The following is a 144,179-nucleotide window of genomic DNA, read 5'->3' as shown; positions in this document are numbered from 1 at the left end:
CCAAGAATTCATCTCTTTCGGTCTAAACATATGTGTGAAAGTTAGCCATTTCTGTTGGTACAATAGTAAGCTTAGGAAACTGGGTTTATGTTGAGGTCAATAATGGAATAATTATCATCACTTCACCATTAGAATTCTATGTGTCGCTTCTGTGTTTTTCCTATTTTCACTCGTTCTACAGTATAAAAATACGTAAAACATTCTGTACTTTTCAAAAAAAAAATCTTTTTGCATTTTTAAGCAAAATATTTTAGGTTTTTCCATTTACCGTATCAAGAACCCATATAAATACTGAGAATATATGAATATTAATCCAAGCTCCAAGGTTTCTTGCCAATATGGAGGCGATGTAAGAGAGTACACACCGAGAATAGTGGGAGAGAAAAAAAAACTCCTTAACAAACTCTACAACAACTCAATTCAATCTTTGAACTCTCGATCTCAAGTGTTATATGGGTTCTTGACCATATGGAGATTTTTACAATGTGAGCGTTGAAAAACATATTCAAATAATTCAGGGCAAACAAGTAGCTATATCACAGCAACACTATCCCATATGGACAAAATTGTATGAGCAACACCCACTTGGGGAATTTCTTATTGGTTTGGGTTATTTACCAATATTGATTTGTGGTATTAGGATTTCATTTTTAAACATTTGGAACATGCTGACTTTTCTAACAAATAAGTGGAAAATGATTCAGGAAAAATTGCTTTTGCAGTCGCTGAAAAAGCCAGGAAATTCCTATAAAATCCTATCTTTATAAACCTATCCTATATTATCCTATCATTTCATGAAAGGTCCTATAATATCCTATATTTTTTTGACTTAGTCAAAGTTTTCGTATAGTTTAGCATCAAATTTATCAAAATTTAGCTCTTTTATCGAGATCAGATCTGACTTATTTAAGTTCCTCTTTTCAAAATAAAATCCAAATTGTTCTTTTTGTATAGAGATTTTTCTGCATAGTTTAAGCCTTTTATAAAAGTCCTATACTTTCCAATAAAAAGACACTATTTTCCCCTATAAAATCCTTTAATTCCGGAAAATTTAACTCCTATTTTTCCGATAAGGAATTTAAATTTTAGGCTGGGAAATATTTCAGGAAAATTTGTTAAAATTGTGTGGCAACATCTATTTATAAACCTGTTTATCTCGAAACAATTCATCCTAATAATAATCTCCCCAGGTTTTAAGTATTTACCGGTGGAATTAAGCGTATATCTAGGCAGTTTAACTGAACTGCGGGCCTTATGTACAGTGCGATTGACGTGAAGTAAACAGTGGGAGTTAAGACTTTGGCATATAAGCGAGCATCGATCGACAGACCTTGGTTTCCACGGTGATATATACATAAAACGCCTCTCCATTTATTATAGACAGATTAAGAAACACTCCTCCCGAAAACTCCTCAAGTTTGTCTCAAAGTATGATTGACTTTGGTGGCCGGTTTTATGGGTACATTTTGCCAGGGAGGAGGAGTCGAAAAAAGGAGTAGTACGCGCTTATTTTAGTCTTAACTCCTACAACGTTAGAAAAGGAAAAGTTAGTTATAGTTTATCAAGTGGCAAGCGCCATTAGAGCAGGGAGAAATGAGGTAAGATGGAGTTGTAATGATGATGGGCGACCTGCGGCACTGAAACTCTTTCAGTGACCTTTCGCACGCCCATACACTTCGGTAGGCGATTGTTAAGTGCTGCCCCATAGCCCCTTCGTTTCTATTTTTAAGACACAGGGGCGTCCTTTACCATTCTGTACTGTACTGTACTGTACGACCCTACCTAATGGCTGAGGATGCTGGGAGGACTTTGGTTCCGTTACTTAGAATGGTTTACAGAGGCAACGTTATATGTATGGGGATTAGTACGACCCTACCTAACGGCTTAGGATTCTGGGAGGACTTCGGTGACGTTCCGTAGGTGGGGGTACAGACATGGGCAACATCATAGGTATGGGGATTACCACTCCAACCCTCTCTCCTTCATGCTTCAAGTAGAATACAAGTTCACTACCATAATACCGAGTCCTTCCTGCTTCTTAACCTTTCTATTACGAGTACTAGCCACTTTTCTACAGAAGGCTTAAGTAATATACACGTACATTTACCTTGGCTTTATTACATTATTATACGCGTATATGGATATATATCTTTTAACATAACAATAACGTTTCAGCCACTTCCTCAGTTCTCAGTTCCTCCCTCTCCCTCTCTCACTTGCGAATTCATTTCCATTTTCATCGTTAAGAAGCTAGATAAACTGAGTGAAGTTGTAAAGCACGACACCACTAGTCCTTAATTTAACAAACACAACAGATCGATCCTGGGAACCAACCGCGAGGAATAAACCGTTCAGCTGCGCAACAGAAACAAAAAATAACAAACCAAACCAAACCAAGGGAACCTGTAAAGTACTTTTCTTCTTACATTTATGTTCTTGTAGAGCTCTTCATATTCTCGTTGCTTTTGCTAGGCAGCTATATTGCGTTTTCCATCAGAAAGGCGCGTGCCAAAATGGCAAACTTTTCTCGCTTAGCAACCAACCGTATAGGGAATACCGACCGGGATACACGTTTCCCTCGATCCTTATGCAGAAACTACTTGTTGAGTTTTATTGTGGTCAAAGTCTCTTAAAGGGGATGGAATAGGACTTGGCTTAACGTAATCCTTTTTGGGGGGAAGGTTTACAGTTGTTAATTAATAAAATAAATTAGATTATTTGGTTGCAGGCTTCCTTAATTTCACTGTATGTAAAATAATATTTTTTCTAAAGTAATATTATTTATTTTATTTATTTATTTTTAAATGAACAATATTATTATTTTATTGCTATGATTTTGGTGGGATAGCCCATAATGGAGGGAGATTCTACGTATAACCGTTCAAACTTATAAATTTTCAATTCAAAGCAAGACAAATTAAATCCATCGAACATAATTAATAATACGAACAATTTCAAGACGTACGTTCATCCCTGATATTTTTTTTGTGCATTTTTTAGGCAATCGCCTTACCTGAAAATTAGGCTTGCTTAATCCTAGACTGAATGGTTTTGCAAGGGCCGATTGGCGCCTTTGAATCTGCTCCAATCGCATGCTAGGGATGTGTCGTCCCAAAACCAAGTTTCTCTTTTTTTTTTGTTTTGTGTTTTAAACCGTACTCATGAACCAAAAAAAAAATATTGAACAAAACTCAAGCAAAACTGCAAAACTTATATATAATATATATTCATAAGCAGCCAGTAACTATACAGCCTCTACAGGACTGCTATTTTACGCGGCCTAAAATGCTCTAAGTGAAAAAGCACTATGAAAAATTGTTATTTCTGGTTTTCACGCAGCAAACGTAACGTGTGTGTAGTGAGGATGTTTTTATAAAGCAAAAAGTGTAACACAAAAGTAGAAGATGCGATCTCTCTCTCTCTTTCTCTGGGTCAGAAATAATGCGGCAAAAGTATTTAAAATGATGGTTATGGTTTTTTGCCACGGTTGTTTAAAGATTTTCTATATTTAAAACTCGATGGTAAACGCGCGAAACTCACCTCTTTCGAAGTGGTAGAAGTTTTATGTTTACTTTCGGCTGTCATAGCTATTCGGTTTATTTTTTTAACGGAAATTTTGGCATCGCGACTCTCTCTCAAAAACTTGAAAAATTTTTCAACAAAAGTCCAGCAGTCTTCTTCAGTCTTTTATTTTACAATTTTGTTTTGCGAGCGTTCAAGTCATTGATTCTTTTTCGGTTTTCTTCATTTTTTCGACATTGGCTCTGTTCACGGATTACAACAACGGATGTTAACGAAAGATTATGATTTAGTTAGTCCCAGGAAGACTATTTAGGCTAGAGTTACGGTGAACACATTATTTTTACGAGTTAGAAAATGTTGAATAGGAGGATGGTAGTATTTATTGGTTTGGTTGGCGCGAAGTTTTAGTCGACTCGTAGCACGCGTCGCGTCTGTCTCGGTCTTGTTGTGGAGACGCGAATGGTTTTGGACTCAATAGATGGTTTTACCCCCTTTTTTATACGGGCTTCCTTCGGCTACTTGTAACCCAAAGGGGGCAAGGGTAGTTGAAGGAAGGTTACGTCCCTCTCTCTCTCTCTCTCGTGATGGTTTCGAATTATATATTGGATTTTGCGTTGCGCGCGCAATGTTTGCTTTCCAGCGGTACACGATGTAGTGTGTCGCGAATAGACTGACATCCAGCGACGGGTTTTAATTATAACTATTGATTGAATTTCAATTTCGTATTTTTCTATTTCGAAATCGTTCGGAAGCGGTCAGAATTGACAGAGTATTTTAGTCTAAAAATTGGGTTCAATAATCTATTTTCCCTTATTATTATTATCTCCTAATGGAAATTCATTTATTTATTAAAAATCAGAAGTGTAAGAATTTTAGATTGGTGTAGTTAGTTTGTTTCCTTTAGGATCAGGTGTTTTCGTCACTACTTTATAGGGCTATGTTTTATAAAATGAAAGGGGTGAAATTAACTTCAACTCGTCAATTTTACATCCAACGCCTACGAGATGTATATACACATCTCGTAGGCGTTGTTACAGCTTGGGTTTGATACGAGGAATTGTCAACATTTGGCTAGCTGATAGCTTGGGTTTGGTATGGGGAATTCTCAACGCTTGGCTAGCTGATAGCTATGCTACGGTAATAGCAAGGTATTTAACGTACCTACAAAATCTCGTACGCTAAAATGCCCTTGCAACTGTGCAGGCTAAGAGTGCGATTTGATAAACAATGTTAAAAATGTCTAAAGTGCTCTTGAAATTAAATATTTTTCGCACTTTTGTTGTCTACATTTAACCTCTGAGAAAATCAAAGTTACTGTGGTCTTTTTTGACATAGTTATGACATGCACGAGTGGACTGTCTGTCAAGTCAGTTTGCTTAATCGATGTACACACCGAACCGTTCGTTGACTGTACAGGCAATCTAAAATGATTACACGTTACCCCTTACTCAATGTACAGGGAATTCCAGAGCGATTATCGCCTGTACGTTTGACAAACTAGCTTAATTCGAGGTACATATACGAAAATATAAAACAGGGCAAATCGTAATTAATTTGTATTTTATAAAAGCATACAAAATTATTATTTTGTAAAATTGCTAAACATGAGACTCCTTCAATGTAAAATGATGCCTGATATTTCCAGATTAAAATCTGGAAATATCAGGCTCACTATTATGCAAACACCGAACTAATGAGGATACAGTTCTATAATTGAGAGAAAAATAGTTGCGTCATGTATATCAAATTCAGTTTGTTTCAGTAAATTATATTTAGATCTAGTTTAAAAAAAAAATTAAAATTTATTTTCGTAATCAATATAAGTCATAACTGGGACTCGTCTATTTTTAAAGCCCACCTTAATGAATAATATAATAGGTTCAGTTAAACTTTATAAATTATTCATTACTACACTTATACGCAATATATATATAGTAAAACGCAAATAAAATAAAATTTAAACCGTCCGTTCTTCTTTCTGGTACAGAGACTGACCCAATCAATTGATTAAATTAGCCCCCCGCAGACTCTTAACACTTACCTCATTTTCATCATTTCCCGCTGGGGACGTCGACTTCACCTTGTTATAGGGACTCTTTATACTCCTAACTTGCACGGTACCACCTGATTTTGGTGCAACTAATGTACTAAACATGATATAACCCTTGATTTAAATCCCAATCAGTATATGCACCATTTGTGGGAAAGAAGGTCCAGTGTCCGACTACAATTTGAAAATGTTTGACTGACTGACCAGCAACCAATGTACAACAATTTCCGAATTGCTTGGAGGTTATTTTTTCTTCTTTTATTTTTTACCTGGGACACTGGGACAGGTTAAACTACTTCTGTATATTAGAACCCCCGATTACAATATGGGGATCAACAAAAGCCACGGACACTTAACTTGGTCGCGAAGTGGGTTGCACCCTTTTTAATATAAAGTCAAGTGCTACGCTGTGCATTGATGAAAGAGGGGGTTGGGTGAAAAGGGGTTCCGGCGATTTACCACCAACGTGAACGGTGGTCAGTTATTGTAGGACTCAGGAAGTGACCCACCCAAAAATTTTCTACGACAAGCCGAAATTGCTCATGCAAGAAAATTTGGTTCCGTGCTTGGAAAGTCTAAATTGGTTGGGATATTGTATATAAATATATTTGGGATATGCCGTACAAGTTTTGTCCGAGAATTCATAAATGACCGGTGGCAGGAGTATCAAGAAAATTGAAATTGTATGGATTAATTACGAAATAAGGAAAATAAGGATGACAAAATCGGAAAAATTGGTTTAGAACAATAAAATGTTTTTACTTATACAGCGTGTGCCCAAGAAGTGATATCTAAATTACTAGGGAGAAGGTATAAGATGCCTAAGTATTCGCGCGCCATAGTCCCAGTCCCCCTTCCAAAATACAAGGGGGATGTAAAACTAGGCCGGGCTATTTCGCCTCTCCTCAGTCGGAAAATACGTAATTTTCGTCATTCGCGTCGCGCTGACGAGAGTTTTCAAGAACCAATGAGATGCTGGTTGTAATTTAGAGGCGGGGATTAACTCCGGACCTACGTTTGGACTGGAGATAAAGCTGGAAATGTAGAGTTATATTTTCGACTCAAAATTGCCCTTGAATTCATTGTGGAACACCACTGTATATCAAATAGATTAAATTAATGCCAAAAACCCATTTATATTAGTTAATTAAAAGTTACCCTTCATATCGTTTTCATTATAATCAGTGGTAGATGGAATTTGTTTCGCTATTATCGTTTGTTATCTATATTGGCAAAACACGTACATTCTGGGCTAGATTGCAACTGAACTTCATTTCCAAAGTTCGTGTTTACATTTTGGGAAATATGTCGAACTATCGCTTATCCTTTACACGTTCCGTATAACGCGAACAACAACTGCATTGCATTTTTGTTGTACTCGGCTCTAATATATAAGTTTGTAGTGTACGGAGTTATTTTTACACGAGGTACTTCTATACTTTCAATTAGGTAACATTTGTTATAATTAATTGGATCCATAAAACCCAGAGTTATTTCGATTCAAAGCGATTTGTCAGAAACATACGGAAAAAGATATCTGCGATTATAAAGGGTAGCTGTTTTTTTTCCCCTTTAGAGTATGAGTATAAACTACAGGTCGATTTAGCGTAGGTTTTCTGCACCTTTTAGCCAAGCAGAGTTAACGTCGACTGTATAACAGACGTGCCTTAATATGTCAGTTGTTTTCAATATTCGCTATATTTTCGCCTTAATTTGGCTTATTATTATAAATTGCCACGTTTCATTAACCGGTACTCGTGTAAAAACTCATAATGGTGAAATTGAAGGTTCCATTGTTAAATCACCGAATGGTAAATTGGCCAGAGAATTTTACGGTATTCCATTCGCTGAACCACCTTTAGGGGATTTGAGATTCAAGGCACCATTACCCGTCAAGAATTGGGACCACGTACTCGTTGCCAAGACCAAACCATATCCCTGCATCCAAGGAACTATTGGTAACGCTGAAAACTATCCAAAATTTTCTCAGATCTTTGTACCAGCGTCTCAACCCGTGTCTGAAGATTGCTTGTATTTAAATATTTGGACACCGCTCACCATTACGAAGAATGTCGCTGTTATGATTTACGTTTACGGTGGAGGTTTTAAAACCGGGTATTCAGGTTTGGATTTGTATAATGGAAGGGTACTTGCGACTGAAGAAGATGTCGTATATGTCACCTTCAACTACCGGTTGACTTTATTCGGATTTTTGTATTTGGGTGACGAAAATGTTCCTGGTAATATGGGCCTCATGGACCAAGCTTTGGCTTTTAAATGGGTTTACGACAATATCAAGTATTTCGGAGGCGACCCCAACCGTATTACCATATTCGGTCAAAGTTCAGGTGGTGCTAGTGTCAGTACGCATCTTATTTTACCATCGAGTCAAGGTCTATTCGCACGAGCCATCGTTGAAAGTGGTAGCGTATTTTCGAATAGATTTCACGACGAAATGACATCGTCTAAAACAAAATCCGAAAAATTGTTGAAGAACCTAGGATGCGTTGTTGAAAATTCGACTGAGGTAGCGGTTTGTCTACAGTCTAAATCTGTCGACGAACTATTAAAGGCTTCTTTTAAGAGTAAACTTTCATTCATTCCAACTGTCGATGGTGAATATTTTCCATATGAACCAACTGAATCGATTGAGAAAGGTTTGCTGAGGGAGTCGGTTAATATAGTAATTGGCCATACATCGGGGGATGGTGCCAAAACAGGCACCTTTGCTTCAGGAACTTTAAATGACACTCGGAATTTTTTCGTCTCTGATGAATACTTCACGAAATTCGTTCAAGAAACACTGGGTACCAATGACACGGACAAAGTCCAACGGGTTAAGGGTATTTACACCAAGAGTTTGGATGGCGAAAATTATCGAAGACCTTTAGTTGATTTGTTGACGGATACGCAGGTTCTTTGCGGCGTAAATACCTTAACCGATATGGCTGTTAAAAATGGGAACAACGTGTACAAGTACCTTTACAACCACGTGTCTTCGATCTCGCCTTTTTTCAATTGGGAGGAAGTTCCTCATACATCTGAATTGTACTTTATCTTTGGACAACCATTTCACCCCGAGTTCCAGTACAGTCATAGTGACGTCAGGTTTTCCAAGAAAATGATGAGAATTTGGACTAATTTTGCCAAATATGGGTAAGCGTCAAGTAGGCCTACTTATTGCAGTTTTGCAGAAAGTGTTCCTTCATATTATATTACGTCATTACAGAGTTCCAACAGACAATGTCGTTGATAAATTAGTAAATCTGGAATGGCCACTGTACAACACGCAAGAGAGAAAGATTTACAGATTGGACAGTCAAAGTGAAATTAAATCTGACCGAAAATCTTCGGAACATTGCGATTTCCTTATGAGCGTACCAACTTACGACGATACCGTAGGTTAAAGGTTATTCTTTGTATTTCAAATAAAGGAATTTGGAAACTAATGAATATTTTAACAAAAACTTCATTTATTATTATAAATTACTAATATTTACAACAGTGGGGGAATACATAAAATGCTGTTTTGTTTTGTTTTTATTTAAATGAATTTGACTCCTTCGCTACCATCCAAACTAATCAATTTAGCCTTTCCATTGTCTTCCAAAACCTTGATGGCTTTACGTAACATCTCTTCATCCAATCCGTGAAACTCTTCCTCAATTGTATCATCCCCGGAAGTCAATTCAAACAGAGTGCAGACAGTGTTAGTCATGCCATGATTTGAAGCCTACGAAACTCTCATTATTCATAACCCGCTAGCAAAATTGCAGTTTGCGCATGCGCGCATTTACCCAGTTGTATATTAGTTCCGCCCATTCGTCTGGTTTACGCCAAAAGACAAAACAACGTTGCTTTTGTTTGTCTATCCATTCTACATTTCCTGTTTTTATTAAACAGATACAAAGGCTTATAATCACCAAAAACTCTAAACCCAACCAAATTTACTGTGTTTTACAATCCTTACTGCCTCACTATTCAGCCATAAAAACATGCCTCCCCCACCCCTCAAACCCATGTCGCGGCTAATGCCTTTGATATGCCTCCCCCACCCCTCAAACCCATGTCGCGGCTAATACGTTTGATATAGTATAGTAGTACAAGGCGGTACCCCTTTGAAGAGTTGTAAAAGTGAAAATACTATAGATAAGAATGTTCCATTCCCATTCATGTAAAGTCCCTTCAAAGACTGCCGCTGGTATGAGGAAATGTCTGGTGGGGTTTTCCGTTTGCGAAATTGGTAACCCCCCTCCTCCTCCCCCCCCCCCCCCCCCCCGCAGGACGACCGTGGTCTACGCTCTCTGGGGATTACCCTACAATATGTAAGAGACCCGATTTTTTATGGTTGCCATTTTGGAGTAGATATAGACAGAGTATGGTAATAAATAACACTCTATTGGGAAAACCATTCCTATGGGAGGGGATAAACCTAAAACTTATCTATATAATCTAGCAGACAATGTTAAGCCTATTTTTGGTCTACTGGATATATTCTTTACAAAGAAAAAAAATTATACAAACCAGTTTGACTTAGATTGTCCAGTACAATGTAGATAGCTTCAAGTGGTAGCTTTCCTGTAATTTTATTAATTGCATCTTTAGAAACATTGATTGCACTCTTAAAAGGGTATCTTTCAATCAAGAAAGATTTGCATATTATTGTGGGGAAATGGGATTAATTTACATTGAACACCAAACTATTCAAAAAGGTACATATTTACAGTGTAAAAAAAGCATTTTTCTAAGACTGCAACAATATATAATTCCCCTACTATTAATTTCGCTGTTGTAAAATAATTGACTATTTTGAGCTTCAGTGATATCCAAACGGTATTGCTTTTGGAATTTGCAAAATCCTAAAATGACGTTTCTCCATCCTTCAAGTTGTTTTCCTCTTGTATCTAAATTTGGTTGAAGTCTAAAAGGAATATAATAGAGAAGAAAAAAAAATACGTTGCTATTTTTATAATAGAAAGCCTGCCTTATCTCAAAAAGGGCGGTAAGGTAAAGATACCAATCTGCAAAATTTGACAGTTCCCTGTACTTGCAAAAATTGATTAATTAAGGGAATCTACCGACATCGGAACTGTTTTGTAAGTTAGATTAGATGATTTTTGAAATAACTGTTAAAAAATTGCATTATTATAAAGTAAATAACATTTTAATTACGTGAAAAACGGTGGAAAGTTGTACTGCCACGGCCATTCGTACGCAGCCATTTTAAGCGAACCTAATAATTGAACGAGCAGACGATTTTTTTAGGATATCAAAAGTATACTAATCAAAAAGTTATCAATTGAACATACTTCGTGTCCGAAAATACGTCGTGACTTCCTGTGATGTAAAATAGTTTTCAAAATAGTATATTGTTAAGATCTTTTGTTTTCCGAATCTTGATCATCAGAGAGTATGAATAGCTTTGGGAAGTGATTCAATTTAAACTTAAAAGATCGTTTGCAAAGAGAACTTTGGGTTAGCTTACTTTTAACGTTAGCCTACTTCCTAAGTTCCTAGATGTCGCACACTGCTCGAAGAAGCTCGTCCTTGCTGGATCAATGCTAGTTTTCACGAACTACTTTTATTTCTACGAGGTTTAATGTTGTATATACATGCGCTTCGGTTTGCTTAGGTATGTAAACTACCGTGGAAAAAATACATAGGCTTTACAACAGAACGAGGGGTGAGTCATAGCCCACTCTATCTCGCGCTATAGAAGCCCGTTCAAAGAATTCTATTTACATGTTTAAGCACAACTTTTGAAGATTATTCAAAGGAACCCAAAATTAAGATTAAGTTCTATGGGAGGAGGTAGCTTTTTTGGCCAGATCCTTTGTCCTATTCATCCAAATGACCTGAAATTTTAACGAGACTTGTGTTTTGACGTGTTTTATTATACTAAATATTCAAGCTTCTAGAGTGGATAGGGTTTTTTTATAAAAATTATTTTCCAAAGTCAAAATGATGGCTTCAGTTCCTAGACTGAATATATCTTCGGATCTACCGGTCCAAATGTCCTGAAATTTTAATGAGAGGTGTGTTACAATCCATTCTATTATACTAAAAAGGATACAAGATTTTAGAATGAATAGTTTTTTGTTTTTTAATATAAATTAATTTCTAACGTCAAAATTGAAAATTCAGTATTCTATCCATAATATCTTTGTATCTAATGGTCCAAATGTAGTGAAACTATAATGAGAGGTGTGTTACAATCTATTATATCTAAAAATGATAAAAACTTTAAAATTAATTAGCTTTGTCAAAATGTTAAATTTATGACTTTCACCCCCTTTCCAAAATTAAACATATTCCTTACACTTGACACTAAAATTCCTCTAACTAAACCAAATTATATTCCCTGAAGCCTAAAACACGCCTATTTTGGGGAAGTTCTTAAGAACCCTTGTGTTTCTACCAAGTAAACTTTACCATGTAAACGCAATTTTAGTTCAAAAATGTATTTATTGAAAATATTACATCAGGGATAGATTTAATTTTCGAAGTAGGAATGGAGAACGGTTAGTATTTACTTCAGTCCGACTCATAGCCCAGTATATTGCCCCTCCCTCCAACACGTAACGAAAAGTTTAAATTATCTTATTGGCTCACTTAAACTACGTATTGATGACGTTGCTGACGGGGACGTCGAAAAATACGTTATTCCTTTTTACATCTGTCCCTATGACCCGCCTCTTCTTTCATACCCCCCCTGTCCCCGGGAAAGGGGTCCGGGACTTTGACACGCGCCCACATTACTCTGTTCTCCATTCCTACTTCTAAAATTAAATCTATCCTGATATTTTAAAAAACAAAAATAAGGAAAAAGTCTATTTTTGAGTTCAATTAATAACAAATTATTGTTCAGTTGTATTCCCGCCTAATCTAGAGCTAGGTCAATAGTGCATAGGCGTCAAGGGCCTATGCACTAATGAAAATTTTCATATATTACTAATTTCCATTGATGCTTTTAGAAGGGTTAGGGATTCATTGGTGATTTTCATTCATCCTTTTAAAGGGTTAGGGATTCATTGGTGATTTTCATTGATGCTTTAAAAGGAATAAGGATTCATTGGTTATTTAAAAGGAATATGGATTCATTGGTGATTTAAATTGGGTGAGGATTAGGGATTATATCTGGATTACGGTTAATCATCGAGGTGCTACTCACTTGAAACTTGTCGATTTTTAACGGAATTGGTATTAAGGTATACTTAGAGGTTACGGGTTCACTGTTTAAGAGGAGCTACTCACTAATTGTAATTTTCACTCATTGGGGAATTTTGTTAGTGATTTTAAAAGGTAATTTTTGTAAGGGTTACTTAGGATTTGTGCGTAATGATTTTAGAAACGTTGAATGTAGCGCATCGAGGGGCTTTCTCACTAAAAAACTCATTGCCGATTTTAAAAGGGATTGGGAATAAAGGTTATTTAGTGGTTCCCCGTAATTCTTTTAGCACTGTTAAAAGCAGCGCATCGAGGAGCTATTCACTAATGAAGATTTTCTTTCATTGGTGATTTTAAAAGTAAAAGGGATTCGTTGGGATGGGGCTCTAATCTGGCCGGGGCCATCTTGTTTAACTTTTATTTATTAGAAAATTTTGATTTGTTTGTTTAATCAAAACTTTCGTGTTCACGCATTATTAGTTGCCGATTCAAGCAACTAAATTATTTGAATATTTCTGCTTAGTTTTATCATGGACGAACCAATTTAATTATTTATTATAATTGCAGATGTTCGGTATTGTTTTAAACATACCTGGCAATTCCGGCGTTACTCCATTCCTTGCCGCCATATTGGTATTTCTTTCTTCTAAGCTATAAATGTTTATGTTTTGAGGCATACCAAGAAGGGGTTCGACATTTCCAAAAAAAGCGTACGGAATTTAGTGATTTCGCAAATATTTTGTGATTTCTTCATTGATTTCACCAAAGGTTTCTTGATTTCTTCTTTGATTTTGCGATTTCGCAAAAGATTTCGGGATTTCTTGATTTCGCTAAAGATTTCGGAATTTTTTGATTTCTTCAAAGATTTCGCGAGAAGCGTACTGGATTTCGTTTAAATGTCGGACCCTTCGACAATGTATAATTTAATAGTGAGATTGAAGTAGTTTATAGTGTCACCGAGGGGCTAAACACTCGCTCATTCTGGCCTCAGTGACTTTACGCACTTCCGATCTGGACGCTAAAGCATAACGCTACGTTTCGCCACCCAAATTATATACCCTGGTTTTCCATCCTAACAACCTCGTTTTCCACCGTAATGCTCAGTAGGATATTAGCGTGGAAAAACAGTGGAAATTCTAAGCCGATTAAAATTTGTTAATAATAGAAATTTTCTTTTATTTTCAGTACCTGGACTCAACACTCGGAAGTTTCACGTTTATAAAAATATTTTTATTATTTTCATTATTAATCTTTTTGATTTAGTCCCATTTCCCCCAAAATAGTTCTCCCAAACCCTACTTATCCCAATCCCAGTTTACCCAAAGTTATTTCTCCCAACGATTTTTAACCCAAATATTTATTAAAATAAGTATCGTATACATTTTACTATTTTAAATTAAAACCATATTTTATTGCCTCCAAAAACTCTTCGGGTGTTTTAGCGCCGGTGTCCAATTATTCTCTTAGAATATTCCGTTTGTTCTTAAGATCGCGGAACTTTTTTAGAGGTTGTCTAACAGGGTGAAGACGGCTCATGGAGTCTATTTCAATTTCTTGATGGACCTCTTCTCTTTTCATAAACTGTATGAGTTCATAGATGTTGGGATGAGGGACCTTCAACGCTTTGTTCCACTTGTTATGTGTGCCTTCACAATCATTGTTCGTTCTTGCATCCGCGTTGTCACCATGGCACCACATGAATTCTGCAGGGCTGAAAGATAAACCACGGATTGCGGCAATTGTTTGTATGGCGCGAAACATACGCTCATAAGTTTCGCGAGATTTATCTGGTAGCAATACAAATAGCTGAGGTAATATTTTTTTTAACGAGACAGTGCAATGTAAAGAGTTGATAAAATAGTGCTGGTGAAGCTTTGAATGTTCCATCCATGCATATGCGTTGAGCAGAACAGATTCTCCCAACCATCCGATCAGTTCCGAAAATGAATATCTTATCTTCGTCGCCTTCGTTGAATAACAGAAAATTATGCTCAGATATAGCCCTTGTCACTCGGAGAGGTAAAAAAGTAGGCTTAACTTGATTTTGAAATAAGCGCGTGACAGTAATCACGTGACGGTATACTAAAAGGTAACGCCAGGGCTGGATATAACCTTAAGCTCTTTTCAAAAGTAGATTATAGAGATCTAGTGAAGAATGTAGATTTTTCTTGTCCAATTTAACATAATTTTAATCTGATTTTTGGATTCAATTATTCTCTAATTTGCTCGTTTATTTTTTAATTTGTTTCCTTATTGTTCTATTTGTTAGTTAATTGTTTTATTGTGGTTTATGTTGTTCTATGCTGTTTTATTGTGTTTTATGCTGTTTTATTGTGTTTTTATGCTGTTTTATTGTGTTTTATGTTGTTTTACTGTGTTTTTATGCTGTTTTATGTGTGTTTATGCTGTTTTATTGTGTTTTATGCTGTTTTATTGTGTTTTATGCTGTTTTATTCTGTTTTTAGCGGTTTAATTTGTGTTTATGCTGTTTTATTGTGTTTTTATGCTGTTTTAAGCTGTTTTATTGTCTGTTTTCGCTGTTTTATTGTGTTTCTATGCTGTTTAAAGTGTGTTTATGCTGTTTAATGTGTGTATATGATGTTTTATTGTGTTTTATACTGTTAATTGTGTTTTTAGGCTGTTTTACTGTGGTTTATGTTGTTCTATGCTGTTTTATTGTGTTTTATGCTGTTTTATGGTGTTTTATTGTAGTTTCTGTGCGTTCTATTGTAGTTTTTGTATTTTATTGTAGTTTCTGTGCGTTCTATTGTAGTTTTTGTGTTTTATTGTAGTTTCTGTGCGTTCTATTGTAGTTTTTGTGTTTTATTGTAGTTTCTGTGCGTTCTATTGTAGTTTTTGTGTTTTATTGTAGTTTCTGTGCGTTCTATTGTAGTTTTTGTGTTTTATTGTAGTTTCTGTGCTAACTAAAACATTCCAAGTATTAATTCTAGCGTTTATGTCGATAATGAGTTAAAAATGAACTATTCTAATTTCAAAGAAAAATACAAGCATCTGCCGCATTATGAGCCTATTCACGTCTTCTTCCCAGTGCCAAGGAGAGGGGACGGGATCGACGCCATTCAGAGATAAAAGAGAGCTTCTCATAACACACGCCGCGAGCAAGTTTCAACGAAGTTTACTTTTTGTTTTTATATCTATATACTTTTGTTTATACTTCATAAATGTACTATAGAATAAATAAATTGTTCGTCGATTTAATGAATCTCATTTTTTATTCCTTTTCTGTCAATTTAGTTACAGCAGGCATATATAGGATTTTAAAATGCATCAATTAGATTAAAAAGGACTGGAGATATGGGTTAATTATAGGTTCCCGGTAATCACTTTAGCACTGTTAAAAGCAGCGCGTCGAGGGGCTATTCACTAATGAAAATTTTCTTTTATTGGTGATTTTTATTCACGCTTTTAAAAAGGATAGGGATACTTTGGTGATTTAAAACGGATGGGGATTAATGGTTGCGTCTGGATTACAAGTAATCATCGAGGGGCTACTCACTAAAAACTCGTTAGATATTTTAAACGGGATTGGGATTGTGGGTAACTTAGGGGCTACGGGTTGTTATTATTTTACTAGTTATGAACGGATTATAAAGCATTCACACATTTGCCGCTAGGGGCGCTGTGTACGTAGTTACGTATTTACTGACATCTAAAACATGATAAAATTCTGCCCCACATTCGTGAAAGCAATAGATAGTTCGTAAATTGCCGCTAGGGGCGCTGAGTACGTAGTTACGTATTTACTGACATCTAAAACATGATAAAATTCTGCTAGACATTCGTGTAAGCAATAGATAGTTCATAAATTGCCGCTAGGGGCGCTGTATACGTAGTTACGTATTTACTGACATCTAAAACATGATAAAATTCTGCTAGACATTCGTGTAAGCAATAGATAGTTCATAAATTGCCGCTAGGGGCGCTGTATACGTAGTTACGTATTTACTGACATCTATAACATGAAGAAATTTGCCGCTAGGGGCGCTGTCTATAATATTATATAGGCCTAATGGTGTGTTCTCTAATTTGAATTAGCGCCACGTCACACTTCGAAGCGCCCCCAACGACGGAATTTACTATAAAACTCGGACGCCACTTGTCCAGGTTTCTTTTCTCTCTGCGCCGGCGACCAGTCAACATCGTTCCTTGATCATCTCCTCGTAATCCTGACTTTCGAAGGCAGTATTGGATGGAAAGCCACGTTTTACGCCGATGGTGGGACGTGACTCTAAGCTCTCCGCCATTGAATGTCCATTAGAACGTTGAAATCAACGCGAAAGGTTAAGTCTAATACGGTATGTGTGAAAGTCTTTCAATAATCCAAAGCTATCCAGCTAGCGATTTATTATTTTATTTAATCCTAGAGTTTAAATTATTTAGGTAGAGTTAATTGTTAGTTAATTATGTTTATTTATTAAAAATTAAATACAATAAGAAGAAATTTCCAGACACGAGGTCAGTTAGTGAAGGCTTAATTTAGAACATCTTAAATCAAGTAATTGGGCTCATATTAGGGGAAATTAAATTCCTTATCTATTTTAAATAATAAACCTCGACTGTTTGCAAATTAGGTCTCATTTAACGGCGCGAAACTATATTACGTAAAATGAGTAAAATATTGTTGAACGGGGCCAGATTAGGTTGCACTAGGCTAGGCTAAACCTTTTATAAAAATTTATCCGGGCTTGGCACTAATCTCTAAGTTTTTACTTTATGCCATCGTTTTAATTTAAATTAACGAGGGTATTTTAGAATTATTACGCGTAAATTATAGATTTGAGATTCTAAAATTTCATTCGAGGCAGTATTTAATTTTTTTAGACAACTACGGTCTATTTAATAAATTAAATGGTTTAAATTAATTAGGGTTAACTGTTAATAAGTATTCACTAATTATGGAGATTAAGTCAATTTAATAATTTTAAAATGAGGCACGAACGCGAAGTTAAGGCTAGAGATTTTTAATTTATATTTACGTAGTTTTTTTCTTAAATTATTTTAATCTATGGTATTTCCGTGAGTTATTATTTTGTTGGGACCTTGAGTAGCCGTTTAATTCTGATATGGAAATTTCTTAATATTTAGTGCAATTCTTACATTATATTTATGGGAATATTTTACTTGGCTTTTTCCTTAAATTATTATTTTGCTAGGACCTTAATGTAGCCCTTGAATTCTGATTTGGCTTAATATTTAGTGTGATTTTTAAATTTTGATTTTGGGAATATTATTCGAAGTTTTTCTTCAATAATTTACGGAAACAAATCCATAGATTAAAATAATTTTTTTGTTAGGCCCCTCTAATTCTTATTAATATTTGTTATTGATATATATTCATTTTTAGACGCGATGACGTTCTTGGATATTCTGTTGCTGGTCATTCGGAGAAGTTTCCTAGCTGATGATTTCAACCTTTGTTAGAGACGCTCATTCCAGATGACATCTTCCTTGGATTTGCGATACAAGATGTTTTCAACCTGTGGTGGCCTTGCAATCATTCTCTACAAATATGCGATGAACATCACCGAATCTAGAAAATTCAAATTTTTATTAGAATTATATTGGCAACTACTTAATTTCTTTTTACACGTTAAACTTCAATTTACGGGACACTTTATATTATTTTTTGTTGAAAATTTTTGTAAACACCTCGTTTTTTTACTTTCTGTTCAATAAATTACGCCTTAAACCACTTTTTTTGTTTTCTTAAAAATTATTTGATTAAGAGGGAAGGTTTGAATTTTTTAGCTCTAAACAGATAGCCTATTTTTTGAGGACACTCTTTTAGGCATATTTTAGCTTATATATCAAAAAATAAAACTATCAAATTGTTTTGGAAAAAGTTAGCCTAAAACCAGCTTAAATTGTTTAAAAAAGTAAAAAAAAGCCTAAAAAAGGGTCCAAAAATACTACCCTTAAAAAGGGTCCAAAAATACTACCCTACCTAATTATTTTCTTGGATAAGCTGTTGCTGGTCATTCAGAGACGTTTTCAAGTAGACTTGGAAGTTCATCCGATGTTAAGGACCCTCAATCCAGATGAAATCTTTCTTGGATTTGCGAAACACGTCATCCGATGTTAAGGACCCTCAATCCAGATGAAATCTTTCTTGGATTTGCGAAACACGTCATCCGATGTTAAGGACCCTCAATCCAGATGACATCTTTCTTGGATTTGCGAAGCACGTCATCCGATGTTAAGGACCCTCAATCCAGATGACATCTTTCTTGGATTTGCGAAACACGAGGCCTTCAAACTGAGATTGGACTTGAAGTTTTTCCGCCAATTAACTCAATTTTATTCTTAAATTTAATCGGTAACTAGCCTACCCCATTTAATTTTTCGCGGTCAAATTTTAATTTATGGAACGCTTTAAATATTTTTTTGTAGAAAATTTTTGTAAACACCTGAATTGTTTTTTTCTCAATAAAAATTTTTTTCTTGCCTCACGTTCTTTGTTTTCTTAAAAAAGTTTCGATATGGGGGATGGCTTGAATTTTTTAGGGTCTGGACTTAGGGTAGTATTTTTGGACCCTTTTTTAGGCCTTATTTTTGGACCCTTATTTAGGCTTTTTTTACTTTATTAAACAATTTAAGCTGGTTTTAGGGTAATTTTTTCCAAAACAATTTGATAGTTTTATTTTTTTAAGCCTAAAAGAGGGTCCTCAAAAAATAGGCTATCTGTTTAGAGCTAAAAAATTCAAACCTTCCCTCTTAATCAAATAATTTTTAAGAAAACAAAAAAAGTGGTTTAAGGCGTAATTTATTGAACAGAAAGTAAAAAAACGAGGTGTTTACAAAAATTTTCAACAAAAAATAATATAAAGTGTCCCGTAAATTGAAGTTTAACGTGTAAAAAGAAATTAAGTAGTTGCCAATATAATTCTAATAAAAATTTGAATTTTCTAGATTCGGTGATGTTCATCGCATATTTGTAGAGAATGATTGCAAGGCCACCACAGGTTGAAAACATCTTGTATCGCAAATCCAAGGAAGATGTCATCTGGAATGAGCGTCTCTAACAAAGGTTGAAATCATCAGCTAGGAAACTTCTCCGAATGACCAGCAACAGAATATCCAAGAACGTCATCGCGTCTAAAAATGAATATATATCAATAACAAATATTAATAAGAATTAGAGGGGCCTAACAAAAAAAAATAATTTAATCTATGGATTTGTTTCCGTAAATTATTGAAGAAAAACTTCGAATAATATTCCCAAAATCAAAATTTAAAAATCACACTAAATATTAAGCCAAATCAGAATTCAAGGGCTACATTAAGGTCCTAGCAAAATAATAATTTAAGGAAAAAGCCAAGTAAAATATTCCCATAAATATAATGTAAGAATAGACCTTTTCGCAAATTTATGCGCGCATGCGCTTGTCGTGCGCCGTGGATAAAATAGCAGACGACGCCATCGGCCTACGGAGAAATAGCTGGGACTGTAGGTAACGGAGTGAATTTGAAGCTAAACTATGATAAACTCAAAATATTGGAACTTAAATAAGTTTGTAAAAATATGGGAATTATATTTAAATCCTACTGTAGAGAACACATGCACATTGAAGCTTAAAAAATTATAATATCGAAAATATTTCCCTTAATGACCAAGGCTTAGTGTCGGCTTCATAAATAATGTCGGTATCCAAGCAGGGCCGGGCAAAACCACGAGAGCGACCCCTCAAAAAAAGAGCGCTTTCCCCGCGAGGGCCGCCGATTCCCGACCGGGGTCCGATACCCACTAACGAAATGCATGTTATCTCCGTCTTTGGTGTTCCAACATTTTCGTTTTATAACTCGTTCTCCTTTTCACAACAATTCTGTGAAATTTAATTTCCACTGTTTTACCATCCCTCTTTACTTTATACGACTGATTCTTGCATCCCACCCACTACCACAACACAGCATCCAGGCATAGTGCAAAGGCTTAAGAATCATATGAAAAAAAAATAATTGAACAATGCTACAAAATTGAACTAAAAAACCACTGGCTTAAATGAATTTTATTCCACTTTTTCTCCAAATTTCTAAGAAAAAAAATCAAGAAAATGTGTCGAAAATGATCAGATTTAATGGCAAAGTTGATGCCTCTAAAATAATGAGGAAATACGCGGAGGCTAAGACCGTAGTCTGCTATTTTATCCACGTTGTTACTAACACGCATGCGCCTCGCATTTTCCCCCACTTTTACCCTCCGACATGCGAAAAGGGCTATTGCACTAAATATTAAGAAATTTCCATATCAGAATTAAACGGCTACTCAAGGTCCCAACAAAATAATAACTCACGGAAATACCATAGATTAAAATAATTTAAGAAAAAAACTACGTAAATATAAATTAAAAATCTCTAGCCTTAACTTCGCGTTCGTGCCTCATTTTAAAATTATTAAATTGACTTAATCTCCATAATTAGTGAATACTTATTAACAGTTAACCCTAATTAATTTAAACCATTTAATTTATTAAATAGACCGTAGTTATCTAAAAAAATTAAATACTGCCTCGAATGAAATTTTAGAATCTCAAATCTATAATTTACGCGTAATAATTCTAAATTGCCCTCGTTAATTTAAATTAAAACGACGGCATAAAGTAAAAGCTTAGAGATTAGGTCCGGAAAAATTTTTATAAAAGGTTTAGCCTAGCCTAGTGCAACCTAATCTGGCCCCGTTAAACCATACGTTACTCATTTCAGGTAATATAGTTTCGCGCTGTTAAATGAGACCTAATTTGCTAACAGTCGAGGTTTATTATTTAAAATAGATATGGAATTTAATTTCCCCTAATATGAGCTCAAGTACTTGATTTAAGATGTTCTAAATTAAGCCTTGTCTAACTGACCTCGTGTCTGGAATTTTCTTCATATTGTAGTTAATTTTCAATAAATAAACATAATTAACTAACAATTAATTCTACCTAAGTAATTTAAACTCTAGGATTAAATAAAATAATAAATTGCTAGCTGGATGGCTTTGAATTATTGAAAGACTTTCACACATACCGTACTAGGCTTAACCTTTCGCGTTGATTTCAACGTTCTAATGGACATTCAATGGCGGAGAGCTTAGAGTCACGTCCCACCATCGGCGTAAAACGTGGCTTTCCATCCAATACTGCCTTCGAAATTCAGTAATACGAGGAGCTGATCTAGGAACGATGTTGACTGGTCGCCGGCGCAGAGAGAAAAGAAACCTGGACAAGTGGCGTCCGAGTTTTATAGTAAATTCCGTCGTTGGGGGCGCTTCGAAGTGTGACGTGGCGCTAATTCAAATTAGAGAACACACCATTAGGCCTATATAATATTATAGACAGCGCCCCTAGCGGCAAATTTCTTCATGTATTAGATGTCAGTAAATACGTAACTACGTATACAGCGCCCCTAGCAGGAAATGTTTTCATGTTATAGATGTCAGTAAATACGTAACTACGTATACAGCGCCCCTAGCGGCAATTTATGAACTATCTATTGCTTACACGAATGTCTAGCAGAATTTTATCATGTTTTAGATGTCAGTAAATACGTAACTACGTATACAGCGCCCCTAGCGGCAATTTATGAACTATCTATTGCTTACACGAATGTCTAGCAGAATTTTATCATGTTTTAGATGTCAGTAAATACGTAACTACGTATACAGCGCCCCTAGCGGCAATTTATGAACTATCTATTGCTTACACGAATGTCTAGCAGAATTTTATCATGTTTTAGATGTCAGTAAATACGTAACTACGTATACAGCGCCCCTAGCGGCAATTTATGAACTATCTATTGCTTACACGAATGTCTAGCAGAATTTTATCATGTTTTAGATGTCAGTAAATACGTAACTACGTATACAGCGCCCCTAGCGGCAATTTATGAACTATCTATTGCTTACACGAATGTCTAGCAGAATTTTATCATGTTTTAGATGTCAGTAAATACGTAACTACGTATACAGCGCCCCTAGCGGCAATTTATGAACTATCTATTGCTTACACGAATGTCTAGCAGAATTTTATCATGTTTTAGATGTCAGTAAATACGTAACTACGTATACAGCGCCCCTAGCGGAAATTTATGAACTATATATTGCTTACACGAATGTCTAGCAGAATTTTATCATGTTTTAGATGTCAGTAAATACGTAACTACGTATACAGCGCCCCTAGCGGCAATTTATGAACTATCTATTGCTTACACGAATGTCTAGCAGAATTTTATCATGTTTTAGATGTCAGTAAATACGTAACTACGTATACAGCGGCCCTAGCGGAAATTTATGAACTATATATTGCTTACACGAATGTCTAGCAGAATTTTATCATGTTTTAGATGTCAGTAAATACGTAACTACGTACTCAGCGCCCCTAGCGGCAATTTACGAACTATCTATTGCTTTCACGAATGTGGGGCAGAATTTTATCATGTTTTAGATGTCAGTAAATACGTAACTACGTACACAGCGCCCCTAGCGGCAAATGTGTGAATGCTTAATAATCCGTTCATAACTAGTAAAATAATAACAACCCGTAGCCCCTAAGTTACCCACAATCCCAATCCCGTTTAAAATCGCTAACGAGTTTTTAGTGAGTAGCCCCTCGATGATTACTTGTAATCCAGACGCAACCATTAATCCCCATCCGTTTTAAATCACCAAAGTATCCCTATCCTTTTTAAAAGCGTGAATAAAAATCACCAATAAAAGAAAATTTTCATTAGTGAATAGCCCCTCGACGCGCTGCTTTTAACAGTGCTAAAGTGATTACCGGGAACCTATAATTAACCCATATCTCCAGTCCTTTTTAATCTAATTGATGCATTTTAAAATCCTATATATGCCTGCTGTAACTAAATTGACAGAAAAGGAATAAAAAATGAGATTCATTAAATCGACGAACAATTTATTTATTCTATAGTACATTTATGAAGTATAAACAAAAGTATATAGATATAAAAACAAAAAGTAAACTTCGTTGAAACTTGCTCGCGGCGTGTGTTATGAGAAGCTCTCTTTTATCTCTGAATGGCGTCGATCCCGTCCCCTCTCCTTGGCACTGGGAAGAAGACGTGAATAGGCTCATAATGCGGCAGATGCTTGTATTTTTCTTTGAAATTAGAATAGTTCATTTTTAACTCATTATCGACATAAACGCTAGAATTAATACTTGGAATGTTTTAGTTAGCACAGAAACTACAATAAAACACCATAAAACAGCATAGAACAGCATAAAACACAATAAAACAGCATAGAACAACATAAACCACAGTAAAACAGCATAGAACAACATAAACCACAGTAAAACAGCATAGAACAACATAAACCACAGTAAAACAGCATAAAAACACAATAAACAGTATAAAACACAATAAAACATCATAGACACACATTAAACAGCATAAACACACTTTAAACAGCATAGAAACACAATAAAACAGCGAAAACAGACAATAAAACAGCTTAAAACAGCATAAAAACACAATAAAACAGCATAAACACAAATTAAACCGCTTAAAACAGAATAAAACAGCATAAAACACAATAAAACAGCATAAAACACAATAAAACAGCATAGAACAACATAAACCACAGTAAAACAGCATAAAAACACAATAAACAGTATAAAACACAATAAAACATCATAGACACACATTAAACAGCATAAACACACTTTAAACAGCATAGAAACACAATAAAACAGCGAAAACAGACAATAAAACAGCTTAAAACAGCATAAAAACACAATAAAACAGCATAAACACAAATTAAACCGCTTAAAACAGAATAAAACAGCATAAAACACAATAAAACAGCATAAACACACATTAAACAGCATAAAACAGCATAAACCAAAATAAAACAATTAACAAACAAATAGAACAATAAGGTAACAAATTAAAAAATAAACGAGCAAATAAGAGAATAATTGAATCCAAAAATCAGATAGATAAAATTTAATTATGTTAAATTGGACAAGAAAAATCTACATTCTTCACTAGATCTCTATAATCTACTTTTGAGAAGAGCTTAAGGTTATATCCAGCCCTGGCGATACCTTTTAGTATACCGTCACGTGATTACTGTCACGCGCTTATTTCAAAATCAAGTTAAGCCTACTTTTTTACCTCTCCGAGTGACAAGGACTATATCTGAGCATAATTTTCTGTTATTCAACGAAGGCGACGAAGATAAGATACTCATTTTCGGAACTGATCGGATGGTTGGGAGAATCTGTTCTGCTCAACGCATATGCATGGATGGAACATTCAAAGCTTCACCAGCACTATTTTATCAACTCTTTACATTGCACTGTCTCGTTAAAAAAAATATTACCTCAGCTATTTGTATTGCTACCAGATAAATCTTGCGAAACTTATGAGCGTATGTTTCGCGCCATACAAACAATCGCCGCAATCCGTGGTCGATCCCGTCCCCTCTGCTTGGCACTGGGAAGAAGACGTGAATAGGCTCATAATGCGGCAGATGCTTGTATTTTTCTTTGTATTTTTAACTCATTATCGACATAAACACTAGTATTAACACTTCGAATGTTTTAGTTAGCACAGAAACTACAATAAAACACAAAAACTACAATAGAACGCACAGAAACTACAATAAAACACCATAAAACAGCATAGAACAGCATAAAACACAATAAAACAGCATAGAACAACATAAACCACAGTAAAACAGCATAGAACAACATAAACCACAGTAAAACAGCATAGAACAACATAAACCACAGTAAAACAGCATAAAAACACAATAAACAGTATAAAACACAATAAAACATCATAGACACACATTAAACAGCATAAACACACTTTAAACAGCATAGAAACACAATAAAACAGCGAAAACAGACAATAAAACAGCTTAAACCAGCATAAAAACACAATAAAACAGCATAAACACATATTAAACCGCTTAAAACAGAATAAAACAGCATAAAACACAATAAAACAGCATAAACACACATTAAACAGCATAAAACAGCATAAAAACACAATAAAACAGCATAGAACAACATAAACCAAAATAAAACAATTAACAAACAAATAGAACAATAAGGTAACAAATTAAAAAATAAACGAGCAAATAAGAGAATAATTGAATCCAAAAATCAGATAGATAAAATTTAATTATGTTAAATTGGACAAGAAAAATCTACATTCTTCACTAGATCTCTATAATCTACTTTTGAAAAGAGCTTAAGGTTATATCAGAAGGGGATAATAGAAGAAGGATGCCACTCTGTATCACCTTAATATATTAGTTATGTAACGTCATCCTTCCCAGGCTCACCCTTTTTGTTTGCTCTCCCGCTCATCAAACTACAGATGGGCATCGCACCGTAAGGTGAATTCTATAACTGTTTGGTACTAAATCATCAGCAATCAACTCCCTAACCTCGTCTTGGGGTGAGACAAAAATCCACAAGTGCGTCTTGCCAAATAATTTAACGCAAATAGACTAATGATGAGGGAACTATTTATCGCGTATGTGATTCGGTTTAGTAACCTTGCTCCAAATGGTCCGATGTTGGGAAGAATGACGTTACACTTACCACGCTTTGTGGTACACTTCTCTCGAAGAGAAGTATTATATACTTCTGGTTATATGCAGCCCTGGCGATACCTTTTAGTATACCGTCACGTGATTACTGTCACACGCTTATTTCAAAATCAAGTTAAGCCTACTTTTTTACCTCTCCGAGTGACAAGGGCTATATCTGAGCATAATTTTCTGTTATTCAACGAAGGCGACGAAGATAAGATACTCATTTTCGGAACTGATCGGATGGTTGGGAGAATCTGTTCTGCTCAACGCATATGCATGGATGGAACATTCAAAGCTTCACCAGCACTATTTTATCAACTCTTTACATTGCACTGTCTCGTTAAAAAAAATATTACCTCAGCTATTTGTATTGCTACCAGATAAATCTCGCGAAACTTATGATCGTATGTTTCGCGCCATACAAACAATCGCCGCAATCCGTGGTTTATCTTTCAGCCCTGCAGAATTCATGTGGTGCCATGGTGACAACGCGGATGCAAGAACGAACAATGATTGTGAAGGCACACATAACAAGTGGAACAAAGCGTTGTAGGTCCTTCTTCCCAACATCTATGAACTCATACAGTTTATGAAAAGAGAAGAGGTCCATCAAGAAATTGAAATAGACTCCATGAGCCGTCTTCACCCTGTTAGACAACCTCTAAAAAAGTTCCGCGATCTTGAGAACAAACGGAATATTCTAAGAGAACAATTGGACACCGGCGCTAAAACACCCCAAGTTTTTTTGGAGGCAATAAAATATGGTTTTAATTTAGAATAGTAAAATGTATACGATACTTATTTTAATAAATATTTGGGTTAAAAATCATTGGGAGAAATAACTTTGGGTAAACTGGGATTGGGATAAGTAGGGTTTGGGAGAACTATTTTGGGGGAAATGGGACTAAATCCTGAGATATCTTCCAGTTGTTACAGGCAATGGTTCAAAATAAAGTTTTATATATGTAAAAATGCGCCTAGAGTTCTTCCCTACATATAAGTATTTAATGTAGACCTAATGCAAAAGATGAAAAGGTGAATACAGGGTTCAAAACAACGAGAAGGAGCGAGAAGGAAACTTTCCTTAAAATTCCATCTCCTACAATAATGCTCCATACCTTCCATTGCCCTTTTCCATGGAGTAATTTTTATGGAGCGAAAATGAACATTTCCCTAAAATTTGATGTCTCTAGGGTTCGAAAATGACGGTAATTTTGGAAAATGGTAAATTACGCCGTAATTTACCATTTACCAAAAAAAATATTACCTCAGCTATTTGTATTGCTACCAGATAAATCTCGCGAAACTTATGATCGTATGTTTCGCGCCATACAAACAATCGCCGCAATCCGTGGTTTATCTTTCAGCCCTGCAGAATTCATGTGGTGCCATGGTGACAACGCGGATGCAAGAACGAACAATGATTGTGAAGGCACACATAACAAGTGGAACAAAGCGTTGTAGGTCCTTCTTCCCAACATCTATGAACTCATACAGTTTATGAAAAGAGAAGAGGTCCATCAAGAAATTGAAATAGACTCCATGAGCCGTCTTCACCCTGTTAGACAACCTCTAAAAAAGTTCCGCGATCTTGAGAACAAACGGAATATTCTAAGAGAACAATTGGACACCGGCGCTAAAACACCCCAAGTTTTTTTGGAGGCAATAAAATATGGTTTTAATTTAGAATAGTAAAATGTATACGATACTTATTTTAATAAATATTTGGGTTAAAAATCATTGGGAGAAATAACTTTGGGTAAACTGGGATTGGGATAAGTAGGGTTTGGGAGAACTATTTTGGGGGAAATGGGACTAAATCCTGAGATATCTTCCAGTTGTTACAGGCAATGGTTCAAAATAAAGTTTTATATATGTAAAAATGCGCCTAGAGTTCTTCCCTACATATAAGTATTTAATGTAGACCTAATGCAAAAGATGAAAAGGTGAATACAGGGTTCAAAACAACGAGAAGGAGCGAGAAGGAAACTTTCCTTAAAATTCCATCTCCTACAATAATGCTCCATACCTTCCATTGCCCTTTTCCATGGAGTAATTTTTATGGAGCGAAAATGAACATTTCCCTAAAATTTGATGTCTCTAGGGTTCGAAAATGACGGTAATTTTGGAAAATGGTAAATTACGCCGTAATTTACCGCGTAAATTACCGTTCATGGTAATTTACGAAAATTCAAAAATTAAATTATATTGATCGTTTTTAAGCTAAATAATGAAAATATCACTTGAACACAGCTATTCTTTCTATAGCATAGTGTCTTACATTATTTAAACATCGAGTTTTGATGTTTGCACTTTCTTCTTCTTACCAATTTTGCGAATTGTTGCTATTTCACGTTTTTAGAACAAAATTCTAGAGAAGGGCCGATACCAGTTTAAACAATTACCGATATATCGGTTTAGTCAAATTTCGGTGCCGATATTGGTATCGGTATGGGCCCATCTCTAGAAAATTCTAACAACTACAGCTTTCCAGCTGAAGCAAACGAACTCGACAACAAGAATAGACGAGAAAATCAAATTTCATTTCCTTAAACAAATTTTTCCCACGCTTGCCTTTCGACCTTTTATGACTTACTCATATCTCATGGGAAGAAATAAGTGTGCATGAACGGGTAGAGCAAAATATGGAGCTTTTAGACCATTTTCCAAGTGAAGGAAATTAAAATTCGGTGGTAAATTACCAGCGTAAATTACCACGGTAATTACCAGGGTAATTACCGTTTTCGTAATTTACCCGAGAAAATCGTAAATTACAGTTACCCTGGTAAATTACCGTGTAAATTACCACGGTAATTTACCGATTTAGAACCCTAGGTGTCTCCCACAATATTGCTCCATACCTTCCATTGTCCTTTTCCATGGAGTAATTACCTTGGAGCGAAAATTACTCCATGGAAAAGGACAATGGAAGGTATGGAGCAATATTGTGGGAGATCATTTGGATGAATAGGACAAAGGATCTGGCCAAAAAACCCAAGGTTCTTAAACTCGCATCCGCTTATATAGGTTGGCTTATAATGGGGGGTAATTTTTCGGAGTTTTGGAACGGATGGTGGGGGGGCAAGACACCTATGTTTTCCCTAGGAGAGACGTCACTGAATGTCTTAAAAAATAAAACAAGACGTAGCGATTTTGCCCTCGATTTTTTTCCATTCCCCTCTCCTCGCTTCTCCCATACCTCTACCCGAGAGTCTCGAGTAGAGTACCCGTCTGCAGGCTGGGAAATAAGGATATTTTTTAAACTAGTCCTTTGGACCAGTGACCCCCTAGTGTCTGAAATAATTTACTGGTCTCCGGACTGGTCCCAGCCTTTGCTCTCCAATAGATTTGCAATTAATAAACTGGTCCCGAGGACCAGTAACCCCCACTTCATGAATTAAAAAACTAGTCCAAGCAATTAATAAACTGGTTTTGGACCAGAGGAAGTGTGCTATTTCCCAGCCTGCCCGTCTGCTTCTTCAAAGCTCGGCCGCTGCTCGGGTTCATGTCCGTTGCATTTCAAATGTACTAAAATATGATTCACAGAGTTCAACCAAGGGCCATAAAGGCAAAATAATTATATTATTTAGTATTTAAATATTTAGTTTTCACATTGTCCATGTCACGTTAATTTTAGACTGACAACCAATGAAATCTAATTTCTAAAGTGTAGTTAACCTAGGCTTAATTTTTACAGGTTGATATTTTGTATTTGATTGGGAATTTCCTAAGGCAAATAATGCCGAGTTTAAACTGCGCTGTTTAGCAAACCTCAGTTGAAGCAAATACATTTTTAAAACATCCATGGTTGTGTTTTATTTAATATAGTAAGGTATCAATTCACTTTAAATTTCTCAGTTGAAGCAAACACCCGTTTAAGTCCTAAGTTCAATAGAGACAGACAAAGTCATACATACTATCATAAGTTTATAAGATATCTTATAAACTTATGATACTATGAGCCCGCCTTACAGGTTTTGGAGCTAATCCTAGACATTCAGCTACGTCACTCACCCCATGCAGGCTCGAGTGCGACGAATTTCGGAAGAAAGCCCAAAGTTTGAGAGAGATAGTCCCCCCTTGAAAAAACCTACCTCTTCCTATAGAACATACTGTTAATTTTGGGAGCCTTCGGACTTCCCGCCGATATTTCAAAAGTCGCACTTTTTGGCAGATTGAACGGGCTTCTATAGCGCTAGCAGCTTGTGTTGTCGAGTGCGTGATCGAGTGGGCTATGAGTGAGTCGATGCTGGACGTTAGAAATATTTATACATAAAAGCCAAGTTTTTGTACTAAATTATAAGCGAAATGCTCTCGTTTTTATGCTAAAATGGTGCTAGAAATCTTCTATTATAGTTTGAACGCGATAAAAACATTTAAAAAATTGGAAAGGTAACTTTTTCATCGAACTTTACGTAAGTAGTATTGTAAACTCTAAGCCTTGGTCATGAAAGTCTGATTTCAAAATCAGTGTTATCTTTTAAAAAGCATTGATTTTAAGCAAGGGAAAATCCTCCGTTTACACCCATTATCAAACCTATAAGAAGAACCCTAAATCAGCCCTTTAAATTACAGACATAATTACCAAAATGATAACTTTATCGAAGAAATTCAAAAAGGAGAGTGAGAAAACTAATAACAATGATTCAACCAAAGATGAAAATTTGGTGGCACATCGTAGAATTTCAATCAGGGATAAATTACTGGTGAAAGGTAATATAATTTGGGTGGTTTAATACGAGTATACATAGGCCTACATGTCGCGAATATTTTGAAATGCGCAGAAGTACAAGAAATGCAAATGCACATACCACCAACATGTTGCATAAATTTCGATAACCCTAATGAGTTGTGTAAAATTGACCTGATTGTGATACCAGATGAAGGGTATTGGCAAGGTGGTAAATTTAGATTCCACATTGATGTACCTGACGATTATAATATGGTGGTAAGCTTAATTTCTGCCATTGTTTCAAAGGCTTAAGTTGGTTTGCCTAATACATTGCTGACGTACATTTAAAGCCTCCTAAAGTCAAGTGTTTAACTCCATTGTGGCATCCAAATATAAGTGAAAATGGTGATATATGCCTGAGCCTTTTAAGGCAAAATTCCATTGATGGGCTTGGTTGGGCTCCTACTAGAACTCTAAAAGATGTTGTGTGGGGTTTAAATTCCTTGTTCACTGTAAGGGTTTTTGTACTTTTTTCGAATTGCTTTGTTTCTTGCATTTGGCACATTTGTTAAAACCGGGTTCAATTTTGTAGGATCTACTAAATTTTGATGATCCTCTGAATATAGATGCAGCTGAACACTACCAAAAAGATAGGGTAATAACTTTTCTTTAAAATTTTAACCTCCTCAATTAGTCCAGGTTAGCTGGCATACTCCTCTACTTCTATGCAATATGTCCAGGTCAGCTCTACTGTTTTAGTTACAAAATGGTCCAAGTCAAATACTCCTCTGTTATGTGGTATAGTGTTAGTTGGTATGGTGTCCTGGCCAGGGGCGTGCCAACATGAGCCAAAATTCTCTACTGGAGCGGGGGCAAAATGGCTGCCTAATGTTAAAGTCCCATAGAGTTGAAAATATAAGCGGGGGCCTTCGCCCCCGCTGCCCCCGTAGTTGGCACGCCCTTGGTCCTGGCAATTTGTCCAGGTCAGATATTCCTCTGTTAGTTGGTCATTTGTCCAGGTCAGATATTCCTCTGTTAGTTGGCCATTTGTCCAGGTCTGATATTCCTCTGGTTGTTGGCCATTTGTCCAGGTCAGATACTCCTCAGTTAGTTGGCCATTTGTCCAGGTCAGATACTCCTCTGTTAGTTTGCCATTTGTCCAGGTCAGATACTCCTCTGTTAGTTGGCACTTTGTCCAGATCAGATCGTCCTCTGTTAGTTGGCCATTTGTCCAGGTCAGATACTCCTCTGTTAGTTGGCACTTTGTCCAGATCAGATTTTCCTCTGTTAGTTGGCACCTTGTCCAGGTCAGATAGTCCTCTGTTAGTTGGCACTTTGTCCAGGTCAGATAGTCATCTGTTAGTTGGCACCTTTGTCCAGGTCAGATAGTCCTCTGTTAGTTGGCACTTTGTCCAGGTCAGATAGTCATCTGTTAGTTGGCACCTTTGTCCAGGTCAGATAGTCCTCTGTTAGTTGGCACTTTGTCCATGTCAGATATTCCTTTGTTAGTTGGCACTTTGTCCAGGTCAGATATTCCTCTGTTAGTTGGCCATCACTTTGTCCAGGTCAGATATTCCTCTGTTAGTTGGCACCTTGTCAAGGTCAGATCGTCCTCTGTTAGTTGGCCATTTGTCTAGGTCAGATATTCCACTATTAGTTGGCACATTGTCCAGGTCAGATATTCCTCTGTTAGTTGGCAAAGTTAACATTCCTGTTATCAGTTATCAAAGTGTCGATGTCAAATATGCCTATATCAGTTATAAAATTCTTCAGATCAAACAAACAATGCTATATTAGTTACCGAAACAAATTTCCGTGTATATTTTTGAACTGTGTTTGACTCCCAGTTCAAAATAAATTTTAAATTTCACATTCCTACTTTACTTTTCAGGAAGGATTTAAGGTTAAAGTTAGGGAATATTTGCAAAGACACGCGAAAAGATAGTTTTTGTCGTAAACATTCATCACTTAAGGTTAAACTGGAAGCTAAAAAACCAAAAAAAAAAAAGAAGAATTAATTCAATACCAGTAACGCCTTTTAAAATGAAAAAACAAAAATGCAGTCAAAGTTCTTTATAACACGTAACACGTTACACCACCATCCTTACTGGACTTGGTATGTACCATTATACCGTATATTGCGCCTGCATACTTTGCTGCTTAAGTGATTTAGAAACACACAATGACTCGCGAGAAAATATAAAAACAATCCTCCTTAGACTTAACTCCATTCGTTTCATGAAAATATTACTTTTATTTAAGAAAAGAAAAAATCTTACAATGTTGGGTTTTTATGTTGTAAGAAGAATTGTAAATTTATTGTAAATGTGTATAAAAAAAAATATTAAAACCATTTTGTCTTACATGTAACTATTGATTAGGTTTCTTTGCCTCTTCATTAGTGATGTGTGAGAAACACCTTTTTTTTAATATGGTATTGTATAATTTGGGAAAAAGGTTGTAAGTATGACATCGAGTTACAACCAGTTCTAATTTGGGAAAAGGCTGTGACGTATGACATCGAGTTACAACCAGTTCTAATTTGGGAAAAGGCTGTGACGTATTACATTCAGTTCTAATTTGGGAAAAGGCTGTGACGTATGACATCGAGTTACAACCAGTTTTAATTTGGGAAAAGGCTGTGACGTATTACATTCAGTTCTAATTTGGGAAAAGGCTGTGAAGTATTACATTTAGTTCTAATTTGGGAAAAGGCTGTGATGTATTACATTTAGTTCTAATTTGGGAAAAGGCTGTGAAGTATTACATTTAGTTCTAATTTGGGAAAAGGCTGTGAAGTATTACATTTTGTTTTAATTTGGGAAAAGGCTGTGAAGTATGAAATTTTGTTCTAATTTGGGAAAAGGGTTGTGAAGTATTACATTTAGTTCTTATTTTGGGAAAAGGGTTGTGAAGTATTACATTTAGTTCTAATTTGGGAAAAGGATGTGAAGTATTACATTTAGTTCTAATTTGGGAAAAGGCTGTGAAGTATTACATTTAGTTCCAATTTGGGAAAATGCAATGCAATGTAAATATTGGGAAAGGTCTTGCAAACCGTAATTTCTGGGAAACACATGCTTTCCAGGACTGCGAATTCACATTTAAATAACTGAACGCAAGACTTCAATGTTTAATACTTTATTATTACCTTGTATATATTTGTACATATGAAAAAACGTAATTGTTTCTTCTTAATTATCACTTATTTCCTTCGAACAGTGTAAAGGATTAGGGTATACACTTTTCTTTGTATATTAAGAAACAAAAGAACCTTTCCTACATCTAAATTACCATTCAAAATGACATCACCACTTTCAATTAACCCAAAAATAACCAAACCACAAAACGAAACTGCAGGCAGAACCTTTCTTATTTACTGATATAACATGAATACCTTAAATTATATTATTACCTTGAGGGGGATTACATACATGATTTCAATCAACACTTGACTCGCTTCAAATGGTATATACCTTTCTAAATCATTATATATTGTGTATAATATAGGCTAAAGATTCAAAAAGTCCTGATTGGTTGGACACTATAGGAAAATTCTTCGTATGGTATAGAGTAATCTACAAAAACTGTTTGTTGATATTGATAGTGGGTTAATTATGTTTAGACTGATTATGTATGGCTGAAATATCTTAAAAGTTTAAACTGCCTTTAAAGTTAAATGTGCATTATCTTGTCATAAGTAACTTAATTATGTCTCTTCACATTAGAATATATTTGTTCTAATATTAAACTAAACTAAATCAAACGTAGTTACCACCCAAAGTGGGCAGGCAACTTCATCACTGATCGCTAACTAACACAATTCGTTACTTACTACCAAATATGGTTACTTTAAACTAACCTTTTTTTAATCCAACTCAAACATCTTTCCTGTCATATCAATGGTATTCAAATTATTATCATCTTCTTCTGACAATGATTTGGAATATTGTTGTGCGTCATCAAAATGGTCACCGATAACTTTATTATCATTTTTGTTAGCGTTGTTGTTGGAATTTTTCGATTTGTTCCTTTGTTTTCTGGCGTTATTACTACCACGTTTGGAGTTATTATTTCGGTTAGTCCTAAAATCTGGATTATTATCCAAAGCGAAAACCCGATTTGTATTACTAGTCCGAAAATCGAGATTTTCAAATTTGGGTTTTGCATCCGTTTTGACGAAGTTTTCTTCCGAATTTTTACAGTTGGCATTCAATGTTGTCTTGTCCATGGTTGTTTTGGATGTATTTGCATTATCCAACGAAGTGTTGTTTGTTTTAGTGTCTTCTTCTTCAGTTGGAGCCTTTTTGTCAGTTTCCTCCATGACGTTATTTTCATTATCATTGACTTCGACGTCGCTTGTACCACTCATCCCTTCACTTTCTGAACCAGAAGTACCGCTGTACTTCCCCTTTTTGGCGGCCGATTTCTTCTTATTCAAATTGCGTTTTTGGTTTTTCTTTTTTTGTCCAAGGATACTGGCATTGGCCCTGTAAAGATGATTGATGAATGTGTTTGGGTTATTTATTTTGTTGAACTGTTTTTATTAACGAGATGTCTTTATATACTTACTTGAAAATGGTGCGCGAGATATTTTCACTGAATCTAACGGATTTTTTCGGTCTGTCTGATGAATCGCCGCAGTCAGATTCGGGTGAAACCAAATCGTGTGAACTCCAACCAAAATCGTCACTTGATTCCGAAATGCTTCTCCAATTGCCAGAGTTTTTAAGAATTCCTCTGTATCTTCTCATGGGGCTCTGTGACACAAGACAATTCACGAAGTTCAACATAAACGATTCACGAAGTTCAACATGAACAATTCACGAAGTTCAACCTAAACTGATAGGTTTAAATGTAATATTTTCTTACCAAATCTTCACTCATTTCACTTGATTCTGAAGACGTTCTTTGTTTCAACTTTGCAGCGAAGTAGTTGTCAATCCCTTCCAGTTTAGATGGTCTCTCAGCTTTGACTTTATGATCTGTTGGCATCTGGAAAGCGACTGTGACAGAATCCTCTGTGATATCTTTCACTGTAACATGTTGGTTGTCCAATAGAGTACTTTTGCTATCGATGTTATCATTCTGCTCCTGAAACAAACAAGTAAAGAGTTAATATATATATATACTTAACAACTCCTTCTGGAATAATGAACGTACTTTATAGTTTAAGTGTCTGTTAATCAAATATTCTTCATTCGGAAAATTATATTTGCACCATGAGCCATTTGAATCCCAGAAATCTGTCAATCCAGAGTAACACGTGTGTTCGTTCTTCATAATTTTCAAGGCAATGTTTTTCTCGTTGGTATCCACGTTATGTTCCATTATCTTGAAATCTCGCAATTTCATTGCCATGTAGTGATTACCATCTTGATTCGAAGCCGTCATGACCATCGCGGTGTTGGAGTTAACCAATTCAACTTTCACCGAATTTTCCACGTTTTCCAAGTAAACAACAATAACAACAGCCTCCTTCGTCTGATTACAAACAAAATCCCGAATGATAGTGAAGCCCTTCGATTGATATATGTTTATCACTTCGTGGACGTCATCGTGTTTTATCACTTCCTCTTCATTTTGGTTATTATCAGTGATTTCTTTGTTTGTAAAATTTCCATTCTTAGTTTCGTCAGTTGCATTAGAATCATCCGATTTCATTGAGGTCTTATCGCTGCAAAGACTTATGATTTGGTTATCATCCGATATCTTCGCGTCAACTTCCGCGACGAAAGGTACGACGGGAACAGTGACGTCGAGCACTTTCTTGCTGGGGTCGAATTTAGCCTTTCCTTGTTGCTTATAAATTGGGTATGGCAAATCGATTTTCAAGTTGTACGAAAGATCGTCATTGGAAATCAATCGAAGCCATTTGTCTTGCAGATCAAGTTCTATATTATTGGTTGAAGTCACGTGTGGCAGGTCGATGCTAATAACCAATTCTTTCGGGCGAGTGTTAGGCGATGTTGATGCCAGTATAGAGCAGTCTTCTAAATTCATCGTGGATCTGTGTTTGATGATGTATTTAGGTTGCGCCACTACTTTCTCTTCAGTTACATTGGTGGAGTTACCAGGTGTTTCAACACGTACTTCTTGTCGATTTTCTTTTTGTAACTCGTCCAAAATTTCTTCTTCGGTATCCTCAATTTTCTTACGGTTTTTCTCTTTATTCGCGGCTTCTTCAATTTTCTTTCTGACAACACTCGGAATTGGCTTTCCTTTGTACTTCATCTTTGGATATTGAATGCAATCCCTTTTAATCTTAACTCCGAATTTTTCTTCGACACCATCAAGAGCTGTTTGTTCGACCATTTTTCGGAATCGCGAATTTTTCTGGGACATGTACAAAGTATCTCCGTGAAAAACCGCGTCATATACGGTGCATGGTTTGCCAGCTTTATCCAAATCTTCTTGCGGTTTGGATAAAAAATAGGGTATATTCCAATTTAATCCACCCGGCGTATCGGGACCCGATTCTACCCTGGAGCAACTTGGCTTCTCGACTAGTTTATTCGAGCAAACGTTTACGAAAATTTTTCTTTGTGTCGGACCCTCTGTTACCGTTTTTACCACGTAATTTCCTTCGGGGTAAATAAAAGAAACATCCATACCTCGTTCCCGTTCAAATATCTTCAATTCTTCTTCGTATTTCTTACGGTTTTCTTGGTCGTTCATTTCTTCGGCGTACTCCATAAACAATTTACGGAAATTATCATCTTTAAACGCCTCACCCAATTTTCTTATCTCATCTGGCGTGATTGGGTCATCAACTCCTTCCTTACGATTGGCAGTTGCCATAATTAACTTCTTAACCCTTATTTACTAATTATTTGTCCTTTATTCAACTCTGCACCGATTAACAGCTTAATTATTTCACCGGTTTTTAGCTAGCGCGGGTATGTGATGCGGTGGTACTGGTATCCATTTGTTGTTTGTATCAATGATCCAACAGCTGAGTTGGTATCGTTGTTGCTGAGACCCTGAGGGGTGATTTTATTCTAGAATAATCCAGTCGCTACTTAAAAGTAGCGCGACAACATTGTGTAATTTCGAATTTAATCGCCTGTTTATAGCGTCACTCGAATTAAGGTTGATACGAGATGTTATTGAAGCAATAATCCTTTATCTTCCTTGAAGAATAAGGTTAGATCAAACCGTACACACCTCTATAATGGACTATTCCGTATATAATCTAAATATAAAAGGCTGGCCTCGCTACACCACGATGGTATAAGAAATAAGTATAGATATGTTGGGGTAACTTTCTTGTTAAGACGAGTTGGCGCCGGTGTAGGCCAACGTTCAATCAATTATTCCTGGGACTCTAGTCACTCTACCAGTTTCCCTTGCAGTTTTCCACTCAGATTTACCAGCAGGGGGAAATCGTTCTCAACTTTCAGTATAGAGTGAGCAGTAAAGTCTTGCTATGATCAGTAGTCCTTGGTCCGGGTGAATTCAATAATAAAACGCAACCGGGACGGCGTAACAGCCAATCAGAAGCGATATCGTGGCTTGTTTATGAAATTTCCCTTTACCATTGGTTTCTTTGAGCGATTTTTATCGGCGGTAGGAGGCTAGAGACATCTTTATTCCTCTTATTCTTGGACTAAAATTGGGCAGGTCAATATAATTGACCCCTTCGGACAAAAATTGATTGACAGTAGGCGGGTTTTAGGAACGGGGTGTTAAGGTTAAGGTGTAAGGTTTTCCTTTGTGAGAATGGAAAAAAATCGCCGAAACCTAGCGGATGGTTTGAGAACAAGACTGGGCACGTCGAGAGCTTAGAGAGAGACTAGCTTATTCTTTAGTCGATCTCAGCTTGGAAATTCTGTATTGTTAGTTTTATATCTTTGGAGCTTTTAAGATTAGTATTACCCTGTATTGAATTGAACACTGGTATTGATTATTAGGTAGAGAAATTCTTTTCTCATTTTTGACACTTCATTTACAGGTATTTATTTGTTTATTTATTTATTTATCATAACAATAGATAGGGTATATATTTTGTGTAGTTGGATTGTTGTCTGTTAAATATAGAAAATTTGTCTGCCAATACATTGCTAAGCCTTTTTTTTTTCAACCACCTTGGCTTCATTTGGTCTATTTCGAAAATTAGGCCTATATCGAGGGGCTAACCACTTTAGTACCAGCGTCTCTGAGTATAAACCGACTACGTGTTACTCGAAATTACTGTCTAGACTATGGATTTAAACCACGCTAAGTGAATAGCTTATGTACGTATTTTAGATTAAAGTTAAGATTTAGTCCTACTTTAGATTATGGTAGGCCTATAAAAAACGTTTAACCTTCAATTTCACTTACAAATTCCGAGATAAAATGCTAATATGTAGGCCTACAAGGTTTTTTTTTCAAATTGATAACCTACTATTTGACCTCCCGACCTTGTCCTTGGATTATATATTTATCTGTCGTTGGCAAGGGGGAGGGTACTGATTTTTCTCCTCTCCGGTGAAGGTCTAAACTTCAACCTTGACCGTGAAATTTGTAGGTCGGTCTTCGGTTATCTCTGTTTCAAGGGCGGCTGCTATTTCAAGGTCCATAGTTCCCCTCCCTCGGATTCTTGGGTACTTTGGCCGCGACAGAAGTGCGATGAACTTTTTTTCACGAAGATTCCCAAGTTCCCTTCACCCCGAGAGACGATTCGGGGTATTGTATGTATCCCCCGTGAACCAAGCTCAAGATCATCTCCAAGGACATACCGTGCGATAGCAAATGGCAATGAAAACCCTAAAATGGTTTCTTCTGAATTTTCTTTCGGCGGTAAAGACCCATTACACCCAAGCAAGCCCATTATCGCGCGCGAGGGGGTGTTCTTCTTCTTTACGAAGTGGTTTCTACCAAGGGAAATGGTTTCTACCAAGGATCGGAATTAAAGGAACTGGCAACTTTTATAAAGAGGAAAGTCGGCCACCGAGGTATTTGTTGGATTCCTGGACATGGGAAATACATTTTTCATAATTAGGGAATTTTGTAGGCTTTTGTTAGGGATTTGTAGGATCGTGGTGTCACAACTGAAATTGCTTTATTATAGAGTCTATTAAGGTAATCACGGAATTTAGTTTAAAATTTGTTACCTATAATCTATTTGCTTATTATATTATTATTTATTTTGATTTGTAGAATATTACCAACTCGATTTATTTAATTTGAATCAAGATTTATGTTTAACTAACCTGACAGACATAGATGAAAGCAAAGATATTCTTTACGCGACACCTTGTTTTTTCGTTTTGATAGGCGCTCGTTATTGAACGCCGTCTGTTGCGATGAGGTTTTAGAAATGGACGTCTACACTAAAATGTAAGTTTAAATTTAATTTTCAACTATTTAAGATTGTATTACGTAGTTTGAGATATTTGAGATTTTAGAATAGTGTTATGCCTCAAGGTGTAAGTTACCTTATATCTTAAATAGATGACGCTTTATAAGTAATTAAAATCTTCCATAAATTCAGTTTTGAAAATCAAGCATTGCGCAATACTTCCCACGCGTTTTTGTAAATTTTCTTCAATGAAAACACGAACAATTTAAGTTTACTAATTATACCTTCATCAACGGACTGTTTTAAGTGAAAAAATTGGTTTACGTTTATTGTTGAGAATTATAGCGAATTAGAAATTGGTTAAAGCTTAAAATATGCCTGTATATTCATACCATAAAATCATGAAACTATAGTTAACTAGTTAGGTTCGGTTTAGTTTAATTATAATTTATAACAAAAAAAGGAAAAGGTCAATTCTTATTGTTTGGCCATCTGGTTGTGCAACTTGTGGCCGTAGCTATGCTATCCTGCTCCATATTATTTTTCTTCATACAACCACCCACTTGAGCTCAAACAAGATGTGCCCGGCTGGGCACAGAATACTTTTGCACGGCAACTGTCGAATTACTATTATTACTATCAAAAAATGGCCCAGGGATGAACTCATAATATTAGCCACAGCGTACCGAACTTAAAAGGCGTATAGAAAATTTACGTGAATAGCCGTAACTATGCTAAAACGATTACCCGTAATTCTAACGTTAATTTATTTACTTCTATTATTATTCTAATAGTGCAACACAGTAATAGAAGTGAGTGAGTATGCCCTCGTTGCGAATTCTTTAACAGCGCAATCATTCAAATAATTTACTTAAGTTATAATTTTCAAACTTTTTCCTTATTATCTTAAGATGAATTTCGTCCCGAAACATCTTTAATTAAAATAAAACGTGAAAAAAAAATTATTTTCTCGTGTGGAATCGAACTTGCAACCCATGGTTCTGCCGAGCAAAACTCAATATTTCTAACCGATATACCACCTATACCACGCGCCCAGCCTGAGCGCGCTCCCCCGAGAATTTTTTCGGTACCTTTTAATTCGCCGAATGCCTAAGTTTTTTTTATCTCATTTTAAAAACAGGAATGTTAAAACAGAACATTAATTTTTATTACGTAAGTCAAACAAAACTGATTCAGATTATTTTAAAACATTTTAAAACTAGTATTAATATAGTGCAACATTAAAACAATAATATTCCTATTTTTAAAATGTGAACAATTTTAATTTTTAAAATGGGACTCTATTTTATTCCTATTTTTAAAATATGACTCTATTTTATTCCTATTTTTAAAATATGACTCTATTTTATTCCTATTTTTAAAATATGACTCTATTTTATTCCTTTTTTTTAAATATGACTCTATTTTATTCCTTTTTTAAATATGACTCTATTTTATTCCTTTTTTTAAATATGACTCTATTTTATTCCTTTTTTTTAAATATGACTCTATTTTATTCCTTTTTTTAAATATGACTCTATTTTATTCCTTTTTTTTAAATATGACTCTATTTTATTCCTTTTTTTTAAATATGACTCTATTTTATTCCTTGTTTTCTGGGTGCACGGCAGTGCACCCGCCAAGTTGTCGTGCACTACCAGCAATCCTTTACCCGAAACATTTCAGCCTCATTTTGACCCCCTCTTAACTCGGTACTGGAGAATAGTACACCACTCATATTTGCACCTCAAGGGCACAGTGTTAATCCTAGGAAGTCCTTCAACTTCCAGCTTTCTAACTCATTTGGTTTCTGTGATAATCCTATGTGAAAATGACACATTATGAGACTGACTGACTGACTGACTGACTGACTGACACATCATCAAAACCTCTAGGGCATTTCCGGTGGTGCTAGAATGATGAAATTTGGCATACTTGTACCACTAAGCATACAAGCAAAGGCAAAAGTCCCAAAAGCGGGAGTTTCCCCCTTTTAGCCCCTGAAATGGGGGTTTAAAATTAGAGTCATCATCTAAACCTCTAGGGCATTTCCGGTGGTGCTAGAATGATGAAATTTGGCATACTTGTAGCACTAAGCATACAAGCAAAGGGAAAAGTCCCAAAAGCGGGAGTTTCCCCCTTTTAGCCCCTGAAATGGGGGTTTAAAATTAGAGTCATCATCTAAACCTCTAGGGCATTTCCGGTGGTGCTAGAATGATGAAATTTGGCATACTTGTACCACTAAGCATACAAGCAAAGGGAAAAGTCCCAAAAGCGGGAGTTTCCCCCTTTTAGCCCCTGAAATGGGGGTTTAAAATTAGAGTCATCATCTAAACCTCTAGGGCATTTCCGGTGGTGCTAGAATGATGAAATTTGGCATACTTGTACCACTAAGCATACAAGCAAAGGGAAAAGTCCCAAAAGCGGGAGTTTTCCCCTTTTAGCCCCTGAAATGGGGGTTTAGAATTAGAGTCATCATCTAAACCTCTAGGGCACTTCCGGTGTTGCGGGAATGATAAAATTTGGCATACAAGTAGGACTTAGCATACAAAGAAAGGAAAAAGTCCCAAAAGCGGGAATTTTCCCCTGTTAGCCCCTGAAATGGGGGTTTTATAATTTATATCCCCTCGTAATAGGACATTATAATTTAATTTTTTCGTCTTTTAATATTAATATTTTTTACTAATATGATTCTTTCGTATTATTGCAAAATTTATGTTTTTTACATAATGTTTTAGTAATTAAATTTTTTACTCATTTCCTTTTCATTTCGTCTGAAATGGTTCTAAGCGTGTTTTGATTCATTTAGTTTTTTTTCTTAAATCTATTCTGTTGATTAAAAGTGTTACTTGCCACAATATTGTGTTCTTCGAATAGAAATACGGTCAAAAGTAAATAGATATCAAAAAGTTAATAGCTTTAAGTCAATCATACCTTCCCGCCTGCATGCTATGTAAAATGAGTATCGAGTATCACGTGGCTTGCTTGTAACCAATAGGATGTTCGCATGACGTCATAGAAGCGACAAGAGATATTGGAAAGCAGTACAAATTACTGAGCATCGTGGGAGTAAATTTAGGGCAATATCATTGGTAGCCGTAGTAGTGCGGGTAAATACTGAATTATGGTAAATTATATTAAAATACTAAAGTCTAAAACTGTAATTAGTTTCATAATGCCGCGTAAAAAACGATTTTAGTTTCGCCTTCGGTATCGACCCAGTGCAATTTTTATCTGAAACCTACGAATAATACCGCATACTCTTCCATCATGTTGCAAACAAAAGTTTTCAAACGTCCTTGGCTCTCCCAACATTGTAGTATTGTTTTACGTTCATCTTTTTGTTTCACGAATTCGTCATAATCATATTCCTTATCCATTTTTCATATTACTATTTTATCACATTCATAGGCAATCACATGTAGTCTTCACAGATTTTGTACTAGGCCTAGGCTATACTGTCACAGTCTCACAGCAGACAGCTGATTGAAATTACCTTTAGAACGCATGCACGTCGATTAAACCTTCAATAACCCGCACTACTTTGTCTGAGCGGCGCGACACTAGATACGTTAGGTACATGTCAAGTGGTTCGCTAGGTGCTACGCCATTTGTGCGCTGCCGCGGAATAGGAGCGGGAATCTCAACTTTCCTAACGCGCCCATGCAAGGGAGATATTAACTTCTTGTTTATAATCTATTTACTTCTGATACGGTTAACAATTATCACAGCCTGAGAAAAAAAAAGAAAGTTGAATGCAAAAAAGTTGAAAAAGGCAAAGCCAAGTAAAACTCTTGGAAAGAACAAATAAAAATCTAAAAGTACAAATGTTTATTTCACTTCATAATCCTACTTCTATAAATCTACAAGAACATGCACGTACAAAAAGGAGTGAAATCTCACCAAAAACATCTCTGTAAAAATATGCCAAGTTGTTTGGCCGTAAAAAGAAGTGAGATCTAAAATACGGCCAAGTTATTATCTCCAGGTGAACCAACATTTTATTCGACTTAAAACTTCTCAAGAATGTTTTTCTGACTTGGCCATTAGCATTTCAAACTTGCATCCTTCTTCTTTGCACCCGTGAAGGTTAATAACGGAAATTACAAGTTTAACCACAAAGGCTTATCAAGAATATTTAACCAATTTGATTTAATATTTTAATTTCGATCCATATCTGGAATTAAACGAATCCTTGATATGCTAATGGCCAAGTCAGAAAAACATTCTTGAGAAGTTTTAAGTCGAATAAAATGTTGGTTCACCTGGAGATAATAACTTGGCCGTATTTTAGATCTCACTTCTTTTTACGGCCAAACAACTTGGCATATTTTTACAGAGATGTTTTTGGTGAGATTAAATATGACTCTATTTTATTCCTTTTTTAAATATGACTCTATTTTATTCCTATTTTTAAAATATGACTCCATTTTATTCCTATTTTTAAAATATGACTCCATTTTATTCCAATTTTTAAAATGTGGCAATATTTTATTTATATTTTTAAAATTCCTCAATCTCAAAGTTTTGCTGGTTTTAAAAATTCGCGGGGATTTTTGAGATTTGAGGTTTTGAAAAGCGACATCTATGCATGGTGCCCAAATACACCTTGACTGCCTTCCCTGAGATAGCGCGCTTAGGCCTGTATTAATAATAAATTTACTTTTGTTAAAACTTTAAAACTTTTTCGTCGTTAATTTAAGACGAATTTCGTCTCAAAACATCCTTAATTAAAATAAAACTTAAAAAAAAAAAAAATTCGTCGTGTGGAATCGAACTGCGACCCATGGTTCTGCCGCGCAAAAGGCAACTGCTCTAACCACCATACCACGTACCTAGTTATCCAAGCCACTATGCGTGGTGACCAAATACACCTTGACTGCCTTCCCTGAGATAGCGCGCTTAGGCCTGTATTAATAATAAATTTACTTTTGTTAAAACTTTAAAACTTTTTCCTCGTTATTTTAAGATGAATTTCGTCTCAAAATATCCTTAATTAAAATAAAACTTAAAAAAAAAATATTTCCTCGTGTGGATTCGAACTGCGACCCATGGTTCTGCCGCTCAAAAGGCAACGGATCTAACCACCATACCACGAGCGTAGTTAATCAGTTTCATATTCTAGTGGTATTTTTTTATAAAGCTCGCGCCTGCGTATCAGATTCTTGGTTACACCATGACGTCAGCAAACCACCGCCGGTATTCCACTGGGAAATTTTTCATCGTTTCCCTCTCGGGGGCCCGTATATTTCAATTGACACCCGAGCGTGCTCGACGGGCTTTAAGTCTTCCGTTTATAAAAATATAACTTTTGAACGCCATCTGGCGTGCAAAAGTAAAAAGTGGAGCATTCACCTCCACCCTCTGAATCTAAGCTCTCTTTCTCTCTTGGAAAGCCTTCACCACTTTATCTCTGCAACTACCCCTCCCCCCTAGGGTCAATAACTTCTAAGTAGACTGTAGCTTGTAGGGCCACCGCGATTTCATTGGTAAAGGCGGCTAAAGGAGTTCCACTCTTATCTCGAAAATATGTTTGTCGGGTAGGAGAGGTTGTTTCTTAGCTACATCTAGTGGTGAAGATTTGCAACACTTTAATTATTTTGGAGTTTATTTTACGATTAAAGAATTGCGTTTTGGTTGTATGTTGATGTATTTTTTGCTCCTAGTTTTAACCTTAGAGAAGTTAGTCCAATTTTATATTTAGAAACGTTGGCGATTTTTGACCATAGTTGGAAAATTTAAGGAAATTTTGACCCTAGTAGACGAGAAGCAGATAAGTTTGTGAGTTTTTGACTCTGGTAGACGTAGACATATTGATAAATTTGTGAGTTTTTGACTCTGGTAGACGTAGACATATTGATAAATTTTTCACTCTGGTAGACATATTGGTGTATTTTTGTATCCTGGTAGACATATTGGTGTATTTTTGTATCCTGGTAGACATATTGGTGTATTTTTGTATCCTGGTAGACATATTGGTGTATTTTTGTATCCTGGTAGACATATTGGTGTATTTTTGTTTCCTGGTAGACCTATTGGTGTATTTTTGTATCCTGGTAGACCTATTGGTGTATTTTTGTATCCTGGTAGACCTATTGGTGTATTTTTGTATCCTGGTAGACCTATTGGTGTATTTTTGTATCCTGGTAGACCTATTGGTGTATTTTTGTATCCTGGTAGACCTATTGGTGTATTTTTGTATCCTGGTAGACATATTGGTGTATTTTTGTATCCTGGTAGACATATTGGTGTATTTTTGTATCCTGGTAGACATATTGGTGTATTTTTGTATCCTGGTAGACATATTGGTGTATTTTTGTTTCCTGGTAGACCTATTGGTGTATTTTTGTATCCTGGTAGACCTATTGGTGTATTTTTGTATCCTGGTAGACCTATTGGTGTATTTTTGTATCCTGGTAGACCTATTGGTGTATTTTTGTATCCTGGTAGACCTATTGGTGTATTTTTGTATCCTGGTAGACCTATTGGTGTATTTTTGTGTCCTGGTAGACCTATTGGTGTATTTTTGTGTCCTGGTAGACCTATTGGTGTATTTTTGTGTCCTGGTAGACATATTGGTGTATTTTTGTGTCCTGGTAGACATATTGATGAATTTTTGAATCGTGGTAGACATATTGGTGTATTTATGAATTCTGATAGACATATTGGTGTATTTTTGTATCCCGATAGTCATGTTATTAAATTGGTTTATCCTACTAGTTAAATTTTGACAAACAAAATAGATGAATTTGATCTTGTTAGTTGCGAAAGTACTTAAAAGATTTGCCTAAATGCTCAAATTGCTAGTTAAAGTTTAAAGGGATGTGAGAGGGGAGAAGGAGTTAGACGAAAAATAAGTGAAAGTGGGATAGAATTATTGAGAAAGTGCCAGGAACGGGTTCGCGAGTTCCTCGCTCTACTCTATACCGCTGCTCGGTTCACGAGGCTGATGTACGGCCCTGACCGATTCCTGTTGCCAGAGAGAGTGAGAGAGATAGCTAGCTCCGTGGATCTAGCGCTTTAGCTATAGCTGCCTGCCTCGCTCTGTCTTAATATAGGCTAACGTTACTAGATATAATAGTTAAAATTACTTTATTATTGGAGTACCCGTACATTCTTACACTGTGCCTTTAGTATTCGCTGATGTCTGTAGTGACGGTTAATCTTTAAAGGTCTTGTTTAAGCAATTGTAATGGAGTAAAGTAGACATGCTATCTGTGTTAGAGACTTCATACGACGAGGGGCTAACCACTCGGCATGGGAAACGTGCTATCTCTGTTAGACTATTCTTATGACGAGGGGCTAATCACTCGGTATGGGAAACCGCCTGGGAGACATGGAAATGTCAGGGAAATTGGTTTAGAGCAAAAAACTCATGGAAATATTACATAAAATCATTAAATTTGAGAAAATCGTTAACTTGGAAAATTAGAGAGAATAATTAACTTAATTGGAGAAAATCATTATTATCTTGAAAAATTGGAGAAAATCATTATTATCTTGAAAAATTGGAGAAAATCATTATTATCTTGAAAAATTGGAGAAAATCATTATTATCTTGAAAAATTGGAGAAAATCATTATTATCTTGAAAAATTGGAGAAAATCATTATTATCTTGAAAAATTGGAGAAAATCATTATTATCTTGAAAAATTGGAGAAAATCATTATTATCTTGAAAAATTGGAGAAAATCATTATTATCTTGAAAAATTGGAGAAAATCATTATTAACTTAAAAAACTAGAGAAAATAATTAATAATTTGAAAAATTAAAGAAAAATCAGTGATACTCCTGAAAATTCATCAGAAGTACTCTGTAAAACGTGTAAATTTTGGGATAATTAATTATGAAAATTTCGAATACTACAACAGATATTAGACTTGTCCTTTATATATTAAATGTACCAATAGCAAACTAAATGCACCGGGGTTTAATTATGAAGAAATAGGTGGTTTTTTTTTTTTCTCCCCAATAATTTCACCAGGTTCATAACAAGAGCATTAGCCTTTGAGTATGTCACGCCAAATGATAACCTCGCCTCGACGCGAATTGGAGCTCTGACACTATTTAACATTTGGCCCACTCCACTCTCCCGGGTGACGCGCCAGTCCAATGTATTATAACCGTAAACACGCGTCACACACACACACACATAACCATCCATGGAGAGGCCATATAGCCCCTGTATTGAGGCTTGAATAATAGGCTATAATATGTTCACCTCAATAAAAATATATCAGTTTCAGGATATTCGGTGTGGTTTTGAATGGGGGTGTTTGTATACGTCGACACACGTGGAATTGATAGCCTTGTTAAAAAGACTTATATATGTATATATAGTTCGTGCAAATTTAATAGGTAAACATGTTTGTGTCAACCAATAGGTCAAAGAACTTTATAGGTTGATTTATAGGCGTAGTGATTAGTTAATCTCTTGAAATAAATTATTATTTTAATTAGTTTTTAAATTAAGATACTTTTTCTTCTCTTTAAAAAAACTTATATATTACAAAAACACCCTTTTGTTTAGGGTGTTTTAATATAACACACGTAATATATTTTTAACCAAGACTGACCCCTAGAATTGACCCCTCGGAAGTCGAAATGTAACAGAGTTTTATAATTTCTTGAGCTTAATAGAAAAAAAAATCTAATTTGAAACCAAATTTTAATTTTTAATTTTTTGATTACATCTTAAAGGGAGTATAAAACAAACTCAAGGGATACTTTGTTAAACATCTTCAAAAAAATCTCAAAAGGCCTTTCAGACAACACAACTTTTGACTCAAAAGTTGAGTCAGTAAATATTGCTCAATGATCAATTTTAAATTTGGTTTATCAACTTCTCCAACTTCTCTTCACAAAATGTTGTATTCGTTTGAAAAGGCCTTAATTATCTTTATACTTTTTTGAACAATTATATTTTGGTTATTTCCGAACCTGCCTTTAAAAAAAATCAAAAAAGAAAATAATCAAAACTTCAAATATTGTCTGAAGAAATCGAAAGCTTTAAAAGCGAAAGTTTTTTCCAATCTTTAAACGAAACGAAAGTAAAAGAAATTCCTTTCTTTTATCTGTATTTCCCCCTCTAACTAAGAAATACTATAAAAAAAATGCTATAACAAAATACATGCACCGTCGTAGGAAGACCTCATTGCGTTATAGAAAGTGAAAACAGTAGAGAGCTAGCTAGGCATAGATAGCTACATGTATAGTTTGAAGGATACAGTAAGTGGGTTGATATTCAGCTCGCTGTGCTCAAAGCTAGGTAAATAGGTCAGTCGGCGAAAAGTCGTTGCCCGCTACAGAAAAATAGGCCCCCGCGGTCGAGATAGACTATTTCAAAATATACAAACGGAAATCAAACCGATTGCGAAGGATCTCGTAGCTGTAACTCTACGCTGTAGAAGTAACCAGGAACAAACCTCGTTTAGTTACCACGTGTATCGCATTAAGAGTGCAGCGTTAACGAAAGCCTAGTTCGCCACAGAACTTGGATTGGTATTTTCTTTTTTCAAAGGGAGGATATGTTTTAGAGGCTGAAGGACTTGCTTATAGAGAAATTGTTGTTCAAATAACAGTATTACGTTACTAATATACGGCTGTTTAGAAGTTCATATTAGTGATGTAAATTAACGTCAAGTGGTTCTTAATTTAATATACAATGTGTATATTATGTTATTTGGGAGATCCGATTTTTGAGTCCAAAATTTAACTTCTATCTCCATTTTGCCGTCCGGGCCACTGTTTTCGAGTTAAGATTGTTCAGAGTATTTAACGGTTGACCCCTTAAATTAAAAAACTGAAAGAATGATTTAATTCTAATTTAATTAAGGGGTCACCCCTAAAACACTCCATCAAATCATAACTCGAAAACAGTATCCCTTGTGGCAAAATTTCATGGATAGAAGTTACATTTTCGACTCAAAAGTTGATGATTTCCCATAGAACATCCCCATTAATGTATGCCACCAGACTTATCAGAACAGAAACACCCTGTATACTTACACATTAGTTATTGGTCAATTTCATAAACATTTATCACACATCAACCTTTGAACTTCTGACGACACTAATCTATAGTCCTTAAAAGGCTCAAACTAAATTTTTCTGGATTAAATTTCTTTTTAGGGTATTTAGCGTTTTTTATGTTTTAAAGTTTCCTTAGGTAATTTATCAGCTTATTGACCTTATAACCTCCCTCCTGTCTTCTGGTCCCTTCTCGCTTCCTTAGAGGGGAGGAACCTACATATTATTATTGAAAATACATGTACCGGAAAGAGAAAGAAAAAAATGATAATACAAATATACCGGTATATATGTATATATATACATATGCTCAAGAAAGATATACAGTATATATTTTTCTTTCGAATTTGGGATAAGCTGTTTATGGATTTGCAGGAGTTTTATTTTATAAGAAATCGGGTTTGGCCCCGTCAGTCTCTCTTTCCACTTCTCTCTCTCTCTCTTTTCGAACTTATTTATCTAGGTTGGAATGTCTATTTTTACATAATGAAAGTTTTTTAGCTCAAAAGGAAATATCTTTGTACATAATGTTTTCAACACTCTCTTAGTTTAGGGGGACTCTCACTATAACCGGTCTTGATGTATACTTAAACCACATGTCATTAGTTTCCTTTGTTTTTTTTTAACCAATTAAATCAAAGTATAATTGAATAATTTGGTCGACGTAATTACACATTAACAGAGATCAGGTAAAATCTAAGATTGTTACTTAGAGGACAGAAGAGTTTTAAAACTTGTCAGCGAATTCATGCACGAGTTTACTAAATGACTGATCACTTTATCTTAAAGTTTAAATCTTGACCCTTGACCTGGCGCTATGTTTAAACTTGTTTTGTATATAAAATTAACTTCATATTATGAAAGCTTTTTAATCTACTGCCAGTTTATAAAGTTGTGGATACAGATAAGTTACTAGACTAGACTTCCTTTGAGACTTGCAATGTAAATATTTTGATAAAACCATAAGCCTATATACTTAATTTTACGGAAACATCTCCTACATTAAGTTATCTCTCTCTCTCAATTTGTTAAACGTCTGCTATAAATTCTGCTTATTTTTACCTATTTTGTAAACTAAAATGTCACCCAGCACCCTAGCCGAAACCCCTGCAATCAAATAGCTTTTCTTATTATTATCTTTCATGTTTCTCATTTATATTTAGTACAGGTATATAAAGCACTTAAAATTTGCTAGATACTAACTATAGTTTTAACGGGGAAATATATAATAATAATAATATTATAATCATTATTTCGAGAATAATTTTAAGGTCCGTATAATTTAGAATTACCCTAAATTTTAATGCATAATCTAAATCTATATAGCCTAGTTAATTTAATTTCTCTCCAAAAGTATCATCCTTGAGTATAAAATATAACAACAGTATAAACGTGATTTTAAAAAATGTTATATCTAGAGACATTTCGTAAATTCACGTTTTTCTAAAAAACTTTCACGTCATAATTTTCATTTCTTTCCATCTTCAATGACCCGATTCTTCGAGTTCTCTAACTCGCGAGACAATGGATGATTTAGCCCCGTGCTTGTTTAACATGTTATAGTTGCAAAAAAGATTTAATATATATTTAAAATACACGTGAAACTGTATAATGTAACTAAAATACTACACTTCCTAGATTGAAATTTAGGATATTGTTTTTAACTCGTAAACAAACAAGGACTTCTTGTTTTTTGTTTTCTTTTGAGCTATATGCTTCATTGTTACCAATTTTTTTTAGAGCGTATGGTGTAGCTAGAATGTTAATTTAAACGTTTTTCTGGGCTTGTGTTTAAGGAAATACTGTTTTTTAAGAGATTTAAACGATTAACCTCTTAAAAAAATGTTACTATTGTATTTTGATAAAGGTTTTTTTTTTCTCTTTATGAACAGTATAGTTTGTGTTGGGAGTTTGAAAAAAAATACCTTATGTGTATGTATCGTTTGTGCTTTAAGCAAACTCGGGGTGAACCTCAGGACCATTTTTTAAGCTTATATGTCATTATTTATCAGATAGTGTTGACAGCAATTTATCTCCTTATTTTTTGGAGATGTCGCTACCAAACTCCTCATCATTTGAATGTACCTAATTGTATTTAATTTTTTATTTAAAGTTGCATATTTAAGAAACGTGCAATTTGGAAGAAGTCTTGTGGTTGCCTTCTAAACGCCATGATTTGGTTAAATTTCGACTTAAAAATTGGCCTACAATCTGCGTTGTATAATAAATAAACTGACCTACAAGAAACCATGCACCTTTTCGAAAATAAAAACAGCACCACAAACTCGTAATGCAATATTCCACGCTGCAGTTTACGGCTCACAACTACTTAACGTCAAAACAAGGCACTTAAATCTTGTACTTGAACAATATTTATCGCATTCTATTATTATTAATAAGTTAGGGAAAAATTAGCCCAAAAAAACCCTGGGTCTAAATAATGAAGCTAATTTTCCTCGATGCAAATCACTGTGAAAACGAAAAGCCTAAAAAAAGTGAAAACTACCTACACGAGCCTGAGAAGGTTGTGTTTGTTTATGAAGCGTATCGTCGTCGGACAATTGCAATTTGTAAAAGGCAGTGAAAACGTTGGAACGAGCGACTCGCCTCACTTCATCCCATGGTAATCGTGATGGAATTGAATAGGAATAACGAAATCTATACCACACCGAAAAATTCAACTCGGAAACTGCTATCTATGTCATTGGGTCACTACGTCACCAGTTACCTTAGTTCAACGACCGGGCTCTCAACATAAACGGGAAAAACTCTACACACACACACCCTACGTATATACCATCAGCGAAAGTAGGCTTACGGTAAAAATGCATCCCCCCGCGCTACGACGTTACGAAGCGCGGGGTAGTTTGGTTCGACCCCCCGAGAAATAGCCGCCCAAATGGTTCCTCTAGTTTCGATACTGCTTTCTACCTGGTATTCGGGCGTAGAAGGCCAAAACCCGCTAGCTTAGGGTCGACGATGGTGTTGCAATAATTTCGCGTCAGCCTATACTGCGCAACAACAATCAATGACGTTTAGGCCTAGCGTAGTGTTTTTCACCTAAAATTCAAGTTCGCGCGCCCGATTGTGACGTCAAATGTCTACTACCGGGGAATTGTTGATCTAGTATTCTAGTTCTACATTGTGACAGTGTTCATCTACACCCCTTTTATTAATTTCAAGGACAATTATCGTTGGAATTAACCCGTTGTCACCTTCGCCCACGCGTTCTTTTTTCTTCAAGAATACTTGTGAATTTATTTCGACCAAATTAATTATTTTTCTTTTGGTTCATCGTGGCTCGTTTGGATTTCAACGAATATTTGCGCGCCGTACCATCATCGGCGGTACAGTGCGATAACCCGTACCTACGTGCCATCTTAGGATATACGGGAAGTTTAGCCATGACCGAAGATGACGACTCTTCCTATGGCGAAGATGAAAATGACTTAACCGATCAGGAAATTGATGATTATTACCAGCAAACCAACGATGAAAATATCGGTGAGTATTTGTTGACTTTACTTATATTCTTCGAGTGTTTGTGATTGAGTAATCGAATCTGCGAGTGTCCAAGGTCGTAGATGCCAATAGAATAGGTTCCCGCGTGTAACAGTCGTTGTAAGGGGGCGGTGGTGTTACTGCACCCCTATGACCTTGTGTTGAATGAGTTGATTGTACGCCTTATAATTTTTAAGCTCGCTTTGGGACATTTGGAAAGAGAGCCGTATGTCAATTGGGTACTTGATTAGTTGGTTACGATGTCTTCTAGAGGCACGTGTGGAACTGATAGTGTATTGAAAAGGCTTAGAAACGTGTGTAAGTTTTATGGTAGACTATAGGTAATAGGTCGCTGACATTGACATGTCAACGTTTTAATTTCTAACGCCGTGATACTTGAATGTTCTTTAAAGTTAAGCCTTTGAATTGCATTACGATTTCATATAGGTGCAGATCCTCATAGCAATTTAACAGAATAATTTAGAAATAGGTGTTTGTTGGTATCTTAGATGTTTCCCACATTTTAAGATGTCAATCCCGTTTCTACCCGTCGTCCCCGACTTACTGTAATTAAAAGCGCGCCAAGGCCTAGCAACGGACAATAGAATTGTGTTTATCATTCCCAATTTCGCAAGCATCTTGAAAGTAACAAAACTAGTTCTTTATACAAAACATTTAATTGGTGTTATTCGCGATGAGTCTTCTTAAACACCCACTAAATCTCACTTTCTTAAAAACCATTGCCAAAGATGAACTTCCTAGAAATATTTAGGCCTTGGCGTTAATATTAAACGCCCCTTCTTAATATTTACACATTGACACCCTAAACGGTATTGTCCCTGCATGCTTTAAGCGTGATGATAAGAAAAATCAAGCGATCTTCGTGAAGTTATAAACTTGCTTTAAACCTGAAAGTCCCCGTAACAAATCGTGATAAACGTGACTATAAACAATATAGGCCTCATGGAAAAATAACGACTATTGTTTAAAATAAGATTTAAATCTTTTTGGAATCGAGTTAAAAATGCTTTAAATGTAATATGGGGGAACAAAAAATTATAATCGAATACAGTGAAAGCTGTAAGAAAGGATGAGTTGTATCTATTCCATCCTTAGAACAAGGCTAACGAATTTTAAGAAGTATAACAACGAGGAAACAATTCTTTAATTTCACGCGTCGTGAATCATTCGATAATTTTAGTTTTTTAACCTTTTTATTTTTTATTTTCGGTTGCTCTCGATAAAGATTTTTAAATGTTCTTTCTTTTCTACGCATTACCACCCCCGTAATCTAAAAAAAAAAAAAGAAAACTGAAGCTAAAGATGCTATGACGTATAGTTCTCTCACTTCTGAAACATTAGGGTCACAGCTAACTCTATATGAAGCTAGAGAGAGAAGAATGGGAATATATTTAAGAAGATACACCTTGGCTTGAATTTCGTTAAAACAAATGTGTCGAATTTTGGCTTGATCTCTTTCTAATGCTCCTATTACCGACCGTACGAGAGAGGGGTAATGGATATGAGCTGGTATAATGAAATAACCTCATTTTAGACTCGAAGAAGCCATGGAGCGCTTTTTGGGTATGAGATATTTAATCTTACGGGATATTTTACATTTTTCTGAGCTATTTAAAGGCGTTTTTTTAAATTTGCCTTCTCTAAATTGGGGTTAGGTTAATTTTATGGGACGAATTTACACCTTCTATTATGATGCCCATTGCGGGCATTAGTTTTAATTTAAAAATCTGGGTCTCAGACCTTTAAGATGACCTCTGCATTTATTGCACCCTCTCAAAGAGCTTTATTAATTACACTTGCATTTATTGGTCCATCCCAAAATCGTTTAAGAAGGATGAACTGTGCATTTATTGCACCATCTCTAAATAGTTTGAGAATGACCATCTGCATTTATTGCACCATCTCTAAATAGTTTGAGAATGACCATCTGCATTTATTGCACCATCTCTAAATAGTTTGAGAATGACCATCTGCATTTATTGCACCATCTCTAAATAGTTTGAGAATGACCATCTGCATTTATTGCACCATCTCTAAATAGTTTGAGAATGACCATCAGCATTTATAGCGCCATCTCAAAATCCTTTGAGAGAGACAATCTGCATTTATTGCACCATCTCAAAATCTTTTGTGAATGACAATCTACATTTATTGCACCATCTCAAAATCCTTTAAAAACGACGATCTAAAATACCTTACAACAAACTTAAACAGGTATACACACATACACCACAAATAAAGGTCCCTCACCATAACAAAATACCTATTGACAAGAGTATATTATAATCATTGTGTTAATGTGTTCAGTTAGGTTTTTTTCTCTCACTGTATAAAAGAGGCCACGTAAAAATGCACCCCTCTCTGTACTGTAGTGGCGCGAGATCAAGGTATCCAACTTTCATTGTTCCAATTCACCTTCTATAAGCCTTGGTTTATAAGCTACAAAAACGCCCGATGCCCCGGTTTGGGGTTATTCACTGTTCAACATACAACAGGGTCATCGGTTGGGTAACTCTCTTTTTTTCGTGCCCCTTTTAACATAAACTCTTTTATACTTTACTTTCTCGTATCGAGAGGCCTGAATTATTAAAAAAAAGTATGTTTGGGAACTTTAAAAAAATATACTGTTTTTTATCCACTGCAGTCATTATTTTTGAAAACTGGCATGTAAATGTAAACGAGTTTTTTGTTCAAGCCAAAGGAAATAACGTTATACTAACCAGACAATCTTAATGTCAATGAGGTCTAGACATTTTAGACGTTTTAGACGCGTGGTTTTATTAAGGTTCTAACCTCGACTCGAGTTTTCAACAATATTCATTCATTTGTCTGACATCAGTAAATCTCAACGGATGTGTTGTTACTTAGATTTATGATAAGTTGACTAAGGAGACGTTCTTGAAAGGGGATTAGCAACTCTTAAAATAGACTTATAATGTTTGTGACTAATTTGGGTCTACGCTACCAGGGATAGATTTAGTTTTAGAAGCAGGAATGGAGAACGGAGTAATGTGGGCGTGCGTCAAAGTCCCTGACCCCCTTCCACGGGACGGGGGGGGGGAGTTATGAAAGAAGAGGCAGGTCATAGCGACAGAGGTAAAAAGGAATTGGGTATTTTTCGCCGACCCGTCAGCAACGTCATCAATACGTAATTTAAGTGAGCCAATAAGTTAATTTAAAGTTATCGTTACGTGTTGGAGGGAGGGGCTCTATACTGGGCTATGAGTCGGACTGAAGTAAATACTAACCGTTCTCCATTCCTGCTTCTAAAATTAAATCTGTCCCTGACGCTACCAAATTAACAGCAGCTTATATTTTATAACTTTTACCAATCAAGCATCAGAAGTAATGGATGTTTGCTAAGCCTTTTATTTGTCCTTCTAAAAATAATTAAATTTATTTAAATACCTTGAAGGTTTCCCCAAAATTAAATCCGAAAGATGTACCTACCAGGTGCATTCCCACCTCAAAATACTTAAAAATACATTTTCGTATGCGGTCGTGGGATCCCTTTTCACTTTTAAACCATATTTCCGAATTTTAATTACCGCTAATGAACCATTACCATGCCTTTTAAACTGAATATCCCGTAGAAAAAAGGAGAATATAAAAAAATTGACCGTAACCTCTAAAGCGTTACATGCCTCGTGCGTGAAGAAAAACATGATCATGAATCTACGAGACTCAAGAAATCAATTTCATGTTAGGGTCTTTACATTTTCAACGCTTTAAGACCTATTATTATCAGGCGAAATTTATCAAGCCTACTTTCTTTCATACTCGATTTAACATTATGTATTCGTACGCCTCAGAGTACTCTCCAATACTGCTAATGACCATTACCGGCTGGAGCTTAGAATCGCGTGTTCAAAGTAATTTTCCGTACGTTGCCGCAGACTGTAGACTAGAGACCCTTGAAAATGGTTACTATTTATTCAACTTGGGGTTATAATAGTCATTAAACGTTAGCAAGAATGATATGGCGTCAGCAATGGATGATAATAGACTGTACTGTTTGTACAATGGGATATGTAAAAATATTGTATATTCACGAAGAAACATTTGAATTTTGAGAATTATGGTTTGGCCTGTTATCGATCCCTTTGCTCAGTGAGTTAATGTAACGCTACTGAGCGCCTTCAGAGGCGTTACTAGTAGACAGACAGACTAAGAGGATTCATACCATTTACACAAGCAGGCCATACTCCCTCGTGGAGTCAAAAGCTAGGCCTCCTTGTGTAAATGTTATGAATCCTCCAAGTTTGAAAACTATTTATGTGTAGGCACAAAATGCTTCCATAGAATATAAGACAGACATTGTTTGGGCTATTTCGTGGAACCCAATGATTAAAGCCGAAAAACTTTCTAAAATTCAACACCCAAAAGCTTTGTAGGCCAGTTTAACAGGAAATATAACTTATCACAGAACATACGTAACCCAATGACGTATATACGCCTCCCCTTTTTCTGTTTCTCGGAACAGAAATTGTGACTAACCTTGTAACACAGTTTCGCCTAAATCTCTTTGAAAGTAAGAATTGACTAAGAAATTCAAATAGTGCAGTGTGATCTCATTTTTATGCTAAGAAATAATATTTTCATGCCAAAAGTCTCAGACGTTGAATCTTTTCGAAGTCTTTTTGTTTTTTCTAAATTGCCAAGTATCTCTTTCAAGACTTATCTAAGAAATCGAAACCTCAAGGTTTTAATACCACTATTTTGTCGTATCTCTGACTTCGTCTTTCTTTATCTTGTTATGTTAGTTAACGCAATAACTGAAGGAGTATAATATATATCATAAGTTTATAAGATATGTTCCCTAAGTATGACGCTACCTATACTTCGTAATGCTAGGCTGCTAGGCACTTACTGAGAGCTAGTTCGAGAATTGACTATACTCGATTTTGCAGGACTTCCATCTTGCTATTTAGTCTGCATTACTAAGCCTTTGACAGTGCCTCACCAGGCGTCGCTTTACCTCGAATCTATGACCTACGTCACTTCATGACAAGCTCTCATTAACCAGTGACAAACTTATGGAAGATATCTTATGAACTTATGTTAATTTGCTAAATTTTCATGTATAGTGTTGTTGTGAACATGGGAAACCAATTTTGTTGTGGTGTAATATGGGAGGGAACATGTGGTTGCTTAAACTCTCTATTGAAATCAGAAATGCGTTGCTCTTAAGTTAATACCAAAGAGATAAAACTCTGAGAGAGAAAATAACAAACATCCCAATGCGAAAATTCCGTTCCACTGATCTCTTTAAATCCTACACAGACTTAATTACAAAACTATGGGATTAGGCCTACTTTTAACTGTAGCTTCATCCTGAGACGTATTTCACTCCCCTCCCCCATTTTTCCTCCCCCCCCCCCTAAGTAGTCGTCCCTGTACGGTTTTCTGAAGTTCTTTCTGTGACCTGACGGTAGCTTGATTTTGTAAGCGAGGTGAACGAACGAGAGACCCAAATTCTAGGTCAAGTAGATGGATTAGCTAATGCGCTTGCGCCGTGTTCTCTATTTTTTTAGAAAGAGGGGGATACGTAATCACTGCGTCACTCCAATGTGTGCCAACCCCCATTTTCACCCCCTCTTCCCTCGCGTGCCAGGTTTGTTAAAGGAGGGTAAATTAATATAGTTAGCAGGAAATATGTAGCTTTTCTGTTTTTTTTTTCAAAAATGAAAATTTTATATGAATATTTTAGTTAAATTAATCTCCCTTCCAAAATAAATAGACTTAAATATAGGTCAATTTTTATTGGAGTTTATTAATGGTTAAATGGTACTTTCGCCTGATTTCTCATTTCGCTGGATTAAAGAATTTTCTGTTGATGAGAGTGAAAGTTTGGAAAATTCTGATGGAATTTTTGGTTTGAAATTCATTTAATTGAATCTTGTTTTCATTTAATTTGTTTAATTTCTTAATTTTATTTTGCATGCCAGATGTAAATAAACTTAAGTGTAATTTTATGGTAGTTTTGCTATCAATTTCATTTGAAAAAACGTTCTTGAAGATTTAATAGTTACATCAAATCTTCATAAGAATGTAACATTTCATAATTTCGTAAAGCTGACAAAACATAGTTACCCTAAACAAAACGAAACCTTTTTTTTGATAGGCATAAATAACAACTAGCTGACAGCATAATAAGAAGCCCCATTACCATGTCAGGCAAAATATAATAGTGACCTCGTCTATTGAAACGAAATCAGGCATTCACGAGTGGGGGAGGATTATAATCGAAATAGTCTTGACCAATATTTATTTAATCTGAGCTTTTGGAATGTGTTTCTTTTTTTTCTTATCGAGGTATTTTGCAAGTTATCCCAATAATATTTAATTCTACTTTAAATAATACAATATTGATCTCTAAAACACCTGGTGTTATTCATGAAATAAATAAATAAATTCATAATAAATCACTTAAAAATTCCGATTGAGGTATTTCAGAAATAAACCCCATCTCTTCAATTGGGTAAATTTATTAAAGAATTATTATATACCTTTTTTATTTAGTTTTTTAATTTGACCTCAATTTATATCGGGTAAAATGGCCAAAAAAAATCGAAAGTGAATCTTCGATTGGGGTCGAAAATATTTAGTTAAAAAAACACAAACAAGTATTTATTTTTTAAACTGAACCTTAAGCCATTGTGATTTACTTAAAAAGTATGTCGTCAATGTAATATTCATATTTGTTTATTACAAATTGGTAAAGTACCCTGCAGCTATAAAATATTTGTTGATTGAAGAATTTACCAAAGTTATAAACGAGTTATGGCTCACTGTTTATTAAAAGTTTAGCGTTGTTGTTTTAGGGAAAGGGTATCAGGGCTGCTGCAATATGAGACATAATGAGTCACAATTGGATTGAAATTGAGGGTTATTAATTTTTAAAAATTAATTAGAGTTTAAACATTGGAGGGAAAATGATTGAATCGTTAGTAGAACTCTAAAATAAAGATTTGAAGCCCAAGAATCGAGGTTCTGCATGGCAAAATAAAGAAAATTGTGCAAAATTAGATGTAAAGAAACCTACAGTAACCTACTCCTATGGTTAATTTTCCTTTTTATGTAATAACTTAATTAGATGATGACAAATCAAATCAAAGGCACCTTACTTAACACTTTAATTCTAATTAATCACCCTTATTCATAATAATCATGTCTGCAGTTCATTATATATTTACCTATTTCTCCAATTTACATACAAAATATACAAAATAAATATCCCAGACAATGTTAAAACAACCCCTCATCATTCAAACTTAATTCTAAAATAAATTAAACCAGACATAATTAGGCTTTACATATGTAAGACAACTTTCAATGAAAAACGAGAACTGTATCAGACATTGTAAAAAGAAAAAACAATTAAAAATTCTTTATTAAAACAATGGTTCCACCACAACCACGAGAACAAGGCGCCATGGTAGATTAAAAATTTCGTGCGATTATATCAAAAACATTTTGAAAAGCTAGACATTTAAGGTCTCTTAATGAAACCAGTCTGAATTATAAAAGGTTTCGTGTTACCCAACCAACTCGATTTCATTTGCCCCCTATCATCGGGAAAAATCCACACCCATTTTTTTCTCTCTCACTCTCTATCTAAAATGTAGGTTTCGGGCTTATATAGCTTATAGATCTTCGAAATCGTTGCCAAGACAACCTCGACGGGTTGAACGAACCGTTGACCGACAACTAAGGCATGACATACTTTCTCCAATCTCCCCAAGTTCCCCTCGGAATTACGTTGAAAGCTTTGGAAACTCAGTGAACAGATTTACTTGAAAGTAGGGAAAGAAGGCCTTTTTATGCTTTAGTTAAAGGCAGCCTTTCATTCCAGGTTAATATGACGCTGTTAATTCTGTTGAAATTTTTTTGAGGGTCCCTGTTTATTTGGCTTGGTAGAAAAGGAAATTATTCAATCTTCTAGAATTTTTTTTTTTTTGTAAAGGGAAAGTTGAAAATTTCCAATTAGATATTGGTTTAGCGAAGGATGTTTTTTCTCTCTCTCTCATTTATTTTGCGGACTTTAATATGTTTTAAATGATTAAGGAAATAATTTAAGGTTGGTTTTTGGTTACTTTGGTATTTATGAAATGTTTTTTGGAGGTTATATTGTCATTTTTCCTGCAATATTTGGATGAGTGCGTAAGGGTTATTTTTATATTTATAACAAAAATTTAAATTACATCATGATTCTCATCAGTGTCTTTGTAATGGATACGCTGCATTTAACGCGTTAGAATTGCGAATTATTTTTAACATCGCCTAGCTTGTTTGTGATATTTAAAGCTCCAACAAACCCGTGTCCTTCCTTTCTAAACACATGGGACATGGCATTCCTTTTTCAATTGTTATTGCTGCTAAAATTTGCAAAATTCAAAAACCAAGGCTTAACAAATTTTAAGGTATTTGCAAAAGAAGCGCGTGATACTTATCCCTGGAAACTAAATTCTTTAGCACTCCCTTTGTAGCAGCCGGGACATAAGTTCATAAGATATGTCCCATAAGTTTGTGATTGGTTACTGAGAGCTTCTCATGAAGTGACGTAGGTCATAGATTCTCGTAAAGCGACGCCTGGTAAGGCGCTTTCAAAGTTTTAGTACAGACTAAATAGGAAGATGGACTGCAACACAGAGTGTAGTTCAATTCTCGCTTCCGTCGTTCTCGAACTAGCTCGAGCTGGAAGTCTCTAGGATTGCGAAGTATAGGTAGTGTCATACTTATGGAACATATCTTATAAACTTATGGCCGGAATAAGTATTTTTTTGTATATGTAATTAAGGCGCTAACCCTTGGCGACTTATGAATCGCTACATTTATTATTTTCAATCAAATTAACATAATCTAAGAGATGAGAAGAGTATGTACGAAAAACAACTTTTGAAACTTCGAATTTGTTAGTTGATAGGCTAGAATAATGGAGCGTGAATGCCTTGAGTTTTTTTTTCTTGATAAATGGTTTTTGCCAACTACTACATTAAAGATAGGACGAGGTGATCTTCCTCTTATGTAGGTCAACTGTCTACGTCAATCTTCACTCTCTCACTCTCTCTTTCTCCCTCTCTTCGATTCTGTCGCTTCGTTTATGGCAGTTAACATTAACAGGCCCAATTGCTAAAGGCTACATTAAGCCAGGCTATAGTTCAATCTCAAAGAGCATCCCATAAAATGAAGTAAATATTTGTTTTAGTGAATACAATGGAGGGTTCTTTTTATTCTTATAAATTAGATGAACTTCTGAAGATGTTTACCAAAGGTTAGATAACCTTTTCCTATTGAGTCAAAACAAAGTTCACTTTTGAATGGTTTTACCTGTGCTGGGAAAGTCAGGGATTTTGAAAACGGGTGCTGTTTAAGTTGGGGAAAGTCATATGAACGTTTCAAATCATTTTCAAACAAAGATTCAAACTTTTGAACAAATTCTTACTTGGGAAAGTTGGTTAGGGAGAATGACTTTAGACAATCAGGGAAATTCTGGAAAATTCAGGAAATTTACCATGAAATTAAACCATTTTCAAACCAAAACCTTCAAACTTTTGAACCAATATAGACTTGGGAAAGTTGGTTAGGGAAAGTAACTTTAGACAATCAGGGAATACTTGGAAAAATCAGGGAATTTACCATGAAATTAAACCACTTTCAAACAAAACCACCAATCATTTGAACAAATAGGAACTTGGGAAAGTTGGTGGTCAGGGAAAATAACTTTAGACAATCAGGGAGGGAAAACCTGGAAAAAGTCAGGGAATTTAAAAAAAAAGAAAAAAATCTATTTTAACCCACTCTGACGCAAGCATATTTGTGGGCTTGGTCTGGTTTTTAAAGAGCTGGTTATAGTCGTAAATTTGGCCAATTTCTAAATACCAGATGTTTTTATATCTAAGAAAATATTATTATATTAGCTCACCTATATAGGTTGTTTACAAAGGCTTAGACCTAAATTTATCTTTGGTTGGATAACTCGGGGTCTTTACCCTCTTATCGATTTACTTGTCCCCCGCGTTACATTGTGTATCCTTATCCGGTACGATTGTAACTACTAAATAAGGCCTATTATCTAGAAAATGCTTGTTGTTAGCTGATTAGGTCATCTTGTCACTAAGGATGTTTGGGCATATTTGTTTTAAAGGCTAAAAGTCAAGTAGGACGTATTAGATAAGCATTCTATTTTTAACTTCACTAAATATGACGACTAGGATGTGAAGTAATTTGCTTAAAAGATAGGCTTAATTCGTGGCCGGAATCAGATTCAAATTAGAGATTTTATGTTAATTGAAAAAATCTTATTTGAAATAGGCAATACTGTTAAGCAGAAATAATACTATTTGAAATTATTATAAAAATATATTAATTTGGTTTAAGGATATGTCATCGGTATTTATTTAGTAAAATTCAGGAATTTTTTTATAAAATTTGTGAAACTTTGAGAATTTAAAATTTTATTAAATTTTTAGTAAAATTCAGGAATTTTTTTTTTATAAAATTAGTGAAACTTTGAGAATTTAAAATTTTGTTAAATTTTTAGTAAAATTCAGAAATTTTATGAAATTAGTGAAGCTTTGAGAATTTAAAATTTTATTCAATTTTTCGTAAAATTCAGAAATTTTATGAAATTAGTGAAGCTTTGAGAATTTAAAATTTATTAAATTTTTAGTAAAATTCAGAAATTTTATGAAATTAGTGAAGCTTTGAGAATTTAAAATTTTATTAAATTTTTAGTAAAATTCAGAAATATTTTTTGAAAAACATTTGTGAAACTTTGGAAACTTTTGTTTTTGAATTGAATTTATCTTCTAAAATGTCAAAAATTAGTTAAAGTTAAGGTGTTAAAATTAATGTTGGATTTTAATTTGTTTACTAGAAATTTCGAAGCTCGTCTGGTAAAGTAATTACTTCGCTCAACAATTTTGTTTTTAATAGCTTTTAATCAGCCAAACGGCACTTAACAAATATTCCTCTCGTACAAAAAAAAAAAATAAAAAAATAAAATCAAAGCTTATACGTGAAAGTCCTACGAACTAGATTCAGGCAACTACCATTAAATAAAAAAAAGTAAAAAACTTTGTAGTAATTCTACTAAAAAGTTGTCAGGGTTAATTAGACCCTAGAATGCAAGTAGAACGGCGAACGACTAACAATTCCATACTCTAAATTCGTGTCTATTGGCAGTGTAACGAAAGGCGGGGAAAACCTTCTGAAATCCTTGATAAAATAGTACATACAAGTAGTGAGAGTCAACGAACTCTTACCCCATTACCTACATTGCGGACTTGCCCTGGTTTTCTAGCGAAAGCTCGCGCCAATCCGGCAGAGGAAAGTGAAAGTTAAAGGGATACTTTATATTGAAATATATTTAAAAATAATTTCTGAAATAATTTTTTGTAAAAGAATAATAATATATAAAATTCATTAATTTTTAATTATTAAATATAAATTTTCATGGATTTTTTTTAGATGCATTTCGTACGGTCACTTGAGTTTGGTCTTAATGGTAAAAATATTTCTGAAATTAATTTTTTTGTAAAATAATAATTTAAAAATTCATTAATTTTTAATTAGTAAATATAAATTTTCATGGATTTTTTTAAAGATTTCGTACGGTCACTTGAGTTTAGTCTTAATGGTCATTTCTTGTAGCTGATGATGAATAATAATCCCTGTATTAGGAAACCAAGCTGTAATTTAATTGGTTGGGACTAATTTAGAAAAAAAATTATGGATAAAAATTTATTGTTAGATAACTTAAGTAGCACTTTAAAGCATTGTTGCCTTGGGCGAGATATCTAAAAACTGGGTACCGGTTTAATGCTAAAGTGAAGTGTATGTTATGTTTGTCCGATAATAAAGATACGTGGTTTTTGGGGTTAAGGAGAGATAGTGTTGCGTGCAAATGTGGGCTAAAATAAAAGTGAAAGTACATTGTCGGGGTTTTTTTCTTCCATCTCTCTCTCTTTCTCTCCCTCTCTCTCTTTTTCGTATTTATGTGCTAGCTAACTTTAATAATATCGCAATAGTTGGGCGAGGAATTTATTACATGGCCTTCAACGAGCTTTTTTCGTCAGTCAGTCGTGCTAAACATTAAACAATATAATTACCTTATTCTTCCAAAATAGGACATTTAATTTTTTATGAATTTTTGTTATTTTCTTCTCTGCCTTTTTTTTTATCAGAGATTTTATAGCTTTGGTTTATTAAGTACTTAATTAATTATGCATAGGGTTCGTATGAACATGGGAAAATGGGGAAGAATCGTAATTATTTGGGAAATCAGGGAAAATTGTAATTATTTGGGAAATCGGAAAATTGTAATTATTTGGGAAATCTGGAAAATCGTAATTATTTTGGAAATCAGGGGAAAATTGTAATTATTTCGGGAAACCAGGGAATAATCGTAATTATTTGGGAAATCAGGAAAAAAAATTTTGTATCTTGGTGAAATATTAACCGATTTTGACGAAACTTGCTTTAAAATATATTTTATAGACGAAAAATACCCTCTAACTCATTAAAATCGCATTTAAAAGGTGCATTTTAAACGAAACTAGCCCCTTTTAACAAAACATTTATCAGTATACCTAATTATATGACCCTCTCCATTGGTTACTGCTTCACTATACGAGTACTAGCTCAAAATATGGACAATTTTAAACCTACTTAGCCCAGTTTAAAGTTTTTGAACCGTTTGGTTTAGAACATAATGGTTAGGCATGCACCTTTCCGGTTGTGGTTAGTTACAAAGCCTCGTCGAGTAATAGGAAGTTAAACCAACGAAGAGGCCCTTTTGTCATAACAGCGTGTGCATGCGTGCTTTGGATAAAACCTCTATAATAAACACCAGATTTTTGACCTACAAAAATGGGTAATTTTGCGCGGCGTTAGTGTTTTGTAAAAAAAGCGGGAACTAGAATTTCAACTTCCGGTGAGTGTGTCATCTATAGGAAACACCGAACCGTACCCTTTTTTTCTCTTCTGTACTTCCGAAAGTGCTTCTAACTCTGGTAGTAGTTAGTAGTGGGGCAGAACCATACTGGAAACTCATTAGTTTTTATTTTGAACTCTTGTCTTCCTCTGCTAAAGTATTTAAAATTGTGAATTTCAATCACTCAATTTGGCTAGTTTTTTTATATCTCCAGTTGAAGGGATTAAAGTGTGCTGTAATCTTCTTTTACCATCTTTTAAATTTGATAAATTTTGATGGCTTTTGATAATTCCGAAGGTCCGTGTACATACATACTTATGGGAATAGGGACTTGGCAGTACTACGTCATACAACGTCACGCTACCTTCCACTAGTGCTAAAAAGCATACCAGGAGGAGGGTCTTATCTAGCTTTCATTCTGTAAAAAATAACATACCATAATGGTGCTGGGGGCGTAGTTAAGCCCGAATTGCCAAGTCCCTATAGAGAGCTTTCAGTTGGAGGAGGAGCTGAGTTTCGTGACATAATTTACGCAGCCATATTGGTGGGTTTAAAGCAGGAATGATGCTTAGACCACCCAATATGGCTACCAGAACAGTGGTGTTACGTAGTACTATACCATCTGAAAGCTCTCTATTGGGAATATTGTAGAATTAGGACTTTATAATTATTAGATACTCAAAATTAAAAATATTGTTGTGTCCATAAATTATTAAATAACCCTAACTATTTTTTTTTAAACTAAAATAGACTTGTAAAAATTACTCCACGACTTTCAGTTACAAAATTTTGCTTAACCTGTCTAATAAAACTTATAAATAAAAACACTACGCAACAGTTAGCTCTGCTATAAGCCATATAGAATTTCTGAAAAACAAAATCCTTCCCGTATTAAGTGACTGTTTCATTAAGCTCGAGGTCTGCTGTATCAACCATTGTCTCACAATTTACTCCTGTTTCCGGTTCGTATTAACCCAAGCGTTCTTTTCGCTACGGAATTGAGTTGAATCGAGTCGAGTCCTACTTTCGACGGATCGAAACGTTGGCGGGGAGGGTTACGAAGAGGAGGGAGGGGGAAACGGTGAGCTGAGGGATAAGAGAAAGTATTTGCAGCGGCTGAGAATGTTTCTAGGTCGAGGGCGATGAACTGACGACCGACAAAATGGCGCGAGATCCGTCGAAAGAGAAAGTTTAAAAGGGGTAGGTGGGTTGTGGTTGCTTACTCTCGCGTTCCTTTGGCTGCGTTTTGAGATTTGGAACAGCGCCACCATCGGCCGATACTTGAGTTATAAATGTTTTTCGGGTTTTTACTAGAACTTTGTTTGACTACGTGTTCAGCATTTAAGTGTATTTTATTTATTTATTTATTTATAATTTAATATTTTCTTGAATAGACTGTCAAAATACGAATTAAAATGCGTTTAAACTTTTAATTAAGAGTTAAGCACTTAATATTATTATCTAAATTAAAGTTGAAAACCGCTAAAATACAGCACTATTTCTTTGAAAATTTCTTAAACCATCTATTTTCCATAGTACCCTAATAATTAGATAAAACTTTCATTATGTAAATAACACTAATTGATAAACGTGATTAAGTGTAAATTATTATTAATATAGCGCTAATTATTTCTATTAAGTTAGTCATTATTTAATTTTAATTGTAGTTACAATATTTTTTATGATAGACCAATAAATACGACCTTTCCAACTTGAGTACACGCGTGTATTGCAGGTAAATACTTCTACAGGGGCCCGTAGGAAATACATGGGCATGATTGCCCCTGTATGGTGGCTTACTATTTATATTTCAGTAAATATTAGAAAATAAATACAAACCTAATATTTTTACTATAAAAATAAAAAAAATTATAGTTAACTAAATCTAACAAGTTTTAAGAGCACTTTACAATGCATTATTTAGTATTTGTTAGTTAGTAAACTAACCAGCCATTTAATTTTAATTCTCTTTAACAAAATTACGCAAAAACGATCACCCAATTTTTTCATGTCAGTTTTTTTTGTTTTTTTTTGTTTTAAAGGGGTCGATTTTTGCCTAGCCAAAATTAAGAGAATCAATTCGGAGAGAGGAGGGGGGATAAGCGCCTTTATATTTAAGCTTATAGAAGGCGGGAAATGGGGGGATGAAATCTCGTCGAGGTCTTAGAGGCGGGAGAGAGAGAGAGGGAGAGAGATATTGCCGAGTTGATGGGGTAGTATGACCTAGTTCACTTTCACTGGAAATGCAATGCCGAGCTTAGAGTTCGTCGACCGGGCTACCTCGAAATCGGGTCAAAGCGCCACTTTCACTGGAAATCATAGAGAGAACATAGGAAGGGGGACTGGGGAGTAAAGAGGCGATAGGAAGGAACTAGGGGCGATACGCGCCATTTTAATTTTATGAATAACAGCGCCGACTATCGGTATTTCCGGGAATTAAATTATCTTTTTGTTCCATTTAAAAGTGAAAATGGGTAGCTTTTTTATTGGGCTTTTCGCGTGCCGCACTTTTAGGGTAGACATTTCATTTCCTTAGTTTTATATTAACCATGATAATAAAGGTGTACTGTAACGTTAGATTTTTTTATTGTGTTTGTAGATTTTTAGGTGAACTTCGAGAAATTGGGCTTAAATTAAAGCTGAAAGATTATGTTTAGTTATTTAAATCAATCTAATATGAGTTCTTCATTAGAGACTTTTTTAGAGTTTAGGCTAAAAGTAGACTTAAAACACTTTAATTAGTTTAGTTTTAAATTTCTCAAATACTTGTACGTGATTAAAATAATTTCAATATGGTATTTATAAATTACAGTGCATCTACATCTAGGACGCTACACAATTTCATAGTCTCTATTATTAACTGTGGTTAAATTTATTGGGAAGAAAAGCAAGTACTTTCTTTATCAAACTAATCAAAATTAAAACAAATACTCTTCCTTAAAGATTAATTACAATTTCCCCCACCTCTCAAAAAAAACTGAAACTAAAACAATTCAACCATCCTTACGAATCATATGATTAGTATCAGTTCCTCGTTGAGTTAATTGGAGGTTTTTGGGGGATTAAATCGACGTTTATTTTAATTTTTGTCTTCCTTCTTACGGTGAAGTTAATTAGACTGAGTCGTATGGGGATTTTGTTTTTCATTCTAAATATTAAAGTAGATTTTTTTCTTTTGTTGAACTTACTTATTCAGGAAATGTTAAGTATAATTATTGTTAAACTCTACTACACTATGGTTTAAAAACGAGATTGGAGAGGGTGAATTATATTTTATGAAAAGATTTAAAGTAAAAAAAAATATTTAAGAGAAGATATAGAAATTCAAAACAGGTACACTACACAAAAGAGTTTTAACAATTGTATATAATTCTTTCTAATTTTTTTTTTTTTTTTTAATTTTACTGCCGGGGGTTGGTTTTTAACCGTTTTGACTTTCGCGGAAGCAACTTGAGGTATTTTGTAGTCCTAGTTAATTATACTGCGCTTGAACGATGATTATATCCTTTTAATTAAACAAAATTAATTATGGGCAATTTTCCTCGTAAAGAGAAAGTTGTTTTCTGTTTTGGTTTTTTTCTTTTCTTTGTTTGTTTACGAGGTTAATTATTTATTTTAGGCTTTTGTATGAATGAAGTTATTTACTTTAACAGGTTTTTAATTGGGGTTTAATTTATTCAAAAATAAAAAAATATTATGGTGGGTATACAGAACTTATTAAGTAATTAGACGACTTTACTAAAAGCTATAATTTAATAAATAAAAATAAATAATTAGAATTAGGTACATTATTATTATTTATTTTTACTAACAATCTCGTTTAAATTTTTAATTGAGTAATTTCAGTAACCTTAGGCCCTAATTAAGGTTTCTTAATTAGTTATATTTCAACCTAAACAAAAGTTTAAGTTTATTTATATAATTTTGAAACTGCCAAGGCTTAATTTAATGTTTGAGAGGATGTGGAACTTTCGCCTAATTAAATCCGTTTTGGGCTTTCGGGCGAAGATATTTTCCCTCAATTAACCTATTCTACCCTAGTATGGCTCTGCTAGAGCGCGCTACCGACGCTACTAAGGGATTCAGGCAGGCCTAGCAGAGCAGAGTACGCGTTAAGGCAAAGGCTTAGGGAATGGCGCGCTTTTCTACAGCGTCCCATCGATTATTTCTCGCGCGCGCGGCCCACAGCATCTCTAGATTCAAGGTCAGGGTCAAATTCGCTCCTGGATTTTCAACATTCCCTAGAAATTGTACACGAGTTCGTTTGCTTCGTTCTTCCGCGAAACGTTACCGTTAGTTGCAACACCAACTTTCAGTCTGAAGTAACGTTTTAGTACGTCATTCCTAAATAATTCTAGTTCTATTTAAGCCTAATTTATTAGGCCACAGTTGACAGTAGGTCAGTTTATCTCGTTTAAAACTAGTTTAGAAAATAAAAAGGTTTTGCTCAGCAATTTTCATATAGGGAAGAGACGTGGACCATCCCAAAAATGGGTTCGTAATATTACGTTTCTTTCTTGTTGATTTAATGTTTCTTATGGTTGGCATGTGTTTAAGATGAGCCTAAATACTTAATTACCCTGTTCAAATAGTCAGGGACTTAGTTTCCCAATATTTAAAATGATTTAACAAGTTTATCCATCTAATTCTATACCTTTAAGAGTAAAGAAATTTTCCTAAGCAACTTTTTACCTCGTGTAGTTAATCCTCTGATGTGGTGAGATTAACCCTAAATTCTTGACATTACAATTTAGTTTAAAATATCACTGTGATTCTTCCAAGAATTTTAACTCTTTTTCCTAACTTTAAACTCAAAACAAACAGTTTTTAAAATTAAATATCATATATTTTTTGCGAATTTCTTTTTATAATTGAAAGGGATTCTTAAAAAAAAACGTAATAGCTTTTTAAGGAAGGTTAATTTAGGTTTTATTTAAATTATACATTGTACCTTTTGCAACCCCATCTTGGAGTGATTGAAATTATCCCTAGGCTCCCCGCCTACCTCCTTTTCTTAGAACGAGCGAGCGAGAGAGAGAAAGTCTCTCATTGGTTCAATCGAGCGGATTTGTTTTTAGAAAATTTCTTTTATAGTTTCCTTTTTGTCCAACGATACGTTCTCCGCTTCTAGGTCAAGGCCACTTTCTCTGTACGTTTTTCATCTCTAAAGTAATCACATTTCCTCTCGACGATCGAAAGTCAGGCTCACCTTCAACTTCTGTACTCTTACTTTTATATGAAACATATCTTTAATACCTTTTTTATAGACAACTTAAATATTCTTTTTACTGTTTCTTTTATTACTATTAAATAAATTACTGTATTATTGGGGTTGTCCATCGAAGCATATTTGTTACTATTCATCCTGCCATTTTACAAAAGGGTGGCGTTAACTATTCAGCCTGCCATTTTACAAAAGGGTGGCGTTAACTATTCAGCCTGCCATTTTACAAAAGGGTGGCGTTAACTATTCAGCCTGCCATTTTACAAAAGGGTGACGTTAACTATTCAGCCTGCCATTTTACAAAATGGTGGAGTATGCTATTCAGCCTGCCATTTTACAAAATGGTGAAGTATGCTATTCAGACTGCCATTTTACAAAATGGTGGAGTATGCTATTCAGCCTGCCATTTTTCAAAATGGTGGCGTATACTATTCAGCCTGCCATTTTACAAAAGGGTGGAGTATACTATTCAACCTGCCATTTTACAAAAGGGTGGAGTATACTATTCAACCTGCCATTTTACAAAAGAGTGGAGTATACTATTCAACCTGCCATTTTACAAAAGAGTGGAGTATACTATTCAACCTGCCATTTTACAAAATGGTGGCGTATAATATTCAGCCTGCAATTTTACAAAATAGTGGCGTATTCAAACCCAAAAGCTTCTTAAGCTAGTGATTTTCTTTTATAAAGGCGTTAGAAGTTAATTAAATTGAAGTAATATTATTTTACGAGTTAGTTGACTTCGATATATGGACATCTGATATCATCGATTAGATTGAATTTTTTTTCTTTAATCTTTCACTTGGCCTCTGTTCTATTTTGGGGAATGGTTTGGAAAAGATTGATCGGGGATTATTAAGGGTTACGTAAGCTTGAATATGCAAACGTTGTTAATTAATTTCAAACAATGATGTCTTAATTAACTGTATATATGAACTTATCGATTGATATATTGTGAAAATCCTTTAATATATTACGATACATTGGTTTATAAATTAAACCTTAACAGATGTTTTACAACATTTTACATTTAAATACCTCAAGACTATGTGTTTAGTTAAACACGCTTTTAAAAATGTGTTTTTGTGTTTACTAAAGCAAGGGCTAGGGAAAATACCTTCCCCCTCACAGCTTTAATCTTAGTGCAGTGTTGTCAGACCCTGCTAGCCTAGGTTGTCCAGTAGGCTCTACAAGTGCAAATAATGATGTTGCTCCTAAATTGGTACATGAGAGCTTCCGGCCCGTTTAATTTTGCTTAGCGGAAGTAGCCCTGTACCAGGAAAAAAGGGGCAACAAGTTTAGGCATTCCTTCCACTCCTTGGGGTTTGTAGTCTCTATGGACTGACCAGCGGTCAAGTGAGACTGGGAGAACGATAAATACCAACGATGTAACCATAAAATAAATAAAACAGAATTCAAACAAAGAATCGATACAGAATGATTATGTTGCTTTCGTGTTAAACTTAGAGGTGTAGGAGGTGCTGTATTGACATCACCATGACCCAAGCTTTGTGCCCTAGCTGCCACTTCTCGAAGTAAAGGGAGAGAATTCCTGTGTCTTTTCTATGTTTTTCTAGACAATATATTTTTTATTCTGGAATTTAGAAATAGAAATAGAGGCATATGTCTCGGTAAAAATGACTCAACAAAGAATTATGATATATAATATGAAAACATATTTAAATTACGTTAAGGTCAGGGTTATGCTTTATCTGGAAAGGGATGTGTGTTGATTATCGTTGCACCATAAATAATACGTAGATAAACAGAGCTCTTGTTAGTAGTCAGCCATATTAATTCTTTTTTTATATACGTATGAATGCTTTACATTATACCTCTATCTATAAAATCGAATAAAGTGGTTAGATTTCAAGGTTTTTAGCGGCGACGTTGGCTCGGTCCCAATGTACCCGTTGAATGCTTTTTGGACTCTTAAATGCCTACTGCACAACACCATTTCTATTGGTTGCCGCGCTATGACGTTTAAACCCGTGGGTATCTTATTGTTACTAGGTTTATTACTTCACGTGTACAGGAAGAATGACAGTTTCACTTCACTCTTTATGCCCTTAAACATATAATTCGTTCTTAATTTGCAAGGATTGTTAATTACGAAGCTTTTAATTAAGGGGCTTAAGATATCTTGACTTGATGAACTTGTTAGTTTTTTTTTCTCTCTCTCCTCTCATTATCCCGTTCATCTAGTGGTTGGCTGACTGGCGTCGACAATTTCTCGATTTAGATGGCCTTGGCCTTCAAAGACTCGAGCTTAGGCCTATTTAGGCTAAGGACTTTATTTCAGAACCCTTGAAATCACGTACGTGATTACAGTCTGATTCCAGTACCCCATCACGTGATCAGGAAACGAGCAAGGTCATAATACCATAAACTAGATTTATTATTATTATTTCAACAGAATAGATTAATTGTATGACAAAGGCTTAAGGGAGCTTATGTGATCTAGTATTCCTAATAATTATGGTTCTTTGTTTCTATCTCTAATTTTATCGAAGTATGGTGTACTTGAATATCGTATGAGAAACGGTATGTGCTTTGCGCATGCGTTAAGAGTATAGGCAATTGTTAATTCATATTTATCTCTATGGCCCCTGTACAAGTGTTCCAACGTCTGCACTCAGCGGTACTGCAAGGAAAGCAAAGTATAGGGGCTTCACATTATTTTTTCTTCTTCTAATTTTAAGATTAAGATAAAGAACACATTTTGAGACAATTTTAAACGGATTTTAGTTAAAAGTGCCACTAGTGATGTTAATAAACAAGCCGGGGTGTCGCCTATAACTCGTGTTCTTGTTCAAAGTCATATAAATTGATATATACCCACTTAAAAAATAAATAAATAAACAAAAATTATTTATCTCATTATTTCAATTAAAACCCAAACTAGATCACGTAATATGTTTCAAAAAAAAAAAATACGTGTAAGAATCTACCCCAAAACTTAAAATCGAGGGTATATAGTTCACTAAGTGTTTTGAGGTTTTATTAAAAAAACAATCCAGTATTTCCTCTTAGATTCAGGAAAAAAATTAATCAAACGTTTATCAATTAAACTTACCTCAAATTGAATCACACTCTACTAATCTACCCCCTCTATAATTGTGGCTGGCGTTTCTGTTATACCAGGTGCCAGGAATGGGCACACTTTCGCCTGGCCAGAACGTCTATACAGGGTGTTTGTGAAAAGTCCATCAATAATGAAAGGGCGTATTTATTGGGCCATTTTGAGTCGAAAATGTTCTATGACATTTTGCCGTCCGAGCCACGGTTTTCGAGTTATGATTTGAATATTTTAGGGATGACCCCTTCATTAAATTAGCGCTGTCTTTCAATTTCTTAATTAAATTTAAGGGGTCATCCGTAAATTACTCCAATCATAACTTGAAAACAGTGGCCCGAACGGAAAAATGTCATAGAACATTTTCGACTCAAAATGGCCCAATAAATAAGCCCTTTCATTATTGATGGACCTTTCACAAACACCCTGTATAGGTCACCATGTCGAATAATGAATTATTTTACCCCAACCAAATCACACTTACTTCCAACTCTAGTTGAAGTTATCCGTCTCTCCTTAATATATTTATCAACCTAATTTTGTAGCAGGGTTTAAGGTAGACTTTGCTCGTTCAACAGTATTACCTGACCCTATATTAACTTAGATTATGGTATCAACCCCGGTTTTAATCTGATGCAAGCTAACACACGTTCAAGCGAATGTATGTATGTATTTTCTATACGATTCATATCCTACATACAAATCTGGATTTACAACTTTCCCTTTTGTACTTGATAATATTAAATAGACGTTATTTTTTCATGTTGAACGGAGCGTGTCTCTGGAGGGGTCGGTTAGTTACCATTTTCTATTAGTAAAGTTTTCTCTTTTCGGAATGTTTTGAAAATTTTGAAATACGCCAATTTTGTATGCCTGTAAATGTTGCGAATTGGGGTTTAATAATTTTAATATTTTATTTAGAGAAGTATCCCACCTCTTTTTTTGATTAGCATTAAATTACCCGCCATTTTTTTTCCGCCTGCTTGAAATGATTACATTTTTTCTTCCTCTCTCGCCCCCCTCTCTCTCTCTCTCTTTCAGTGCATTCTGCTTCGATCTTGACCCATATATTGCATCTCGTTTCTATGGCAACTGATTTCATCTCCCCCTCTTTTCCAAAGCTAAAGCTTTGTTGGTAAGGTTCATTCACCGCGTTTTCCGCCCTGTTTCCGGCCCCCCATTTTCACGCACCCTCCTTTAGCTTCCGATCTTAACGTAGAAACCCCTTTGTATATATATGGTTGGACAGTATATCCCTGCATGCAATGTGCTTTCAAGTAGTGTTCAATCGATTTTTGGTAGTATGGTGGGTGGGTGGGTTTGGATAGGACATGGTGGGTTCATGGATTGTGGAAGCTGTATATTGCTATCCTATAACCCTGGTATATTTTTACTTCCTTAGAATAGGTCATTTTGGGAATTGAATTGGTGTCTAATTTTTGCGTTTGTTGACAATATCTGCACAGTATATTTATAGCTGCATGGGTTAGTTTTAAATAGACAAGTTTGTATAATACAGACAGGGAAACCAACACACAGGGGCGAGGCCGATATAGGGGTATCCTTTTTCTCGCCAAAAGCTCCCACCAGAGGCAGTGCGAGTTGGTTTGCCTCTCACCTGGTGTAGTGAACTCAGACTCCGTCTGGTGTTGCTTCTTGGCTAGAGGGAGGATACCCCAATGGCGGCCTCGCCCCTGTGTTTTAGTTTCTCTGTTTCTAATAAACAAATTTGTCCATTGCACGAAATTAATGGATTTAAATTGAGAAATTAATTAATTTATGTCGACACAGACTCATTTGTTACGCCACCACGCTAGTAGTTTAAATCAAAATGATTTTAGATCACTTAATGTTAGACCTTGGGTATACGAACTATATTACGGATTTTGCAAGGATACGCCTCTTATTCCTCCTGCACCAAAACCAACGATCAATCAAGTTTCAAAGGCCCCCAAGCTCCGAAGTTCATAGCGCCTTTGAGGCCTGTCAGCTAGATGCTATATAGGAGAAAACAACCATTAGTTTAGGCAACGTCGGAGGGCAAAGACCTCACGCCGACACAAGCTGCGTGATGTTTCTCTGAGAGCTCGAAGCCTCGAACCCAACCAAGGCTTAACGAAGGCTAGTTTACCTACCTGTCCATAGGACCAGCTTCCAACCAGATGTTTTATTTTCAATCTGATTCATTAAACCAACCATTCTAACGATAAGGAAAAATAATATATAACTGAAGAGATAATAGAAAATTATGAAATAGAAGCCATGTTAAACGTTATACCATGTGGTATAAAAACAATGATCTTATCTTACCCGCAATAGACCATTCATAAGTACTCTACATTTTGTTATTTAGATCTGTTGCCTATTAGACGTCATAATTAGGTTGAGACATTAGAATAAACATTGCGAGTCTGAGTGAAACTTGTTAATGAAGGTTTGTGCTTAATTATTCTAAAGGACAGGACAGGGTAGGTCAAAGGTCAACTACTTGGGACTTGGCTCTGGGCTGACACCATAGTTGTAGGTGTGTAAACAGTGTAACCTGACACACGTAGGCTGGTGTAGGTTTAGTAAAGCTTTGTTTACACCATAAAAAGGTCGAAAAAGAAAAGTGCAGAGGCTATTGGCCCCTTTTTAACGAAGCGGGGAGATCTGCTCAGCTCAGCTCTCCGAGTCTTAACTCCCTTTTACGAGACTACTACCGTGGGGCCCCCTTGACTGCGCTCGCTAGCTAGCTAGCTAGCTGCGGAGTTCATCAAACTCCGGACTGTTCCACCAAGATATGTTATTGAGCGATTTAGAGCACACTTTTTTTCTAGTTTCCCTTCGTCACGGGATCGTCTTCGACTTCAACCTACCGAATCTGTTAAAGAGAGGTTGAACCGGAAATAACTTTTATTTAGTTCCTCAATTTTGATTGCGTGTGTACCAAAATTGGTAATGGAATATCCAATTTGTTGTTATTTTTTTATTAAATTTTAGTCTTTGATTTTGGCCAGACTGATGTGTTATGTAAGAATTTCTGGGGTTATAGGTTCTTCAGAATGATATGTTCTGTGAAATAGAGACGTTTGTTCGGTTCAAGGGTCATATCCTAAGTTGTAATGGCGGGGTTAGTTTGATTGAATACTGGGGTTTGTTTGATATAACTCGCATATCGTACGCAACACCGCGATCTGATTCGTCCATGTTACATTACATACCCTTTGAAATACAACGTTTGATTAATCCAGGGAACATTTCCAACAAAAACATGGCTTTTTATTGGGTCTAAGGACAATTTCAACGATATCTTGAGACATAATTGGTCAATAATTGAAAAACACGGTAACAATTTAAGATAAAGGTTTTTGGGTTAAATTGAAAGGTTATTGACCACCACCAGCACCATAACAATATCGTTATCCACCTTCTCTTTAAAGGAACCCCTCCTCTTTTAAACCTCATTTAAGCTGCTATATAGCTCTTTTTTCTGTTTTAATTCGATTCGCTTCCGACAGGAACCGGCAATACAAGGCCTAGATTACAAATTGCGCCGCTATGAGAGTTGGAGAACAATTAAACGAATTCTTTCTCCGTGTTCTCTTTTTTTTTTTTACTTATTATTTCCCCCCAATTTGCGCTTCCGAGGAAGGAAGGGAGGAAGAGAAGGCGGGAAGAAGAGTCCTCTTTTTTCCCCCTCCAAATATTTTCTTTCTCTTATTTTCGGTCCGCATCGGTCGGTCAACGACCCAACTTAATACCCAAAGGAGCCTCAACAGCTTTTGCTCCACTCCACTCACTTAGCCACGCTTCGCGGGCTTTACGAAAAAAACTTACTTTAAAAAAAATGTTATTGGATGGTATGGCCCCCTTGTGGCCAGGTACGGAACTAGAAGAATTATGGGAAGGGGTTAAGTTGTTGATTTTTAGACCTATTTTTGTGATAGACTGTTTCAGGGCAACCTATTGCGCGTTATTTACCCTAAACACGTGGCGTTTACTGACTGGGTATTTTGTTGTGGTACCTTTGACCAATCACCATAGGTCAAGGAAAACGTGGGAAAATAAACCAAGGAGTTTGAAGAAGGTCACGGAATTAGATTAGAGATGTTTCTACTGTTTATTAAAATCCCAAACTTGAATATTGTACAGTGTCTTTTAAAACATAACCTGCAGGGTTAATTACTTTTGTAAAAATCTAAGTCTGTTAACATTGCAAATTTTATCTCTAGAACGTCAGGGAAAACCACTGAAATAAGCTTGTAAAACTTCATGGGAAATTAGGGAATTTTAATTAGAAACATTTATGGCAACACTGACTCCACATTTTCTCAAACTTTTAATCCAATTTAGAAATACAAATAAATATTTTATGTTAAACCTTTAATTAAAACATGAGTCCAATCTTAGTTTCTAATCTTTAAGTTCATCAATTAGTAAGAAACAAACACAGGACAGATACAAAAATAAATTTCCAATCAGATTATGTCTGGCGTGAAACTTTACCGCGACAAAAACGTTTTATCAAATTAAGGACAAACCGCGCTAAAAACGTAAAAATAAAAATGTAATATATTCATAATAAGTGGCTTGAATGTTAGTGGCGGTATGAAATCATTTCCGGACAAACCTAGATATCCGACGGTACTGGCAGGGTGGTCATTTAGGCCAATGGCATCATCGATGTAATACCGCGAAGCCCAGGCGGGGGTGGATTATTAAAGGGGGATATATTAAAGAGAATTCTGAACCACGATTTTCGCAGAAAAATGGAAAACGAATTATTCGAATCAACGCTCACGTAATCTAGGCCTTTTTTACAATTGAATAGGCACGCGGCTACGTAGCGCTCTCACCCAAGGGGTGAACGACCCGTTTTTCAAAACAAACTATATGAGAATTTTATCAAAATATGTTTTTATCAAAAGTTATTTTGTAATGTAATATGTAAATTTAATCAATTTTCTATAATGGTTTTTACTTGGAATTGGATTTATTTTTCGCCTACGGAAATCAATATATTTCTGTAACAGCATAAGTTCATAAGATATCTTCCATAAGTTTGTCATGAAGTGATTGGTGTAGGTCATAGATTCTCGTAAGCGACGCCTGTTGAGGTTCTGTCAAAGGCTTGGTACAAACTAAATAGGAAGATGGACTGCAAAATTAACCGAGTGTGGTCAATTCTCGCGTCGTTCGCTAGGTCTCTAGAATTAAGAAGTGGTAGCGTCATACTTATGGAACACATCTTATAAACTTATGGTAACAGATATACGTATATTTGGTATAAAAAAATGTTAGTTTTATTCCAAAAAAACATATTTTGCATACACTCCAAATCTTATAAAACCGAAGAACAAATAATATTTTTTTATAATGAATTTTAAAAAAAATATCCTTGATTACTGTTATTTTAGCCTAAACAATTTATACTGTATTTTTGACCTAAAATACCGTAATATTTATTTTTTATTCGACATAATTATGATGGTCCAAGCGTATTATGTAACTTGTTGAAAACCAAATATTACATTTAATTGACCACCAAAATAAAAATAGCCCCTCGATTATAATGGACCACAAATGTGCCTGTAGCTTCGGGCTATAGCTATGTCAGGGTCGTAGGTAAAGATTGATGGATAAACCGTAATCTAATCCCACACTCGGTATAGGTAATAAGCGCTTTAGTAACCTATAGTTACCACCGTGTCATCTTAAGTCTAATGGCTAGCGGTCACCAACCACATGCACTGACTACCCGGAAAACTGTTCCGTATCCGCCAGAAGCGTATAATAAAAATGCAATAGATTAAGTTCTGGGGATTATCATTACGTAACTTTTGACCCTATGGTTTCTTTTCTAATGACGTGAATTCTTGAAATTGTTTACTGTACTCGGAGTGTCAGCCATTTCGGTTGAATTTCATCTGGTATTCGCGATTCGCCGTATCGGAAATGACTATACCAGAGAGACCCGGGGTATGTAGGTGGTGAAAATTTCTTACGAAGATAATACCCAGAATCTTCCTTAAAGGGATAGTAGCGGGATAAGAAATAAAGAAATTAAATGATTTAATTCCAGTGGAATGTAAATTCTTAAGGAAGCCTTTGTTGTACAGTATATTTTGAGAAATATATGAATATATAATATGCACGTCACACGTGGTAGAGTCGCGCCTTCGTGATTCGCTGGAGGGAAAGTCAGGTGATTCTAAGCGTCACTGCATACGTCACGTGGTAGAGTTGCGCCTTCGTCATTCGCTAGAGGGAAAGTCACATGATTCTAAGCGTCACTGCATACGTCACGTGGTAGAGTTGCGCCTTCGTCATTCGCTAGAGGGAAAGTCACATGATTCTAAGCGTCACTGCATACGTCACGTGGTAGAGTTGCGCCTTCGTCATTCGCTAGAGGGAAAGTCACATGATTCTAAGCGTCACTGCATACGTCACGTGGTAGAGTTGCGCCTTCGTCATTCGCTAGAGGGAAAGTCACATGATTCTAAGCGCCATTGCATACGTCACGTGGTAGTGGCCACGGCTTGATTCGCGAGAGGGACCGTCACGTGATGCTAGACATTTTCTCTAGAAGCAACTCCCCTTTTATATAAGCACATCACCCAGTCAAATTGCCTATTTTATTTTCAGTTTTTTTGTAATATTACCCATTTTCAAACCACTAAACTAACTTATTTATATTCAAGTATTTAAAACTATACTACCATAAAACGTTTTGATAGTCTACTATCTCTTTAATTCTTATCCCCATGGTTTTACTACGTAATTTTCGTTTTAAAAATAACGGCATATCCACCTTCCTTCCACGATTGTGGGTCACTTTAGGCGTGAGCGTTCGGATTTCGTAATAGAGCGCTATGACGTATTACCTAACTGACGTAATCGTTATTACCGCCTCGTTATTGGAATTCAACGTTGATTTTCAAGGGCAGGAAAGTGCAACATTAATCGGTGAAGACTTCCTTTAAAAATAAAACGGTATTATAGGGTGGGGAAAAATTATGAGATCACGCTACAGTATTCTAGAAATTTCTGTTATTTTTCTGTAGAATCTAGGGTATTTGTTATAGCTCTAGTTTACCCCGAATTGGATTTTTAGTTTTAGATGGAAATTTTTTGGGGAACTTTTGGCATAGATTAGTAACTTGTTAGTGAGAATTTTCATGTTTTGATTTTGCCAAGATTTCACGTGTACAAGTTAAGAGTCACTTATAGAGTTCCTGTATTTCATAATGAAGAGTAATTAAGGTCTATTTCAATTTCTAAAATTAACTGTTATAGAAAATCAATGTTTAAAATAAGTGTAAGTTTTTTTAATTTGTTTTTGTGGAAGATATCTGATGCAATATTTATTTTATCTGAATAAATTTCAGTTTAATTACTGCCAATTAAAAAAATAGGTATATAGGCCTACTATAGAACTGCATGGGAGAGTGTACAATTAAAAATAACCCATTGACGACTTCGATTTATCTACCGTATCATTTAATTGGATAAATTTTAATTGAAAACTATAAACCCTTTCACCAATTTTGAAGTCCCTCTCGAGAGGGTATTCACACCAATATCTGCACCAAATAAACTATAAAATGGTTGATTTTATATACCTAGATAATTTTATTATTCGACGTGGTTAGCCCTTCGTTTTTTACCCAATTAGCGTTGGGGACCACCTTCTCCAAATTTCTCACAGTTATACCAAATTAAAATTGTCTAGACAGTTCAAGTATATATTTTGAGATGAAATTTCTCGTTACCATATTCAAGTACTTTCTGTATAGATTTATTTATTTGTTTATTTACGTGCTTAATCACGTAAATTTTAATATTTTCGGAAGCTCAAGAGTAATAGACAACGTTCAGACATATCTGTAAGGTCACTAGCCTCTACGATCCTTAAAACTAACGTTATACGTTAAGGTCAGATGGTTTCCTGTCTGTCTTCTGCCGCCAAGTGGCGCTGTACCTTTTTTAACCTAGCTTCCGCCTATGGAGATGGGATAAAGTATATCTATTCAGGGTTTGTTTTTTTCTCTCATCCTCTGCTCATCCAAGCTTCCAATAATATGTTTGAATAAAAGTGAATTATGATTATGCCAATATTGACTTCGATACAAACCGTATCACGCTACTAAAGAAAGTTTTGTTATATATTTTGAATTTCGTGGTTAAATTGCTTTCGCCAAGGCTTAACCCTGTAAAAAAAGGTCAATAACCCAAATTTGAATTTTACAATTGAAATTAAGTTTTAAGTTAGCTATAATTAGTTAGTATTAATCATTAAATTAGTTTGTTAGTTACGAAATACAATATTTAAGAATTTCTAGGGTGTAGATGGATCAAATGCGAGATAGCTAAGTCACAAGTTTAAAAGATATTTCTTATAAGTGTGACATTTTCTATTCTTTCTAATAAATACGCTTAATCCTAACTTGGGGTTCGTTGACAACACGAGGTTTAATATGCAGTCCACTTTCGTTACTAAGCCTTTCACATCGACTATAATAACCATGCAGGATTCTATCTGAAAACGTATTAGCTCCTTGCAACCCGAGATGGCTAACCGCATAAGTAATCAATCAGATACTTTAATTGCTCTAAATTATAAACAGTGAAGATTGTTTGTCGAAACAATTTACCCCCTTTCTCTCAAATACCACCACCGTTACCTTAGCAATCTCACAACAACCATATTAGTTACCCAAGTAACTTCATTCCAATAATCTCGCTACAAAGTCAAAACAACAAAAAAATCCCTGATTTAATTGGCGTGCGATAATAAATATGCGTGCCCAGCTTTAACACATTATAAAATTTCAAATTGATAAACAAGCAGTATATCTCGCGATATCAGAAACCAAATATAGAATATATGTCTAACAAACCCGAAACCATGTATGTACACTATTCTAACTCGAAATAACGCAGAGATTACGAACAGAGTATTAATTTGATCCACATAATCTGGTATTATCTGATTCCCACGCCCTGTAAAATCTCCTTAATACCACCACCAACCAGATCCCCCCTGCGCTGTATAAAACTTAGTGGAGTTCGATGACCGGACAACCGGCGGAATTCCCATCTTATTGGACAACTGTAACGTTTGTTTTCCCGCCTTTTTTCTTATACTTCACGCGCGCGCCTTCTTTTTCACGGTCTACTGGCACGGTCTCCCCATCAAGTTAGGCCTATATTAGTCAGTCTGAGTTTAGGCTTAAACAGACGAGACTCATTTGGGATGGGGTATGGTCATTACGACGGCACTAGCTCGGACGGCGGAAGTTTGTCTACAAAATGCTGCAGTTTGGGGTGAAAGGGGTTACAGTATGGTTGGTCTGGGTGAATTCAAGGCTGCGATTGGAAAGATGGAATGTTTGTTGGTGCTTTGGGGGATAAGGGGAAACGGAACGGTCCCTTACCCAGATTTTATTTTGGTAAGACAAGAGCACCCTTGCTTTAAGAAGGCGATCTGAGGCAGACAAATTTCCCTTGGAGGTGCATGGAGGCTAGAAGGGGTGATATCCATCGGGATGGGTATATACTTATTGTAACTTCTAAGTACTTACGCCAGCCACGGGCATTGCCTCAGTCCTTCAGACGTTGAGTTATAAATATAATGTTTATGGGCATAAGGGACGGTCAGTTAAGTATATAAATACATAAATTAAAGTTGTAAATTAGTCAGTGTAGATTATGATTGATGTAGGTTTTAATTATTTGTATTATTACACTTAATCCTTGAATTATTGTGCACTTTTTTACATTTGCGTATAACAGTACATGTCACCATGGAAATACAGGTAAACTGTGCCTTGGGTAACATTGCCAAACAATTAAACCTCTGATATAATAAGTTCAAAACATTTTATCTGTAATTTTTTTATTATTATTGGTTTATTTAACAGTGATTACTAGTTCTAATTAACAATCGTTAGAAAATGATTATCAAAAAGCGTGAACCTTTTGCCTACTTATGAATAATAATAATGTTCGAATCACCGGTGCGTAAAATATACCAGTTTAAAGGGGTCAGTTTCTCTGACCAGTACAAATTCGATATTATGTATGTAGGATTGTAGGAAACAAATGTAAAGTATGCCATTTTAATGTCACGAGGTAAAAGTAATTAACCAAGAACAACAACAAGAAGAAAAAACAATAAAGAAATGACCATTGAAATATTTCAACGAAATACCGTTACTAAATATCTCAAATAATTAAAACAAATTATAGTTAATAATTCAAAATTAGTAAATCTGAATGAAAGCTCCCCTTACTTAAAGCTCAACTCTCTTATTATAAATATATATATAAGCCGGCTCGGTTCGTTGACCCGTACTAGTCTTTAACGTTGGTAAACACAAGAAAGACGAAATCACAAGGTTAAATTCTACGCCGTGCCTTCAACTTAAGAAAATGATGATACCCAAGACAAGATCGTCTGACGCATGCGCATGCCATTAAAGAGGGGGATGGTAATAAACTCAGCATTGGCTCCCACAAGTCAATTCCTCCCCATCTTCCAGCCAGATCATGTTGTCTTGAAACTCCCCTACCCTACCTACCTTTAAGGTAATAAGCTAAGCTAAGCTTACGACAACCAAATTTGAGAATATGTATTTTTTTCTATCTCTCTCTCTCTCGCTACTAATCTTTAAGTGCTACGATTGCATGCTTTGGGATTATAATAGAAGAGAGGGGAGAAGAAAAAGATACTATAGGCTAAAGTAGACCAGGGTATTGCCGTTGGCGTCTTGATCGTGGGTCTCTAGGTTAAGAGGCAGACATTTGCTGGCGAATGCTGCTGGCTCCTTCTAGTCTTGGACAAGTATTTATCGAAGGAAACAAACCATTATTATAATAAACTTTAGGGTAATTATCCTAGAAAGAAAAAAAATGGTAGCTTTGACACTAAATAAGGCCGATATTTGAATTAAATTAGCGTAATGATTTTTGAGTCCAGTTTTTGTTCTATGTTTTTAAATTATTTTTCTATGTTAGTTTATAGGTTCAAATGGAAAATACTCTAATTTGCTCACGAACCCCTCCCCAAATGAGGCCTCTATTGTGTAGGAGTAAAAGATAATATTATCAGAATTGCAGGGATTTTAAAATTATTTTTATTTTGAAAAATGATTCAACTCCGGTGGCCGACGTGAAAGGTCGATGACGTGAATTTTCAAACAGTCCGAGAGGCCACTTGCTCTCGAGGACGATGGCATGACGCTGACTAGTGTGCGTGGGTGTCTTTTCAATTTCCCATCGTCCCTAGTCGCTCGTGTCCCGAATTAACCTTTAACCCTAAGATAAACATCAACGACTGTATAACGACTTGATTAATTTTGATCCATAAGAGAAGTCCTGTAAATGATTAACGTTTTTGGTTATATGAGGGATAGATTTAATTTTAGAAGTAGGAATGGAGAACGGTTAGTATTTACTTCAGTCCGACTCATAGACCACCCAGTATAGAGTCCCTCCCTCCAACACTTAACGAAAAGATTAAATTATCTTATTGGCTCACTTAAACTACGTTTTGATGACTTTGCTGACGGAGACGGCGAAAAGTACGTAATTCCTTTTTACCTCTTTCGCTATGACCCGCCTCTTCTTTCATACCCCTCCGTCCCGTGGAAGGGTACTTCTATAATTAAATCTATCCCTGGTTATATAAACATTTTGAAGTCTTACTGATGGCTGTCCGGTTGGCATCATCTACTAGAAATAGACTTTCAATAATACGCCTTAAACCTCTTGTTATTCATCTAATTTAGTTCCATCTCCTTACGTAGTTTGAAAAGCAAATTAGGCAATGACCACCAAGAATAAATAAAGAAGGATGAATCGATAAATTCTGCAGCTACAAAAGATTCCTCATTACCCATCAAAAATAAAACGAATACGATAACATGAAAAAAAAACCTAATTGCTTAACTTCTAAGCCTTGGGTAAAATCGCCCCCACACATTATGAAAAAGAAAATATTCTTCTACCCACTGTTTCGAGTTTCTCTCAGTAGAGGGCCTCCACATCGAAACAATCTCGAGTCGTATCCGCGCGCATCAGTGTAGGGAGCATCGGACTCTTGTCAGTTTCATCCCAAGCTCTATAGCAACGAAGAAAGAGAGACAGATCTGCTCTTGGGAGAAGAATTAGAGGTGCACGATCTTTTCCAGGACCTATTTTTAGCCCCAGAAGATGAGAAGAGCCTTGCTTTTGCTTTTCTATTTGCTGAGAGCACAGCTTAGAGTCAACCAAAGAGAGAAAGAGAGAGAGAGTCAGAACTCCGGAGGCCCGCTCTTTTCTTACGTTATCTAGAGTTCATGACCCCTAAGAGGCTAAGAGTAAAGACTTCAGAAGAAAAAAAAATAGTTGGCCATTTTTCTTATAGAAACTTAGGCCTAAAACTAGGGTGGGGTGCTAAGCTAGCTGCTATACATGATGAGGCTCTTTCGGTGGAATATATCTCGACTTTCTCTTAGTAACGTTGGCAAAAAAAATGTTTTCCTCCCACCATCTCATCATAGTTTTTGAACCTTATTGGGGCCCTCCTTGTTCCTGCCTAAAATAAGCCCCACTAGGGTGCAAAAACCTTTAGTTCTCTTGAATATTCAGCCCTGGATATCCGTTGTCCATCCCTTGAAGGCTCCCGGATATACTTACTTCAACTTATAGACTTCTAATGAAATTATTTTTTGTTATTTCCTTTTTTGGAAGGACGCCCCCTTTTTTGTGCAGTAATTCTATTGGACTTGTTTACGGTTAACAAAATCACAAATACGTAAGTATAGGTGGTCTTGTTGCACCAGGGTACTCTCTCTCTCCCTCGGACCAGGATAACCCCCGATAACCCTAAACCGTGGGACCCAGATTTATACTGAACGGGGGCCCTCGAGGCAGACTGGGGTCAGAAGAGTTCGTTATCCGTTGGCTCGGGCGGCTTACTCGTAAACAACTTTGGGAGGGGTTTGCAAAGGGGTTGCATTTCGTTTCAAGAGTTATCCAAAAATTACAAACCGAACAACAAATCCAGGGGGTTCATTCCCCTTTAGGCGAACGTTGAGGGGGTTAAAATTTATTTTCTCTAGACGGAGACGTTAGGCTTAAAGAGCCCATCTGCTTCTTGGTAAAAGTTATTGGGGGGAGGGTTGGTTGAACGTGTTGTAAACGTAACTACTTTACTCGGGCCTTTGCGTAGTAAACAAGGGGGTGTTTGGAATGGAAAACCTCTTTTCTTGGCCAGACAGAGGGTTACCAGGATGGGGGTTTTAGGGACAACGAAAGTGGTTTTAAACTAGCCTATAAACGGATTGTGTATTTCGCGCCGCCGCGGCCTAACAGACGGAGTAAAATAAAACCTCGCGAGATGTCTAGACATTTTCGGCTTGTTGTCTTTTACTCTTCATGATAATGAAGGGGAATCTATGCCTAGTTTTGATATTCTTTCTTTTTCTTCTTGCTGTTTTTGTTTTATTTTCAAAGCCTATTGATCAGACCCGCATTTTGTGAGTAAATAGGACTAGCTCCTGCTCAAATAGAGACTCTGTAATGTCGAAAAGGGGGAAGGGATGATAGTGGGTAATGTGGTGTTAATCCAGTTACTAGACCTTTAGGATTAACATCTGCTCGTGAAAGTTAATCTGATCTTTTTTTTGCTATTAATCAAATCTCTTAATTGAAGATTTTTTTTTTTTGGAAAAATGAATTTTTGCTTACTGTTTCTAAAACCGCATTTAAATTAACTTTGCTAAAATGTTTTTTAGATAGTAAGATAAATTTACTCCGTTTTACTAATGATAGACGTTTTCTCAGAACATTTCTCAGAAAACTATATGCAGGCTTTTAATTCTTCTTTACCAAGAATACCTTTGCATTTCTAAGAATATGTTGACTGAGTTTTAAGACTTTGCCTAATTTTATTTTTATTTATTTATTCTAACGTGCACTGATAGAATATAAAAAGTGTACTCTGGCATTTTCATATCAAAGTTTTATATATGGAAATTGTTCGTTTATTTGAGAATAAAAGAACTGAACGGCGTATAAGACATTCTTGGAAAAGTGTGTACGAATTTTGGTTTATATACTAAAAGCTGGGTGTGTTAGGAAAATAACGACTCTAGGGGCATGATTGAGATAGTCCAAAATTCTCATTCCGTGGTAGCTCCCCTTTTTTCACTCCTTTTATGATCGAAAATAGGCCAAACCCTGATTCTCCGATCAAAAAACCCTTTAAGAATAAAAAATTCTCAAGAAATTGTTAGGACTATGGAGCCCTTCTCCATCTTTTGTATAGTGTATACCTATAAACTGCGTAGAGAACTGTTTTTCTTGGCAACGTGGGTAGGCGATCGCAAAAGACGATGGCTTCCAAGGTTTTGTAGGCCAGTGGGGTGTGTTAAATCCATTGCATTGAGGGAATGGAATATAAAAAAGAAAATATCAAGAAAATTTCTAAACGATGCCGGCGAGATGCAGCATGCAGCTATCATAATGGTATGGGGGCATTTCTAACTTCTAAATATTACGTAGGGGACGCGGAGGGGGTTGGGTTTGATGCCAAGAATCGCCCTTGAACCTTCACTTTGTAGAGAGCTTTCGAATATTGTTGAAGATGAAATGGTTTAGGTACGCGATGGTAAGATTTTCAACAGTTTCCTTCTGTAGATGTGATTATAATGGGTTGCGATAAGTTTTATAGTTCTGTACACTTTGAAGTGTTCCAAACAATGCATTCTTGGGTTTCAGAGGTGAAAATTACCGTTGCTATCCAATTCGTGGTGTGTAGAAGTGTTACACCCAAAGCTAAGGCATAGATGAAACACGTCAACGCCATTATTAACCGAATATTAAATTGACCTAAAACAAGCTTACTATATATTAAATTGCGTCCCATTCACTGGGAACCCTTAACCATCTCACCTACCAACCGCGTTCTCAGTATTTCGAGGAACGCAAACAACCCCTTGCAAAAGCATTCGCCAAGCACCACAGGTCGATGTCCCAACGACCTCGAGGTAGGTTTGGCAGTACTTGCAAAATTTCTCTCCTCTCTCTCTCTTAGAAAAGCTTTCAGTTATTGGCGTCTTCAAGGTCAAGATGACTTCGAATTCTCGCCCCCATGGTAAAACGTAACGTACGCTTTAGTTGAAAACTTAACCCAATAGTTAGTACTTACCCCCTTTCTGCCTTATCTAGAGGGAACTAGAAAGCGAATAACCCAATGCCTGGCTTAAACTTACCCCCCGACGTCTTTCAAAGGAATCCAATATGTATAGTAGTAGTGAAAGGATGGTTTGTAGCATTGGTGGGACACACTACCCCGTTTGTTGTTCGGTTACACCCTTTAGTGTAAAAATAAGGTCGCTGGGTGCCGACCGCATTTGGGCTCTTGCGTTTTTTAGGGGTTAAATATTTTTACATACAGCGTCCTGTATCGACCATCCATAACTCTTACAGATGCCAGTCTAGCCTGTTTTTTTTTTCTTTCTTTATATAAAGGGCTACTTTCATAACTTTGGGTTACAGTTTCTCACGTTTGCGTCGATCCTCGGACTGTACTTTCGATTCTAAATTTCTAAGGATCACATATACCCAATCGTTTCTATCGACCTAGTTTTATTGGGGACTTGACCTAAGGTATCATAGTCTTCCATTAATTTTGACATTTAGTTTTGTCCAGTGAACCCATGTACTCGTGCCTATAGATGACATTTTAAAGGGTTGTGATAAATGGCGATGTTCTTAGAAGAGCTCAGCACAGTGGGTGGGTTAGAAGGTGAAAGAGGTCAGTGGACTCTTTTCGACCCTTTTTAGGGTTGGGCCTCAGGTTATCTTCCATCAGTATTCACATCCTTCTATTATTGTGTTTTCGAATTCTTGGAATTTTGAGTCCTTTTGCACTCTAAAGTTAACCTTGGTCGAAGGTCAATGAATTTTTAAGCTCATGACCCCCGTACTGCTGTGAGTTCGCCCCTATTGAGATGCCTTTTTTAACATTCCTTCTGGCCACCCCCATGATGTTGCACGTGTTATTGACAGTTTCAACTCGAACTTCAATACCTAAATCCCACGAATCAGTAGCTACCAAATGGGGAGGGTACTTAACTGCTGCAGTTTTAGATTTTTCTATTGATACCACGTTGGAAAACCACCCACATAGTAAGTAGAAAGTTCTTCTTAAATTTTTATCGTAGGTTTACACACGTGGCTTTCCTATTCAAAAAATAGCACCTGAATTGAAACATCCCTTCAACCCATGACTAAACATTTGTAAACATGTTTATACCAAAAGTATTGTATATAGGCCTATTACAAAAGCTTCCAAGGTTTAGTAACAAAATTACCCTTGAAATTGTAACAGTTAAAAACATTATCGTAGTGTAGTTTGACTTATGACTGAAATAGATTACCAGAAAACAGATGCCTTTTTATGTAAGAAAAAAACGCTAGCCAGGCTTTAGCAATTAATTCTCTTACGTCTATCGTCTATTTTGAGGGTGAAAGAGTGTTTTTTCTTTCTTTCTTTCTAAAACACTACATTTGGAACTCGGCCAGGCCTGGCTGGCTGGCTTTCGTGGTTAGGTTTGTAGACAAGGGGGTCAAAAGAAGCAGTCTGCTTCTCTTTCTGCATTGCGTATCTCCCTCTATGCTTTGTAACGTGAATAAATTCATTTCTGAGAAGAATCTTTCATCCAAACTAAAGAGAAGGCCTTGTGGATCATACGTCACTTAAATTTCAAACGGCTTCCAACATGTCTTCCCACAGCCATGACGCTTGATGACTGTGCGATGACGTCGCAAAACTCCATCGAAGCAGCAAGCATTATTTCTTCTACCTTCAAGATGTTCTATACTTAATTCAACAGTGGGTTTAAAAATGAGGGTTTAACATTAGCATAAATTACAACCTCAGTATAGTAGTACCAGAATGAGGGGTTAACATTAGCCGAGGGGGTAGACTCTCTGGGTCTCTGTGTACACCTGAGTTCAAAAGAGTTCAGCTTTGACAATGCACTGAGTTCAAAGCCTTAGGAACTCACGGTTCAGCGTTGACAGTACAATGAATTCAAGCCATATTGTACACTTGAGTTCTCAAGTGTCTACCCCCTCGTAATTAGCATAGATTAAAACCTCAATATAGTAGTACAAAAATGAGGGTTTAAGACTAGCATAGATTACAACCTCAATATAGTAGTACAAAAATGAGGGTTTTAGACGCTTGTTTTTCATTGTAAAATGAAACAAATTCATGATATACTTTAAGTACAATCACATAGTAAGTAGTGTAGGCCCTATACACCCTTCTCCTGGCCTGCATCTTTACGATCCCTTTCACGCGCCAAACTCTGGGAGCAGCTCTTTTTTTTCTGACCTTGCGAGAAAGTAGAGTCGTTGACCTACCAAGCCTACTATATAGATCTCTTCAGGATTTAGCGCTCGAGCGCAAGGATGAGGAGGAGGTGGAGGATGATGATATGTTTCAGTTTTGTTCGCATATGAAGGAATGATGGGCCTTATCTAAATGACATTATAAATCTATCTGTAACCCTATCGGTTAGTTGGTTTAAAGTTATTAATGATGACGTACTTTGAAAGAAGAAACTGGATATTTATACATGGTTTTTTCTTTCTTTTTATCCAATGCTCATTTCCAGACGGTATAATCAAATTCAAGGTTTTCAATTATGGTTTCGGTTTTTTTTTTATACTTAGGCCTATATCCCGAAAGGTTTTGGACGTGGGTTTTGAATTTCTATTAAATCTAGTGAAGGAGGACCGGCGTTGCCAAGACAATTTGGCGACGTATTCAATATAAAGGCTCCCATGGTTGTCAATGTTTGTTATACCATAATGGAAGGTTTAGTTTAATGTCTGATAATCATTTTTCAAGATGGCGCTGTATTTAAAATTAAATTAGTTTCAACTACTTAAGAGTAATTTCCCTCGATAGTGTCATCATCTTTCGAGATCAGTCTGTCAATAGACCATTTCTGGCCTTCCATCTCTCTTTTTGGCGCCTGCGTTGTAGTCTTTTTGTATCATGAGAGTGCATGCGCCAAGACGGATGGCAATGGTTCAACCCCTTTGTACGTCCCAGTATTAAGGGTTGCCTACCATCTTTTTTACATCGAAAAGGCCTATCGGTACATCCATCCATAATCTTTCTCTAACATCTTCGTGGGTGTGAATGAAACCCATCTAATGATTGCAAGGCAAGCAAGGGGTTAGTCGAGGTCTTGGGCTTTTGGCCTTGACAAGATTTTAACTTATTTTTTTTCCTAAGTATGTTGAGGATACAAGAGTGTTTTTCTTGTAGTTATCACTCTAAAAATACCGTCATTCTTTCGACAATGTTACATTACAGTAGGCCTTTGCTTAGAATTCTTCGAAACATTTTGGCCTCGTGCTCTCCTCGAGAAGCTTAAAGGACCGCTTATTAATCAATGCCATGCAGAATAGGGAGATTGAGGAGAGGTAGGGTGTAAATCCCAGGGATCCAACCGTTACCAGAGTAACCAACCAACCAACCAGACATCTCTCCATAGCCTGTCTAATAGTTTGTCAGATATAACTTAACGGCGTCGTATATTTACATTAAGATATCGTTAAGAAGGTTTTTGGCAATTTTCTTGACATCCTTTTTTTTTCTTGGCATGCTTGAAAGCGCCGCTGATGTAAAAGAAAAATAATACTAGGGTGACGCGACGCGCCTTTTCAAGATCAAGACTAAAGCATATACAGGGTGTTTCTGATAAGTCTGCATGGCATAAATTAAGGGGGATGTTCTTTGGGTGCACGATTTTGAGTCGAAAATGTAACTTCGTTCTCCATTTTGATTGCCCTTAAGGGTCACTGTTTTCCAGTTATGATTTGATGGGTGTTTTAGGGATGACCCCTTAATTAAATTATTAATTAATCATTGTCTTAATCAGTTTATTAATTAAATTTAAGGGACCATACTTAAAATACTCTGGATAATCTTAACTTGAAAATAGTGTTCCTTAGGGCGAAATGGAGATAGAAGTTACATTTTCGACTCAAAGAACGTCCCCTGTTAATTTATCGCAGACTTATTAGAAACACCCTGTATAAACACTTTATTTTGTACAGTAGCTTATGTCTGTTAAGAGAAAAATAAGAAAAGCAAATGTAAAAGAAACATATTGCTACCGAGTTTGCATATTGAATTAAGATTGACTTTATTAATACATGAGATCCGTGCCGTGTTTTCAGATCATAAATTCTATACGCATTTCATAAAAATGAAAAAGAAAATTTGGTCTACAGCCCTATATGATAGAAGGTACTTGATGAATTTCTGCCAACATGAATGCGGTGTTAGTGCGGGATATGTACATGTCACTCAGTGTAATCGGTCGGTGTTCACGCTGTACCTTTGACTGTACTAATTAGGATATTGTAGTCTTTATAAGCCCGGGCTAAAATAATTTCACCTAACCCAAATTTTGGAGTATATATTAATTAGCCCCTTTCGTTGGTTTTCATCCAGACCATATTAGTTATCGTGTAAAAGAAGTTAATTACATTACTTATTGTACTACGTAGGAACGCAGTAGACATCAATTAATTAAAAACTCGGATTCCTATTACTAATGGGTTGTAAATTAAAGTTTTCGTGGACCACCCGGCCGGGACTGGTGCATGCAGCTTGCAGTTAAGGGAGACGTTACCATCCATTAGCTCGGAGGGTTTCACTCCTTGCGTCCTTCAAACGTCTTCAGTTCTACCTTTTTTACCATAGTACATTTTACAAGGACACTGGTGCGATGGGATGCCATGCAAAATGTAGTGGGTGTAGGATCCTGGACATAGACCTTTTCTTTCTGTGTTCGTTCCTATACTATATCTAAGTGAAAGTTTTTGAACTGCGAAGGTTAGCCATGTCTTGGTAATAGTTGTTGTATCGAAGAAGACCATGGGTTAAGATGGGCGAAACACGTTAAACGCATTGGTATTTCGTTCTGGTAACATTAGCCTTGAACGAGTCAACGCATGCCACGCCACGTAACCCTGAGAGTCCGTGACATAAAAGATAACCATCCTTCTTCCCCCCTCATGGTTTGAAATATTTTGCAAAACTGAGCAATTTCAGTCAAGGGGGCCCCCCTGGACCATCTTCAAGAAAAAGAGAAGAGGCCTAATTCGGGCCTAACACCGCGGCGTAGTTATGCCTTTAAAATCTTTCTTCGTAAAAATTTTTCTTCACGAGGTCAAAGTAATATCGTGGACCAGCTGTAAGGTCTGCCAGTCTGCAACCGAAGCCAGGGGCCGTGTTTTTTTTTTATACATATTATTCTACGTAATATTTTTTAATCTTACCCCCATGCGTCGAAAAATGGTTGAGCTTTCAGGATGTTTCGAATTAAGGCTTTTTAAAAATCATCTTAAAGCATTTTTATGGGTTTTCTGAGGTTTACACACACCATACCATGCACCGGATGTCTTAGAACTTGGGAGAGAGATTTACACATAACCGCCTTTTCAAAAGAACGAGATTCTTTTATTTTTGACGACGAAATTGAGGAGCTAATTTAGCGGGTTGAAGAAACCAGTGTTCAAGGACTTTCAACATTTTTTTTTTAAATTTTTCTTTTGTTTTGTTTGGTTTTAATTTTTATTGTATTAATTGCCCAGATGCAACGATGATGTTCATCGAAGTATTATTATAACGAGGAAAAGACCCAGCCCTTAATTGTCTATCTTTCTTTTAGTAACTCAGAACATGATTTTTAGATTCAGTTCATTAAACTTTTAATATTAAGTTACCAATTGGTGTGTGTTGGAGATAGACTCCCTGGGATTCAGTGGGGAATTTATGGTTAAAAGAAAGCCTATGTTACTAGTTTAAATTTAAATTAATAGTTAATTTTTCCATTTAAATAAATAAATTAAAGTTGAACTTAGAAGGGTGACGATATGAAAAATTCTTTTGAAAATGCAGTATAGCTGCTTCAATAAATTTTCTATCAAAGTTTCAAGTAGGAGTAATAATCTAACGCGAGGACAGGAGATGCAGCTTCGCGGCAGAATAGACAACATATTTATCTTTGTGCTTTTGAAGAACGCGTCGTCTGCTACTCATTCTGGAGTGAGATATTGAAGAAAAACTTGAAATATGTAAACTTCAAGCACAGACTCAAGCAGTGCAACCGTGTTAGGGGAAATACCTGTCGCATTCCCGAATGAAATAGCTACACATTTTCAAATAAAAATATAAGTTTTCAACGGTTTCCCAAGGAAGAACCCGTTAAAAACTGGATTTTTGGCATGGCGCGACCGATTTTTTTAACCGACGGTGGCGCGAGCAGCTTGCCTCGTGAAGCGCGTGGTCGGGTGCGCTATGCCAGACATTTTCTATCTAAGTTTCCCCTCTTCTCTCGTGTCGGGGGGGAAACCACGAAGAGAGAAATTTATTGAAAGAGCTATTGAAAATAGTATTGCTATAATTTATCGAAATATTACTTCGAAATCTATTTCCACTTACTAAATAAGTTTCTATTAACCCTTTCAATAAATTGGTCCAATCAAAATCAAAATATTTTTCTATTAAACATTCAATAAAATATTCCAATTCCAATTGAAAAGAAATCAATTTTTCAGATTCAGTTTTTTCCCATGGATGAATTTAAACCATAACATTACAAATGACAGGAAATTTCCACTATTGAAATATAAAAAAAATAAAAAAACACGATCGTAATTTACACACGTCTTTCAATGGGGATAATTACGTTTAATGATTTAAGTTATTTTCTAGATCACGGATTGTTGAAATAAAAAGAAAAACCAGTTTTCAGGGAGCGTAAATTAAGAATATTTGTATGTGTATCTCCGCGCAGTAACTTTTGTGATATAGCTGCTGGTATGGTATGGGCGATTATTATTTTTCTAACTCAGCATTCATTCTAGTTTTCATCTGGTAGAAGAAAAAAAAATGTCTGTAATTGGAAGGGGGTATTGTTAAGTGGGAAATTATTTCTAGTGCCATCATTATTTGCCGAGTTCATTTGAGTTCAGTGGCAAAAGAAATATGATGTTAGACAATTAAGTAACTAAAGAGTTTATGGAAAAATAATAATATTACAACATTGAAATTTTATTCTGAACTGGTAGGCCTACCCCACCGGAAATACCACATTTGTAAAAGATCAGAAAACTCTTATTGTGTCTGAAATCATGATTCTACCGATGAAAGAAATCGAAGAGCGTTTCACTAGTTGTTTCAATTATCAATTAATGCCAATTTACAGATAAGCAAATTAAATTAATTATTTTGTTTTAATTACAGTAAATGACACTGAATTTTGACCTTTAACTCGTTGTTAATTTTGAATAACCTATCTGTAATTTCTCATTCACCAAATAGACGCTAATTGACAATTACTACTGCAGTGAAATTTAGTGAATCGAAGCTATTTAAAAACTAAATTTTCTTAGAATTAAAGTGGAGAAAGCGTAATCCACTTAAACATGCAGCGCGACGTCAACGTTCTGCCTTGAACTTCGTTATGGCTGGATTATTTCATAAATAAACAACGCCCAGCCATAGTTATCGGTTCTCATTATATGAAATTATACGAATAAAAAAATAGCTTTCTCTAACACATCCGTCGGGAATCAAACTCGCCTAATATTGCTCGAAACAGGGTGTAGAAGGCGTGGGTGGATGGCTGCAAGGATTGCTTTGACGTCTTGGTACCAACGACTTAATTTTCTTTCCGAACTAGAATTTATTTTTAATGTACACTTTACTTTACTTTCTTTTTTTCCCCTACCTTCAAAATGCGATTTTTATTTTTCATTTTCTCTCAAACAAACCCCCGCAAAAATTTCGAAAATCGTTTTGTAAGCCAAGAAAAACGCAACGCAACAGGATGTACTAGTACTTGAAGGTGAAGGTTCCCTAGGCTGTTAGCGATTTCGAGGACAGACAGCTAGCTAGCTATAGGGATACGTAGTTCGTGATACAATTACTTTGTAACCATCTTTTTGAAGTGCACGTGGGATGAGTTAAATTGATTACAAGTTACTTTTAAAGATAGGAGCTGTATAACAATTGTTATTTTTAAAACTTAAATTTAACCAATGAGATAAGTCTTTCTTTTGTTATTTGCTAACTTACTATCTTTAAAAAGGCATGAATTGAAATAGAAAAAGCAAACATTTTTAAATTGAAATCAATTCCGTGTAATTTATGCAGCAAAAAAGTTTCACGAAATGAGCTTGCTGAAACGAAAATTTCACTTATCTTTCAAATTTTTTTTATTTAAACTAAACTCAATGTCATCGACTTTAAAATAATTTACATAAATCGTGATTTGTTTTTTCGAACTGGTCGTGATTTTTACTACCAGATTCAAGCAGGTGTTAGTTGTAGTCAAGGTAATATTCCATAAAAATGCTCACATTTTTCTAAAACTGAAAGAAAAAGTGTTGTTTAGGAGGTACTTGGTACTTGAAGCGCGTGCCGTGCCTACTGCCGCAACTCTCTGCTGCCTTCGTAAATAATTGAAGTGGCAAGCAACATTCAGCTGCTGCCCATGGTCATGCGGACCACCCTTAAGATTGACCGTGGAGAAATGAAATTCTAAAAGCGAATATAATCGTAGATAAAAACCTCATTGCAATAACTTTCTCCTTGACTCCCAAAAGGAACTCGAAGGTTGCACCCACAAATCCTGATGCCTAGAGGGCTGGACATAACGGAAATCTGTGAGTGAGCATGGTACAAAAGACTTAAATTTACACCCTCTTATTATTGTCCAGGTGAAAGTTACTCGCCAACTAAACCTTTTTGTAAAGTACTTCTAGTAAACAACGAGACTACCTATCGGTACATTCACAATAACTGCACGCGGAAATAGGAAGTAACTTATTGAACAAAACGTCTACAGGTCCATCCCTACTTAAAAACGCGTCATCCAGGTGCTAAATACCAACCGGGGAAAGAATAAAAATGAAATCCCTTCCGTATATACATAGTAATGCGGAACTAGCTGGACCAAGTCCCAACTCCCATGAGAAACGACGTTGGCTCCGGGGATTTGAGGGATGTGTTGATCAGTGATTTCCCTACATGGTCTCGTAGCTATCAATTCCCAGATGTCAGATTCACTAACGCCACCTCTATTTATTTTTTTTTCTTTCACTTTTCCTCTTGGCTCTTGTTAACCTTCAACCGCGTAAATTCCTAAAATCCGATCCATGGCGGAACCTTGGGTGAGGTTTGCAGTGGTCAGACAAAGAGTCCCGCTCGCGCACGAGCAAGCAGCTGCGAATGTAACGGTGCCCGTAGTAGACACAGAGCCAAGGTCTGTATATCCCTCCCCAATTGGCGCGTGCCTTTCCTTGTCAGTTACCAATATCAGTCGGGATTTTCTTCGGACAAAGGGTCCCTACCATCGCGGAAGTGAAAGCGGTTATTTTTTAGCCACTTCAGGGATATGTCCATATTCCCGCGTGACGTGGGTGCGGGACATCCTACCACCGTATAAGCTAGCTTAACTCAAAACAAGGTGCAGTATTAGGAAGTGAAATAGGAAAAATCCCCCAGTGAAAGGGAGCCTTTTCACTACAGAATTTTCAGGAAATAGATTTGATTTTTCCTGGACATACTTATTATGGGGTGGATTGGGATGGGATACTGGTAGACCTGTTTACAAAAAGCAGCTTTTACTTTTAACGGTAAAGGTTATAGGTACAGGCAGACGTTCGTTCTTTCAATGGTTTTCTCGCTGATAATTGTAAATAAGTATGTACGGTATATAGAGGGGCGAACGTGCGCTTGCCACGCGTCTGTGACGGACGATGTTGGTAGGTTGGCTTGATCTGATGCCACAGAATATTGTGTTTTTCACGCAGTTTTCGATGCAGGAGTGTAGGTTACTTTGTATGTGGTGTAAGTAAGTCTTTAGGCAGCCTAAAGGGAAGGTGTATCAAATTTGCCTCAAGTATACTAGCCCTTAAATCTTAATTGGTATAGATAATGGAGGCAGATAAACATGGGGTTAAAGGTCACAGGCCCGTTTACAAAAATAGGGAATGCAACCTCGTTTCTTACTTATTATTATTGGGGGAGAGGGGGGCTCACGTCCTAGCACCGATTATTTTTATTTCACTTCGCCTTTGAAACGTTACCGTAAACAAAATTTAAAGTATATCCCCATGGACCCAACTCCAAGGCCCATCCTAGACTACGATCTTTTTTAGAGACCAGTGCAATTCTTCTATTTGTAGAGATTTTTGTAGACGCGTGCCGGCTGGACTTTTATTTTGGATGTTTTCTACTCTTATATTTAACCGTCTAACGGTAACGGTAAATTTGGGGGCAAAAAATAGTAGAAAGGACCACATCGCACGTGGCAATGCAGACCGCTTTCAATCTCGGTTCTTTGTTACATTCAATTCGTCATGGCGTCTGGAAATCATTCAGAGGGGGGGAGGGTAAATCCTCGAATACAATGTCTTTATTCTCGTAATTCGTCTACTAAAAATGTGCAAGTTAACTGTTCAAAACAAGGCATGGACTTGGTAATCCTGATGAGGACGAGAAAAGTTGTAATTTAATATATATTTTTTTGCTGCCCGAGTACAGTCAGTGTAGGTAAACACGTATCATTTATTTCTCCCCCCTTTAGAATGACCTTGATATACTATAAGAATCTACCCTAGCTCATGCAGTGCATCTTGTATCGATCAACAAAGGTCAAAATGACCAGTTATTGTTTTCCTATCCCATTATCATGGTTTTATTAGGTCCATGGTTTTCGGAAAGCTTAGAGAGTTTCAATGTAATTTAGTAACAATCCAAATTGATATGGTATAAGCCTTGGTCGAAATTTCAATACCCATTGTTTTAAGTTAATTTGATTGAACGGTATGAAACCAACGCGTATTAAATTAACGACAATTGAACCTTAACCAACACTCAGCGCCGCGTGTTTATTTGAATTCAAAAATTGATTGGCGTATTAATGGATTTCATATTTCGTTGCAATTATTTAAATTATACAATGATGATTCAAGTATTTATTTTTTTTCTATTGATGATGAATCAGATTGTCTAATAATGTTATCGTGCCGTAAACGTTTTTTTTTTCCTTTTTCTCTCGATTGATTAGTATTCAAGTGACACCGTGTATCTCCTTCGGGGCGTTATTTTAACTTAATTATATAGTGATTACATCTTTAGCAGTCACACCTTTTTTCTTCAACAACCGGTCTTTCTGTTTGGTGTGTGATTTCGCGGGAAAAAGAAACTTATATAGCCTAACCCTTTTTTGACAAGAATTTTATGCTAATAAGGTATTTATCGCTTTTAAAAGCAGGATTTCACGTGTGGGTCTTTAATGAGTCATGATTAAGTTAGATGTCTATATGGTTGAAGTTTGTTTGTACTATTATCACTCACAACTTGAGTTTGATTGACCTTAGTTATTCACAACTAACAATTTGTGTTCAATTGACCATATACTTGCTAACAACTTGTGTTCGATTTCCCATATACTCGCTAACAACTTGTGTTCAAACAACCCTATACTCGCTCGCAACTTGTGTTCAAATAACCCTTTACTCGCTCACAACTTGTGTTCAAATAACCCTATACTCGCTCGCAACTTGTGTTCAAAAAACCCTATACTCGCTCGCAACTTGTGTTCAAATAACCCTATACTCGCTCGCAACTTGTGTTCAAATAACCCTATACTTGCTCGCAACTGGTATTCGTTTGAACAGATCTTCATAACCTTGAGTAGACCAATAATTAGTCGAAATTACTTCATCATATAAATCTAACTAACGCGGTCATGTTCAAGGTCATGGCTTGGGGTCATTTAGAGGTTAAATTTATTCCCGCCTCTTTAAAAAAATCATCAGATCTATTAGTCATAATGTAAACAATGAAGCGTATCATAATAGTCCCTTAAGCCTTGGGGCGAATTTTCTACATAACACGCACGTTTATGTACGATAATTTTAAAAGATATCGTGCATTGCATCATAACGAATAATTCCCAGCTCTGGTCCCAACCAAACCAAATCCCCCCTCCCTCCCTTAAAGGTAGCCATAATTTTCACCGGCGGATTTGGAAAATTCATATAATCGAGAAAGGAATATTTAACGTAAAACCGAAATATTAGTCTTTTTAACAAAGACAAGATCGTTGCGAATTTTATGAGGAGTTTTATTATTCATAGGGGAAATTGTAAAGATTCATATAGAGTAATGTATGAGCTAGAACGAAGACCTTAGCCGGCTTTAGACGCCCATTTTTAGTCCGCGGGTTCTAGTAATTGCTTTTAGCCCGCTGGTATACTACAACCGACCAAACTGGTTTGCCAACCTTGAACTATAAAGAAGAGAAAGTATACCGAATATAGCTTATAATAAAATTGTTACGTAATGTCATTTAGAATGAATGGAATACCGGTTTATCCTGGAAGCGCCGTCAGAGCTTATCCGACGTATAAGGAATGTATACGACTTGTTTGACGTTAAATTGCGTATTGTACAAGTGGGGAGACAGGCTATATATTATAGAAGATATAAAAAGATTTTAAGGGGGGCGGGAAAAATGGGGGAATTTGAATTTATCTCAACAGAAATGAAGCGATAGAGGAGTCGAACACGTACCGAACAATTTGCGTGGTTTGTCAAAAATAAAATAATATTTTGATAACAACTTTATTTACCACATCTCTCGTCGTTCATTGGTCAAGGGAACAGTTTAGTAATATTATAATTTAAGACCAACAATTAGAAATGACTGATAATTACTTATAATTGGGAGAGAACCTTACAGCCCATTAAGAGATCGTGCGTATTAAACCACAAATGAAATTATCATTTTCAGTTAAGCCTAATGACAATCAATGACTAATGGTTAAGTGTCCAACCCCTATCGTATCAAGCGAAGGCTTTCGAGCGATGAACCCAAAACTATTCGTGGCCATGACCGTCAAAAACTGGTTAAACAATTTTTTTTCAAACTGGGGGAGATAGGGGGAGGTTATCCTACATTACTTTTTGACGTTAGATGTTAGTCTCTTTTTGCAGCTTTCCCAAGCAATTCAACAAAATTTTCTCCCCCCTAGTTTTTCCCCGCCCTTCATTTTGCCTTGGTATACTGTATACTTTTGCTCGCGAGGTTTAGGCTATCTTTAAACCCCTAGTATTATTTTAAACAGAGCTAGTATATTTCAAGGTTAAACCTAGATCCGATAGTAGTTGCGCAAAAATTTAAACAAACGTTGTTTGGCTGCTAGCTGATGTTGGCTTGACTATTTTTAACGACTGTTACAAGGTCTTCAACTGATTAAATTACAGTGTCTACGTGACGACTTGATTATAAAAGAGACAAAATTAAAACGTGCCTTAATACCTACCAATCAAGGTCACTACCCTCGAGTCATCTTATCTTTAATAATTTCAAGTGTTTGTTTTAATTAGAGTGATAGTTTATTTACCTGGTTAGTCATTTATAATCAGAAATTTTTGTTTCATGTTTGGAATCTTTTAAGCCTTGTACTTAGTTTGTTTTAAATAGGTACTACATGTCTTTCGTGACGTCTTTGTCCAATCAATGACGTTTACAGCCTAATTCTAGCATAACCCCTGAAACCTATAACGCAATTTTTAGGCCTAAATAGAGCTTTTTTTAGGATACTAAACTGTGTGAATTAAGGAATATTTCTGAGAAATTTAAGATAACTCCAGCATCGTTTTGACACCAGTACAAGAGGCGTTTATTTCTGAGATACCGCACTATTTTTGAGGCACAGCTAAGCCTAATATATCACTGACACTTAGTATCATTTTCCACATCGATTAAATCAAACGAAACTTTAAAAGGTTCCCTTGGAAGCAAAATCTAGCACAAATCCCCAGAATAAACACAACATATCATATTGCAGATTCCTAACATCTATAGTGGTTACTTAAAAAATTCCAATTAGCCATATTTTTTCCGTGATTAGCAGGGCCCAACTCGAGAGGCCTACTACATCTTCCAATTTTTTTTTTTTTTTTTTTAATTTCTATCTCGTGTGTATGGGAGGTGAAACAGCTGCTTTATAGCGCTTGAGATGGATAGGGAGCTTGGTATAACCATAGCTAGTGTTGTGTGTGTACCCAAATTTGGCATTAAACCGCCCTATAGGTTCACTGAACCGCTTTTTCTCTGTGTAGCTAGAGTAGTAAGAGAAACATTGGGGGATATAAAAGCATGTGTGCCAAGGCCTATAACCTTCCTTCGATTTTACCACCGAGAGCATTGGCACTAGGAGGCGGCGAGTAAAGTGATGAGGTAGAGAAAGTTTTGGAAAATAGTGACGTAAAACTTTAATTATCATAATCGGAGTAAGGACTTCACCTGGTTGTCGTTAGTCATAAACTGTAATTTAAATTTTATAAATCGAGCATTAAGTTTTTGATTGAAACATAATAAAAAAAAGCCTGGGTTGATGTCCTATGTTCCGACAAATACCTATTATAAAATGAGACCCTTTTCCAAAGTGGGTAGCAGTATAGTCTGCATCTCACGAGGCACTCTCTATGGAACCTTTGACTAACAACCTCTTGAAAACAATCGTCATCACGACCTTCATGGAGGTCAAATTCAAACCATTCTCATGGGCTTCTTCATGTTCAGTTTATTTGCATGCACCTCTGTCCAAGTTGAGCACAAGTACTTGCTCGGTCCCTTGCAATAGGTAAAGCAGGCGTAGAAGCTGGACCGTGAGACTATGTCGATCGCCACGCTGTTGTGAAGATACTTTCTATTCGTTCATTGTCAAGGCCTATAGCTTCTTCCTTTCCGCGTGCTGTGTAACCGGCTACTGACCCCTTCATTTCTGCGTGCTCGTATATAGGCTGTTTTTACATTAACAGAGAGCTATTAGACCTCCCCCTCCGTCCCCCCTTAGTACCTTCACTGGCAATGTCTTTGACACGAAGGGAAGGGCCCCATCGCGTGATACTTCGTTGATTACAATACCTCATTAGCTAGCTACCCCAGGGTTGGGTAGGGTAGCTAGGGTAGCTAGGGCATGCAGGCAGGAGGCTTTCATTTTTTTTTTTTTGAACAAAATAGAAACGCGAAGCTAAATTATTAGTTATTAGTATGCCGAATGAGTTCTCTTTAATTATTAATTTAATTTATAGGTTCGTTTTGTGGCTTTGCTTTGGATTGATTTCATTTGTTTTTGGAGTTTTTATGGTTGACTGAAGGTGGTTAACAAGGTTAGGTTGGAATTGGTTAGGTTTATGTTGTGGAATTTGAACTTGAAATTTGGTATAAATCTCAACCGAATTTTGCTGAAGAAGTTTATAGGTTGACCATCTCGATTAATTGGCCTATTTTACACCTATTTAGGTCATATTTTAGTCCATCTATATATGTTCTTTCTAATAAACAATTTAGGCTGATCCATATCTAAGTTAATCTTTATTTCTTTTATGAATTATAGTCCCCTGAACCCTGATTGCGGTGAAATGCTTTATATCTCCTTGGATTTCTCGGAAACCGCGCACTCAACGCGCGTTACTTAATCCCAAGTTCTTCGATTTAATCGGATATGTGGCTATGGAAACGTGTAGTATATTATTAATACAGAATACCCAAGGCTGTATACACTATGTAGTTTTGATTACAGAAGGCTTTTGGAGAAAGTGCATCGTCTCTCTGGCCTGCGGGGGAACGTCGGGAGGTTAATGTCCTCGTGCCTGGCGCGTTGACCCACAATTTGCTGTAACACCGATGCCAGCGAAGCTACATACACTCAATAGGCTCCCCTCAAACCCCAAAACGGAAGAACGCACTCGGAAGTCGCGATTTAGAACAAATTCAAGTCCCACTTATATATTTTAGTAAAGGAACAAAAAAGAAATTAACTAGCTCTTCGAAAAGACTCTCTCTCTCTCTCTCTCTCTAGCTAGCTATAAGGGGAGGGTATTTTAATAGTTCCCATCATGCACTAGCTTCTTGCTTTAGCGTCAACAGATTCAAGAGAGGGAATCATCATCAGGCTAGGCACATGTTTGACGAAACACCGACCCGGTGCTGCTGAGCTTGGGATGTCGTTGCACTCTTAATTTTTTGGCTTGGTGACAATTGGTTTTGTTTTTTAAATATATATTTTCATTTTGATTTGATGTACAAATTGCTCTTTTACAGGGATATTAGGCCTACATTACGTTGTTTTGATTCTAACGTTTAATGATGAATGTTAATTCTTTTTAAATATAATACGGAGATATTTGCTCATAAAGCATTGATTGAACAGTAAAACCAGGGGAATTGACATGCATGTCAGCCTTCAATAATAAATACCAAAACAAATCATTATAGAAATATATTAATCATATGGTCAGTTGACGAGGTTCATGACCTCTAAGCTTAGGATCAAGCATGCGATAGGAGTATTGCTTGTCCTACTTATAAAAAAAAAACGCAACCAAGACTGCAAAATTATTCATAAAAGCGCGCGGGCCTTATTATACCACGTGACGTACGTTGTGGATTAAATTTATATGGCACGCTTTAGATTTGACTAACTACTACTCTGGCACGCGAAAATCGTTTCCTATATACAAACTAAACGGAACTATATAAACGGATGGGATCAGTGACACGAGGGTCGAAGCCCTGACGTCAAACGCGGAAACGTCCAATAGAAAAACTCTCAATGGCTCCATGAACAGCGTGGAATGGCCGAGGCTTTTAGTTTTATCATATTTACCCCCTGAATTGTGTAGGAATTTTTTTTATATACTATAGCACCTTTTTACTGTACACAGAGATATCAAATATTGTTTAATGCATTCGGATCAAACCTTGATGGAATTAAAGGACTAGCTCGGATATCCGAAGATCAATGAACTGCTGCAGCTAAGAGTGACAAGAGTTCCGAGGTCATCGTAACATTTTCACTTAAAGTCCTTTGCCCTCTACAGGTTCTCGATGTCCATATAGGGTCAATTTTCACCAACCGCAGCTAGCCTTCAATAGGAATATTCAGGAAGGAAATACTTTCATTTGAATATGTTTAACTCTCACTTTTTTTATCAGACGTGAGATTTATTTTGATGATTGAGTCGTTACGTAAGTTTGGGTCTTTAGGAAGTTGTGGAGTTTGTTTTTCTGTTGTTTGTATGAATAAATATATGAATGAATGAATGAATTATTGGTCGGTTGTGTCTAGTTTCAGGGTTGCCACTGTATGGTCAGGGAAAATCTTGAAAAGTCATTTGAATAGTCGAAAAATTCAGGGAATCATTTATCTTCGTTTTACGAAAATGCCAACGCGTTGGTGTTTTAAAACTTGTTTATGTTAACATTGATGACTTGAAAGATTCAGGGTAAAGTGCAGGGCACATGTCCCTAAACCCATGGACATGTTTTGGTCTATTCATCCTTTAAAATTAGACCAAATTAATTGCCATTTGAATTGAATTTGGAAGGTCAACTAACTTATAAGGTTACTGCACTTGTACCAAATACATTCTTCAGATTGGCAAATATTACCCTTTTGACGAACCTGTTGCTGTTACCTGCACTGGATCATAACATTCAAACAAACACTAAAGTATGCAATGAAATGGAACCCTCGCATCCATATCACTCTTTTAAAAAGTCTAGATTGAAGGAAAAACTAAAAATTAATGGCGCGGAGGAAGTGAACAACCTTTCCAATGAAAGTTCACGCTCTCAAAGATCCACCGATCCGAGAGAGTGATGTTGTTACTACTTCTTCCGACGTTATATAGCTTTTTGCTTTGGGTTCAAGAAATTCTTATTAGGATGCATTGGCCGCGTTGCTGAGCTGGTTTAGTAAACCGACATCAAAAAGATTTAAGACGAATCGTACGTACGAAAACCGGCCTGCACCGCAGCGTCGCTTCCGAAAATTGAGGCCATTGGTCTCGAGACTCTTCTTTTGGGTTGTAATCCGGTTCCGAAAATATTTTTGGGGGAAGTAAAATACTTCCACCGGGTATGCCAAGAGATCACTTTCGATCGTTTAAATCTATTAAATGTTTATTAGGCGGATTTGCCTCGGAGTTATTAATAACACCGAACCTCTTGTATCATTGGCAGGAATCCCCCGAGGGCCAAGTTTTAATAACATTACGTCTTTGCAAGATGTTGTGTTTATCTAAGGGCTTATAGCCTTGACTGTTCGTAGGAAGTGACTGTCGGTATTTGCTTGTAGACTGTTAATTTTAAGCTGATGGAGTTAGTATGTTATGACACACGGGAAGATACACACCAAATTAGCTCGATTGATATTACGTAAGGTTATTTCCGGTCATGATAGATCATTACAGGATATATTAATACGTAATTGGTATTAATGAAATTGTAATGTCAGTTGCGAGGTTCGCTTTAGAAATACAAAACAGTTTTTCTCCAGGAGTTTCTATATCATAATAACAGCATTTTTACATCTGTTCCAAAAACACGACTTAGGCCTACATAATGACATGCACAATATATATTTCGTAATAAGACGTTTATTTACGACTACCACTTTTGGTGAAGAGAGAGAGAGAGAGAGAAAAAAAAAATATATTTCATTGTTAAACCACCCCTGGAAAACCTTGAACCCTCTTGCGTTAAATTGCGTCTTCACTGAGAATGCATGCTACCTCCCTAGACATCGTGCCCATGTACACTGGTCGGTCTTCAATTGCCCAGTTGCGTAATGGCTATTAAGCAGCAAGGCTCCGTAAAAAAAGAAACATTTTATGGCATAGAGTGGTGAATAACCTAGACCTTGAGCTGCTGGCGAAAGTCGGTATTTGGGTTGTTGAACTAGGTATGACCTGCTGCGGCGTTTGTATTTAAGTATACGCGAAACTGGCCAAGCAAATCGACGTTGCCTGTGGAAGATCTCTGTATTAAAGCCTGGACCATTAAATGATGAGATGCTGTTAAATAAAAAAACTGGTTCCTCCGGATTTGAAACGCGTTTAAGCTGTATAAAGGTCGACGCTCATACCATGGCATGATGTGAGAGTGCTTCTGATTCTGTTGCATGCATGAACAGCGGTAGGGAGAAAGGGGGGGGGACGCTAAATAATAAATTTTTCTGCCTTGTTGTATTTTCAATAGGATGATTTTTACAGAGAGGTGGTACTATTAACTCAGGGATGGGGGGAGATGGTTTAGTTATTGGCGGAAATCCTTGGCGTCGTTAGTTTTTGGTAGGAGGAGATTTTGACTATGACAATGTCCGATGTCCATGACTCGACGTTTGTGCCTTCATTTCAAGTGCTTTTAATAGCTTGCTGCCCTAGGATAGACCCATGCTCCGAAACAGGGTCCTCTTATCCAATGGGCCTAGATGGCCACTTGCCCAGGGGTTCCACAAAGAAATGACCTATGGAGATTCAACAACGCAAGGTTAGACCCATGGATTGAAACAGGGTCCTCTTATCATTGGACCTAGATGAGCACTTCACAAACATATAACTTCTGGAGATGGCCCAGTGTACTGCATTGCCCTGTTGGGCCTGTAATGCAGTTAAAATGCTACTGGACTCAAATGAGTCCGGATCAACGCGAGCCTTCATTTAATGGACTTCTATTGCTAAATGTATGTAACGAGAAAGTGGAACCTGAATTTTAACATTTCTATGGGCCAACTTGGGACTTTGACTCTGCTTTTACGAGTTTAACGAACGTTGCTTGATTTTTTTTCTGGAGGTTTTCGTGATGTTGCATAAACTTAAATGGGGGGGGGGAGAATTAGTTTCTCGGCATTTCGCTAACTTACAAAACACGTTTGCTTCTTATGGGGGTTCTGGTTGGTGGAGAGTCGTTCGTTGACCACCCTGTTGGGGATAGAATATATTATTCGCGTAGTTCTGGTTCAACCTTCTCTCGATCTAGTCACCTATAAATAAAAAAATAAGAGTGGAATTCCAAGGTTAAGAGCCTTTCAAGTTTTAATTTTCAAGGGTAAACGATCTGCTCCTTTTTTAGTTCGTTGGGGAGATTAAATTATGCCATGGAGGAGCTAGTTTTCCTTACATAAACGAGAGGGTGGTATGGCTTGCATATTTCACTGAGTGGTGCGAGGCGTTGGATTTCGACCCTATGTAATTGATATCTTTGATAGTATGTAGCTTATAATTTTGAATAAGTTTTTTTTCTTGTCACAAAGAATCGAGGTGGTAGATACTTCAGAGGTTGGTAAAGTTTGTGCAAAGCTGAAAACTTCAGTGCACTCCGTGTCCAAGCGCCATTAGGGTATTACTCTATTTACTAAGGAGGCCCAGTTTGGTACAATTAGTAGTAGGCTTACTTATGACTTAGATTATTCTATTTACTCATTAGAATTTGGGATACAATTAGGTTAGATTACTTTGTTTATTAAGTTTAAATCTACAATTCGGCACATTTCAAAGATCCTGAAAGGTATTTATGGTATCTACAGTCACTTCCGGCGAGTCATCCAGTTTTTAATATGCTAAATTTACCCTCTATTTCAACAAAGGATCTATTTTGACCTTAATTATATACCGAACCCTTATTGCCCTGTTAAATTTCTGGTTCATAAGTCATACAACGGAAATAGGGGTGTAGGCCCTGCAAGTATTGTCGAGTATTTTTTTAGTTAGTTTACAGTTTGAACTATGAGGTTATAAAGAGTTAAATTTCAACCCAACTCATATATATTACACCATGTCGTAATTAGTCCATATTAATTAATTAACAAGTGACTCATTAATGGTGTTGAGAGACAAATTTAATTAAAATTATAATTAAAACAAATTGGAATATTTTTCACATGGCTTAAAATGTCAATGGCCACAAGAAACAATAAGGCAGGCCTAGGCCTCTTGGTTGAAGTCATCTATCTCGCGCACTGAATTGTGGGTTTTTTTAAATTTATAACGCGGAGGGATATCTATGGTTAACATAGAACGGAAGGCTAGTGACCTGGGGGTTCCTCTTCTGGATATTTTTTTTTTTTTCGACTACCCCCGAAAAAATCTTCTCGGGAGAACTAGAAAAAAAGATGATGCGCAGATTCCACGGAAAAAATGGGTTCATTTACAAGGCTGTTGCCACCAATTTCGAGGGTGCGGAAGTAAGTAAGAGTATTACGCGTAAGCAGGACTGCCAGATTTTTTGAGAACGTTGACTTCCGAAAGAGGGATGAGAGAGAAAAAAATCTAGTTTTTTATTTTATTTTTTTTTTTTATTATTATTATTAGAGGGTGTATGAGAGCGTGTACCCTGATTTAGATAAAAAAGTTAAAACATGGTTTTAGTATGTTTAATTTTTTTTTTAAATATAATTATATAGCTTGGTATGACCTCAAATTTAAGTGGTTAGGTGTTTTTATGGTGCTTTGATGTTTAATTACATGAAAGTAAATTAAAATGGGGAATATAGCAGCATTATATTGTTATAAAAACATATTATTTCAATTAGAAGGGGAAATTGAATTGCTAAAAAATAAGGTATGTTTGTATCGTAACACGTTTATTAGTCATACTTTATAATTTATGAAAAACAATATAGAATAGGCGTTAATTATTTAAATTAGAATAAATAAGATGTTGTAATTTTCGAATTGAACGCATTGTAGGCTACAGTGTGTCTGTATTAATGTGACGGATTTGTTAATCACCATGTAATATATTAGCAAACTCACGCACTCTCGCAATGAATAAAACTAAAACTTCACAGTCATTTTCTCTCATTCCCATTATCAGTCATACTTGAGCAATATAGGCAGTTTTAGTCATACATAAAATGATAAAAAATATATAATTAAAATAGATTCAATATGAAAAGAAGACAAGGTCAATGTCACAGACAGCTGAACTCTTTCAAAGCTAGCAAAGCTCAAACACCAAGGTGGCGCCGACTTAGAGTTAAGTATACTCAGAATGGTTTAGCTATTTGAGTGAAGTATACTCAGAATGGTTTAGCTATTTGAGTGGTTTCCGTCGCTTTTCCATTAACTTAACTGAACTGAACTGATGAAGTCAAGATGAAATCATTTCTAGGTATGTTTGCTCACGAGTTGGGGTACTTATAAAACCCAAAAATTGTAGATTTAGGGCTCAAATAGCTAATACATTCTGTATGGACTACCAGGATGATGTGAAGCACTACACTTTCAAAGTGAGATTGTGTTATTGAATATGTAGGTATTGAAAGAAAGGTTTGTCCTGTTAGGGGTTGCAGGGTTTACGCCGTAACCCTTAAGTGGCCCCACTTTGATTATTATATTCGATTACTGAGGCTGCCAAATTCAGTTAAGCTTTAATATACCTTTTTTTTTATCAGTTTACACGATTGTATATGAAGTTTAACAGGCGCATTTAGGCAAAAACTATGAAAGCAGCTGCCTTTAACACGTGTATATATACGGTGCGAGGGAGGCCTCTTATTTCTATATAATATAACATTAACAAACGGTTTCTTTGACGCCTCCTTATCTGAGGAACATATTTTTAGTTCCCTATATGTGTTTTGTTCATCGAACAGCCTTTCTTATCTCATGATCGAGCCTTGTGTTGGATTAACATTTTATTAAAAGGGTTCAAAAACGCATGCAGAAGGGGGAGCTCCTTATCTTTCAATAGAGTTTTAGTAGCTTTTTCTCATTGGATCAGTTAAAAATTAATGACCCCCTGGTTTTAAACCAACCGCTGCGTGAAGTTACCCTTGTAACTAGGTATTTCTTCGAATTTTCTTATAATTAAGGGATGGATCATGGAAGTGACCCAGTGCTAAGAAATGGATGGTTTTGAATACAGCTCATCGATCCGCTTCTTGGACTTCTTTGACGAAGTTCTCTCAGAACTTTAACGAATTTTTCCTTAGAAAAGGGTTAAATTTCGAATTTCTTAGAAATTAACGATATGTTTTTGTGGAAGGAATTATGTAGAATTTTCTAGCGGTTACTCTAGAAACCTTATCTGTACATTTGCGAAGTCCACAACTCACTTACAGATCATTGTTCCTTCGTAATTTGACACCTTGACCTACGATACCAAAACTTATATTGTAGGGACGTTGATGGTCTTTTTCTAAACCGTATCCATCTTGGAAAATGTCGATCGTAGATTTATAACTTCTCCTGTTAACTTGTTAAGTTTAAATACCAAAAGTTAGGGCCATGATTAGCCTATTTGTGGCGGTTGACCAGTCCCCCTAAATAACCCTGGACATCAGCTAGTTAGAGCCTGATTAACCTATCCCTGGGTAAATACAAATCATTGGGACCCCCACCCTAAATAGGCATAACCCTGGACTTCAGCAGCCACACCCTTAATCCAGGCCTGCGTATATAATATAAATAATGTAACATCTTATCCAAGTGTATGTATGTATGGGTTGTTGTACTTTAATCTATTTAAACCACAAAAAGTTCCACAGACAATCACGAGTGGTTGTTGTTTGAACTTCTTTCGCAATATACCCGCAATTTAAAAAAAAATACTAAGGTATAGATAATAAAAGGCTAGCTGACAGCATCATATTCTTATATACGCTTCCGTTTTGTGGAGTGATTTTACCGTTTGTTTGTTGTGTTTATATGTATGTATATAAAAGCTTTATAGGCATACTGCCTCGGTTCGTCGACCTGGCTTTGACCTCATGAACGCTGGATCGTGCGCGCGCGCCGACGCTTATATGTACGAAAGGTTTTGGCGCGAGAGAGAAGATAGGGCGGGAAACGGATTCTTCCAGTTGTGGAGAAGAGAAGTTTGTTTCCCCACACAGCTTCCCGCCAAAATGTTCAAGCCTCTCTCTGCTCTCTCTATGGCAACCAGTTTTCTATCGCGGGGGAAATTATCTATATCCTACATGCCTAAAACGCGTCGTCGCCGTGTTTAATACGGTCACCGACCCAAATGCTCGAATAAAAACAGTGCCGTCGATGAACGCTAGAAACCTACAGTACGATGCCTTCTGCGCCCAATATCTATGCCTGAGTGTAAGAACCGGCGAAATATAAGTTCATTACCTTCTCTTAGGCCTAATTCCGCATTTATGGCCATGTAATAAGTATAATAATCGTCGATGCTTAACCCTTATGGGCTCTAATTAATTTCCCTTCCCAATACTTCAAAGGTCACGAACTCCAATGAATTAGAACACCAGTACATCTATTACTAATTCTTCGGTGCTTGACCTTATAGACCCTAATTAATTACACCGTCCCAATACCTCAAAGGTCACGAACTCTAATAAATTAGAACACCAATACATCTATTACTAATTCTAATGGGTGCAGTTAGTGTGTAACAAATCGTGCATTAAATCTAATTCTTAGGGTGCGATAAATTTCTCTTTTGTAAAAAAAGAAAATCAGTATAAATAGAACTAGGCCTTATACCAATACTATAAATTCTCATTTCAAGTAGAAATCCTGGATTAGAAGAATTTTAAATTTATAAATCTATCCCTTACTCCTGTTTGAAAAAAAAAATCAAATGGAGTATTGATAAATTTTATATCAACGTTTTTCAAGTTCAGAAAAGAAAAAAAAAGAGAAGTTTGTCCTTTTTTCCCAAGGATGTCCATGACCTTTTACTTTCTCCAAGGGTCTTTTATAATGGGAGGAGAGGGCCTCCACCCCTCTCTATATCATCTCCTATTCGTAGACCGAGTCCTCCCTCCTCCGAGTTCCTTTAGGCCTAACAAAGTTTATTTTTAGCATCAATACACAGTGGGAGAGGTAAAAGTTTTTCTCAAAAATCGTGGGTACAGAAAACTTTAAAAAGAAATAGATGAAAAAATTCTTATGTGGGGTTCGACGTACCCTCTTGAGGTACGTTTCAACCAGAGGTTGCGCTGCGTTAAATGGTCTAATGCGCTGAAAGGTTAAGTAAGGTGTTTTGTTATGAGCTCTGTGTATTTAGGCATTTCTTCATGATAGTATTACCACAATTTTTGCACTACCCTTCTTGCATTGCCTCAAAATGTGCACTACCCTTGTGGAGTTGCCTCAAACTTAGCACCACCCTTGTGGAGTTGCCTCAAACTTAGCACCACCCTTGTGGAGTTGCCTCAAACTTAGCACCACCCTTGTAGAATTGCCTAAAACTTGGCACTGCCCTTGTAGAATTGCCTCAAACTTAGCACTACCCTTGTAGAGTTGCCTCAAACTTAGCACTACCCTTGTAGAATTGCCTCAAACTTAGCACCATCCTGGTAGAATTGCCTCTAAATGTGCATACTCAGGGTTCAAAAACCACCCTGCTAAAGTTAAAGAACCCTATCTTAAACCGACCTCAGTGCAACTTTCGCTTGTCCCCAAAAAATAATTCACCAAAAAATTTCACTTGCTCCTACTAACATACGAACGGAAGAAGGGCCAAGGAATTATACCAAACGGTGCGAAGTGAATTTATATATAGGTATATATTCGAAATTTGGTTCTAAATATAGAACCTTCACTTCTTAGTTTGTCCACCTCACATTGAACCTGAGTAAGGACGTTAAAAAAAAACATGCAAAGGACCTTAAAAAACGTTTTTTTCTTCTTACCTATACGCTTAACTAAACCTAAGATTTCTATTTTATTGACCGGGTGGGGACAAGCTAAAATTTGTACATGGCTTTGAAAAGCTTTTTTTAGATGGCCAGTTCAGTATAACTGCGATAAACTTTGCTTGCCTATGACCAGCACCTAGAGTCCTAGATCGAGGAAGGAAAGAAGAAATGGTGAAAAAAATTCATTTCCCTAAACCACTTTTCCCGACCTTGACAATGAAAATTTCTAACTCGATGGGTTTATATAATAAGCCGATACCTCCCCGTCTCTTAGCATCATTATTATACATCGTGGATTATAAAAGGGAGCGGAGGGTTTTCCATCAACTTTCTCTCCTATAGATTTTTTATTTCAGATACCCAGGAATTTTTTATACACATTTCTCCTCCATAGATTCCGGATGAACTTTTCCAATTCATGTTTGTGTATATTGATCCAGGCTTTTCTTAATACTTTATTACTTACCTATATCCATCCCGGGAATGATTTTGAAAAAGTTATAAAAATTTGGGAATACGTTGACTGAATTGTTAAGTTTTATTCGTTAGTTAACAGGCGTGTAAATGAAGATGCCTAACAAGCAACAACCTACATCGAAGTATGACTTTCGCTCTCTCTCTTTCTAAGATGTTCATAGTTGATGTAATTAGTCCTCATCTTCGTTCGTTTCCATGGCAACATAGGCCTAAGGTATAATCCCGGAATGTGGGAAATATCCTCGACTCATTGATTAGTCTTAATTACTGCCTTTAAAACAAATATAAGTTTTATTCGTTAGTTAACAGGCGTGTAAATGAAGATGCCTAACAAGCAACAACCTACATCGAAGTATGACTTTCGCTCCCTCTTTCTAAGATGTTCATAGTTGATGTAATTAGTCCTCATCTTCGTTCGTTTCCATGGCAACATAGGCCTAAGGTATAATCCCGGAATGTGGGAAATATCCTCGACTCATTGATTAGTCTTAATTACTGCCTTTAAAACAAATATCTTAAAGTTCAGAATTTGAAAAACTTACGTAACCATCCGTATCTTATACTGGTATTCGTACCCCCTTATGTATGTTCCCGCCCTTTTTTTAAAAAAAAATCTTAGATTTCAGTCAACGCTTTCTTTTGGTTTCCGTTCATTCCCCCGTAATATAGAACCTTTCCGGGAGTAAAGTCACACCGTATTATTTTCTTATTGAATCTAATACAGTCTAAGGTAAGGAGCTGCCATAGCTCCATTTAAGAAAATGTAGTCGGTGTTAACGCACTTTCTTCGCGATGCTGACCGAGTTGAAATCTACTACTCGCACGCTCCCCTTTGCTCGTCATAGCCAGTAATACGTGCCAGCCATGTTTATATTTGAGATCGAGTGAGTTAGGATTTTCTTTTCTTTAAAACATACCGGATAGACTCGTCGGATGAGGCTAATGACCGGTATGATACACGTAACAAACTGGAAGGGTACATACACCATTGTATTTCTTACAAATTTATGGGCGTATCAACGTCTAACGAAAGATTCCATGTATGTGATAGTTTAAGGTGTTTGCTGATATGTTATAATAAAATCGTATTTAAAGCCTACCTGTTATAAATGAAAATAACAACCTATAGGTCAATTAGGAAGTCCTGGAAAATTCAGGGAATTAAATGGTATTTTAAATTTTAGGGGGGAATTTCTTGGACTTACGAAGAACTAGCTGAGGGTATTGAATTTTAATTTTAATCAAAAGCTGATCTTCACTCTTGTTTTTGTCAGAAGTGTACTGAACATTGGTCCAGAAGACCACTGGTCAAAGTGGCCCAGTGAGGGCCTATAGAAAGCTTTCAGTTGGAGGAGGAGCTGAGTCTCGTGACATAATTTACTCTGCCATATTGGTGGGTTTAAAGGCGCAGGAATGAAGCTGAGACCACCCAATATGGCTACCAGAACAGCGGTAAGACTTGGGAAGGTGTGACTATCCCATCTGAAAGCTCTCTATAGTGAAAACCCCTAGCTAGGACTATTTCTTAGTAGATCCTTCATGGCCAAGATCTATAGATAAGTAGACCCGCAGTTAACCAACTCGGGGGTTTCGTCCTTTGAGAATTTGTAATCACGATGTAACGGTGGGGTGGCGTAGCGGCTAGCGCTTTCGCCTCGCAGCAAGAGGATCCCGGGTTCGATCCCGGACTGTGGCCCCGGGTGAAAATCTGGGAACAAATCCTTCTGCGTAGAGTTTGCAAGTTCTCTCCCCACTTGTTAAAAGGAGTTTTCCTCCGTGGTCTAACCCGGTTTCTCCTTTCCATCAAAACTTGCAGAGGTTAACGGTAATAGTTAGTATAGGGCGCTGTAGGTTAGCTGTGGCATAGGGGCTAGCCACCACCCCTCTATGCATTGCAAAGGGACCCACCTGTAAACAAGCCACAGGCTTAGTGTGGAAATCCCTTCATAGACAAAGCTTAGATTATTATTATTATTATGTATGGTGGTTGATCAATAACCTTTTCTGGGTTGAGCAGTCTCGGTTATTAGCGCGAACATTAGTGTTTCAGAAAAACCCCCTTTGATTCGCCTTCCCGAAAAGCCGGTTCCTCTTCTGCATGGCGCGAAAAATCATTGCCAAAAAAAACTAAAACAACTTTCAAGCTACATCGCATTTGAAGACGAGACTCGTTCAAGGGTTGTTATAGAAAGAAAAGTAATGTAATGCCAAGACGTGGTGTGTTTTTTCTTCTTCTCTCTCTTAAGAAGCGAGTATTGCGGATGATGATCTAACCGCACCGCGAGACACTGATGGGGTATTGACCGTCCTGGTCCTATCCGCTCAACAACCCTTATTTCCCAACCCCCTTTCCATGGTACACGGGTACAATTACTGGCTAAATTTCCAGCCTTCGTTCCCCCCTTTTTCATCATCCACCGCCTTCATTCTTATCTAGTCTCTAAATTGTTTCGTCTCAAGACAAAATGGATCATTGGAAACTATAAGAGCTTCCCAAACCAGTAACCTAATGATTGGAACAACTATATACTAAGAAGAAGGTCTACGACACTTCAAAATTCTTTCCTTGAGGACAATTACCTCGTTGACAAGGCCTATCAGTTTATATCAAATGTTGTTGTTAAGTTGAAATAAGCGTCCTTATTAAGGAAATTTGCATAAATAGAATGATGATATTGGATGGTTACTGATTGGTGCAGTGTTATAGCAAGTTTCCTTCTCCTTTAGTGGTTATATTTTGGCGCGAAAACAGTCTGTACCTGTGAGAATTGGACTTTCATAAAATATTAATGAAATTAAATCCAATTAAAGGTCCCTTAGCCTTTTTGATACTTCAGAGGTCAATTGAACTATACAAAGGTCAACTCCCTCTAAAATGTTTTTGCTTGCTGTTAATTCGAATTTATATTAAATTGACAACAAAACACGTGCGGCACCACATCGGTTTCGTCTAGGCCTATGCGTGCACGCTGTGAAAAAGTAATATACTACAGTCATTATAATATTGATTAAAGCGTTATTACAGTACGTTAAACTTTACCGGTATACTATACACGCTCTATTCGTGAAGGTCAATAAACGAATTTAATTCAAGTGGTTAGATAGCACGCGGGATATGTCAACGTCATAAGGCTAGCAGGTCATTGATGTCAGGTTGAAGTGAAAAACCTATATCGACTATTTGCTTGTTTTAACTCTAAAATAAAATTAACTTTTTTTTCCTTTTATTTTTTAATAACACGTAGGCAAGCTGTTACGACAGGCGTTAGGCGTACATCTTTTAATTACAACTCAAGGTATCCCTTTTTATTTAAGGGTTAATGCCCGCTTTACTTCAAACCCTTTGTTCCTGAATCTTACACGTAGGAAACCTGTTGTCTGAAATCGGTCTAATTAAGTTTCTTACTTTCTGTTGTGGAGGAAACATATCAGTCATAAATCTAACACTTCTTATATCGCAGTGATGCTATGTTTCATAACGAATACCTAATTGTTGCATTGTTACAAATTGGGATTTGGTCAACTATTTTTATTTATATTTACCTCACATTGGGTTTTGACAATCATGTGTTTCTCGGAATTACCCCTAACTTAATGCCTTTTCAAACGATACAACTCTAGATGGGTCAAAAGGTTGAGTTAGCAAAATTGGTCAGTGATAATTTTTTAATTTGATAATTCCACTTGTCCAACTTACGTTGGCAGTTGGCACGACCCAATTAGTTTGCTCAACTTAAGTTGACTCATCTAAATGAATCAAAAAGTTCTATCGTCTGAAATGGCATTTAATTGTGGTTACTTAAGTCTATTGTGATTATTTTAACAGTGACAACGAAAAATAAACAAAAACAAAGAGAACTAGTATGTTTGATCATGTATATAAACGTAACAGAATTAAACTGCTCGAAGTGTTAGATTACTTCTTCTGTTGTCATCTATTCTTGATGCATTGAGAGAAAAACAGAAACTAAAACCTATAATAACACTGTACACAAGCAACGAAGAAGTAGCAACGAACTTCTTAGGGTTAGCTTGTAGAAACTAAAGAAAGGCGTTGGGGGGGAATTCGGGGGAAGCAAACTTCTTCGTAGTAAGTTAGAACTAAAGAAAAAGGCGGGAGAAATACTTTGTAAACCTGATTAAATAAACCACGTTGTTCCCCTTTCGGCTCTACTAATTTCTGGTAATGATAAAAATTACTATTGGGAGAGAGAGAAAGTAAAATAAGAACCAAGAGCTATTTTGTTAGTGGATACGGTTTCCGGTCGCTGAACCGTCGAAACGCTCGCTGGCTGCCAGTGCCTGCCTTCCTCTCTTATGTTTCGTGATCCTACATAACTCGGTTTTCAAGTTTGACTGACTCTCTTTTATGAGAAAACGCATTAGTAGCCCTAATTCCTGTATGGCCAATGACTTTGCGATCTGCTTTTGACTGTTAATCTGTCTGAACTCTCTCTCACTCACTCACTGCGTGGTGTCGTTAAACTTGGCAAGTGTATAATATGTTAGTTAAGCCTTTGTAATCCGTATTCACTTTCAACATTGATGAAAGTCAATACTCCTGGTATGCATCGCGTGGGAAATTTGGGCGTTAACGATACATTCATATATATACGTTAGGATTTGATAAATATAAGTTAAACCCTTTTGAAATATCGAAATAACAGAACTGTTTACACTTCTGTAGGGGTTATTTCAGGTCGTGGTATCTTTGTTTGTTTTTAAGTGAAAGTTAACCCTTTTCGTTAGTGACACTAATTAGAGAATGTTGACCCCCTCTATTTGACCTCTCAATTAGTGTTTTAAATTGACTTTTAATCAAAGCGCGACGCTCTAAACAGTTCGATTTCTTTCCCACCCTCGGTAAGGTCGTCTTTTCTCAACCTGTTCCGATTTTAGTTGACCCCGAATCTGACCTCTATCCGCGGGGACGATGACCCTCTCTCTCTAGTATAAGGTTTTTTCTTTCACCTCTCTCTCTCTCTCTCTCTCTCTCGCTCGCTCTCTCCAATCTCCGATCTCGGAATCCCCTCTCCGATCTTGAAGAGAAGCGAGGCCTGGATATGCTGCTTGCTCTTGCCTGTTCCAAGGCATTGCACTGAGAATTTTACCTTAGCAGTTGAATTCCTCCACCAGAATTCCCACTCACTTACATTCTGTTATAAAGTAATCGATAAAATTCTGAGATAAACTATTTTAATATAAAAATATTATATAAATAAAACATTACACTTTTCGTTTAGAAACTTAATTGTAGACTTAATGAGGAATGTTTATACCGCGACCACACGATTAAGTGAAGCTAAGATTATAGTTAAGTATGGCTAACTAGAAAGCCTGGGACATACTCTTATACCGCGTTGTGTTTATATCTATTGACAATGCCCTGAACGTTTGACAATATCAAGTTGATTGTTGGAAGTCATGTTTACCACCTCCATTGAATGTCATACGTATTATTATTATATTACTTAATTAAAAATAACAATTACCATGCAGTTATTAACCCCTTTGTAAAATTACATCATTTCAACATCGACATTTCTAAGAAAAAACTTTAAAGTCAGTCCAATTAGCTAACCCTAAACCTACGTAGACTACTCCAATCCAATCCCAAATCGTATTCCAAGAATTTTATCTCATCAGCCTTGTAATGTCACCTTGAAAAAGAGAAACGTGACAAACCCCCTATACCTTTTTCCAAAATTAAACAAAACCAGATATTTTGGGAGAAACCGAAACGGAGAACTTGTAACAGGTCTCTTAACTAATCACCCCCTTAATCACTTCTTCATCTTCTTCTCCTTTTATTACAACTTTCTCTCTCTTTCCGTCGCGTCGTGCCAATAGTATTCAAGTATTGGCGTACCGGTAGACCTTTTTTTCAATGTCATGACCTATTTCTACAGGGCGCGTAAGAGAAGGCTCCCAAGGAAAGAATCTAAATTAGGGAGAGATCGAGGTAGCTTGCTTGCTTGCTTGGCTTTTGCGTCGCGTCTTTTCAAAAGAAAGATGGTGGAGTCGAAAGATGGAGAGAGAGAGGGAGGGAGGGTGAGAGAGATGAAGATGAAGAAAAAAAAACTCGTTCTCATCCCCCGCCGGTTGCCGGTTGGTTTCTAGATGCGGAGAGATTTCTATTAATACGTAAGATTAGAAGTAAATACGTTGAAGTATAACAGAGAAGTTATAGGCCTACTTAATCTTAGGATAAGGTCTGGAATCAACTTGAAGAATTAGGCCTATTTTCCTTTGTTTATACATAGTTTTTAGACCAGAAGGATTCATACCATTTATACAAGTATGGTAGGATACTTGGAGGACAAAGTAGTCTGTCCTCCAAGTACCCTTGAGTCCTTGTGTGAAGGGTATGAATCCTCCAAGTCTAAAATCTCTTTAAATCAAAAGTGGCTCCCCTGGAAATGTTATCTCTAAGTTATTCTACATTACATTTTGAAAAATTAGCTTTCATCTGTAAGGCGTAAATAGGCGTGGTTTAAATAAACGTAGCCTCTATCCCATTCCACTCTACCTTTCGCAAGGTAATTTTTATTTTTATTAGAAGTTGCAGTTGAAGTTAGTAAAGCTGGTATTGTAAAGATTAAAGTAGTGATTGTACGCAACTTCTATAAATATGCTTCTAATATCGCCTAGTAATATAGAGAATCGCAGTGAGCTGCGCGGTGGGCCAAAATTCAAGGCCAACGATTCCTGGCTTAGGTCAAAGACTTTCCAAGCTCACGCAGAAGCGAGCAAAAGTATATCTTGGCCTTGAAATCGATGCTCGCATCCTCAAAGCCAAGGTTTAAGCGCGACCAAGAAACAACCACTGACATTGCTGTAACTCGCTTTAGCTCCAGTGGTTAATGCCAAAACATTTATTTCTGTACTGACTGAATTCTCGGCTATATCTTGCAGAGATTCTAAGAACATGGATTAACTAACCTAGGGATAGTTCGTTCCCCCAGAAAGATAACACATGCATGTTCCAAACGCCCCCTAGCAGCAGCTACTATCCCTAACAGGAAGTTATAAGAAAATTGGACCAAATATCACGTGGTCTATGACGTCAAAATTGAAATACTACCTAAATTGGGCAAAACTATTTATTTTGCCGAGAGATGGCGCTATATCTACATCCTTTTTGGTCCAATAAATTGGGGGAATGAAGAGGGGAATCAAGGAATAATTCGGAACATGTAGTTGGCGATAGAATTACGTGGGAAACCCAGTTAGTGAACAATCCCTAGCGTTAGTTAATCCATGCTAAGAACGACAAGATATTAGCTGAATTTGTATTATTTAGAAATGTCAAGTAAACATTTTAGACACGTCTGTTTAGAAGTCCAAAATAAGTGTAAATAACTAACAACAAATCCCAGGGCGCTTCACTATTGTACAATATGAATTTATACACCTTTAACAATACGGAGGAAATTATAATGCCTAAAAAACTGTTTATGCTTTTATGCAAAAACACCTTTTTTCGTAAACGGTGTTTTTTAGAGAAACAACGTGTAATTTGAATTAATTTTAATAAATCTACCACCTCCTAAACGATGATATCATCGAGTCACTGAACCCCTTCCTTTTTTTTATTATTGCAATAAATACTTGAACTATAGCCTAGCTTACAAATATTCACAAACAAAATTAAAAATCATTTCGATATAATGAGCTGTACATAAAGGCAGTTAGTGTTAAAACGATAAGAATAGATACAATTTTCATATAATACCACTCGAACCAGTCATCATAAATTTACTGATAAAAAGTTTCTATTTGAAAAAACCGTCTGCGATTCTTTGATTTAGGCTTAACTGACTTGCAGCCTTGACAAATTCGCAGACGATTTTTCAATATGAATCTATAAAAGTATATATATAGATAAAATAGATAGATATATACCACGAAAGATGTGTTATGTTTTTCCGTCAAACAAGTGTTGTATATTTAAGCTGCTAGAACACCATTCTGATTCGAACGTGGCTTAGATCTTTCTAGGTGATAAGTTTTAGTCATAAGTTATGATTGTTATATAATTTCTGAATTTAGGTCAAAATAGGCTTTTATTTCCTACCAATAATACTAAATTAAAGACATTAGAATTTGCAATAAATTAACATTGAAACACCGGGTTTTTTTTCAATATTAAGCTTGAATCTCAGAAACTACATGGAGATGTGTTCAATTAACTCCTAATACCGTTAAAGATAGCTTATAGAGTGGTACTGAGAGGGGAGGAGACGTCAATATTGGTAGTCTAAATTGTATGGCCTGAGTTGACGACTTCCAATATGGTCCCCAAAACCGAGGTAAGAGATAGGAGGGTATGACGTCACGAGAAAGTTCGTGGTAGCGGACTATAGAGATAAGAAAAGGGACTGTGAATCAGGGTTTGAGGCGAATATCTCCAAATATATTTCACACTCCCTTTAAATAAAATAAAATTTAATTGACCTTGAAAGATAATTGTTGCTATATTCAAAGGTTTCAGTTCAGATTGTCAAATTGAAAACATCTTAATTAGATAAACCGTGGGAACCTCGCATAGAACGAAATTAAAATTATCAAACGCTCCCTTAGCTTGTTTCCGTCGTAAACATAGAACCAACCCCTTAACAAACAACGTACAAATTACTGTTATACTGTAGGAATATAAATAAAAGAAAAAACGGTTTTCCAAACAACAAATCACCATGCAGTACGTGCTTTTATTTAGTCATTTTACTTTTTTTTGTCGTTTCCCATATTCTATTACAAGTATCCCACACTGGCATCGCATCTGTCCTAACCCCCAGGAAGCATTGAACACTCAAAGAGTAAACACTCTTCCGGAAAACGTCTATAACTTCCTGCGATGGTCTATGATGGGTTGTTTTGGGGTTAAAAAAGACCTTTGGCTTGAAAATAAATTGAAATTGACTTTCCAACCCAAAGGCTTGCTTGGAAATATTGAATCTCCTTTGAATCTGGCATCCACGGTTACGAACCAATGATTGACATTGGATTTGGCGGTATGTACGTCACATGGAAAGCGATGAACGATTAAGTCGAGCCTTATCAGGAGTGTATTATAATGAAGTGATCATTATTGAACTTGGATTATGTTGAAAGACAAACCCTTACCTAATAAATAGATTACAAACAGCAAAGTCATTATTTTACATTTATGGTCGCCATTTTCCAAGATGGCCGCCGATTGGAATCATTTATCGTACAGAGTACCTACTACTCATGTCTAACGTCCATGCGTAATTTCAGCTCCCGAGATAAAGCGGCTCAGTCTGGGTGTTGATTGATTGATTCATTTATTCAACCACTTTCATTGATATGATTATGATTACTTCGGAATGAATTAGCTTCTATAACTTTGGAGCTATTGACTGTCTCGACATCCATTTTTATCAGATGTAAATAAAATTAGAGGGCATAGACCTACTGAAATAGTATTTTTTCTTTAATATTGTATTAATTTTTATCAGTAGCTTCAGTGAGATATGGAGCTCTAGAACGGATACGTAACTATTAGGCCTAGTTAAAAAAAAGTACTATGTTGCAACTTTAGTACAAAGATGCCCTCTTAAGTGAAGAAAAATACGTCGATGACCTCTGTAGCGAGTGCAGTACTCTTCAGTTAATAAGTATATTCTGCTCGTGTTTATGATATCCATCCAGTATATTAAGAGGGAAATATAGATTTTTTTCTTTCACTGTGTCGTAATACCCTGGTAATTCCACATCATTCAAGCTTCGAACTGAATTCAATAGAAAAATGAGGGTAATGGCCTCGAAAAGTGTTTTAACAGGAACGAAGATAGTTCCGTAACGAACTCTTTAACCCCGAAAAGGTTTTCTGTCCCCGTTTTGTTCTCTTCCCCCTCCCTTATTCGGTGGCCATCTTGTTTAATGCGCTTGAAAATAAAGCCAAGTTTTGGGAGTACAATGACTCCCCCAACGCATTTGGGTAGCGTAATATCGATTCATGGTTAACATTCCAAAAATCTTGGGAAATAAAAGCGCTAGCTAAGAGAGGCTTAGGGACTGTGGTATCCTAAGAAAAACAGAAACTGGCATTGGCAGCTAGGGTGAATGGCTGGAGCGTGACACACTGTCGAAGTGTAGTTTCTAGACGCCGGTCACTGAACCTCACCTAGCAACCAGACGAGGGAGGAGTTAGGCTTTCCTTTTTTGAAACCCCCATGATTTTCCCCTATGGGAAAAGGAGAAACCAATTCCGACGGATGTTACAAGCTAGCTTCCATCCGAGGATTGTTTCGACGCCTCTGATAGGTCGGAGGAAACGACGACGTCACGGCAATACGGGAGGAGTCGGCCTTGCGGGTTCGAAACCGAGTTTGTATATTAAAATAGGCGCATACCACGCGTTGTAGCTTTAAGGCTAGTAGCTTGTACAATAGTCTTCTCCTCTCCTCAGGGTTGAATTTTTTCTACACTCGGATATACTTCTCCCCCTTTTTCGAAGCGAGGAAGGGGGTATAGTCGCGGTTACCCCCGTATACCTTTCGAGCGGGCATCACTCCGGCCTGGCTTTCGGGGTTGCCCGGGTCCCCCTCTTTTCGTTTTTAGGAAAGTGTGTAGCGTTGAAAGGGCCTGTTCCACCCGAACAAGTTACCCGCCCGCGCCTTCTCTTCATTGCCATAGCCTGTTCGAGAAGCCGAAGAGCGGCTTCTCCCTCTGATAGAGACTCTCTCTCACTCTACCCCCTCGCTGGTTCCTCTCTCATAACGAGCAGCCAGTCCACTTTCACTGTCATTCGGAGCCTTGAATTTCTAGCGATCAGGTCGACTCCGTCGGCGCTCTATTTAGCTATTCTAAAACCACATTTATATACGGTTTATTCCTTTATCGAATCGAGAGCGTGGCATAAATACGTTTCTTTTCACTTAAAGTCTCAGTGACATTCGGTGAAAACGTTCAAAAACCTCCCTCTCGTTTCCCAAATCGGACGTGGTGGATTTGTGCTCCCGAAACCTTGAAAAGTTTCTCGTATTATTCAAGCCAAACATTTGTGCGCGACTTTAACTGACATTTGACGATATATCCGGAGTTATATTATATCGAAGTAAAGTCTGATTTGTTGGCCTACGACAGTGTTGTATTCTTTCTGTGCTCCAATCATGACGACGCGTTGTGAACGAGTTTCGTAGAAATTGTTGCATTATCAACTCTTATCGTTGTGTGGATTATTTATCCTACGTCTCTCCGAGTTCGAGGATGATACTCAGCGAAAAGGATCTGCAATTGTTGAGCAACTTACCTAACGTTGAGCTCGAGATGGAGAAGAAAGAGGGTGACCTCAAAATTGGTAAATATTTCTCCGAGTCTCCACCTTAACCTCATTTCTGGCGCGCTTTTTCTTTCCTCTTCGGAAGTTTTTAGCGGTTCTTACGTAAGGTTTTCCTTCTTAATCGTTGTAGAAAGTGAAAGGTGGATAGTTAAAATAACCCGCGGGGATGCATTTTTATGTCTTCTATATCTTTGTTGAATGGAAACGCTCTCCATTTCGTTCGCTCTATTTGGTATGCTAAATTATAGTTTTTCACGTTTTTGCTGACGATACCCATTAGTGAGCGGAATAAATCGAGATTTTCAATTTTTATTGTTGCGTTTGTTTAGAGCCTAAGGTGATACTTGACAGTGAAAGTGAATGTCATTTAAATTAAGAGGAAACTTTATTGCAATATTAGAACGATATAAACCCAACAACAATGTGAAATTCTCGATATTTACACTTAAATTAACTAAGGCGTTTCTTAAACATGAATCATCTAATGTTAATTAACTTAAGTTTAACTGGTAGATAAGTGTTTTTCAAAAGTTCTTCTCATTTTTGGTTTTGTGGAAATTTGCAAAAATTCCTTGAAAATCCTTTTTTTCAAAAGTCTGCCCAAATATTTAAAAAAACAAATATAATGTTAATCTGATTATCTTCATCAAAATAACCTCTTTGACCTTTCTAAATAATTGTCATTAAAAATTAAAAGACATCACCGTTTTGTTAACACTTGAAAGTAAAATTTGCTGTAATACGAAAAAAAATTTCAATTCAGTAGCGTCAAAATATGATAAAACGTATAAATATGCTTTTGGGAAAGACCGTGAATATCTATTATTTTTATCAGCACCGTTTTGGCATTATTGGATTCGAAAAAAAAGGCTTCCCAAGCCCAAGGTTTCGTGGGGAATAAATAGTAACATGTAGGCTAAATCCTAGCATCACATAGGATAATCGACCTTCGTACTAGCTTTTAGAATAGTAGAGGGGGGCGATGGGAAATGGGGGTAAGCATAGCTCGGGTCGATCAACGACGCCATTGCTATAGCAACGTCCGGCGATTGAACCCTGGCGACTGCAGTCAAGGTCGACGACCGCCAGTGACGCCCGGAGTACGAACAAAAATGGCTGCCAAACGCTGCCTTTTTTTAATCTCCTTTCCCCTAAGATATTCCCCCTTACTGCGCCTGCGCGTTCTCATCAAATCCCCGCGTTTATTTTGATTTTAGATCAAAAGTAGGCTAAACATTTTCCAAGTGAATAAAGTTACAAAAACATGCTTGTCACGTGATTCTAAGTAATTTAACACATTTCTGAAGAAGTTAATTTCTTATTTAAAAGTGAAAATTTAATTATATTAAGTTAATTAATTAATTATAAATATTGACTAATTGGATTTAAAATGAAAATAAGTTTTCCCCTCTTTCAGTTGGCTTTTCCCTGGACATGTGTCCAAGGAGAAGCAAACCAAAAGGGGACGAAACCAAAATTACGTAATAATAAAATATTTTCAAAGTGTACTCCATTCTGATTGGTTGTTATTATAACCCACCAAATCACGTGACATTCTTGTAACTGATTAGGATAAGTCTATAAACGTTTGGTGGCTGGCTGTCAACGACATTTTATTTGTAGGGCAACTGATAAAAATTGAATTCGTTTATTGGCAAGAGAGGAAATTATGCCAATTTAAGTGGAAGATAAGAGTAAATTTGACACGTGCATTGTAAACTCGTCTATGTCTCCAAAAGGCGAGGTCACTAACCTGTTAACTGACTGGCCTATTTTCTGTCTCATTAAGGGGCTTGGGAGTTAAGAGAAATCGATAAGTTGGGACGGTAAGGGAAAGAGAACCTTAATCCTTTCCCCCTATCTCCTATGTATAAACTAAAAAAGAAAACAAGTATCTCAAATTGCGCCTTTTCTTTTGTCTTTTCACAGAATTTGATGGGACCACAGTGTTGTGCAGAGTTTGTGGAGATAAGGCTAGTGGATTCCACTATGGAGTTCATTCCTGCGAGGGTTGTAAGGTAAGAATCAAGGAATTTTGTTGTTTATCCGGTGATTTAGATTCCCCTTAGGTTAATTTGGAAAATTGACCAAATTAACCTTTGTTACGAAAAACACTTCTATTAAATAATCGCGCTTGTATCATTAACATCTCAAATTCTCCGTATAAATACAAACAAAACTGGCGCGAACTAGTGGCCCCCAAAAGTTCACCCCAAGTATTAGAACAAAAGAGGCCCTTTATCCCTGATTCATTTGGGGAAAAAAAATCGTGCCAAAACGGACGTCTTCCGTTTCCCCCCTGATAAAATCTGATGAGTTCATCGCCATCACCTAAAAAAAGAAAATAATAATAACAATAATGTAAAGAATAAACAAGGTGTATTAATAACAATAAGGCGCCATTTTGGTCGTTCACGAATACCCCCCATAAAATTCGGAGCGAGAGGGGTCCACACAACGCGTGCGCCTTGGAACAGTTTCACATTGCCCGCAAAATGGGAGGAGGCGCGCGCGCTTTTCTCCTCTAGTTCTGTGCCCTTGAAAATTGCCAATGATAAGGCAAAGGGGGGCTAGAAAATGAGCCTCGCGCCTTACTAAAGCCCAACGCCAGTAGGGGGGACGCCATAAGGTTCAACGTCCTCACCTCATTCCGAGCGCGGATCGGAAAGCTTGGTTCAACCTTTTGAGGCTCAGCAGCGCCGTGCTGTGGCGTCGGCGGAAAGACGTGACTTCCCCCTCGTTTTACTTTTCTTCCCCCGTAAGTTGGGGCCCCCGTAATCTCACCCCTCCCTTAAGTTTGTTTAGGTGAAGAACGTTGAGGACAACGACCTCGCGTTATCCTACTAGAATAGTAGCACACTTTCTACCCCTCTCGGATCATTTTCCCTGCCCCCTCTTTTTATAACTCTGGGGGAACGGCAGTTACTCACCCCCCAGTTTAACGATTTCGCGGGAAACCTAGGGAAAACGCTTGGGTAACGCCGAGGCAACGTTTCCGAGGGAAAGTGGACGGGCAGGAAGAACACCATTTTTTAACGCCAGGAGCCCACTGTGCTTGTGATGGTGTTACGATCAGGGGGGCGCGGAAAAAGAGGGTGTATTTTAGGGGAAACTTTTTTTTTACTCTTTTGATTTTCAAGTTCAAGGTTGTATATTTCGGCAGTTCATTGACCGTCCGTCGCTGTAGGTAACTTGTTTGGCAAAGGATGGCATCGTTCGAGTCCCATACAAATATATAACATTCTTTTAGAACGACTCCATTGTTGAAGCTTTTATAGTTATAGAAATGTATCTTGATCTTTAAAGTTTTTAAAACATGGGGGCGAACTCTTGAAATAAGGCAGAATCTTAATCTTAGCTGTCAATTAAGCTCTGTTTTCTTGATTGATACAAATTGCCATTTTCCATTTTAGTAATTATCGGCGATATTGGGAAGGGAGCGCTCTAGTTTATTATAACAATCAGGGGCGTATTCCCGATTATCAAATCACGAAAATTAAGGTGTCCATTTAGGGTATAGGTAAGCCTAGCTAATTAGAGAATGGCATTGGCCAAGAGTTATTAGTATAAAACGCAGGCAATTTTAGGGTGTGGACTTTTGAGGTTGCCCGAGTATTGCTCCCGATATGGAAGGGCTTTAATGCTCTTCAAATTATAGAGCATTCCTTCCCCCCCTTTCTTCCTTCCTCTTTTCGCGTTCCCCCCTTATCCGAGTCAACGACCTGCTGACGCTCGAAAATTTCTATTTTCTCTCTGCCTTGCCTCTCAGAGGTTCGAACTCACTACCTCTCCATCCATGCCTACCCTACTTCTTGGCGCGCTCGTTGCGCAAGAGATAGTTTTCGTAAACAGGGCTGAAGAAATGTATCAAAATTTGGGGTGAAAAAAGTTTTAAATTACGTGGAAATTTATTAAGCCTAACTTGGAATAAATTTGACCATGATTATTATTCCAATTTGGCGTTTATTGACAAATGTAATTTTGATATAACACATCTAGTTAATAATATATATTCAAGCGTATCTTCTTAATAGGTTAATTAAAGCCATAATAATATAATATAACACGTGTAAATTAGGAAATAAATATTGCTGTGAACGAATGCTCTAAAAAAACAACTTTCAATAGCGGTGTAATTACTAAGTAGATTAATACACTAGTAGCTCGCGTGTATGGTTTTACAAGCCATTGGCTTGTTGCGACATTTTATCTAAGCTGCGCTCTACTTTCACTCATTTTTAACGTTTTAACGGAGGCCCCTAAAAATGTTTACGCCATATAAAGTCAAAGTTAAATGACCTCGCGATATCAAACTTTAGTTTTGTTCGCTTTTCCTAAATAAAAAAAGCGCAGCGTGATCGATTTACTCGTAATATGCCGGAACGTTGATATCCGTTAAATTACGCGGAAAAGCCTATATTCCGTTTCTAGAACAATAACATTTTCCATATTTTGCGCGTAAACAAGGTCTGATTCGAGCGTTAACCTCTGTCCCTGATAAGAAATATCTATTTCATAGAGTTCCACGAAAAATCCTCAATGAAGAGATTATCCGTGTTAGATTAGTTAGATCATAGTTCTCGTAGTACTAGTAATTGCTACGGAAAGGAGCAATATATGTGTCGATATGTTTATGGGCTCAAATTAATTAATTACCGGGTATGGTATTACTAAAATTCCTAGAGGAACGTTGAGGAATCCATTGATACCCCACCCTCCTCCGAAAACAACAGGGTAAAATGTACCGAGCGCGGGTCGACTTCCTATATTTCGTCCAATGGATATTTTTTTTTGGAACAATGCTTTGAATTGGGCGCCCCGTGGGGGTGGGTGGGCTAGAATGCCTTCTTAACCCAGTGAGAGGCGAGAGTTTGCGAGCGACTCGAGGCGAGTAAGGAGCAACAAAACGGAGTTCAACCACCTCCGGTGACCCGATCTCGTCGGGCTTTGAGAGCGAACGCCGAGTTCAATGCTCCGAATTGCGATTTCGATCCCCCCCTTTCCCCTCGGCTCTTTCCCAACTAAACCTACTTAAAGTCGACTTCCGCCCCCCTCGCCGGCCCAGCTTCCGACTCTGTTGTTCGGCCAGACCCCCCAAACTTCCTCCTTGGCTCCTTTAAACCTTACATTTATCGAGCCGGGGGATAACCTCTATTCCGTTCGGCAACGATTTCCCCCTTCTTGGCGTAATGCTCTTTGTTACTTTTTTATTTTGGCCATTCTTGTCCCGCGACGGACCAATCGGAAACGAGAACGTCTATGACGAGCGCCCCTTCGCCAAGCGTGAACTTGGCTGAACGGGCGGAGCTACGGCGTTTTTCGAAGCGCGCGCGCTCATTTTGACGTCACGCACTTTCGCTCTCGTTAGAAGTATGTCACCTCGTTTGGGTCGGTCGTTGCCCCGTCGTTCCGATTACGTCACGAGAACCTCGGTTTCGGCTTAGCTTTGGTAGCGCTTCGTGACCCCCTTCGCGAGATGCTTACCCCCCGCTCAGCCGCCTTCCCGCGCTTTACCGAGTGAAAAACTTTGGTAATCAGAAGAGCCGCTCTGACCCAGATTGGACCATTCGTTGCCCAAACTCCCGATCTAACGGAACTATTCGCCGTTCGCGCAGTCAGTTAAGGCCTCGCGAGCCTTGTTTTAACACTAGAAACCTTCTCTGGGTCTGTAACGGAACTCCCGCTCGGACCGTGCCAGTTTTGTTCGTCAAGCCAAAGCGGAAAGGATACTTCCGATTAAACCGCGATTATTAGTATTTATTAATGCCTGCTTTATCGTACAACAATCGCGAGACTGTGATTTTAATGATACTTATTTAAGTGCCACTTATTTAAAAAAACTAAACTGTATAGACCAATTTAGTACAAAGATTACGCGTACAAAGTTATGGCCATTCTCATTTATCAACCCGCATCTGAACAGGGATTCTTCCGGAGGAGCATTCAACAGAAGATTCAATATCGGCCGTGCACCAAGAATCAACAATGTTCCATTCTCAGGATTAACCGTAATCGGTGCCAATACTGCCGTTTGAAGAAGTGCATCGGAGTTGGAATGTCCCGTGACGGTAAGAACAACATAATTTTTCTCAATCCCTTGTCCCCTAAAGTCCCGCTTGATACGTTCGTGCAGTTCTACTTTAAAAACCCATCGTTAGATCCCTCAACTTTAAAAATAATTCCCGCATTATCCCATTGGCCTAGCGTAAGGTGGCGCTACTTGTTGGAGTTGAAACTTCTGGAATATCTTTTATCTTCGACTCGCGACAAGTAGCGCAACCGGTGGCGGAAACATAAAGCTCTAGTTGAGGTAACTGTCGGCGGATGGCGCGACGAACTGGGGGAATTGATATAGGTAGGGGATGCAAATTCTAAGTGGGTCGAATTAAGGGGAAAGAAAGGGGGAGTTGAATTTTGTTTTTCTCACTTCATCGGCAGACTTAGTCCTCGTCGGTAACTTATTTGGGAACTTACTTGGGAGATCGAAGTGGCTCGCGGTACTTGAGTGGCAATCAATCAATCATTGTATTGAATTGAGCAAGTTCTCTCAGTACTTAAAAATAATGAAACTTAAACAACAAAACACTTTCTTATTGTTAGGTAATTAGTAACAGCGATACTATTCATAATTAAACTTCTTGATTTAAATAAAGTTAAGCAAAAATTATAAAATCACAACAGGAAATCCTGATTAATTACTTAAAATATTTATATAGTCTTTTAAATAATTGCATTAGTTAACATTTATTTAAAACATTTTTAAAATAAGCAGTACTTTATGAATAGACGTAAATGTATAATTGAATATATAGTGTTTATAAAAAACCTTACAAAAATTCATTACATCAACCTCGCCAAATGCAAGGCCTGATTTCTAATTTTTGCCTTGGCTTCTGAATGTCTGACCTAGATGGCGCCGTAGTTAGGAATCTTGGCGCGTATTCCCGTCGATAATTTTGGTTGACTCTCGCGCTGATTTTGAAGGTCAGAGCTCGTTAAAGTAGGTCGCGTCGGGAGGAAACAAGTTCAAGGGCAGAGCAGGCACTGGCCGGCGCGCGCAATGACACATCAACAGGGGAGGGCTGGAAACTAGAGGGGAAGGAGGGAGGGAGGGATGGAAAATTCTCAGGGTTAAGCTAACGTTTAAGCGGAGAGGGAAAGGTGGTTGCGGAGACGAATTGTACGTTTGACGTCACGACCCTCGCGCCCACGTGACCATGGGTTGCGCTGAGCCAGGGTTGACGGTTAGGGCTTCCGCAGTGTATCGGCTAGAGGGCCCCCGCTCAGTCTTACTTGCGTTCTTCACTCTCTCTTTCGAACGTAGATAAACTCGAGCCCGTGCTCTTGTCGAAGTATACTTTTGCCGCGCACTTTGGCGAGGAGAGAGAGGTTTTTGACAATGGAGCAGTGAAAATTTACGCGTCAGTTCGTGATCTCCGATTTTCTAAGTCATATCGTTAACGAATCGAATTAATAATTAAGGACTGTCGCTAGGATTATCACCCCTTCCGGTTGTTAATTACCACCAACCACGTGACTAAAAATGGCCAGTATGCTAAGTAGTTTATTGACCAACGGTAGTGCCGCCTTCACTATGTCCAGTGACTCAAACGGAAAATCCCGTCGTGGGAACGGTGTTAGTTTTTCCGCCAGTAGAATCATTAACCAATGTGAACCAAAAAATAATGGTACTGGACCCCCGTTACCCGATTCCAGTAAGTTGCCTTCACTTTTCTTTGTAGCTAGCATCATTTTATTCAGATTATTCAATAGTACTGCCTAACTATTTGAATGAAATGGGAATTCAATTCGATAGTGAGGATATATGTTTTTTCAATAAGATTGTTAAGGGAGTCGAGTTTTCTAGATCAAAATTGACGTCGAACGCGGAAGTGCGTTTCAAACATTTTACTTTCACCTACGCGTCGCTCCTGAGCTTCTCTAGAGTCGGATCTCTCTCCATCATCCATCCATCCCTCCTATTGTGACGCGTGTTATAGTTCATCTCGGGGTGGGTTCTTGTAGAATGGCTTATGGATGGTACCAAAAGGGTTAAATGAAGATTGAGCCACCACCAGAGGGGGTACAGTTTAAAATAAAGTGTAGTAGGAGGGGGGAGAGTGTTTTTTTCACCACCAACCCCATATCCTGGCGTTGAGCCAGAGATTTATAGCGTTGACGACGAAAAGCATTCACCTTGGATTTCTGTCTTGTTAATGTCTCCTACCCACCCCCGAAAACTTGGTTTTAGAGGTCAGAAGACCTTCGCTTCATGTCTTTAGTACATCTGCCTTAAACCTTTTTCTTTCGAGGCCGTTTCTTACATTCATTAGATAAATAAAAATGTAAAACACAATTCAGAGTTGGAAATTAGATAAATAATTTCCATCCCAAAAAAGAAATCTTTCCTCTCAAATTCTCCTCTCCTATCGCTCCAGAATTAATTCCTTTAAACCTTGGCCTCAATTTTTCCACCTGTTAAATAAAAATAAAATTAAACCTTAGCTTGAACGTATCAAAGCGTCACTCACGAGTTTCTACTAATTAATGTATAATGTTTTCTCGTTTTCGTGTAAATATGCTAATTTTGTATTTCCCCCCCCTTCTTTGTATTCAACAGCCGTCAGGTTCGGACGCGTCCCTAAGCGTGAAAAAGCCAAGATTTTGGCAGCCATGCAAAAGGTCAATGCCGATGTCCAAGAAAGGGCACTCAGCGTTGAATTGGAAGATGAAGCCAAGTTGATGACCGCCATTATGCGAGCTCACGATGAAACTTGCGATTACACTAAAGAAAAGGTCATCCCATTATTGGAGAGAGCCCGAAATCAACCAGTCTTCACTCATTGCCCGTCTCAATTGGTAAGCTTGAACTTTGATATATTTCTCATAACCTTTGACCTTAACGGTTAAAACTTATACCCGCTAAAAAAAGAACTAGTGCAAAATTCTAAATCACTCGAGTCAGTTCAGTTGTCACCTCCCCCGTTTAAGATTCGCGAGAATAGCTGACATCTGGATATTTTCAACCTTAACGCCTGGTAGTACGTTGTAACGCAGCTGCTTGTTTTCCTATTAATATATGAAATTTTAGCGCCAAAACGTAGTATGTTATGTCCTTGGTAAATTAAGTTTCGACCCCCCTACCCATTCTTTATATACCCCTTAATAATTTTCAATGCCAAATCTTTTAATGCACGTAGACTCTCTCTATAAACAGTTGGCCATGGTGGGTGTACATTCTCTTTTATGATTTAAAATCATCTTCCTCGCATTGTATTTCACGGTCATGTTTTTTTTTTAAAACATCGCCTTCAAAATTAAAAAAAAAAAGAAAAAGGTTTTAATATATTTTAGCATTAATTCAAGGTTAGGAAAGTTAAGTATACTTTTAGGAGTGGGCGTATTTTTGTAGATACGGTTGGTTTTAACTCTTTTTAGCATTTTTAAAAACTTAGTCAAATTTCAGATAGATTTCGTGAAACTGAATCGTTAAAAATTTAAACAGAAATACGATAGTCTTTCTTCATTCTTGTGAAAGAAACTTTTTCAGAATCCCTCCTCGCCTTGTTAATATATTTTTAAAAATTATTCAAGGCTAAAGTTTTCTTTTCCAAGGATACGTACGAACTTATTCGAATTAATAAGATCTTTTATGTCCTTTTAAGTTCTGAACACCCCTCCTAGATTTTTTTTTTTTCATTTTATAGCTTAGCTCTAGAGAGATGAGCCTGATTTTTAAATTGAAACTTTTTATACGCCTTGTAAAGGCTATGTCCTGCTAGGTCCCTTTTTATAATAGGAGACTAGGCCTAGTACCCAGCCAATTTTTTTTCCCACCCTCATTTTTTAGACATATCCTTGAGGGGCGAACCAAGGGTTGGTGGAATTTTTTGCGCCAATGACCTTCTTCAAGTTATTTTTTTTTTAACTAACGCTCATCCTCCTCTCTCTCCCGAGTCTTCTTGCACTTTCTGGTGGCGGCGGGCGATGTAACTCTTATTGCGTTCTAACTTCTTGGTAGAAGAGTGAGGGGCAAAAAGGGAGGGTTAGAGAGTCGCCGAGGGCGATAAAGTGAGCGAGGTCAAGGCTAGATGTTTTGAAAGGTGCCGGCGACCTTGGACGCGCAGCCGGCGTTGCGCCCTTACTCCTAGCGAGCACCTCATTCGCGTTCAGCCACAGACTACAACGTTTTTAGCCTAGACACTACCAACGCGGCTTTCTCTCTCTCTCCCTCTCTCTCTCTCTGGCTGTAGTCAACGAGCGCGACGTTTCTATGGTAACGGTAACCTTGGAAAAGGCCGAGATTAACGTCTAAAATGGCCGTCACTGGCTTTGGCTGTAGCTTAAGTTCGATCTAGTCTCGACTAGAAGCGCCGCGCCGTGGCCAAATGGATGTTTTCCGCTAAATATGGCTCCGAACCGACCTTGACCGCCCCGCTCTCTCTCTCTCTCTCTAAGTACGGCGCACCTTTCTCGAAAGTAAAAAAAGAAATTCGCGGTACTAACTCCACTGCCATTGCGCTAAAACAATAAAAAAAAGCACCCTTTCCATAAATTAAACGAAAAAAGCTCTAGAAAGTTTTGCAACGGGAATTAGATTTACACGGAAGTAAAAAGTCGAGTGTACTTGGGTTACTCGAGGTTTCGAAATTAACCTTGATTCTGTTTTTTTACCAATTAGCATTAAAAACACTTCTACTTGGGTAATTTAGAATTTTCACGTTCTTGCCAAACAATATCTCGTGTCGTTGTTAAGTACATTGGGGTTTATTAATAACCACGTTTCTCTCTTTCTTTGTCTTCTTGTAGGCATGTCCTCTAAATCCTCCGCCTCAGTGTACCGAAAATGGTAGCACCAGAATCGTCGAAGACTTTTCCGAGAGGTTCTGGCCCGCCATCCGTGGTGTTGTTGAATTCGCCAAGCGTATTCCCGGGTTCAGCCTGTTAGCGCAAGACGATCAGGTCACACTCTTAAAAGCCGGAGTTTTCGAAGTTTTACTCGTACGATTGGCGTGCATGTTCGATCACCGCTCCAACGCGATGATCTGTCTGAATGGCCAAGTCTTAAGACGGGAAGCTATTCACGCCGCTAGCAACGCGAGATTCTTGTTGGACTCCATGTTTGACTTTTCCGAGCGCCTGAACGCCCTAAGATTATCCGACCATGAGTTGGGTCTCTTCTCCGCCGTTGTGGTCATCGCACCTGGTAAGCATCTTCTTTTGCCTTAATCATGATTTAATAGACTTGTCAAGGCAGTTGAGTTACCAATAAGCTAACTTGTCTTTCCTCTGTTTTTTTTTCTTCTAATAGACCGCCCAGGTATTCGCAATCTCGAGTTGGTTCATAAAATTCAAAAGAAGTTGAGTGAAGTCCTCCAAAAAGCGATCACCATTAATCATCCCGAGAATCCGTCGCTCTTCGACGACTTGATGAAAAAGATTCCGGATTTGAGAACACTGAACACTCTTCATTCGGAAAAATTGTTGGCCTACAAAATGGAGCCGCACATCAAAGACAATACTAACGCCGCTAACGGTTCCTCCGGCAACAACTCGGAAGCTGCCTCTTCCCCCGAAGTGGCCTCCACGTCGGTACCGCACTCCCCCGTCACCAACGGGGGTTCTTCTTACGCGGACTTAATAAACGATCCTTGGGTGCAATACACGATGAGAACATCGCCTCCCGCGCAAACACGCGTTAGCGAAGAAGACCGCAGCGATTCTCCTGGACAATTGAGCCAACATAATGGCAGTACAACGGGAAGCGAGTGGTCTACCACTGATTCGAAAGACAGACCTGAAAGGTTCGGTAGTCCCCGTTCGGTCGGGAGTAGCGTATCAGTTGAAGAAGCCAAGAGCCCCGTTCGCGCCAATTCCTTTTCGAGTACGCGCAGTTACGACGAGGGTGTTTGCTCCAACGATGCCGCCACAGGGCAACATCATCCCCCCGCTCATCACACCAATCATTTGACGCAACATCATCCCATTCTTCAGCAACATCTGCAACAGACGCAGCCCCATTACGCCCAACATCTTCAAATCTCGCAATTTGGAAAGAGGCCCCGAGAAGCCCTCGTTGACCATAGTTCCAGCGACGAAAGCTTCGCCGTTGAAAGCCCCATCAAGGCCGGAGCCTATCACAAAATCCGAAGGGTAGACTCGCCCACGGATTCCGGCATCGAAAGTGGAAAGGAACACGGTGGTCCCATGTGCACGCCGACCGCGTCGGTTTGTTCTAGTCCCCATTCCTCCATGGAGGAGAAAGTTAAGGACGTTTCCGACTCTGAAGGCGGTGACAAACAAGACATCGACGATATGCCAGTTTTGAAGAGAGCCCTACAAGCTCCCCCGCTTATCAACACCACCATGCTCATGGACGAAGCGTACCGCCATCACAAAAAGTTCCGCGCCGCGCGCAAAGAAAGTGACTCTCCTTCCAGCCAAATGTGTCCCAGCAAGGCCTCTTTGGCCAGCGCTCACAGCACTCTCGTTAAAACTCTCGAACAAGCCCCGAGATACATGAATGAACAGCAGTTGAAACGCACTGACTTTATTCACAATATCATCATGCGCAATGAGTCAATCCCGGCCCATTGCGCGGCAGCAGCCGCGGCCGCCGCGAATTCGCGTCAGGACGCCAAAAGCCCCCAACAACAAAACATCATGGTCAGTTGCCCAAACAATGTCGGTGAAATGAACGGAAACTACGCCACTTACCAAAGAACTGTCGTCACCGCCAGTTCACAAGGGAACAAAATGGTCGTTTGTCCTCCGGGTTACTACATCCCGGCGGGACAGGCGCAAATGACCAACTCAAACAATCCCACCAACAATAATAACACTCCAACGTCTTGGTCTTTCCTACCCGGGCCACAAGCCACGTGCCCCTATACCGGAGCCACCGCTACTAGCAACTCGTCCTCGACCTCCGTAACAATGGTCAGGACACCCGTCATGACGGTCATTTCCCCGTCGAGCGGTTCAAACTCCCCGGCACCCACTCAAAACAATACCATGAGTCCTCCACCTGCCATGAATGGTCAACGCTTGGTCGTTTTTGACCCTCGCGGGAACTCCGCAGCCAACTGCGCGACGCTAGTCTCTCCCCGCGTCAGCCCGGCCCCGGACAATCGAATGCGTCAGCAAAACGGCGGTAGTTCGCCTTCTCCAAACGCCATGTCCCCGCCCGCGACAAATGGTGACTCGCAACCTTTGAACTTATCGAAGAAAATGTCTCAACCCACCGCTTTAAAAATGGAATCGTGAAATGTTTACCATTCTTAAAAAAACTTTCGTCTCGCTCGCGATATCGCGTCGAGAACTAAGCGTACGGATGAAGAACCAAACCATACCAAATTTTACCGTGGCTCAGGTAACTACGACAAAAAAAGGCCTACGTTCAAAGACACTCATTTTCATCGTCAAAAATATTCGAGACTATCATTTTCACGCGTCAAACGTCTCGTCAATTCCCTTCGAGAGAATCGAAAAAGTACGTGTAATAAAAGACTATAAATATCTATTACATCGTACGATGGAACAATCCTCCACTTTGACTGTGTTAAATGAATCAATTCATATAAGTCGGGTTTTCCCCCCCTACCCCCTAAAATCCCCCCCCCTAATCATAATGTTGCTAACGAATGTTCGAAGTCCCATCCTACCTAAAAACTACAAAAAAAACACCGTCAAAACAAAAACACCTTTATTGTAAATAACAAATTACCTTTTATTCTATACATTAAAAAGTATGTATGTGTAAATTATTTGTGAATGTGAAGATCTCAAAGAAATCTAATTAATATTGTTATAAACATATTCAATTTAATTAATTAATAAAAACGAAAAAAGACAAAAATACAAAATAACGGTTATTCGGGGGAGTTATTTAAGACAAATTTTAGATGAGAAGTTAATCATTGAGTTGTACAGATATAAAAGAAGTTTAATAATTAAAAATTTTTTGGGGTGGGGAGAAAATTAAAAATAGTTCTTTAAAAAAAACGAAAACAAAAAAGTGAAAATATTTTTTTCTTTTTTCCTTATTTCCAAAAATAATTAATTATAAGCGATGGTATTCAAATCGGGTAAAGTTTATATTCAATGTAGTAAAGCGGTTAAGCTCTCGGTAATTTCAAATAAAACCAAATGGCTGTTATTAGGTATAGATTTAATTAATTAAAAAACAACAAATGATAAAAAACCCAATTATCCCAAGCACTCGTACAGTATTAAGTGTAAAGAAAATAATTTTTATTTCTTACTGTCGTTCAGAGAAACTTTCTGTACCTGGCTGTGTAGTTATTAAGAAAAAAAAAATAAGCACTGAATGATTTCAATAAAGTTTTCACTGCAAAACAGTAAAATATATGGTTTCTAACTACTTTCATTTAAGCCTACACACTACATCCTACGTCGTAATATTAAGCCTATTTTTCAGTTGCAACGAAAGTATGAGGGGAAGGAACGAGCGTAAAATCAACCCTCTTTCAACTTGGATCATTGGCGCCTGCGCTGTAGCCGTTTTGTCTAAAACGTGTGTTTAATGAGACAAAAGGTCACGAAGCAATTTCTAATAAAAGAGTAGACCAGACTAATTCTTTCCCCCCTGTCTTTGTCTGCGACTGACGACCACGCGTTCATTTTCAGATAATTTCCATCAATGAAGCCTGCTAATATTTCGGGTAAGTGATGACGTAATATAGCCTAAAATCCCTATTAAACATTTAATTTATCATCATTATCCCACCCTCCTCCAGTAGCCTAAAGATGTCTTAAAAAATTCACCTACGGGGTCAATACGTGACGTGACGCGTGGCACTAAAAAATTAACCTTTTTCCCCTCCCCCTTTTGCGCAGATCAAAGCTGGTCGTCAGTGGGTTCACTTCGTTTAATGGTGCTCGAGAAATAACCTCCGTTTTATCGCATTTAATTTACTGGATTATGTTAGATATTAATTAGTTAAATCATTAGGTTTATTTGTCGGTAATGCGATTGTTAAACGGATCGCTTTATACGTCTCAACAAATACATCAATTTTATCGATGGTGGACAAACCTTGCGGACACCCTGACAACCACATACGTACAACGGCACGACACGGAAAACAGAACCAGGCTCGACCACTCACTATCAAGGTAAGACCATTTATTATTCCGGAGAAGTTTATAGGAAAGTTATTTTTGGGGCTAAATTGTAAAATCAATAGGCTTAAGGTCAAGGCGTGTTTAAAAATGGCCTTGCTCTAATAATTGGCGGACACTTTTTTATTTCTGACCGTGTTTTCTGGACAAAATTTATTTATAGATCTTAACCCTAAAACCGCCTCGTTTTCAAATTAAATGCCTATGCCGTAAATTCAGAAACATTTAAAAGCCTAATAGTCTAAACGTGATGTGGTTACGTAGTTGGTTGTAGCTGTGGCCCAAAGGGATATGTAATTAAAATATAAATGGATAGTGTTAATTTAGAGAGGTATGTCTTGGCGCCAATTTGTAAACCAACCAACATTTGTGGGTTCTCCTAATTATTCAAGATGGCGGGTGATCTAATTATTGCGTGTGTCATACTGGCACGGACTTTGTATTTCCAAAGAGGACTGGTAGTGGCAGAACAGTTGTTTTTTACGATCTACAGCTTCTAGGAATAAGTCTCGTTTTCATTTACAAACCCCCCCCCCCTCTCCCGGCGCCTGCGTTTGAAAAGGGAGATCCGCATTTGCGTCCCCCCCTCCTGCATGTAACCTTGAAACTTTCACATCCCCTCGCTCGTGCCGCCGCGCTTTTTGTATCGCTAAAGCTCCAAGTTTTGTCTATCCCCTATGAAAGCTAAGAGATCCATGATGATACATAAATAATGTACAAAGGGTAGTGTGTATGTTCAGTTGTTAACTTGTTGCATAAACACAACACGAGATGTACTACATATCCTGTGGAATCGTCTGAAACAGGATGTACAACGCGGAACACCGGACATGAGTGATAGCTTTAAAAACGGAACTATTTTTTATTGAGGCTCTCGTCGGGGTTTTTATTCAAGGTCTAACCCTTTTGTCCCAAGGTTACTAATATTAATAGATAAAAAAAAATAGTGGTGTAGTAAAAACGCTTAAGTAAGTTTTTCTATTTGAAATTATTACCAACCTAGATATTGAATTAACCTTTGACACTGTTTTTACTAAATGGTTTGACCTTTAACCTCAATGACTAAATCCTTGGAAGGAAAAAATTACCCATTATAAGTATAGTTAAAAATATTCAACCCCTTTCCATCTGCGTTGTTATCTCGTACAAACATACCATATTTATCTTGATTACGTGAGTTATATTCATTGAAGTTTTATTTTTGCGGTTTTTTTTATCAGCACCTCGTGTTTTAGCTTAACGTTAGTGAAAGTGGCGACCCTGAACTGAGTAAAAATCCTAATCTCGTAGAATTGAAGGTGAAATTAATAAACGATATGCATGCATACATACATTAGATGGTATGTACATTGATTGAGCGGAGACAAAAGCTATATAGCATAATTTACCCATCCTTGCTCTGCTTAAACCATTTTGAAGGCCAATTTGATTCAGATTGTAATCCTTATTAGCTTAGCCTTTAACAAAAGTATAGGAGATGAAGTTTAACAATTTGAAAAAACCACCCTCTAATGGCTGACAAATTTGCCAAAACGGACTTGGTTTTAAAGTTCTATCAAGAAGTGATATCTAGTTTATTAGGGAGAAGGTTTAAATTTCCACATTTCTAGCTTTATCTCCAGTCCAAACGTAGGCCCGGAGTT

The 144,179-nt window shown here is 36.8% G+C and overlaps 6 protein-coding genes and 2 long non-coding RNA genes across 24 annotated transcripts in view; 3 read left to right on the top strand and 5 right to left on the bottom strand.

Moving 5' to 3' along the window:
• Window positions 1–4,004, bottom strand: part of LOC149654139 (inactive dipeptidyl peptidase 10-like) — a 32,268-nt gene extending 28,264 nt beyond the window's left edge. The window contains exon 1 of one of the 2 annotated variants that reach the window (XM_089845174.1): window positions 3,014–4,004. In XM_089845174.1, coding sequence (XP_089701300.1) covers window positions 3,014–3,094 — 81 coding nt within the window. In that variant the 5' untranslated portion in view covers window positions 3,095–4,004. The remainder of the gene's footprint in view (window positions 1–3,013) is intronic. The other variant, XM_089845175.1, reaches the window with a different exon arrangement.
• A 2,856-nt stretch (window positions 4,005–6,860) lies between these two features.
• On the top strand, window positions 6,861–9,021 carry LOC149654138 (acetylcholinesterase-like). The gene is made up of 2 exons (XM_089845532.1): window positions 6,861–8,728; window positions 8,802–9,021. The coding sequence occupies exons 1-2, from the start codon at window positions 7,245–7,247 to the stop codon at window positions 8,977–8,979; spliced, it is 1,662 nt and encodes a 553-aa protein (XP_089701658.1). The 5' UTR covers window positions 6,861–7,244; the 3' UTR covers window positions 8,980–9,021.
• Window positions 9,022–9,023: 2 nt separating this feature from the next.
• On the bottom strand, window positions 9,024–10,805 carry Vps25 (vacuolar protein sorting 25). Of its 2 annotated transcripts, none has more exons than XM_089845533.1 (5): window positions 10,745–10,805; window positions 10,348–10,493; window positions 10,097–10,150; window positions 9,370–9,458; window positions 9,024–9,305 (listed from the first exon to the last, which is right to left on the bottom strand). In XM_089845533.1, the coding sequence occupies exons 1-5, from the start codon at window positions 10,792–10,794 to the stop codon at window positions 9,117–9,119; spliced, it is 528 nt and encodes a 175-aa protein (XP_089701659.1). In that variant the 5' UTR covers window positions 10,795–10,805; the 3' UTR covers window positions 9,024–9,116. The 2 variants fall into 2 exon arrangements, with proteins under 2 accessions (XP_089701659.1, XP_089701660.1); XM_089845534.1 differs by having other exon boundaries at window positions 10,734–10,789.
• Window positions 10,806–23,628: 12,823 nt separating this feature from the next.
• On the bottom strand, window positions 23,629–25,112 carry LOC149654136 (uncharacterized). The gene is made up of 2 exons (XR_016370424.1): window positions 24,872–25,112; window positions 23,629–23,853 (listed from the first exon to the last, which is right to left on the bottom strand). It is a non-coding gene; the product is annotated as an uncharacterized LOC149654136 (long non-coding RNA).
• A 5,305-nt stretch (window positions 25,113–30,417) lies between these two features.
• On the top strand, window positions 30,418–33,348 carry LOC149654135 (NEDD8-conjugating enzyme UBE2F-like). Its single transcript, XM_089845529.1, has 6 exons — window positions 30,418–30,721; window positions 30,882–31,019; window positions 31,091–31,254; window positions 31,329–31,490; window positions 31,571–31,633; window positions 32,870–33,348. Exons 2-6 carry the CDS (start codon window positions 30,896–30,898, stop codon window positions 32,921–32,923), a joined length of 567 nt encoding a protein of 188 aa, XP_089701655.1. The 5' UTR covers window positions 30,418–30,721; window positions 30,882–30,895; the 3' UTR covers window positions 32,924–33,348.
• Window positions 33,349–34,103: 755 nt separating this feature from the next.
• Nop17l (PIH1 domain-containing protein Nop17-like) lies at window positions 34,104–38,338 on the bottom strand. The gene is made up of 4 exons (XM_089845528.1): window positions 36,142–38,338; window positions 35,851–36,072; window positions 35,551–35,738; window positions 34,104–35,468 (listed from the first exon to the last, which is right to left on the bottom strand). Exons 1-4 carry the CDS (start codon window positions 37,777–37,779, stop codon window positions 34,847–34,849), a joined length of 2,670 nt encoding a protein of 889 aa, XP_089701654.1. The 5' UTR covers window positions 37,780–38,338; the 3' UTR covers window positions 34,104–34,846.
• Window positions 38,339–53,649: 15,311 nt separating this feature from the next.
• Window positions 53,650–141,758, top strand: LOC149654132 (nuclear hormone receptor E75-like). Of its 3 annotated transcripts, none has more exons than XM_089845525.1 (6): window positions 53,650–53,798; window positions 129,322–129,410; window positions 133,316–133,460; window positions 136,013–136,251; window positions 138,202–138,598; window positions 138,704–141,758. In XM_089845525.1, the coding sequence occupies exons 1-6, from the start codon at window positions 53,699–53,701 to the stop codon at window positions 140,656–140,658; spliced, it is 2,925 nt and encodes a 974-aa protein (XP_089701651.1). In that variant the 5' UTR covers window positions 53,650–53,698; the 3' UTR covers window positions 140,659–141,758. The 3 variants fall into 3 exon arrangements, with proteins under 3 accessions (XP_089701651.1, XP_089701652.1, XP_089701653.1); XM_089845526.1 differs by lacking the exon at window positions 53,650–53,798 and adding an exon at window positions 126,502–127,410; XM_089845527.1 differs by lacking the exons at window positions 53,650–53,798; window positions 129,322–129,410; window positions 133,316–133,460 and adding an exon at window positions 134,550–135,107.
• On the bottom strand, window positions 86,154–93,926 carry LOC149654133 (uncharacterized). Of its 13 annotated transcripts, none has more exons than XR_016370501.1 (4): window positions 87,050–93,926; window positions 86,845–86,916; window positions 86,733–86,771; window positions 86,154–86,417 (listed from the first exon to the last, which is right to left on the bottom strand). It is a non-coding gene; the product is annotated as an uncharacterized LOC149654133 (long non-coding RNA). The 13 variants fall into 13 exon arrangements; XR_016370502.1 differs by having other exon boundaries at window positions 86,748–86,771; XR_016370511.1 differs by having other exon boundaries at window positions 86,748–86,771; window positions 87,054–93,926.
• Window positions 141,759–144,179: the final 2,421 nt, after the last annotated feature.

Source organism: Phalangium opilio, unplaced genomic scaffold, assembly GCF_054372755.1.
Source record: "Phalangium opilio isolate 3A_F unplaced genomic scaffold, DU_Popi_V2 ptg000079l_1, whole genome shotgun sequence".
NCBI classification, from domain to species: Eukaryota; Metazoa; Arthropoda; class Arachnida; order Opiliones; family Phalangiidae; genus Phalangium; species Phalangium opilio.
Note: the sequence above shows the minus strand (reverse complement) of the source record. Positions and strands in the feature narration are given on the sequence as shown.

Bases quoted from the DNA above. Each gene is read 5' to 3' on its own strand.
- LOC149654135 (XM_089845529.1), top strand. From the start codon at position 30,896: ATGATAACTTTATCGAAGAAATTCAAAAAGGAGAGTGAGAAAACTAAT. The intron at 31,255-31,328 runs GTAAGCTTAATT...GTACATTTAAAG, and splicing joins CTGACGATTATAATATGGTG to CCTCCTAAAGTCAAGTGTTT. The intron at 31,634-32,869 runs GTAATAACTTTT...TTTACTTTTCAG, and splicing joins AACACTACCAAAAAGATAGG to GAAGGATTTAAGGTTAAAGT.
- LOC149654132 (XM_089845525.1), top strand. From the start codon at position 53,699: ATGACCGAAGATGACGACTCTTCCTATGGCGAAGATGAAAATGACTTA. The intron at 53,799-129,321 runs GTGAGTATTTGT...GTCTTTTCACAG, and splicing joins AACCAACGATGAAAATATCG to AATTTGATGGGACCACAGTG. The intron at 133,461-136,012 runs GTAAGAACAACA...TGTATTCAACAG, and splicing joins AGTTGGAATGTCCCGTGACG to CCGTCAGGTTCGGACGCGTC.
- Nop17l (XM_089845528.1), bottom strand. From the start codon at position 37,779: ATGGCAACTGCCAATCGTAAGGAAGGAGTTGATGACCCAATCACGCCA. The intron at 36,073-36,141 runs GTACGTTCATTA...TGTTTGTTTCAG, and splicing joins ACAGACACTTAAACTATAAA to GAGCAGAATGATAACATCGA. The intron at 35,469-35,550 runs GTAAGTATATAA...TCATCTTTACAG, and splicing joins ATCTCGCGCACCATTTTCAA to GGCCAATGCCAGTATCCTTG.
- Vps25 (XM_089845533.1), bottom strand. From the start codon at position 10,794: ATGGCTGCGTACGAATGGCCGTGGCAGTACAACTTTCCACCGTTTTTC. The intron at 10,494-10,744 runs GTAATTAAAATG...TATTCCTTTTAG, and splicing joins AACTTTCCACCGTTTTTCAC to ACTTCAACCAAATTTAGATA. The intron at 10,151-10,347 runs GTAGGGGAATTA...ATAAAATTACAG, and splicing joins TTACAACAGCGAAATTAATA to GAAAGCTACCACTTGAAGCT.
- LOC149654138 (XM_089845532.1), top strand. From the start codon at position 7,245: ATGTCAGTTGTTTTCAATATTCGCTATATTTTCGCCTTAATTTGGCTT. The intron at 8,729-8,801 runs GTAAGCGTCAAG...ACGTCATTACAG, and splicing joins ACTAATTTTGCCAAATATGG to AGTTCCAACAGACAATGTCG.